Raw genomic sequence first — 144,179 nt, 5'->3', positions numbered from 1 at the left:
CCTTCCTACAGGGCCTCACAGTTGGCAAAGCCCTTTGCGCCTGCCCAGTGCAAATGAAATCAGGATTGAAGGCTCTGAAACCTGTTCCCAGCCAGGCTGTGTTGAGTGAGGCAGTTTTTGGCCACCGTGTGGCCCCATGGACTGCAGTGACTCCTCTCCCAGAGCCCACTCTTCCTCCTCAGGCCAGGCCGGCAGTACTCCTGGTCAGGTTCTGAAGGACTGGATAGATACTAGCAGTGGGGGGAGGGGCAGCAGCTACAGCCAAGGTAGCCAACCAGCATTGTGGAGTCCCCCAAATAGCAACCTACACAGAGGGGAAATGTGTTTTTAATATGATTGTTTCATGTGTTTTAATATACATGTAGATCAAGTTGACATGTAAGCTATGCTGAGGCAGCATGACTGGGATCTGACCCCCTCCAGATGTTCCCCTGGCAGCACCTCATGGCCTGGCCATAGTATATGACCTGCCCTTCTCTGAACATAACTTCTCCCTGGTGTCCTTGGGTCTTTATGCCCAGAATGTCCTTATCTGTCATTTCCCCTAATCCCTCACCTCGGGCATTCCATCCTCTGAAAAGACTTCCTAGAACCCCTGTGTTCTTCAGGCCTCCACAGCCCCCTCCACCATAGTCCTGGCATGTTGTGATGCAACTCCCGGCTTACCTGTGTACCTCCCTGACTAGATGGGAGTTCCCAGAAGGTATAGGCCATATCTGATCTGTCTTGTATTCCAGGGCCCAGCACAGAGCAGGCCTTCTTTGGAATCTTGTTTCCAGGTGAAAGGATCAGGATAATGTACCTCCTTTGCCACCCTCATTAGATCTGTGAGGACAGTTCTGATTCATGTACCCTCTTGTGCCCACTGCAGGGCCCTCCACCTAGGAGCCATCTATTAGGCACTGACCAAATGGACTGTATGTACCTGTGATGCTCAGGCCTAGGGCAGTGGGTATTTCTGGGTCTGATCATTCAGTTTGTGCATTCAGACAGCACCCAGTAAGTGGCTGTTCGATCAATTTGAATCTGATTCTGGACTTAGGACAGTGGGATGTTAGGGGAGGTAGGCTTGTGTCTGTGCATGTGTGAGTCTCTCTGTATCTGTGTGGTTTCAGTCTGTGTGTTATAGCTAGGTTTGTGTGTCTGGGGCTGAGTGTCTGTGTGATCGCATCCTGAAGTGTCCATATGTGACTTTTGGGACTGTGCATGCCTAGATGTGTTTCATGTCTCTGTGACAGCAGGGGTTGGAGACACTCACTGCCCAGTCAGGAGCTCCCAAGCATGTCTCCATGGGATCTCTTGCCTGCCAGGTTCCCAAAACAGCCAGCTCAGCAAGGACAGCAGGACTCTTGGCACCCTCTCTTGCAAGTTCCAAGTTGTGGCCCAGATGCAGTTCCTGGCACTGCCCACCCTCTGGCCCTCCTGCACATGTGGTCAGTGCCAGCATCTCCTGGGTCCCCATGCTGCTCAGTAGGGAATGGATTATAATTCTTGGGCAAGCTGCATCTGCAGCTAACTTGGGCGAAATACTTGCAGAGAAAGTTGAAAGAAAAAAATTGTAGCAAGGAAGTTCAATCCAGCCAGCCATCCATGTCTTTAAATTCCTGTTGCTGTCGAGTTGATTCCAACTCATAGTGACCCTATAGGACAGAGTAGAACTGCCCCATAGGGGAGAGCCTGGTGGATTTGAACTGCTGACCTTTCAGTTAGCAGCTGTAGCAGTTAACCAGTAGCCACCAGAATTTCTGTCATTAAGTTAGGCTAATCTAAACTGACAGAGCATAATTTATCAGACTCCAAGGCAAACTGAAGTCTTACCCTATGTGGCTCTCAGGAGTTGCTACTACAAATTTCCAAGCAATGGTGAGCATCAGGGGACACGATCGGTAGTGGCATCTCAGCCTGAGGAGGGGTCCAGCCAACTCTTAGGAACTGGGCTCTGCAGTAGGAAGCCTGAGCTGAGAGTCAGGCCCCAGATCTTGTGCTGTCCCAAGGGGTCCAGGTCTCATCTGTTCTTGCCTATCCCACAAAGGCTCTGAGAAAAATCAGATGGGTAAAAGGAAAGGAAAGTGTCCCTCAGATATGAGAAGCTGGGTGCAGGTGAGGCCTGAATTCCTCCAATGTTGCCTTTGTGTTGCTCCTTCAAGGAATATCTTGTTGACACCAAACAATGGTTAAATGGAGGAAAGAATGAGAGATGCATCTGTGCTATATATAAAGTCCAAATTTTCTAAGGACTACAGTGAATCATTAACTCATTTTCCCCTTCAACATTTAGTTACTCATTAATTCAGTCATCTTCCTCCTTTATTCCTTCTTTTCTTAGATCCTTCACTCCCTCTTTCTCTCTCTGATTTGTTCATCCATTCCTTGGCCCCTTCTTCCCTCCTTCTTTCATTTTATTCCATGCTTTGGAGAATTGCCTGGTGGATGCTCATTCCAGTGGCTGCCTGGAAATTAAAGATGCTGTGCCAAAGTTAATGGTCAGGCCGTGGCCCCTGGAACTTGCTCCCCACTGTCCCCTTGCAGGAACACTGTTTCCTTTCCTATCCCCTCCCTCAGGGACAGTGTGAGTTGATGGTGGGCTGCTGGGTGAACCTGTGCCACAGGAAGGAAAGATGCCAAACTGACCTGATCGCGGAACAACCAGGACTGTGTGGCCTGGCTCCCCTCCCCCTTTGATCAAAAGCCGCTGAACCCCTGATGACATCCCTTGGCATATTTCTCTATTAATCAGAAAAGCCTTGACAGATGTAAGCAATTTGTCTTTGGTGGGGAGGGGGGAAGTGGAGGGAGTCCAGCTCCAGCCCCTTTAGGGTGGTGGCTATGCTGAGGGTAAGTCTTGAAATGAAGGCTGAATACATGCATACTAAAGAAGGCAGGGAGCACAGGAGCCAGACAGATCAGGAAAGGAAGCGTTTTCATTTCAAAGCATATTTCTTCCTTGATTGAAACCTCCTCTCCTGCCCGCCCTTCCCCATCACCACCAAACCACGAATGCTGGAATGAGGCTGGGATCCAGGGGTTAATCCCACCCAGACCCCTTCATGGCTCAGAAGCTTGAAGCAACAGGGACTCAGTGAGTTGGGTTCAGGTGTGACACTCTCTGGCAAAATGGCAGTCAGTGTTCTCGTGATGCCACGTGGCTGCTTCAGCTTTTGCCTGTAGGTGATAGTGATGCTCAGCTTAAAAATACCACCAAATGCCTAATGAACCTGCCGAACAGCAGGTCGAGAGAGAGCTCGGCAATGAAGATACAGAGGAGAAGAAATAATGCCAACTCTCTAAAACCCCCAACGTAGACCACTAGGCAGATAAATGACCCAGGAAATAGGATTTGACTTGGGGGTGTCTATTAGGAGTGTACAAGGTACAGCATGCACACAGAGAGGAAGTAACCAACTCAACAAGATGGGATACTTCTCAGAGGAGGAAACAAGCTGAATCTATTTTTTATTATTATTATTGTACTTTCGGTGAAGGTTTACAAAGCAAACTAGCTTCTCATTAAACAATTAGTACACATATTGTTTTGTGACATTGGTTACCAACCCTACGACATGTCAACACTCTCCCTTCTCTACCTTGTGTTCCCTATTACTAGCTTCCGTGTTCCCTCCTGCCTTCTAGTCCTTGCCACTGGGCTGGTGTTCGCCTTTAGTCTCATTTTGTTTTATGGGCCTGTCTAATCTTTGGCTGAGAGGCTTGATTACTGAGCTAAAAAGGTGTCCAAAGGCCATCCTCTCAGGGTTTCTCTAGTCTCCATCAGGCCAGTAAGCCTGGTCTTTTTTTGTGAGTTAGAATTTTGTTCTACATTTTTCTCCAGCTCTGTCTGGGACCTTCTATTGTGATTCCTGTCAGAGCACTCAGGTGGTAGCCAGGCACCATCTAGTTGTACTAGACTTAGTCTGGTGGAGGCCGTGGTAGTTGTGGTCCATTAGTCCTTTGGACTAGTCTTTCCCTTGTGTCTTTGGTTTTCTTCATTCTCCCTTGCTCCCAACAGGGTGAGACCAGTGGAGTACCTTAGATGGCCTTTTGCAAGCTTTTAAGATCCCCAGACACTACTCTCCAAAGTAGAATGTAGAACATTTTCTTTATGAACTATGTTATGCCAATTGAACTAGATATTCCCCGAGACCATGGTCCCCACGTATAAGCTGGATCTTGAAGGATGAGTAGAACTTCTCTGAATGGACATGGAAGAGAAGTGCATTCTGTTGACCTCTCTTTTTCACTAATTCCTTGAGGTCAGGCACTGTATCTAATTAATCTGTGTCCCCAATGCCCAGGGCCTGCCACAGAGGAACAACAAATGCTTTCTGAAATGAGTGGAACAGAATTACAGGTAAAGGAAACAGCATGTGCAAAGGCATGGGGCAGGCATGAATCTCCATGGGGGTATTCAGAGAGGCTGTGTGTGTGTGTCAGAAGGCCTATGTCTAAATTATGCTCTCTGTCAATGGGAAAACTGAAAAATGAATTGCATTTCTTAGTTTTCATTCTGGTATCTGGCACCATATAAAGGCAGCCCAAAGATCTGACTCCAACTGAGGAACATTATACAATCTTACTGTGACTGTGGTTTAAAAAGTAGTGCTCTGTGAATCTATTTAGATGCTTCAAACATAGATTTTAAAATTTGCTCTTGCAAGTTCTAGACACTCGAGCGATGGCCAATGTTTTTATCATTTGCCTCCTTCCTCTTCCAATCAACACCTAACACACTTTGCGAAGCTTTCTGTGGTCAAGATTTACAGATCTCTGATTTACCCAAATGAGCCAGGGAACACAAAAAAATGTCACTGGGAGAAATATGCAGGGAAGGATGGGAGAGGTCAGCACCTCTACCAAGCAGGACAGACTCCCACAGCTTTTCCTTTGCAGGGCCTTTGAATTCTTCTGGAGAGGAGAAGGATGTTACTATACACGCTGAAGGGAGGAACATCACAGACAGTGACAACATGGGCCCACATACTCAGAAAGGGAAGTTAAATGCTCAGGCAGGAAACAGAACTGGGAGGCAACCTGGCACGGAGTTGTGGTTGCTGACAACCATTATGAACACCTGCTGTTTGCCAGGCCCTGTACTAGGCCCATTGTATAAAGGAAGCTTAGGGAGGTAAATTGCCTTGTCTGGGGTCATGTGACCAATAAGTGGGGAGCTGGAATTAAAGCTGGGTGAGTCAGCTCCAAAGGCCCTGATTTTCCAGATTCCTGTGATTTGGGACAGTACTGGGCCTTTCATGGGACTCTGACCTGGGCCCGGACCTGGGCCTATGCTGTCTTACCATACAGACTGATGCTCAGTGTAACATGCCCAAGGATGCTATTGATACCAAGGCTTTCTCAAACTACTTCCAAAAGAGTTTAAGGTGTGAGGATTTTTTCATAGGATTCTGTCCAGGCTTAACGTTTCCTCTGAACTCTCTCTGACCCGCAGGATAAGCCCTCTGCCAACTAGACCTAAAAAAATGTGCAAATTCCATTCTCTGTGCCCACATTGTCTCCTGCCCCCTGGCTTCTCCATTGGGCCCAGTTCAATGTCCCTCTACCCCCTCCACGAAACCCTCCTTGTTTCCTCTGCCCTTTATTTACTTCCCTGTCTTGAAGCACCTAATAATGATAATACAAAGCTGTCGTATTTATTGAGTGCTACTACCAGCCAGTCAGTGCTCAGGGTTTAACATACACCAGCTTGATTGACCCTCACAACCCTGCTCAGAGGTAGGTTCTATTGTATTCATTTTTCAGAGGAGGCAGTGAAGACTCAGAAAGGTTAAGTAACTTGCCAAAGGTCACACAGATAGGAAATCATCAAGCAGCAATTTGAACCCCTTAACTGTCTGCCCAGAGAGCACTGTGCTCTTCTATCTGCAGGCCACATCACATAGGTTCACTTTTTTTCTCCTGTTTGCACGGTCTCTGTCCCATCTAGTTAATCCTGAATTCCCAGGTGTGAGGGGACTCGCCTCTTCATTCTCTAGAGCCATTGAAAGCTGTTTTGTCACTGTGTGTTTAAGGCATTTTAGTATAGGCAGAACTCAGTGTGCACTTTCTGGAAGGTCATTCTGTGTATGAATGATCCTGTGGTTATATGCATGTGTGTGCATGTGTGACAGCATGAATGAATGTATTTGTATGTGTGCATGTGTGTGTGCATGTGTGTGTATGCAAGTGTGCTGGTGGGGAGAAGTGAAAGACAAGAGCAGGGAGGTGAGTTGGAAGGAACTTAGGGCAGTAGACAAAACAGGTCTCAGGGAGGTGAGAGTGGATGAGTATTCCCAGGACTCTCTGCTGTGTCCACAAGGGATAAGGGAAGAGCAAGCATGGGGAGTCCTAAAAGGGGTTCAAACTCTGAAATAGAAAATCATACTGCAGGCCTTGGGGTGGGCAAAGCCTCTGCGAGGTAGACACTTTCCTCCTGTGGCACACCTGGTAATGGCTGCCAAGAAGTCTCTGGGTAGTCTTGTGTGGATTCACGGGGGAAAAGACAAGCTTCTTGTCAAGGGAGGACCTGCCTTAACAGATGAGGGTTGAAAAAATATAGTAATAAAAAAAAAAAATTGAGTATTTATGTGCATTACGTGTATGAACATAGATAATTCTCAGACTTTTGCAAGGCATAGATTATAGTCCTCATATTATGAAAGAGGAAACTGGGCCAGAGAGGGTAAGAAACTTGCCAAGTCCACACAGCCAACTGATGAATTTGGAAACATGTATCAGGACAAGGATGGGTGATTGGAGGCTGGTGGGTGGAGGTGCAAGATCAGCTAATTTGGAGCCCAGAGGATAAGTTTTTAGAGGGCCACAGAGGGGTCTTCCTTACTCAGGGCCAAGGGAGCAGGCCAGAATTCTAGGGCATTAGGGCAACTGCAGAGTGGACTTGAGGGGGCTGCCAGGGTCCCAGCTGATAGGGGTAACTAGCAAACTTGACTGGGAAGGGACTATGTCTTTCTCACTATCTGGTATAGAGTATGCGCCAACAATGTTGATGGAACTTCAGAGACCTTTGGAAGCTGAGTCTTGAAGGCCAAGTAGGGGTTGACCAGGAAGACTATGGGGCAAGTGCACATCCTCACTAAACTCACTCCTTCCTTTGAGTCATTGAGCAAGTTGTCCCATCCTATCTCATCCACGAAGCCTTCCTTGTCTAGCCCAGCCCCATTGATCACACCTCAGGGTGGCCTTGCCCTGGCCTGGATATAGGCTGATGTGACCTGAGCTAGGCTGCTCTGCCCTGTGGAAGCACCACAGTCTGGAGGCCCAGTCAGAAAAGAGTGGTTGGCTGAAATGGAGAACGAAGGGTGTGAAAGAGCCATTGACATCTGCTGAACGAGCTAGTAGGAGGGAGCCCTCTCTGGCTTCTCATTTGGAAATAAACCTAGGCAAAGGGCTAGAAGACCATTGCAAATAGCAGAAGTTGCCTCTGCAGCATCTAAGCAGATTCTCAAAGTGTGTGGGGGGGATATGAAAGTAACTGGGATAGTACTTTTGAAATATTGCTATCCAACATGGATAAGCTAGCTTTTCTCTCAGAAATCCCAACTACCCACTGTGGCAAAGCCATGAAATTAGTGCTCCAGGGAAGAAGACAGCGGGTATAGTCTAGAAGACAGATACAGCTAGGGCAGGAAAGGAGGAAATGACTAGAAGAAATTCCCAACACGCTGCAAAGGGAAGGAAACCTGTTCCAGTATTGGGAGGGAGAGGAGCAAGGAGGAGGGCAGGAGATGCAGTGATTGGGGTGGGTCTTCCAGCTTCCCCTACAAACTCTGTCCCCATGAAACCCAAGAGGGATGCAGTGTAAGAAAATACCGATAAATTTGGGACTATTTTGGATTTCAGGGCTTCTTTATCAACTCCATGGATGTAAACTGAGGAAATTTAGAGCCCTCATAAAGAAGTACTGCATCCCAGCCACTGCCCAGAAGATAGAGTCTCAGCATTGGCTGAACAAGGAAACTATACAGATGGTGGACAGTCTCCCGTGGTTCCTAGAGAGGAATCCAGAGGTATCCACAAGCTGCCATTGGGAGATGTGGGATGTAGGAGAGGAAAGTTGAGCTGCCATGGGGCTGGCAAGGTGAGAATTGAGGTGATCCCATAGGAGAGACCAGGATGGGGCAGGCTAAACGAGGGCCAGGTAGTATGTGTGCCTGAGACACAGGGTCTGCAGCATCACCGTGGTGTGCCCAGTGGGGGAGTCCACAGAGCATTGACTATGCTGAAAGAAAAATCACAAGCTCTCAGCCCTGAGCTGCATCAGTGGAGACCAGGAGGGAGTCGACAGAACAACCCCAGGGTTTCTGTCTCACTTTCCTGAGATGACACATAAGCTTCCCCCTTTTCCTAGAAGCCATCTTAGGAAGTAAAGGGGAACAGAGAAAGACTGAGCATTTACCTGAAAGAGTCCGGGATTCCTTTTGTTGTTTAATTTAATGGCTTATCACTTCCTTCCACTCTCTTTGCAGATAAGATAAATTACAAAAAATAAAATAAAGCCTCTCTTTGGGGCATAGTTCAGTGTGTGGTTAGGTGCTGTCGAGTCAATTCTGACTCATAGTGACCCCATGTGACAGAGTAGAACTGCCCCAAATAGGGTTTTCTAGGCTGTAATCTTCATGGGAGCATATCTCCAAGTCTTTCTCCCATGGAGCCATTGGGTGGGTTTGAACTGCCAATCTGCAGTTAGCAGCTGAGCACTTAACCATTGTGCCACCAGAGCTCCTTAGACCAGTGTGTAATGTGTTAAATTACTGGCCCTGAAACAATATTAACCCCAAGTTTGGCCATAAATCTATGCTGAGGGCACAGTATCTCTGACATTCTACTTTTCTCTCTCAGGATCATCATTTTAAAATACCTAGATATAGGATTTTTTTTGGGCGGGGGGTAGATATAGGAAGCCTTTGAAGTTACAGTTATACCCCACTCCTTCCTTCACCCAAGTGGGAAGGTTCTTACTGTACCACACTATTCCTCCAGTCTAACACCTATCCACCCTCCAGGGGCACCTCAATGTGCTTTCCTTCTTCTGTGGGGGAGGGCAAAGAAAGGACAGAGGCAGATTCTCCAGGAGACCCAGTTTAGCTGGTGTCTCATAAAGAGTGTGCATGGCTGGCTAGAGTACAGATTTGTGCAAAGAGGGGCAGATCAGAGCTTTGTAGACAACCTGAAACAATGTTTGCAGTCTGACTCCCTTAGGAAGTCTTTTGGTTGCAAGTAACAACTTAATTGTGACTTAGACAATATAGATACTGAACAGAAAGACTGAAGTAAAGCTGAATCCAAAGTCAGTTCAGTAACTCAAGGATGTCATCAAGGACTAAGACTCTTCTCAGCTGTCTACTTCCCTATCCCCAGCATGTCATATTGCCTCACGGTCACAAGAAGACTGTCCAAACTCCAGACTTCACATTCTTATATAGCTGTATTCAAGTCAGGCTTATGTGCTTTTCATTTATGGGAGGAGATTTTACCCCCGAAGCTTTTTCAGGGCTGGTTCATGTGCCTACCCCCCCCAGATCAGGCTCTGGGTCCACCTTTCCTAAGATCAATGTGTGTTCATCCTTGATAATCAGGTAATTAGGGTTCTATTAGCAGGCAGAAAGATTGTGATGACTCAGGGACAGGAAACCAACAGTGCTGCTGCACGGTTCAAGGGAGACCAGGCAAGGAGAGGGGGTGACGTCAAGAAGCCTCATATAGCAGAGACTAAGAGGAGTCAACAAAGAAGAGGGTTTAACATGGGCCATCCTTGAGCTGCAGTGTAGATAATGATGGCTATGGCGATGGTGATAATGGTGGCGATGGTGGTGATAGTGATGGTGGTAGTAATGATGATGGTAGTGGTGGTAGTAGCGATGAAGCTGCAAGTTATGGAGTATTTACTTATTATGTGTCACACTTGATCTTCACTAAGCATTTCACACCTAATCCTCACAACAATCCTATTATTTTCCTTATGACGGGACTGAGACTCATCCACATATGCTGGCAGATGGTGGAGCTAAGGTCATTATCGTACCACCCTGGCAGATGTGGGCTGCTGGAAGCATTTCAAAGTGGTTTCTGTTAAGAAGAGTGCATTTTTTTCTCTTCCATCACATAGTCAACACACATTTAATGATCTTCTATGTAGACTCATCAGACATTCTAGCACTGAAGAGTCTGTGGTGAACAAGGTAGACAATGTCCCCGCCCTCAGGAAGCTTACATTCTAGGAGGGAGCATGGGAGATAGTCAATAAATGAGAAAAATCTCAGATCACAGTAAGGGTGAAGTAGGAAATTGTGACAAGTTGGTGCCATTAGGAGGATCTAGAGCAGAGCCTTGTTTTTACTGGGAAGATGGAGCAGCTGTGTGAATATCTGGGGGAAAGGAATTTCAGGCAAAGGAACAACAAAGGCTCAGGCTCTGGGGTGGTAGACAGTATCTGAAGAACAAATTGGGCTGGAGCCCGATTGTGCAGAGCCTGGAGTATCTTGGCAAGGAGTCTGGGTTTCTTCCCATGTGAGATGTGATGCAGTGTAGCATGTTCAGCAGGGCAATGTACAATCCAATTTGTGTTTTTAGACACGTACTCCCTGTGCACAGTGCTCTCCCTTTTCCATGGTGTGCACTGATGTTCCTTTTTCACTGTCATCTGTCCTGTCTCCCCAGGAGGGCTGCAGGCTTCTGGAGGTGAAAACTAAGCTTTCCCCCTTTTGCACCCACCTGAAGCTGCCAGCAGGGAGGCAGTGAAGGATCTAGATGACAATCATCATGCTTAAATATAGAAAGCCCCCATAACTCCTTCTTTACCTGAAGGAGCTGAGAAACAACGTTCCTGGTAGGAAGAAGAACATGAAGGCATCTGTCTCTTTGGGTGCCTGGGGTTAACCATGTCACACAAGAAAGCCAACTCTGAAGAGAACATCTTTGTTCCCTTGGAGATGTTTCTCCAGGTGGGTGGGGGGTTCTCTCCACCCAGCCTCCCACACAAGTAGCTCTGGGTCTCATTAGAAGAAGGGTGTCAGATGATTTCATTGTCCAGTGGACCACTCCTCCAATGAGGTCCGGCTGGTAGCAGATGTGTGTGCAGGGGGTGACCCGGTGAGCAGCTAAACCTCTGCACCCACCTGCCAGCCAGTGGCCTCCCCGCCCCTGCAAGGTGCTCTGCAGAACTCAGCTCTGCAGTACATGAAACATGAGGCCACCCCCCCATAATCAGAGCCAACTTATGGGAAAATTAAACACAGAAGGACATACCAGCCCCAGCAAAGGCTCCTTCCCTGCCTCCCTGGAGGCCCAGGTTGGCTCTGAGCACTTTCAGGGAGAGAGGCTGACCCTGGTGTCAGCCAGAGGCCTGTGACCTAGAGGTGGCAGTTACATCTAGATGTTATGTCCATATCAACTGGAGCAGGGAGACTAGTAACAAAAGAAGAGTAAAAGAGTGAAATAATTTTGTTTTGAATATTCTGACTATTCTCTAGGCCTCATGTCTGTTTATCATTTATTTTTCATAAGTATGGAATTGAAATTGCATTAAGTTTGTACAGTTGAGTCCGCTACAAATTACAAATCCTTCTGAAGCTACTAGAAGGGATGCAGGTTCTGTGTAAGGTTATTTAGGATGCACAACCAAGTCGGGTCAGTTCAGAGGGGCCATGGAGTTGGGCACCAAGAACCTCAGAAAAGGTTTCTGGAGGCTGAGCCCTGTGGAGTTAAGAATGAGTTAGGCCGTGACTTAACACCTCTGCCACCCACTTGAATTGAGGACAGACCACAAGTCCTCTCTCTTGGGCTGTATTGAACTTGCACACTGAGCAGCAGTGATGGTGGGGTCAGGGGTCTTCTGCATCCCCTGTAATTTGTCCAGAGAGTCCTTTGAAGGCTGCTGTGGAGCCCCTTTCCACTTACAAAAATCCTGTCTCATGAGGATTTAAAGCATATGCCTGGCAAAGGCTGTCAAAATGCATCACAGATGGTCCCAAACCAACCACTGAGCAGCCTCTGTCCTGATCAAAGTGGAGGACACAGGCGTCCCAGTGCCCAGGGATGCTGGAATGGAACGTAAAAAGAACCAGTGGGGATTCCAAGGCCGTCACCCTACCCGCCACAGGCCAGGGGGCCTGTCCACCTGCTGATGACCAGTCAGGCACCTGTAGGTGGGGTTCACAGCTCCTTCTGGCCAATGCCAGATCACACATGTGTGAGAGAATCAGCCAGGCACCCTGACTGGCAGGGCTCGATGGGGTGGGACCATGGACATGGGGGCACAGTCCCCTGCAGGGCTAGTGTGGGAGGCTGGAGAGCACAGATGGTGCTCACACCCTGGAGACAAGAGGAAGACCAAAGCAGACCCTAGAAGCCCCAAATCTGAAGTCCAGTTTAACAACAACAAAATGATGCTAGAGAGATTGAGTTGTTAGTTGCTGTTGAGTCATTTCTGACTCGTAGTGACCCCATGCGTGTCAGAGCAAAACTGTGCTCCATAGGATTTTCAAGACTGTGACCTTTCAGAAGCAGACTGCCAGATCTGTCTTCCAAGGCACCTCCGGGTGGCTTTGAACTTCCAAGCTGTCAGCTAGTAGTTGAGCACTTAACCATTTGGGCCACCCAGGGACTTAGAAAGATTGAGTACTTTTGCCCAGATTCACACAGGTAGTTTATGGCAGAGTTAGGATTTCAGTCCATAGCTGTTTGAGCCCGAAGTCTGTATCCCTAATCCGTGGCTATACTGCTGCTCAGAGATCAGGCCGGGGTGGCCCTATCACAGAGAGGAGAGGTGGTAGTCAGGGGACCTGAAAGCTTGGGGCCAGGGCTCCTCAGTGGGAGACTGGCTCAGAAGAATTTCATATGTGGATGTGGGCCTAGGGAAAGACTGGCTCAACAGCCATGCACCTGGGAGAAGGTTGAAAGGGAAGAACAGAGCAAACAGGTGGTGGCCTCCTGCCCAGGCTGGGTGCACCTGTAGAGGGCAGGTTTAGCAGGATTCAGGGAAGAACAACTCACACTCCCCATCCTAATAGCTCCTCCCAATACCCTTCAAGTCTGGGGTGTCACCATTCCCTGGGAACAGGTGAGAAAAAGGGACTCACAAAGGTGAAGCAAGTGATGGCCACCTGGTGGTCAGCACAACAAAAACAGCCAACTTAAGAAAAAAAAAAAAGAAGACAACTGCAAATAAATCTGGCAGGTGTTCCCTCTGGGATCATGATGACCTTGCCTTGGGAAGACTTTGGCTGTGTCTGGAAGGGAGGAAAGTGGCATGATTGTCTGCTCTGCTGAATCCTGCTTTGCTGGCCCCTGAGGCAGGGGCTGCTGACTCGGGCAGCCAGGACTCTCAGGCAGGGGCATCACAAGGTCCAGGAGTGCAGACCCTGTGTACTCCACAGGCCTGTAACTGAGTTCCTGGTCAGCTTCACCGGCAGCCCTGGCTCTGTATTTAAGACCCACAGCTGGCTCCTGGGACCCACTGGGAGCTGGGTGCTGCCTGGCCAGCCCTCTGCCCTGCCAACTTGGGAGCCTGGCACAGGAGCCAACACACTGTATGTGAGGCTCTTCCTGGCCCCCAGGGCAGGCACCTGCCAATGTGTCCTCCCAACCCTCAGCTGGCATTGGACACTCCTCGTTCAAAATCCTGTCACTCACTAGCTGTGCAACTTGGGCAAGTGACTTCATCTGTTGTGCTGGAATAACCATCTCTAAACCCACCCTTTTCTGCTCTATGATGCTCGTGGACTCGGCAAACCACGCTTCTTCTTTGAGAGTGGCTCCCTGTTAGTCTCTGCCAGGAAGGGCTGGAGGAGCTGGCAAGTCTGGAGAGGGGAGCCAACCTTGTTCCACCTGTCTGATTCCTGTTCCTATCAGTGTCACTAGAGCAACGTTCCTCTACTTGGGCAGCAGCTGCTAGTTTCCCTTGTCAGTTTTCTTCACACTCCCTGAACCAGCCCCATTGCATCCCCTCAGAGACACCAGCACCCACCTGGGAGAATTGGGTCCCAGCTTTGCAGGGCCTCGCCCCAGTATCTAAATTTTAGTAATCTCACCCTCTTACCTTTGTTCCTCCAGCCCCAGGGGCTATTACTTATGTTGAGAGTCTTTTCATGTGCTTATGTGACACTCATGTATTTTATGCTCAAATTGTTTACCTATTTTTTTTTTTAAATCAGATTGCTTTCTCTAATATTAAGTTGTAAGAGTTCTCTAGAGGCATTGGTCGTTCATTAGTAGAACTCTTGCCTTCCATGTGGGATACCCGGGTTTGTTCCTGCCAATGCACCTCATGCACAGCCACTACCTGTCTGTCTGAGAAGGCTTGCCTGTTGCTATGATGCTGAACAAATTTCGATGGAGCTTCCACATTAAGATGGGCTCAGAAGAAAGGCCTGGAGATCTACTTCCAAAAATCAGCCAATGAAACCCCTATGGATGGCAGTGGAATTTATTTGCAACCAATGAAAGGGATGGCGCAGAACTGGGCAGCATTTTGTTCCACTGTGCATAGCGTTGTCATGAGTTGTGGGCTGACTCAGTGGCAGCTAATAAGAACAACAAAGAAGAATTCTTTATTTATTCCTGTTGTTACTACCTTGGAGCCCTGGTGGCACAGTGGTTAAGAGCTTGGCTGCTAACCAAAAAGTCGGAAGTTCAAATCCAGCCACTCCTTAGAAACCCGATGGGGCAGTTCTACCCTGTCCTATAGAATCATTATGAATCAGAATCAACTCAACAGCAATGGGTTTGGTTACTACCTCTGTGATGTCACACTATTCCCTTTGTGCCTTTTCAGTTCCGCAATTCATCATTATGTTATGAAATTTGTCCCATCGAGAAGACAGTTTCACAGACAAGATACTCCTGTCTGTGCCTCAGACTCCCCATTGGGAACAACGGCTCCAACCTCAAAGGTGGTCATGAGGATTCAAAGAGGAAGTACCTGTGGATAGTGTAATGGCCCAGGCCTGGCACAGAATGAGAGCTTGGTAAGGGTAGGGGAAGACTGGGCAGCTACAACAGGGTTCAAGCCATGAGCTCCTCAGATGTATCTCCTTATGTCTGTTTTAAGCTGACGGAAAAAGCAGAATGCTCTCTTTGGACCCCTCTCATCTGACCTGGAGGCAGTTTTCCCAGCCAGACCTCCTGTGTGAACAGGTAGGATGAAAGAAAGGTCTGTGTCTGCATGTCCCTTTGTCTTGGAGGTGGGCAGAGTTAAGGAAAATCAGCACTTCTTACACAGCTGTTATGGTTTGAATTGTGTCCCCCCAAAGTGTGTGTCAAATTGGCTAGGCCATGATTCCCAGTATTGTGTGGTTGTCCACCATTTTGTGATCTGATGTGATCTGATGTGCTTATCCTACGTGTGGTAAATCCTAACCTCTATGATGTTAATGAGGCAGGACTAGAAGTAGTTATATCAACGAGGCAGTAATCTACAGGCTTAGGTTGTATCTTGAGCCAATCTCTTCTGACATATAAAAGAGAGAATCCAGCAGAGGGGAAAGGGATCTCGTACCACCAAGAAAGAAATGCCAGGTGTCCTTTGGATCTGGTGTCCTGCCCTGAGAAACTCCTAGACCAGGGGAAGATTGATGACAAGGGCATTCTCCCACAGCCTACAAACAGAGAAAGCCTTCTCCTGGAGCTAAACCAAAACCAAAAAACCAAACCATTACTGTCAAGTCAATTCTGACTCATAGAGACACTATAGGACAGAGTAGAACTGCCCCATAGAGTTCCCAAGGAGCACCTGGTGGATTCGAACTGCAAACCTTTCGGTTAGCAGCCATAGCACTCAACCACTACACCACCAGGAACTAGCACCTGAATTTGGACTTCTAGCCTCCTGGACTGTGAGAGAATAAACTTCTGTTTGTTAAAGCCATTCACTTGTATTTCTGTTATAGTAGCACTAGATAGCTAAGACAACAGCCTAATAATCACATTTAAATAGGACCTTAATGAGAAATTGAAAACATCTGCTCTTTGAAATGCACTGTTAAGAAAACAAAAAAGTGAGGCAGAGCCAACAAGGCACTATGGACAGAAGCACCATGCCATTCCTCTGCAGGAAAGAGCTGAAAAACTAAGTGAAACAGACACAAACATCAATCCTGGAACCCTAAGCATCAAATGAAGGAATAAAGAACTCAGTCAAGCACCAAATGGAATAAGAAACTGTCAGAGAAAGAGAACGAAGTATACTACCAGCTAAAGTGGCACAGATTCGCCATCTTGGACTACAGCCACCAAGGAAGGCAGACAGGGAGTACAGGAATGCAACTTCACAGAGCTCCCAACAGGAGACAGAGCACCCAGTAACCAGGGATACCCGCTTTCCCACCCCTACCCTTATTCCCTGTACAAAGCCTCCTCCCTTTTCCAACAGGCCACAGCCACTCAGCCAGAGAGACACTAGCTCACTGCCACCAATATTCACCATCTTGGACCTCAGTCATCAAGGAGTTCAGACAGGGAGTACAGGGAGGCAAATTTATGGAGCTCCCAACAGGAGACAGAGCACCTTGTAACCAGGGAACATGCTTTCCCACCTCCTAGACTTCTTCCCTCTATGTGACCTCTGCCGATTTCCAAAGCGCCACAGTCTCTCAGCTGGTCCCTCCAGCCCCCACCAGCCGACCTCTTCAGCACTATTTTGTTTGTTTGTTTGTTTGGGGGGGAGCATTGTTACTTCTTTCCGTTCCTTTCCTTTCTCCTGCCCAGCTAGGCCTCTGTGCCAACCCCTCCACTTCCTAACCAGCTGTGATTTTTTGGTTATTTGCGTTGTTCTTTTTTTCCCCCCATTTCTTCTCTCTCTCCTTTCCTTTCTCCTGCCCACCCAGCCCTGTGCATCACCCCCACCCCTTCTCGAGGGACTGTTCTGCACTGCTCGGCTGAAGAGTCATTCCATGTGACCACCCCAAGACGGTGCTGCAATCACCAACCAGCTCCCTCCACACCATATTATTTATCTATTTATTTACTTTTTTTTGTTGTTGTTGTTTCTTCTCTCTCTCTCCCTTCCTTCCTTTCCTTTCTCCTACCCACCAAGCCCTGTGTGCCAACCCCCCACCCCTTTTTGGCAGGCTGTGCTGTACTTCTCAGCTGGAAAGCCTCTAGCACATGGCCTCTCCAGCTCTGTGCTGCCCCACAGGCTAGCTCCCTCAGAGTCATATTTCTTATATTTCTTTATATCCCCTTCTCCCTCCTACCTAGGCCCTGCACTGCCTCCACCTCTTCCTGGCAGGCCATGCTGTGCCACCTGGCAAGAGAGACATCAGTTCACTGCCATCCCAATTCTGCCCTGCCCCCCATAGCTGGCTGTCCCTCCTCTATATATATATTTGTTTTGTTTTGTTTTTTACTTTCTTACATATTTATTTGTTGGTTGGCTGGTTGGTTTCTTTTCTCTCTTTCCCCTCTTTCCTTTGTTTTTGCTTACCCAACTAGCCCCATGCAGTACCCAATCCCCTTCTCAACAGGTCACATTGCATGGGCAGAGAGCCACAAGCACACAGCCTCATTGGGTCTGCCCCACCCCACCCACCAAATCCTACTGCACTGCTATTTTATTTACTTTTTTTTTCCTTCATCATTTTATTTTATTTTTGCTTTTGTTTCTCTCTATTCCTTCTCTTCCTTCACCCACATGCCTAGCTGGACACATCACGTCTTCTCCTTTCCCTCCTGCTTATCTGCAATGTGCACCAAGTGCTGTGCCCTGGAGTGGCACCAATGCAGTCTCCCAGGCCCCACTCTGCACTGCCCCCTGGACCCACCCCGTTGGCCCCAGTTTGTGCTGCAATGTACATATATCCACTCCTCCACCCACGCTGGACATGCCCTGCTGTGCCATAACTGAGTGACCAGCTCTGCCCACCTGGACAAAGTGGTGAGAAGCATCATACCCACAGGCAAGCAAGCAACAAAACATGGCCAGCCACCTGCTAAGACATAACAAAATTAAAAAAGGAAGATGAAACAATCAATTCTACAATCAATAAACAAAGAAGATAATTCCTGAATGTCCCAGAGACAGCAAGTACAAAACACATATTAAAAAAAAAAAACCCAGGAAAGAATGGCTCCTGAAAGTGACCAAAATAAAATGCCAGATGACCTTCTGGTAGCAGAAAAGGCACTAGAACTACCTGACAAGGAATTCAAACCTTTAATATTCAGGATTCTCCAACAGAAGAAGGAAAATGCAGACAAAAATAAGGGAAAAATAAACAAAATCATGGAAAATACTCACAAAATCAGGGACACACAGATGAAGCAATGAGAGAATTCCGGAAAATAACACAGGAACAAAATGTCAAAATAAATAAACAACTATAAATCACAAAAAAACAGCAATTACAAATTCAAAGGATACACAACAAGATTTCAGAAACGGACAGTGCCACAGAAGGTGCAAATCTGAAACAATGGAAGACAGGATCAATGAACTTGAAGACAAATCCTTCAATAACAATTTGTTTAAGGAAAAATGAGAGAAAAGAATGAAGCAAAATGAAGAAACTCTGACAACGATGTAGGATACACTCAAAAGCAAAAATTTTCTTGTGATCAGACTTCCAGAACAGGGGGAGAAAACAGAAAACACAGAGAGGATTACTGAAGATTTGTTGACAGAAAAATTCCCTAAAACCATGAAAGACAAAAAGCCAACCATCCAAGAAGTTAAACAAACCCCGTATAGGATAGACGTCAAAAGAAAATCAACAACACATATCATAAGCACACTCGCTAAAACCAAAGGAAAAGAAAGAATCTTGAGAGCAGCTTGAGAAAAACAAAAAGTTACATACAAAGGGGAAACAATAAGACTAAGCTCTGATTACTTGGCAAAAACCATGCAGGCAAGAATGAAATGGAATGACATGTATAAACCTTGAAAGGAAAAAAAAAAGCCAATTGGAATAATATACCCTGCAAAACTCTCATTCAAATACGATGGCAAAATTAGGACATTTCCAGACAAACAGAAATTAAGAGAATATGTAAAAACCAAACCAAACTTACAAGAATTATTAAAGGGAGCCCTTCAGTTAGAGAACCAACAGCATCAGGCAACAAAATGAATCTAGGACATAAGACAGTATCAGCCAGATACAGACCTAGATAATGAACTCTCAAGGATAAAACAAAACTAAAAATTTACAGCAGGGAACCAGAGAGGTCAATGTGTAAATGACAACAACATCAGAACAATAAAAGAGGGTGCAAACAGTGTAGGTATAGAACTTTCAAATGGCTAGGAAGTCAAGGTGATATCAAGTAATAAAAGACTGGTTAAAACATAGGAAGATAGGGGTAAATTTCAAGGTAGCCACAAAGAAAGTTAACAAACCTAGTCATCAAAATAAAGAAGAAAAACAGATAGTCTCAGTAAACACAAAATCTACAAAAATGAAAGAAATAAAAAAACACAAAAAAATGTATTCAGCACAGAAGAATAAGAGGAACAAAGAAAATGACAGCACCACAAAAAGGCACTACAAAATGACAGCAATAAATTCACAACTATCAATAATCACATGGAATGTAAATGTCTTAAATGCATCCATAAAGGGACAGAGAGTGAGAAAGTGGATTAAAAAAACAGGACCCATTAATATACTGTCTACAATAAGCACACCTTAGAAAGAAAGACCTAAATATATTAAAAATCAAAGGATGGAAAAAATTATATCAAGTAATCAGCAACCAAAAAAGAGCAGGAGTGGCAAAACTAATCTCAGGTAAAATAGACTCTAAAACAAAATCCACCATAAAAGAGAAAGAAGAACATTATATAATGATTAATAGGACAATCTACCATGAGGACATAACCATAATAAATATCTATGTACTCAACAATAGGGCTCCAAATACATAAAACAAACTCTAATAGCACTGAAAAGAGAAATTGACAGTTCCACAATAATAGTAGGAGACTTCAACACACCATTCTCAGTAAAGGACAGAACATCTAAAAAGAAACCGAACAGAGATACAGAAGATCTAAAGGCCACAATCAACAAACTTGACCTCATAGACAAATAGAGAACACTCCACCCAACAGCTGCAAAGTATACATTCTTTTCCAACATACGTGGAACTTTCTCAGGAATAGACCATATCTTAGGCCACAAAGCAACCCTCAACAAAATCCGAAACACTGAAACAATACAAAGGATCCTCTCTGATCACAACGCCATAAAAGTAGAAATTAATAACAGGAAAAGCAAGGAAACAAAATCAAATACATGGAAACTGAATAACATCTTGCTTAAAAACCACTGGATAACAGAAGAAATCTAAGATGGAATAAAAAAAATTCCTAGAATCAAGTGAGAATGAAAACATGTCATACAAAAACCCGTGGGACAGAGCAAAGGCAATGCTCAGAGGTCACTTTATAGCAGTAGATTCACACATCAAAAAAGAAGAAAGGGGCAAAATCAAAACATTAGATATGCAACTGAAACATATAGAAAGAGAACAGCAGCCTTCAGCCACCAGATAAAAGGAAATAGTAAAGATCAGAGCAGAAAGAAATGAAATAGAGAACAGAAAAACAATAGAAACAATCAAAAAAACCAAAAGTTGGTTCTTTGAAAGGATCAACAATATTGACAAAACATTGACCAAAATGACAAAAGAAAAACAGGAGAGGATGCAAACAACCCAAATAAGAAAACAAATAGGGGACATTACAACAGACCCAACTGAAATAAAAAGGATCATAACGGGTTGCTATGAAAAACTATACGCTAACAAATTTGAAAACCTAGAGGAAATGCGTAAATTTCTAGAAGCACGATACCTACCTAAACTAACACACAAAAAAACACAAACAGGTTAAAAATCTGAACAGATCCATAACAAGGGAAGATTTTGAAAAGAAAATAAAAGAAACTCCCCCCCCAAAAAAATCCTGGTCCAGATGGCTTCACTGGAGAATTCTGCCAAACATTCAGAGCAGAGCTTGCATCAGTACTACTCAAACTATTACAGAACATACAAAAGGAAAGGATACTTCTAAACTCATTCTATGAAGCCAGCATAACCCCGATACGAAAACCAGGCAAAAACACCACAAAAAAAAAAATTATAGACCAATATCTCTCAAGAATATAGAGGCAAAAATTCTCAACAAAATTCAAGCCAATAAAATAATGTACCACGACCTAGTAGGATTCATACCAGGTATGCAAAGATGATTCAACATTAGAAAATGAATTCATGGAATCCACCACATAAATAAAAAAAAAAAGAATCACATGATCATCTCAATTGATACAGAAAAGGCATTCAATAAAGTCCAACACTCATTCCTGACAAAAACCCTCAATAAAAGATATAGAAGGGAAATTCCTCAACATAATAAAGGGTGTCTATAGAAAACTGACAGCTAACATCACTGAACAGAGAAAGGCTGAAAACATTTCCCCTGAGAACAGGAACAAGACAAAAATGCCCTAACATTGTGCCGGAAGTCCAAGTTAGAGCAATAAGGCAAGAAAAGGAAATAAAGGGCATCTAAATTGGTAAGGAAGAAGTAAAACCATCCCCTATTGGCAGATGATATGATACTATACATAGAGAACCCAGTGGACCCCACAAGAAAACTACTGGAACTAATAGAATGATTCAGCAGAGTAGCAGGATACAAGATAAATACAAAAATCAGTTGGATTCCTGAACACTAATAAAGAGAACTATGAAAATGAAATCAGGAAAGCAATACTAATAGCCACTAAAAAAAATAAAGACCTGTGTAAAGAAACCTACAAAACACTACTGCAAGAAACCAAATGAGACCTACATAAATGGAAAAACATACCATACTCATCGATAGGTAGACTCAACATTGTGAAAATGTCAATGCTACCCAAAGCAATCTACAAATATAATGCAATCCCAACCCAAATACCAACAGCATTCTTTAACAAGATGGAAAAACAAATCATTAACTTTATACGGAACGGAAAGAGGCCCCAGATAAGTAAAGCGCTATTGAAAAAAAAGAATAAAGTAGGAGGACTCACACTACCTAACCTCAGAACCTACTATACAGCTGCACTAGTACAAAGAGCCAGATACTGGTACAACGACAGACACATTGACCAACAGACAAAATTGAGAACTCAGATGTAAATCCATTCACCTATGGTCACCTGATCTTTGACAAAGGCCCAAAGTCCATTTTAAATGGGGAAGAGACAGTCTGTTTAACAAATGGTGCTGGCAAAACTGGACTCCATCTGTAAAAATATGAAACAGGACCCATACCTTACACCATACACAAAAACGAATTCAAAATGGATCAAAGACCTAAATATAAAACCAAAAACTATAAAGATCATAGAATTAAAAATAGGATCAACACTAGAGGCCCTAATAAAAAAAAAAAAAAAACATGGCATAAATAGCATATAAACCATAACTAACAATACACAGACACCAGAAGATAAGCCAGATAACTGGGGTCTTCTAAAAATTAAACACTCATCAAATGACTTAACCAAAAGTGTAAAAAAAGAATCTACAGATTGGGAAAAAATATTTGGCTATGAGAAATCCAACAAAGGTGTAATCTCTAAAATCTATAGGAAAATCCAACACCTCTACAACAAATAGACAAATAATCCAATTTTAAAAATGAGCAAAGGCTATGCACAGACAATTCACCAAAGAAGACATTTAGGCAAGTAAAGTACACATGAGGAAATGCTCAGGATCACTAGCCATTAAAAAAAAAAAAAAAGCCATTAGAGAAATGCAAATCAAAACTGCAATGAGATACCATCTCACCCTGACATTACTGGCACAAATAAAAAAACAAAACAGAAAATGACAAATGTTGGAGAGGCTGTGGAGAGAATAGAGCCCTGATGCACAGCTGAGAATGATATGATGCTTCCTTAAAAAGCTAGAAATAAAAAGTGCCATAGGATTCAGCAATCTCACTCCTAGGAATATATCCTAGAAAAATAAGAGCCATCACATGAATAGGCATTGCACACTCATGTTCATTGCAGCATTATTCACAATAGCAAAAAGATAGAAACAACCTAAGTGCCCATCAACAGATGAATGGATAAACAAACTACGGTACATACACACAATAGCATGGACGAATCTCAAAATTATGTTGAGCAAAAGAAACCAGACATAAAATAGCCTGTTTTGCCCGCACACATTTGGGAGTCTGTCCCGTGTGCTATGCCCAGAGTGCCGAGCTTCCCTTGGTTCTAGCTCTCCTCTGCACTATGGCTGCTTCATCTGTCTCTCCCCCTGCCCTGGGAGCCCCAGAAAAGGAAGGATGTGTCCTTCACCTCGGTGTCCCCCAACCCCAGCAGAGTGTTGGATGAATGAATGAATAATCCTGGCACAGTGGGGGGTGTGGGGGGTGGGAATTGTTCACACATCATTAGTCCTCCTTCTGACCAGAGAAGAAACCACAGCCCAGTAAAGAGATGGGCCCAGGGCTTTATGGGGTGGGGGGTTAAGGAGGGGGAGGAGAGGGGCTCCTGACTTTTAACCCTTGTCCTTCTCGATGGTTCTTCACAGAAGAACCCCAACTGTTCATTGGGCTAAGAGAACAAAAGCAAGACCATAGAGCACTCTTCCTCCTCATGGTTTCCCACCCACCCCATTCCCAAGTACACTTCATCATGAAAGCCACTTGGGCCCTAGTGGGGAAGCAGCAGAGAGCCCACCTTGGACAAGGCCCTGTTTACCCAAGGCTGGTGGCTGGATGTCTGGAACACCTTGATTGTGGGTAGGGGAAAGCAACGCAGGTTTGGAATGGGCTTCTTGGGTGAGTAAGGCTCACCTGCAGTGCATGCAGAACTAGTCTGTTTCTCTGCTGAATTTTGGGAAAAATGATAGTGACAAAACCCCCATCATGAGTGAGCATATCCAGTGAGGTCTGGTGACGGGCAGACAAGTGAGCATCGGAAGCTAGAAGATGGCAAAGTCAGTGGCTTGGAATCCCAGGAGAAATGGAAACAGGTGGGAGAAGGCAACAGTGAAGGACAGCCCTTGCCCTCTTGGGGGGCTTCTGGACCAGCCTGCCATGGCAAAGGGCAGGGTGAGCAGGGTGATGGTGGTCACCAGCAGGCACCCCCATTCAGTGCCCACTGAGTGCCCAGCACCTTATTAGATGCTTTACTGCATCATCTCACTTTCCTCTCAAAAAACCTTTTAAGCGGCCATCCAAGGTACAACAATTGGTCTCCATTTGCCTAGTAACAACAGAGGAAGAAGGAGAATCAGGAATAAGAGGAGGAAATGGAACGCATGCCTAATTGCCTCCATAAACAATTGCCTCCTTTGCCATGAGACCAGAAGAACTGCATGGTACCTGGCTACTATTACTGAACACTTTTTGTTAACTTTCTTTGTGGTAACCTTGAAATTTACCCTTATCTTCCTAGGTTTGAACCAGTCTATTATTACTTGGTATTGCCTTGCCTTCCTCTCCTTCCTCTCCATTAGAAACTTCTATACCTATACCGTTTATTCCCTCTTTCATTGTTCTAATGTTGTTGTCATTTACAGATTAACCTTTCTGGCTCCCTGTTGCAATTGTTTTGGTTTTGGATAGTCCTTGAGGTTGGTATCTGGCTGATACAATCTTGCATCCTAGATTCAGGCTGTGGTCTGATGTTGTTTGTTCTCAGACTGAAAGACTCCCTTTAATAATTCTTGTAAATTTGGTTTGGTTTCTACATATTCCCTTAATTTCTGCTTATCTGGAAATGTCCTAATTTCACCATCATATTTGAACGAAAGTTTTGCAGGATATATGATTTTTGGTTGGCAATTCTTTTCTTTCAGGTTTTATATATGTCATCCCATTGCCTTCTTGTTTGCATGGTTTTTGCTGAATAATTAGAGCTTAGTCTTACTGTTTCTCCTCTGTATGTGACTTTTTGTTTTTCTCGAGCTGCTTGCAGGATTTTTTCTTTGTTTTTGGTTTTAGCAAGTGTGATTATGATATGCTTTGGTGTTTTTTCTTTTGATGCCCATCCTATATGGAGTTTGTTGAGCTTCTTGGATGGCCAGCGTTTTCATCATCCATGATGTTAGGGAAGTTTTCTGTCAGCAATTCTTCAATGCTCCTGTGTTTTCCACTTTCTCTCTCTGTTCTGGAACTCCGATCACTTACAAATTTTTGCTTTTGATTGTATCCCACATTATTCTCAGTGTTTCTTCATTGTTTTTCATTCTTCTTTCTGATTTTTCTTCAAACAGAGTTGTATCCAAGTGTTTGTCTTCAATTTCGCTGATTCCGTCTTCCATCATTTCAAACCTGCTCCTCAGCCGTTCTCTGACACTGTCCATTTCTGATATCTTGCTGCTTATCTTCTGGATTTCTAATTGTTCTTTTTGAATGATTTCTAGTTGTGAATTTATTTTGGCATTTTGTTCCTGTATTATTTTCCCAAATTGTTTCTTTTTTTTGTCTGCATTTTCCATGAATTTGTCTACCTTTTCCATAAATTTGTCTATTTTTTCCTCATTTTTGTCTGCTTTTTGTTTCAACCCTTGTATTTCTCTGAATATCAGAGATTTGAATTCCCTATCAGGTAGTTCTAGTGCTTTTTCTTCTACTGCAAAGTCATCTGGTGTTTTATTTTGGATGCGTACTGGAACCATCCTGCCTTGTTTTTTTTATATGTTTTAATATTGTCTGCTGTCTTTGGGACATTCAGTAGTTATTTTCTTCATTTCTTGATTGTAGATTTGTTTGTTTCATCCTGCTTTTTTGTTTAACTTGGTTATGTCTGAGGAGGCAGGCTGTTTGTTCTTTCTTATTTGCTCATCTGTAGTCATGGTACTTTTCACCTCCTTGTCCAATGGACAGGGCCAGTCATTCAGCTATGGTGTAGCAGAGCAGATCCAGCTGAAGGGGAGGGGTTGGGGTGGGTTGTTTGTGGCAGGTACTAGGGCCAACAGGGCAGGCCAGGAATCAGTGCCAGGCAGGTTCCAGTAGGCTGTGTCTGTGCTGCTCGGGGGTTTGATGCTCAGTGCATGGTGCAGGTAGGCAGGAAAGAGGGGCGAGGTTGTGATGTGTGGAGCTAATAGAGGTACGGGAAAGACAAGAGAGAGGAGAGAGAAACAGGAGCCAAAAACAAACAAGAAAGAAATACAGAAAAAAAAAAAAAGAGTGCTAAGGGAGCTTCCGTTGGAACGGATAGATGAGAAACCGAGAAATGCAGAAATGCAAAAAGGAAAAGAAAAAAAAGAAAGAAAAAGGGAAAAAGAAAGAAAAAATAACTAGATAAAAATTTGGAAAAGGAGAGAAAACCCCCCAGAAGTCCCAGAGTCCCACCAGTGGGGCTGCTAAGACTGGGGAAGTGGCTCCCAGGCTGTGCAGTATAGCCTGGCCAGAGGGGTTATAGATGTCACACAGCACCAGGTATTCAGGAGACTGGAAAAGAAGTGTAGAGAGATGAGAACTGAGAAATGGAGAAAGACAGAAAGAGAAAAAGAGAGAGAAAAGGAAAAAAAAAAGAAAGAAAGAGGAGAAAAAAATGCCCCCAGGGATCCCACCTAAGCTGTGCAGTGCATCCGGGTAGAAGGGGCACCCAAGCTATGAAAAGAAAAGAACAAACAAAGCAAAACAAAACAGAACAAAGCAAAACAAGGAAAAAAGCCCCAGTGTTCCCACCAGCGTGGTGTCCTGGGCTGGGGGAGTGGTTCCCCAGTTGAGCGTGGCTTCGCAGCCTTCCAAGAAGAAGCAAAGATGGCATCCACGTGTTCCAGAGAAAGGAAGGGGAGGTGGTAGGAGTCTCACAAGAAACCGAAAGAGACGGAAAGAACCAACACCAGCTCAGGGCCCAGCCAGTGTGGGCAGGGCTAATCCACGCAGCCTGAGGCTAAAGCAGCTGCCTCCCAGCCAAGAGGCTACAGCTGGCAGGAAGCAGAGGAGGCCAGGGGAAGAAGGCTTAGGAAAGGTATATCGCTTGTTACTGGGTGCTCTGTCTCCTGCTGGGAACTTTGTGAAGCTGCTTTCCCATACTCCCTGTCACCAATCTCTAACGTGGGCGGGGCAAATCCAAGCAGCATGGACACTGCACTTCCTGGCAGGCTGAGCCACTGTGGCCAGCCAGGAGGCTAGGAGGTACAGCAGCGGAGAGAGAATTAGGGAGTGAGAAAGGATGTATCGCTGGTTACTGGGCATCCTATCTCCTGCTAGGAGTTCCACAAAGCTGCTTTCCCGTGCTCCCTGTCTGCCGATCCCCAATAGGAGTCCAAGGTGGTGGATCCGTGCTGCGTTAGCTGATGGGGCCTTCTGCACGTATCTCTCCTTGCTCTCTGTCCTCTGTCAGTTTCTTATTCCATTCGGTGCTTGGCTGGGTTCTTTATCTCTTCATTTGACACTTCAGGTTCCAGGAATGACATTTGTCTCTGTTTTACTTAGTTTTTTGGGTCTTTGTTGTGAAGGGATGATGTGGTGCTTCTGTCTATGGCACCATGTTGGCCAGAAGTCTATTACTCAACATTTTGATCCAAGATTCTTTAGAAGAATTCTGATCAAAAGGGGGGAAATGTGGAACAGAATTTCAAATTTCCATGATATCCAGACTTGGAGGATGGATGAACCCCCAAAACTATTGCCCTGAGATATTGTTTAAACCTTAAACCAAAAATATCCCCTGAAGTCTCCTTAAAACCAAACAATAATTTAGCTTAACTCTTAAAGAATGTCTACCTTGAGCCTTTTGCTCTTTTAAGATCTATCTATATGGGATAAAATTCCTATCAAAGGAAACTTAGGGGATAGTTTATGCTAGTGAGAGAGGAACAATTGGGAAAAGGAGGGTGAGAATGGTTGCACAACACAAAGAATGTAATCAATGTCACTGAATTACACATGTAGAAATTGTTGAATTGATGTATGTTCTGCCGTGTATATTTTCAACCACAACAAAAATTAAATTAAAAAAAAACCTTTTAAAATAGGGCTAATGTCATTTTCATCGTACAGATGAGGCATTTGAGGCTCAGAGACAATAAGCAGCTTGCTCGAGATCCTCTGCTTCTACTGCAGAGCACAAGCTCCAGCCAGTATGGTTGAAGGGCCCTGCACACTTTCCACTGCACCACCAGTACCACAAGTCCAGGCTGTACTGATGGCAGCAGAGGATGCCCAGAGCAGAGAATGAATTCAGCAGCTTCTAAGAACCCTACTGAGCCTCTCCAGACCCTGGGGGTGGGCAGAGGGCAGGAAGGCCTGACAGCCAGAGGGGAATGGAGGTTGGAAAAGCAGGAGGGCCCTTTAGAAATGAAGAGATTCCACTGCGGTAGGAGTAGGAATAGAAGCAAGTGGTGGGGGGGAGGCTTGAAGTGAAAGATCATTTTGGTTGCTTTAGTTGCTGTCCACCATCTTTCCAGAATACCTCCCCACACTTTGAAAGCATTTACATTTTTGAAGCCCTCTCACCCAGGATATCCCTTGCAATGACTCCTGAAGGAGTAGAGGTGCCAGATAAAACACAAGATGCACAGTTAAATTTGAAGTTCAGATAAACATCAGGTAATTTTTTAGTGTAAATATGTCCCGTATATTGCATGGGATATACTTACACTAAAAATTTTTTTGTTGTTTTCTGAAATTTAAATTTAATAGGACAACATGCATTTTTCTTAACTAAATCTGGCAATCCTACAAGGGAGGACTGTGCTGTTATCACCCCTATTTTATTCACAAAGAAATGGAGCCAGGCAGAATCTAAGTGGCTCGTGCAACGGTGCTCAGCTAGTGTGAAGCATGGCTGGCATTGACATCAGGTCCCCCCAATTTCCAGCTTGGGTTCTTTCCACTCCACCCCAGCAGCCACCTTTGAGAGCTAATTGCCGAGCAGAGTTGCAACCTGACATCTGGGGCATATGTCAAACCACAACAGAGCCCATCTTCCCTTTCATCAAGCAGATGGGGGAGCTGCCGGAGCCCTGGGAGGGGGGGCGAGCCCTCACTTCAAAGGCCTCGCTGTGGAGAATTCCAGCTATAGCCCTCCAGGTTTGCTTTTGGCTTCATTTCTCAGACTCAATTGGCTTTAGGGACTGAGGTTTTACTTGTGTATATCAGGATGACATTGCTTCCCCCCTCCCCGCCCCACTGGGTGGAAAATACCACGTTTACTAAATGATGCCTTGCCCTTTTCCAAATCCTTTTACATCTACCGATGCATCCTCATGGCAGCACTGTGAAAATAGCTCTGTGTACTATTATCCCCATATTGATGATGGAAAAATGGAAGCATGAGAGTTTTGGGACTGCCCAGGGGGCACAGAATGGGGTGACACCTCGGCCTCTTTACTGGTCCAGGGTCTTGCCAGGCTACCACAGGGAGGGAAAAATCATGTGACATGTGAAGCTGTTTCCGGGTCTCAGGACATAAGTCTTGCTAAGCCAGGACCCAACAAACCAAGTCACTCATTGTCCCAATTCCTCACTTCCGCTGCCTTGTCTGTGTTGGAGGAAGGGAAATAACGTGGAAATAAACTGAGATTGGAAGTTTTGTCCAAAGAGAAACAAATAAGCAAAACACTAAACCCAAAGTGTTAGAGGATAGAACTGCTCCATAGAATTTTCTTGACTGCAATCTTGTGGAAGCTGATTGCCAGGCCTTTCTTTTGTGATGCCACTGGGTGGGTTCAAACTACCAGTCTTTAGGTTAGTAGTCAAGTGCAAACCATTTGCACCACCCAGGGACTTAGCCCTTGCATATATCTCCAGGCCAGAAAGCACTTCCTGATGTCTTGCCCTTCTCTGCTGCTGGGGTTCAAAGTTAACATTCAAGGGACATTCCATCCAAAGCCACCAACAATGGAAACTGTGAATGCTGGCATTTCAAAAAGATTATCAGCCATAGGCAGAGAAAGGACAGCAATCCCAGGTGCCTCCCTCATTCCCCCATCAGAAGAGCCTCTGGCAAACCAAGGCTTTCTGGCTGAAGTTGCTGATGAGCAAGATACTAAATAAGATGGTCTCATGACCCCACCAGGGAAGGAACTGGGGCATGTCTCCTTCACATGTGTGGGCCGAGGAGATAAAATTGGCCTTCAGCATCCCATGTGGCCCTTATGGCTTTCCTTATGGAGCAGAGAGGGCCCTGTCCACCACACATATCCATCTCTAAGTGTGCAATTTTTCGTATAAGTATGTCCCAAATATTACAACGAATATATCTGGGATATAGCCATTGGTATATACTTGGGATATAAAGTCAGACCATTTTTGAATATTGTGTGTTGGGAGTGGGGGGGAAGAAGCTTAGGTTACATAACCCAGCTTCTCTCTTTAAGACAGCTTCCACAGGCTTCGCTGGGGCCTCCTGCCTCGCTGGGGAGGGTGAGGAGGGAAAGCCTCAGGGATGCTGTTGGTAGGGTCAATGCAGGTGGGATCACACAGCAACAGGGGCAGATTATCCAATAAGATCATCTGTAGTGAACAATTCACATTTTTTCACAACATCAAAGATTCTGCTTCTAGGTATGGCTGGCATCTGTCTCTCTTCCAACCCCACAGCACCTTCCTACAGAATCAAAGCCTCTTTACAAATGTGAAATTGTTCACTACAGATCAGTAAGTAAGCACAACAAAGCCCATGCTTGGTTTGCTTACTGGGTCATCTGCCCCCAGGTGAATAGCAAGGCATCATCCATCTTGTGCTGCCTACGTCAGCCTGGCCAGTCTTCCCATAAGAGGCAAAGAAAGGATGAGAGAACTTCAATCCTGGAGCCCATTTCAATGGTCAGGAAAAGCTGGACAAGGAACAGGGTTTTCAAAATCACAATTAAGAACAGAGTAGAATACACACTATACCCTCCAGGCTGGTTTCCCATCTCTCTCATTCTCATCGCTGCCAGAAAGATCTTTCTAAGAACTGGCTGTCCCTTCCTGGGTTGAGATTGAGAATCCATAAGGGTTCTCCAATGGCTGCGGTATGGGGTTCAGATTCGGCAGCCAGGCACTCTAGGCACCCCCTGATCTGGCTCTGTCCTCTCCTCCCAGCCATGCAGACCATTCCCAGTCACCCCACACTTTCTATTACTGTAAGTCCCACTCCCTCTCCCACCCTAAATGTTGGACTCATGGCCCATCTCCCCTTTCCACCCTGCTCTGATCTCCCTGGCACTTGCTTCCCACGCCAGCCATTCCGTGGGCATCCCGAGGCTGTCCAAGTGTGTTATCTTCTTGTGATAGCCACTCTCACAGGTGTCTAGAGCTTTCCAACTGACAAAGCACTTCCACAGTGCATGCATGCTTACTTACTTCTCACTGCAACCCTGCAAAGTAGAAATTATTCTCCCCACTTTGCAGATGAGGTTCAGAGAAGTTATGAGTCTGATTTTAAATCCCCCAATTAGTGGAGCCTGAGCCCAACATTCCAGGTCTGATGGTCTCCTGACCATGCATGCTCCCTCCTCTATCCCACGTTGCAAGATGTACAGCAAATGATTGTGAGCACAGGGGGCTCCAAAGTGCCAGGTGGGAGGGAGGGGTGGCCCTCTACCACTGGTCAATACAACCAGACCATTTTAGAATAATAAGCTGTCTTTTAGGAAAACACGGTGTTGCAGATTTATCAGCAAAGTCTCCAAATTTAGCAAGAGGGACTTGCATGCCCAGGTGTGGGCTTTGGGCTTTTAGGAGGTAGAAGAGGTCTTTGCACCAAGGTCACCCTCCCTGCTATAACCAGCGCTCTTGTCTGCTCCCTACTGCCCCCACCACCCTCGGTGGCGGAGGAGGAGGCCGGGGTCTTGGAAAAGGAACCAAGAGTCTGCTCAAAAAGAGAGAATGTGCCGGTCTCTGTCAATTCAGAGTTATGAATCATGAGGGAGGTTGCCAGCTCCGCCCTGGAGGATCCAGTATGCCAGGATCTGGGTCCCGACAACGGTCCCACAGCACCATCTAGTGCCTCTCTAGGAGAACACGGGCCCAATTCCCTGCTGAGGATGGCTGGACAGGAACCCATGCACTTACAAAAGTGCAGGAGCCTAGGACAGGTGCTTTCACACATTAAGTGGCTGAATTCCCTTGTTTAGTTCCCCACCACCTCGCCTGGCAGAAGAAAGGAATTGGACTCAGAGAGGGTAAATGACCTTAGAAAAATTCACCTCCTCACAGGGACAGATCAGAGCTTCTTTCAGCAGTAGCTCTACCTTATGTGCCTCTTGGCCCACACTCACTTGTGTCCATGCTGCCCTGGGCCAACCAAGTTATCATGCCAGTGCTGGTGCCATCTGGGTCTTTATTTGCACCTTGGATGACATCCTTGCCTTTCCTCTCACTCCAAGTCGTTTTGGGAGGCAAATGAAAAGACCACAATGTAAAACAGTAAAATGCCTTACAAAAGTAGCAAGTGCCACTCACTGAGTACCTACTCTGTGCCTGATGCTGCTAATCATTTGATGAGTATTATCACTAAGCCCAATAACACTGAGAGGTGGGGTTGCCAAACTCATTTTATGGATGAAAAACTGAGTCTCAGAGAAGTGGAGTTGCTTGTCCAAAGTCACACCACTATAGAAGACAGAACTGGAATTCACACAAATCCCAAAGCCCTGGGTTCCCTGGCTCCCCTGAGAGGAACTATTGCATGATCATCATTGTCATCTTCAGAGCCACCTCTGCTGCAGTGGAAGAACACATCCCTCCCATCAGTCATACAGATGGGGTTCAAAGCTGACACTACTGCTCAGCAGCTCTTTGGGCCTGGGCAGGTCACGTGGAGAGCCCTATCTTGCACTCCCTCTTCAGAAGTGCCCTCCCTGCATCCAGACCGAAAAAGAAGTGAAATTGTCATTATTTGCAGATGACATAATTGTCTATGTAAAGATAAATCACATGGAATCTACAAAAATTTACTAAAACTAATGAGTGAGTTTAGCAAGTTTACAGGATACCATATCAATATACAAAATTGACTATATTGCTATAGGCTAGCAATAAGCAATAATAAATTGAAGTGAAAATAACAATAATATTTATAATAGCATCAAAAATTATGAAATGCTTATAGGTACATCTGAAAAACAGCATGACTTGTACACTGAAAACTACAAAACGTTGCTGAGAGAAATTAAGAAGACCTAAATAAATGGAGAAATAAACTTTGTTCATGGGTTGGAAGACTCAATTCTCTCCAAGCTGATTTATAGATTTTACATAATCCGAATAAAAATCCCAGAAAGTTTTTGAAGATAATGAAAACATGATTCTAAAATCTATGTGGAGATGCAGAGAATGAGAATAGCCAAAACAACTCTGGAAAGAAAAAAAAAAAAAAAGAACAAAGTTGGAGGACTAACAATACCTGATTTCAAGATTTATTATAAAGCCACAGTAATCAAAAGTGTGGTACTGGCACAAAGATAAACAGTAGATCAAAGGAAGAGAACAGAGTCCAGAAATAGATCCACACATATATGGACAACTGATTTTGACAAAGGTGCAAAGGCAATTCAGTGCAGACAAGATAGTCTTTTCAATAAATGATTCTAGAACAATTGGTAAATATGTGCAAAAAAATGAATTTCAATCCAAACCTCACACTACATAAAAAATTAACTTACAAATTAAAACATGGGAAAAGGATTTGAAGAAATAATTCTCCAGAAGATATATACAATGACCAATAATTACATGATATGATGCTCAATATCATCAGTCATCAGGATAATGCAAATCAAAACCACGATGAGACATCACTTTATATCCACTAGAATGGCTATGGTCAAAAAATATGGACGGTAGATAGTGAGGATGTGGAGAAACGGAACCCTCATACACTGTTCGTGGGAATATAAAATGGTGCAGCCACTTTGGAAAACAGTCTGGCAGTTCTTCAAAAAGGAACTGGACTCTATTCCCATCCATTTGTCTATCTTTATGCCAATACCACACTTTTGATTACTGTGGCTTTATAATAAATCTTGAAATCTTAAACATACAATTACCATATGATCCAGGAAATCTACTCCAGCTATATACCCAAGAGAATTGAAAACTTATGCCTACACAAAAACCTGTACATGAATGCTTGTAGCATAGTTCTTAATAACAGCCTAAAGGTGAAAAAAACACAAATGTCTATCAATTGATGAATGAATAAACAAAATGTAGTATCCATAGAAAGGAATGGACTATTGATATATGCTACAACATGGATCAACATTGAAAAACATTACTCTAAGTTAAGAAAGAAAGAAAAAAAAAAACCCACTGCTATCAAGTCGATTCCAACTCTTAGTGACCCCATAGGGTTTCCAAGGCTGTAAATCTCTGGAAGCAGGCTGTCACATCTTTCTCCTGGGGAGTGGCTGGTGGTTTCAAGCCACCTACCTTTCAGTTAGCAGTCAATTGCTTTAACCACTGCTCCCATGTAAATGTAAAGCATAAAACTATGAAACTTCTAGAAGAAGACATAGAAAGTTTTAGTGACCTTAGGTTAGGTAAAGATTTCTTAGATATTATACGAGAAGCACAATTCATAGAAGAACACATTGATAGATTGGACTTCATCAAGAATAAAATTTTCTGTTCTTTAAAAGGTATTGTTAAGGCAAGCCATAAACTAAATATATACTTGCAAACATGTTTCACTTGTTTCCAAAATATGTAAGAACTTTCAAATTCAGTAATAAGACAACATCCCAATTTGAAAAATGGATAAAATATTTGAATAGACACATCACCAAAGAAGATATATGGATGACAGATGTCACATGAAAAGATGCTCAACATCATCAGTCATTAGAGAAATGCAAATTAAACTACAATGAGATATCACTGTACACCTATTAGAATGGATAATTTTGTGTTGGTTAAGGATGTTAAGTAAATGGAACTCTCACACACTGCTGGTGGAAATGTAAAATAATACAACCACTTTGGAAAAATGTTTGAAAGTTTCTTAAAAAGTAAAACAGATACATACCATATGATTTAGCCATTCTGTTCCTAGGTATTTACTTAAGAGAAATGAAAGTATATGTCTAAAAACTTGTGCAAAACTGTTCAAAGCAACTTCCTTTGAAAGAGCCAAAAACTAGGAACCACCTAAAAGTCCCTCAACAGGTAAGTGAATAAACAAATTGTAGTAAATTCATACAATGGAAAAGTATAATAAAAAGGAGTGAACTATTGATAAACATGACAGCATAGATGAATCTTAAAATAATTATGCTAAGTGCAAAAAAGTCATACAAAATAAGAGTACATACTTACAATTTAAAAAAAAATAAAACTCCAGAAAATGCAAACTAATCTACAGTGAAAGAAAACAGTTATTGCCTTGGGGGAAGGGCTTCTGCAGGGAGAAGCAGGTGGATGGGGTACAAAGGGGCATGAGAAAACTTTCGGAGTGATGGATATGTTCATTATCTTGATAACTGTTATGGTTTCACAGGTGTATACAAATGTCAAAACTTATCAAATTGTATACCTTAAATATGTGTAGTTTATTGTGTGCCCTTTATACCTGAATATGCCTGTTAAAATTTACTTACTCATTTATTTACTTATTTAAAAATAAAAAAAAACTCCACCGGGAAATCATTGAAGTCAACCAAAACCCAAACCCATTGCCGTCAAGTCAATTCTGACTCACAGCGAACCTATAAAACAGAGTAGAACTGTCCCATAGGGTTTCCAAAAAGCTGGTGGATTCAAACTGCCAACGTGTTGATTAGCAGCCTGAGCTCTTAACCACTGCACCACCAGGGCTTCCTCATTGAAGTCAAAACCAAAAAAACCCAAACCGAGTGCCGTCGAGTCGATTCAAATTGCCGACCCTTTGGTTTGCATCCATAGCACTTAACCACTACACCACCAGGGTTTCCTCATTGAAGTCAAGGATATGTCTATTCCTTTTTCATATTACTTATGTAGTCTGTCCCAGGTCTGAGTATGCCGAAGGCGTCCAATAAAGGTTGGATTACTTTCATCCCTACAAGATGTACCAGTATAGAAGAAAACTCAGGGAGCAAGATGTTTCTTGGTGCCACTAACTGATGAGGACATTGTGATTTACTGATGTAGTCAAAGTCACAAAAGGCAAGGGATTGTTGATCTGGTCACTCGTCTCTCTGGAATGCCAGTTCAAATTCACTGGTATTCAACCTGCAATGTTTGCAGCCCTTGGAGAGTTTTAAAAGAGACACAACTAATGTCACCTAGCCAAGGAACAAGATGAGAAGAGGCAAAAATGATGATGATGACAGTAATAATCATAATAATACTATCTACCAGTTGAAGCATGCTATGTATAGGCTATCTGTTTTGTGTCTGTTAACCCTCACCCAGCTCTGTATGGAAGGTGTCATCATGCCATCTTAGGGAGGTGGAAATCAAAAGGTGAGTAACAAGGGCACACACAGCTAAGAAGCTGTGGAGCTAGAATTTGAACTCATGTCTGTCTGATTCCAAAGCCTCTGCTCTTGTCATTAAAATGTCTCCATTCCCAGGCTGATATACATGTGTGAACTCAAGCATGCCCACCTGTACACACACATACACAAACACATACCCATATATGCACATACTCACCCATATGTACACATGTGTATGCATGCACACCAACTTGCACATACATGCCCCACAAGACACACACACACACACACACACAATGCACACAGATTTATACAATGTACACAGTCAAATGTACACACACTTGCATGCGTGCATACACACTTAGGGCACCCTCAGAGCCTACATTCTGCTCTTCCACTTCTGGTTTCCCACTGCCAATGTCTCCCAACCCAGGCCCCAGGAATCGCCAGGACACTGCAGTCCTGAGTCTAAAGTGAAATTATGCTCAGGCCCACGATCTGGGAACTACTTGCAAATCGGGGCAATCAGATGCATCACATTTTCTCATGAAAGAAATTTCTGATGGGCTTATTAGCCTTTGAAAATATCAGCTCTCATTCCAAGGCCTTCCTGAGCCCAGATTGAACTGAAAAACAACCTTCTGACAGACCACCCGGTTCTGAGCTGATGGGAATTACTTTCAACCTGGGCCAGCATGTCCCTCAGACAAAATGCTCCACATACCAAACCCGACAGCAGCCAGCTCTCAGGAGCAGGGGAGCCAAGTGTTTGCTATAACAGATCAAACCCGTGATGGCTGTGACATGGCACAGATGCTCTGGGCCCGTGTCACTGGGGGGTGGGGGGGGTGGGAGAGCAGCTGGAGTGGCAGGAAAGGAGCTGGCATGAATGCCTTTGACATTTACATCCCTGTGCTATAGGACAGGGGGTCTGCCTGTCATCACAGACAAATGTAACCTTGGTCTCTGGCAACCACTTTTTATTATGAGTGTTAGGTTTGGGATAGAATTGCATTTCAGTGAATGCTGTCAGAAGAAAAGAGACAGAGTGTCATGACGAAAACTGGAGATAAACCGATAACTCCAGGGTTGGAAGAACTAACTCATCTACTCCCACCATCTTGGGGTGGACACATCCCCCTCCTGCTCTTTTGGGCCATGTTCTGGGCTCAGAAGGCAGTCTATATCATTTTTGGAAGTCTCAGTGTTTTTCCTCACACCCGGAAACATATTTGAAACAGAGCTTTTCCACCATAGTAGCTGCTGGAACAACAGTTTAGCTGTATCTCTGCATTGAATAAGTTGGGTGGCACTAACTTCTGAGCCTCAGTTTACACGTAGAAACTGGATATATTGGTGCCTACCCTATATACATCACCAATTTGCCATGAAGACCAACAGGGCTAATGAGTAGACAGGGTACTTCAAGGGGAAGGGAAGGTGGCTGTGCTTTATCACATCTTTCACCATCCCCACTATTTGCTTGATGTTTTCCTGCTTAGTACGGCCTTGCACAGGTTTCCAGGCATGTCTCCAAATGTTTTCTGCTAGAAGCACCAGAAATAATTTCCTGACTACCAGATCCTGGGCTCCTCGCCTCCCGCACTACTGCAGACAGTCTCCCCTCACCCCCACACACACCTGATGGGCTGGTGTGGTTTAAAGTCTAGTATCTCAGCCACATGCCCGGTACCTAGCAGCCACTTCAAACATCTCTCCCTTCTGCAGCTCCCAGCACTTCTTCTCATCCAATGACTTTGCCTTCTGTTACTCAGAGAAAAAAGAGGCAGGAAGACTCTCAGGTTTCTTCCCCCAAATTCATCCACACTCTACCCATTTTTAACTCCTTCCTGCCTTGAAAAAGGTCCCCACCTATCGATGATCAATTTCTCTGCCTAAGGCCCATCCCTTGCAGCTTCCTTCAGAAACTCCTATCGTTCCTATCTGCCCTCATGGCTGGATCTATACTCTTTCCCTTGCTACTGGCCCCTTTTCAGCACATGAAGGGGCTTTGGCCATGGAATTTGGGTCTCTGTAGGAACATCTGTAGGGAAAAACATTCTGGGTGAGGAGAAAATGGGGCAGATGTGGACCTTGGGGAAGGCTTCAAGGACCTTGGGGAAGCGTTTTGAATACACAGAAGTTACAATGATGTTGCTGGAAATTGCAAGGGTTGTCCAGACTATTATACTTCTCCCACAGACTCTGCCCTTCCTTTCTTCATTCCTCTCTCTGACTTGTACCTTCTCCCCATCTTGAAGAATTCTAAAAGCCCAGGTCAAAATTCCAATCCCTTTAGGGTAATGAAAGACCAGGTCCTGTAAAGTTATTGATAGCTGGGTAATTAAGACCCTGGTGGCGCAGTGGTTAAGTGCTTGGTTGCTAACCTAAAGGTCAGTAGTTGGAACCCACCAGCTGGTCTGTGAGAGAAAGATATAGCAGTCTCCTTCTGTAAAGATTTACACCCTTCGAATCCTATGGGGCAGTTCTACCCTGTCCTATAGGGTCGCTATGAGTCAGGGTTTGGTTTGGTTTGGTATACTTTTTTTTAACAAACAGTAGAAAACCATTGTTGCTCCACAGAGCTGGTGATTTTTCTCCTAGATATGATCTGGTAAGTCCTTTCACTAGCCACAGCCAGGTTGTCCAGGGACTGTCAATCAAAGGCCATCTGCCCCATGCCCCAGGGGTGAAATGGACCCCACAGGGAAGCCAATCAGCCTCTGACCAGTGACTTGAATTTTATGGGAAGCATGTAGTTAGTGGAAACCAAGTAATTCTGACACAGCCTCTTGGAGAGATTTCTCATGAGTTTCTCCCTCTGGGGCCCTGGAGTTACTTCCTTCAAGTCCTTCCTGAAGCTTGGCTATTTAGCTTTTCCTTTAACTTTGTGAGCTACTGAACAGCCTTCCAATAACTTCCACCTCTGTTTTAGTCAGGGATGATTTCTGTCGCTTGCAACCAGAGAACTTTAACTGACACAGCTTATAATTCTGTAAAAGCTCTTCTGAAGATCATCTTCAGAAAGCCACGTGGCCATCTATCACTCTAGTCTAGAAAAGGATAACACACGCACACTTGGGACAGCTAGGAAAGAATGTAACAGATCTAATCATTCAATCAACATTTATTCAGTGAACGTTTTCTGTGCATGTAGATGTACCAGGGTAGGTGATATTCTAATAAAATAGGCAGAAAAACTTACTGCGCTCATGGGGTGAGAAAAATAAGCCGCAAATATATAGTAATCAAAATAATCACAAACTGTGAAAGGGGCTATGAAGGAAAGGAGTAAGGTGCTGAGACAGGGAATAAGATGTGTGGGTTAATACAGGATGAGGATGGTGCTGGTGTTCAGGGCTCAGAATCAGGAGACAGGCTGGGCAGGGAGAGGGCATCTGTGCCTGGAACTGAGAGGAAAGATTTGGGCAGGAGGCCGAAATTTATTCAGAACCGTAGGCACGAATGAAATAGCCCAGGAAAAAAAAAGTATATAAAGAAAAGGGTGCAATCTTAATTCTAGCTCCATGTTTAAGGAAGGGCACAAATACCTCTACACGTGAACAAGCTATTTGGAAGAAACTATAAAAGACCAAAAAAAAAAAAAAAAAATTTTTTTTTTTTTTTTTATATAAAAGACCCAGGAGCCACATCTCTTCCTTCCTTCTCCTCCCTCAGACTACATTTCCCAGAATGCCATAGAACCCGCTACCAACCCGGAAGTTGCTCTCAGGCGTTTCCGGCCCCGGATGATCATGGCAGCGTTCAGAACACGAGCGTCGTGGAGGCACCTGACCTGTTCTCGGGGCGCGGAGCGGTTCTTTTTCTGTGCCCGAACGCGGCCCAGCACCCTACTGCAGCCGCTGCCCGGGCCCTGCGGGGCGGGGTCGCCATGCCGCCGGCTCGCTTCTGAGGCTGGTAAGTGACACCCCCCCCCCCCCCCCCGTATCCACTGGGATGGCCTCTTAGGAGACCTACAATCTTCTACTGACAAGAACCGCGCTGCGGCTCCCGCGGCTCTTTCCGCAGCGCGTCCTCAGACTCAGCCGGTTCTCTTCTGTACTGCGTCCGCGTTCGTTGTTCGTTCATTCATTCACTCACTCAGCCAACAGTTCCTGAGCTCCGCTCTTTGCAAACCACCATGCTAGAATTAGAAGATAACCAAACTAAGACTGGCATGGCTTTTCCTAGAGGAAGTTCTTGGCCCAGTGCGGAGGTGGCAGTACAGCGTGACCTGAGCTTTATGGGACGCACATAGGAGGGGCACCCAGCCTAGCTTGGAAGGCTTAGGGAGACTTCCTAGAAAACATGACCAAAATCGTGACCTGGTTAACCATAGGAGGAAGCAAGAAACATTGCAAGCAGAGGGAACAGCATGGGCAAAGGCCCAGAAGTGAAACTGAACACAGGTAGTTTGGAAACTCATTTTGGAGGCAGAATTAATGTACTAGTTGTCCTTGGACAGGCCTCAGAACCCTCATTTATAAAATTGGCATAGTCATACCTAATTTGTGGGTTGTTAGCGTTCCTGAAGATGTATAGTGATACCTGGCACATAGGAGACACTGTAAATAGTAGCTTCTTCTTATAGCAATTTTTCTGTTACTTCCCTTACTGGACTTGAAGTGCCTTTTTGGCAGAAACTATGTTTCTCCTGGAAACCGTGGTGGCGTAGTGGTTAAGTGCTATGGCTGTTAACCAAGAGGTCGGCAGTTTGAATCCGCCAGGCGCTCCTTGGAAACTCTACAGGGCAGTTCTACTCTGTCCTTTAGAGTCGCTATGAGTCGGAATTGACTAGACAGCAGTGGGTTTTGGTGGTTTATGTTTCTTCTCATCACAGTGGATGCTCAGTAAATTTTAAATGAATGAGTGAATCGTAGATTTAATGCTGAGGTAGACATTTGGACAGTAGCCTTTATTATTAATTTACTTTTCTATTTAGAGGTCTTGTTGGCTTGTCGTTTGTGACAGCTTCTTATTTACTAAAATCCATTTTAGCAGCATGTGGTAACTCAGAGATCCAGAAACGTACATTTATGGATGAGGAAGTCCAAAGCATACTCATCAAGATGACCGGTTTGAATTTGCAGAAGATTTTTAAGCCAGCTCTGCAAAAACTGAAGCCCCCAACCTATAAGCTGATGACCCAGGCACAGTTGGAAGAGGTATGTGAATGTAGGAATGTTGGTAGAATACCTTTCTTGACGTTTTAAACAAGATTTCCAGAGGCTCTTCAGATGGCCATAACTACTCTTCCATAGGCACTAGTGAGGGGAAGTACCAGGCACAGAACTGAGAAGAAATTTGAGAGTAGGCAGGCAGAGAAGAGCAGGGAACGTGCCAGAATTAGGCAGACTGGGGCACAAAGGTCAGGTCAGGGTATCCAAGCAGAGCCTCCTCTTTGCTCCAAAACTAGCTTGAGCATTCTTGCCCTTGCCTTCTCCAGCTTCGTTCCCAGAGAAACATTGCTGTGAGCTTCTTTGGGGCTGAAGAGTTTGGTGCAATCATGAGATCCTGCTAAGCAGACACCAGAGACCTCCTGTAGCCATAATTACTGAGTGTGTTGTGGGAAATGCTTTGCTGTAAGAATATATGAAGCATTATTGCCCTTATTTTCTAATTCAAAAGTAATTTAGAGTCATAGCAGAAAATCGAAATGTTCAATAGTATATCACAGGAAAAAGGAGCCCTAGTGGCACAGGTCTTAAGTGCTTGGCTGCTAACTGAAAGGTCAGCAGTTAAGATGTGACATTCTGCCTTGGAAATCCTATGGGGCAGTTCTGCTCTGTCCTGTAGGGTCACTATGAGTTGGAATCAACTGTACAACACACAACAGCAACATCACATGAAGAGTGAAAGTCCCCTTTTCACCCCCCAAGAGGTAACCACTGTTAAGAGGATGGGAAGCGCTGTAGTCAGTGGTTAAGAGCATGAGCTCCGAGGTTGAGCTGCCTAGTCAAGTCCTAGTACTGCAACTTCATAGTAATTTACTTAACATCTGTGTGCTTCTATTTTTAGCACTTATTTTATAGGGTAGTATGGGCATTAAATGAGCAAATACATTCAGAATATTTGGAACATCTGGCACAGTAAGCACCTGGTAAATGCAATCCTTTTTTTATTTCAAGCAACTTTTGGAGCCTGGCTCTGTCTCAGGTGCATGCTTTTGCTGGTTTGTTCACAGTTGCTCCTGCACAGGTGCTCTCAGCTACACCACAGAGGCAAAGGCCAGGGACCAGGAGTCCAAGTCTGGCTTTTCACCCAGTGATTTGTGACTGCAGTGTTTTCTCTTTGCAGAGTTTAGCATGTTTGATTAATATCTGCTTTTGTCGTATGATCCTTTTGGTTCTGTAACCTTGTGGCTTTCTTTAAGAAATATTTTATTTCATTAGGCTACAAGACAGGCAGTTGAGGCAGCTAAAGTACAATTAAAAATGCCACCAGTTCTGGAAGAGCGAGCACCAATAAATGATGTGTTAGCTGAAGATAAGATTTTGGAAGGAACAGTAACAGCCAAATACGTGTTTACTGATATATCGTATAACATACCACACCGGGTGAGTATGTCTAGTAGCAAATTGATCTTTGTTTGAAATACTTTGTGGAGATGGGTCTGAGGATTGAGGGTTAACATCCTGTTACTTGGCTTTCTCCGATGCTTCCAAACCAGAATTCCCGTGACTGAATGAGATCTTTCTGGAAGTTTTAATATAAGTAGGCAGAGGAATGCAGGCCAGCCCTACCCATATTGTCCTGTTACCATTCCCTACAGACTGTGGACACAGTATATTACAAATTGACTACAAAGGAAGAGATAGGTGTGCTGAGACAGAACAAGGGCTATACAGACAAACAGGCGCACACACCCTAAAACCATAAGTAGAAAGAATCTTCAGGGCATTGCGATAAGGGAGATTCCTACCTAAGCGTTTAGCGACTCTCTTAGTTGTATCTTTTTGAGAGCTGGAGTGTTTCTTTCATGTGAATTAATTCTTGATGCCAAAAAATCCCAGACTTCGCAAAGGACTTTTACTTTCCAGAATTTGCAGTAAGAATGGCATATGTTCTCCCAAATAATTTTCAGACAGCACTGCTGCTGCTTTTGTAGTTTTTATTTTCTAGCTCCACTTACCTTGATTGCCAACTCAAAAATAACACTCCAGCGTTTTAGAAATATGATACTGGTTTTCTACTTCAGCCTTTAAAAAGTAAAAAGAGTAGAAGTAGTTTATAATTCAGCCCCATAACATGTGATGGAATACTACATATTGTTGGGCTTGGGAGAAGGACCACCCCCATATTAATGTCTTTTGACATGTGGTTGGAAGACATGATTCAAACTGTGTTCATGTCTGTACACCAGCCATTTGCATACATGACAGTGAGCAGAGTTCATAAGAGTTGTAATCTAAATTAGAATTTATGTGCTTTAATAAATGTTTGCAGTGCTATGAAGGCTGGTTATGGTAGCATTTCATAACCTTAAAGGGAGAAAAGAACTTGGAATTCAGATTTCTCAAATTACCAAAATTCTTTTCAGAAATAATTGTGTTATTTTGGCATCTACTTTTTTTTTTCCTTGTATTCAATTTACAGTACTTAATAAAAGTTTTGATTTTAACATCCTCAGAATATATTTAGAGGCACTTACATCTCTGAAAAGTTGAGAGTCCTGCCATCTGGTTAATTTAAACATTAATCAGATGTGTATCAGTTATGTGTTACGTGCAAGGCTCTATGTAAGTCACTCTGGGCATTGGAAGAAGAATTGTAATCCACAGTTTCTGCCATTTTCCAGTTACATAACAACAGCTGAGAGGTGTCAGGAATGTCGCACGTGGTTAATTGCCAGTTGACTGGTACAGACGTGGCCTGGGAGTTGACAGTTAGAAGAGTGAAGAGGTCAGAAGCATGTGGACCAGTAGTCTCTCTGACACATCTATGTCTAATGCCAGTATGAAAAATCATAGAGATGTATAGAATTAAGACTACACATTTAATTTTGTCTGTTTTATCCCAAAGACTAAAAGCAGATCATAAAGTAATAAAAATCTATTTAGATGAGACTTTGGGATGAGGAAGTGGAACAATTTGAAAAGCTCTTACTGTACTTCTTTCCTCTAAAATGGATTTAGATGAGCCTCAGATAAGGTTTTTTTAGTTGAATAATTTTATGTATTGAGCCCACATTAGCATCATAGTCAGTACTTAATACTTTCATTCTAGATTTCTGATTGTTAGACACACACAGTGATTAGTGAAGGAACTATCAAACCTTGCCCAGTCTTTGAGGTTTTTAAAAGTGCCATTGACATCATCTGTGCATGATTGCATTTTACATTTCCCAGTTGTTGACATTATTCTTATAATGGTGCTTAGTGGGGCACCAGAACTAAAAATAAGTCCTCACAAATTCATCCTTGATTATGTTTCATATTTCAGGAGCGTTTTATTGTCGTCAGAGAACCAAGTGGCACACTACGCAAAGCCTCTTGGGAAGAACGGGATCGGATGATTCAAATTTATTTCCCAAAAGAAGGTCGTAGAATTTTGACACCAATAATTTTCAAGGAAGAAAATGTTAAGGTAAGGTGACTTCGGTTTCCTATATCAGAGTCAGTGGCGATGGTTTCTTTGTTGAACCTGTTGACTCTGGCGCTGTTGGGCATTTTCTGTTGATAAATACAGATGGACGTTTCTAATGAGTAACCTGACTAGAGCTATATCTCTTGTAATTGGCTTAGCTGGGATTTGAATCCACGTGTGACAATTACAAAGTCCATCCATGGTTTTTCCGTACACTTGTAGATGGGTGTAGATGTGGTGTGTATGTGGGTGGGTGAGCCTGTTGTGGCATCAGGGCAGGTACTGCACGTCCGTGTTCTTCTCATCTAATTGCAACACTGCTATCTGATTTTAGACCATGTACAGTCAGGACCGGCATGCTGACGTCCTCAATCTCTGCATTGCCCAGTTTGAGCCAGATTCTGCTGAGTATATTAAGGTGAGTATATTTTACAGTTTTTTCTAAAGCATTAGCTTAAGTATGGATATGAGTAAGATTTTTTAATCTAGCACAGTGAACTTGGTTATAACCATTGATACATGGGGAAGTGAAGGGAAATACTTGAACACCTATCTAGTACCTGATACGTATCTGATACGTATCTGATGGAAACCCTGGTGGCATACTGGTTAAGTGCTACAGCTGCTAACCAAGAGGCGGCGGTTCGAATCCGTCAGGTGCTCCTTGGAAACTCTATGGGGCAGTTCTGCTCTGCCCTATAGGGTTGCTGTGAGTCAGAATCGACTCGACGGCAGTGGGTTTTTTGGTTTATGTATCTGATACGTATTTGACCCTCACAACAACCTTTGAGTTGTTGTTCATCTTTAGATGAAGGAAGTTAAACTTAGAGAGTTAAGTAGCTTGCTGACATTTGCACAGCTAGTAAGTGGTAGAGTTAAGTCCCAGACTTAATGGCAAAGTCCATTCTCTTTTTACTTACCATGTAGTAACGAACATGTTTACTAAAATTTGTCAAAATGCAGTGTGTGTATTTTGTAAATCAGTTCAATAAGTACTCATTTAGTAGTTTGTATGTATAACCTGGTGGCGTAGTCCTTAAGTGCTACGGCTGCTAACCAAAGGGTTGGCAGTTCGAATCTGCCAGGCGCCCCTTGGAAACTCTATGGGGCAGTTCCGCTTTGTCCTGTAGGGTCGCTATGAGTCGGAATTGACTCGACGGCGCTGGGTTTGGTTTTTTGTTTATGTATAAGGTATTATCCTGGGTAGTATAGGTGATGCTATGAAGAGGAGTAGGATAGGCTGTTCTGTATGTAAAAGCTTGCAGTCCAGAAAAGATTGTGGGGAAGGGTGGGAGAAAAGTTTACCTGTTGCCGTCAAGCTCATTATAACCTTAGGCCTAAAATGTTAGGTGCTGAGAAAAGGTTATAAAGTGCTCTTAGGAAAGTCTTCATAGGGGCCTTGAGAGGGTTCTAGAAGGGCAGGGAACATCATGGCAGATGGAGTTCAGTGAGGAGAGGATTTCAAGTAGAGGGAACAGTGTGAGCAGCAGGCAGGAAATAACATAGTATGTTTGAGAAATGGCCAATTATTCTATATGCTTGTACATGCAGTGTACATGTAGAGGAGTTGTTTAAGGTTAAACTGGAAGGGTGTGTGGGACCACGTCACAGGTAACCTCAGATGTTAGGCTAAGAAATCTGGACTTTATACATCAGACCTTTGAGAGCTTTTTAACAGAGGAATGCCCTGATCAGAGCCCTCCTTTAGGAAGATCAATCTGGAGGGAGAATTGAAGGAACATACCAGTTAATAAGATGGAATGGGGATAGTCGATGGAATGGAGGAGGGGAGGAGGAGTGGCCTAATAATGGTAGTCCATTATTTCCAGTGGTCTATATGTATGTGAAAGGAGCTCTGGTGGCACAGTGGTTAAGCACTCAGTCACTAACCAAAAGGACAGCAGTTCAAACTCACCAGCCACTCTTCAAGAGAAAGATGGGGCAGTGTGCTTCCATAAAGAGTACAGCCTTGGAAACCTTGTGGGGTACTTCTACTTTGTCCTATAGGGTCACTGTTACGGATTGAATTATGTCCCCCCAAAAAATATGTGTCAACTTGGCTAGTCCATGATTCCCAGTATTGTGTGATTGTTCATCATTTTGTTATCTGATGTGATTTTCCTATGTGTTATAAATCATACCTCTATGATGTTAATGAGTTAGGATTAGCGGCAGTTATGTTAATGAGGCAGGACTTAATCTACAAAATTAAGTTGTGTCCTAAGTCAATCTCTTTAAAGATATAAAAGAAAAAAAGGAGCAGAGAAACAGAGGGCCCTCCTACCACCAGGAAAGTAGTGCCAGGAGCAGAGCGTGCCCTTTGGATCCAAGGTCCCCATGCCTGAGAAGCTCCTAGACTGGGGAAGATTGATGACAAGGACCTTCCTTCAGAGCTGACAGAGAGAGAAAGTCTTCCCCTGGAGCTGACACCCTGATTTTGGATTTCTAGCCTCCTGAGCTATGAGAGAATAAATTTCTCTTTGTCAAAGCCATCTACTTGTGGTACTTCTGTTACAGCAGCACTAGATAGCTAAGACAGAATTTGGTACCATAATAGTGGGGTGCTGCTCTAACAGATACCTAAAATGTGGAAGCAGTTTTGAAACTGTGAATGGATAGAGGCTGGAAGAGCTTTAAAGTGCCTAATGGTAAAAGCCTAGATTGCCTTGGGAAACCCTGGTGGCATAGCGGTTAAGAGCTATGGCAGCTAACCAAAAGGTTGGCAATTCAAATCTACCAGGCACTCCTTGGAAACCCTGTGGGGCAGTTCTACACTGTCCATTAGGGTCGCTATCAGTTGCATTTAACCCGACGGCGATGGGTTTTTTTAGATTGCCTTGAAGAGAGTGGAATTATTGACATCAAAGACAATTCTGGTGAGGACTCAGAAGGAAGTGAGGAGGGCTGTTAACACTGGAGATAGCGCAGACAGCAAGAAGCAGCAGCAGAGAAAGGGCAGCAGCAGAACCAGGAGACCAGCACAAGACAGTACTGGAGCGGACTCACGGAGCAAGAGAGCCTAGTGCCTTGGGCAGGAGACTTCCTGGCAGAGTGGGATACCTCTGAGCACTTATTTGTGGAGGTAGGCTTGCCAGCCTACGGAGCAAGAGAGTTGAGAGCCTTCCAACCCAAGTTTACTGGTGGCGTGTGGTGCCTCTAGGCACTTATTGGTGGAGCTAAAGAGCTTTGGAATACTTGCCCCACCAGGGCAGGCACAGGTGGTGAAGCCCAAGGGCCGAGAGGCCAAGGGACCAGGAAGCAGAAGCTGAAGAGACAAGGAACACAGGAAGCAGAGCTACCTTCCTCAGAGGGTAGGTCCACGACCTCTAGGGTCTCAAAGGACGGAGTCATCACTCAGATTGTCTAGGAGAACGGGGCCACTCAAATGTGAGAGAGCAGAGATGCCATTCTGTTGGGCCTAGAAGACAGCACAGAAGCCCTGGGCCAAGGAACCTCCACCCAGAATCCTGAGAGTGTGGCCAACACCCAGAATCTGGAGGGCAAGGCATTGCCATTTGGTCTCAGATAAGAGAGGGTTATTTTCAAGCTTCGAGAGCTAATGTAATGTGTTCGGCTGACTTAGTGCCAGTTATCCCTTCTTTCCCTCCAGTTTCTTCCATTTGTAATGGAAATGTCTACTTCGTGTCTGTTCCACCATTGCACTTTGGAAGTAGATAACTTGTATTCTAGATTTCATAGATGAAGAGGAATTTTGCAGATGAGATTTTAGATTTGGAGTTGACTTAAGACTTTGGGATGATATGATGGGGTGAATGTGTTTTACATGTGGCAAAGACATGAATTTTGGGGGGCCGAAGGGTAGAATGTTATGGATTGAATTGTGTCTCCCCAAAAATGTGCGTCAACTTCGCTAGTCCATGATTCCCAGTATTGTGTGATTGTCCACCATTTTGTCATCTAATGTGATTTACCTATGTGTTGTAAATTCTAGCTTTAGGATGTTAATGAGGTGGTGTCAAGGATTGAATTGTGTCCCCGCAAAGTGTCAGCATGGCTAGGCCATGATTCCCAGTATTGTGTGATTGTCCACCATTTTGTTATCTGCTGTGATTTTCTTATGTGTTGTAAATCCTACCTCTATGATGTTAATGAGGTGAGATTCAAGGCAGTTATATTAATGAGGCAGGACTCAATCTACAAGATTAGATTGTGTTTTAAGCCAATTACTTTTGAGATATAAAAGAAGTAAACAGAGAGACATGGGGACCTCATACCACCAGGAAAGTAGTGCCAGGAGCAGAGTGTCTCCTTTGGATCTGAAGTCCCTGTACCTGAGAAGCTCCTAGACCAGGGAAGGATTGACAAGGACCTTCCCTCAGAGCTGACAGAGGAAGTCTTTCATGAAGCTGGCACCCTGATTTGGAACTTCTGCCCTCCTAGACTGAGAGAGAATAAATTTCTCTTTGTTAAAGACATCTGCTTTTGGTATTTCTGTTATAGCAACGCTAGGTGACTAAGACAGTGGGATTATCAGCAGTTATGTTAATGAGGCAGGACTGAATCTACAAGATTAGGTTGTGTTTTAAGTCAGTCTCTTTAGAGATATAAAAGAGAGAAGGGAGCAGAGAGAGAGGGGGACTTCCTACCACCAGGAAAGTAGTGCCAGGAACAGAGTGCCTCCTTTGGATCTGAGGTCCCTGTGCCTGAGAAGCTTCTAGACCAGGGGAAGACTGATGATAAGGACCTTCCTTCAGAGCCAACAGAAAGCCTTCACCTGGAGCTGGCACCCTGAATTTGGACTTCCAGCCTCCTAGACTGTGAGAGAATAAATTTCTCTTTGTTGAAGTCATCCGCTTGTGGTATTTCGGTTATGTTGTTGTTAGGTGCCATCAAGTCGGTTCTGACTCCTAGCGACTCTGTGCACAACAGAACGAAACAATGCCTGGTCCTGAGCCATCTTTACAATCGTTGTTACGCTTGAGCTCATTGTTGCAGCCACTGTGTCAGTCCACCTTGTTGAGGGTCTTCCTCTTTTCCACTGACCCTGTACTTTACCAAGCATGATGTCCTTCTCCAGGGACTGATCCCTCCTGACAACATGTCCAAAGTATGTAAGATGCAGTCTCACCATCCTTGCTTCTAAGCAGCATTCTGGTTGTACTTCTTCCAAGACAGGTTTGTTCGTTCTTTTGGCAGTCCATGGTATATTCAATATTCTTCGCCAACACCACAATTCAAAGGCGTCAGTTCTTCTTCAGTCTTCCTTATTCGTTGTCCAGCTTTCACGTGCATATGATGCGATTGAAAAATATCATGGCTTGGGTCAGGCGCACCTTAGTCTTCAAGGTGATATCTTTGCTCGTCAACACTTTGAAGAGGTTCTTTGCAGCAGATTTACCCAATGCAAATGTGTCTTTTGATTTCTTGACTGCTGCTTCCATGGCTGTTGATGGTGGATCCAGGTAAAAAGAAATCCTCGACAACTTCAGTCTTTTCTGTTTATCATGATGTGGCTCGTTGGTCCAGTTGTGAGGATTTTTTTGTTTTCTTTATGTTGAGGTGCAATCCATACTGAAGGCTGCGGTCTTTGAGCTTCATTAGTAAGTGCTTCAAGTCCTCTTCACTTACAGCAAGCAGGGCTGTATCATCTATATAACGCAGGTTGCTAATGAGTTCCTCCAATCCTGATGCCCCGTTCTTCTTCATATAGTCCAGTTTCTTGGATTATTTGCTCAGCATACAGATTGAATAGGTATGGTGAAAGAATACAACCCTGACGCACACCTTTCCTGACTTTAAACCAATCAGTATCCCCTTGTTCTGTCCGAATAACTGCCTCTTGATCTATGTAAAGGTTCCTCAGGAGCATGATTAAGTGTTCTGGAATTCCCATTCTTTGCAATGTTATCCATAGTTTGTTATGATCCACACAGTTGCATGCCTTTGCATAGTCAATAAAACACAGGTAAACATTCTTCCGGTATTCTCTGCTTTCAGCCAGGATCCATCTGACGTCAGCAATGATACCCCTTGGCTCCACATCCTCTTCTAAAACTGGCCTGAATTCCTGGCAGTTCCCTGTTGATACGCTGCTGCAGCTGTTTTTGAATGATCTTCAGCAAAATTTTGCTTACGTGTGATATTGATATCGTTCTATAATTTCCACATTTGGTTGGATCATCTTTCTTGGGAATAGGCATAAATATGGATCTCTTCCAGTCAGTTGGCCAAGAATCTGTCTCCCATATTTCTTGGCATAGATGAGTGAGCACCACCAGCACTGCACCTGTTTGTCGAAACATCTCAATTGATATTTCATCAATTCCTGGAGCCTTGTTTTTTGCCAGTGCCTTCAGAGCAGCTTGGACTTCTTCCTTCAGTACCATGGGTTCCTGATCATGTGTCACCTCTTGAAATGGTTGAACATTGACTAATTCTTTTTGTTACAATGACTCTGTGTATTTCTCCATCTTCTTTTGATGCTTCCTGCATCATTTAATATTTTCCCCATAGAATCCTTCACTATTGCAACTCGAGGCTTGAATTTTTTCTTCAGTTCTTTCAGCTTGAGAAACGCCAAGCATGTTCTCCCCTTTTGGTTTTCCATCTCTTTGCACGTGTCTTTATAATACTTTGTCTTCTCAAGCTGCCCTTTGAAATCTTCCATTCAGTTCTTCTACTTCATCAATTCTTCCTTTTTGTTTAGCTACTCGATGTTCAAGATCAAGTTTCAGAGTCTCCTCTGACATTCATGTTGGTCTTTTCTTTCTTTCCTGTCTTTTCAGTGACCTCTTACTTTCTTCATGGATGATGACCTTGATGTCATTCCACAACTCGTCTGGTCTTTGGTCATTAGTGCTCAATGCGTCAAATCCATTCTTGAGATGATCTCTAAATTCAGGTGGGATATACTCAAGGTCATATTTTGGCTCTCGTGGACTTGCGCTGATTTTCTTCAGTTTGAGCTTTTACTTGCATGTGAGCAATTGATGGTCTGTTCCACAGTTGGCCCCTGGCCTTGTTCTGACTGATGATATCGAGCTTTTCCATCGTCTCTTTCCACAGATGTAGTCAGTTTGATTTCTGTGTGTTCCATCTGGCGAAGTCCATGTATATAGTCGCTGTTTATGTTGGTGAAAGAAGGTATTTGCAATGAAGAAGTCGTTGATCTTGCAAAATTCTATCATTTGATCTCCGGCATTGTTTCTATCACCAAGGCCATATTTTCCAACTACTAATCCTTCATTTCCAATTTTCGCATTCCAGTTGCCAGTAATTATCAATACATCTTGATTGCATGTTCAATCAATTTCAGACTGCAGCAGCTGATAAAAATCTTCTATTTCTTCATCTTGGCCCTAGTGGTTGGTGCGTAGATTTGAATAATAGTTGTATCAACTAGTCTTCCTTGTAGGCGTATGGATATTATCCTATCATGGACAGCATTGTACCTCAGGATAGATCTTCAAACATTCTTTTTGACAATGAATGCAACACCATTCCTCTTCAAGTTGTCATTCCCATCATAGTATAGACTATATGATTGTCTGATTCAAAATGCCAATACCAGTCCATTTCAGCTCACTAATGTCTAGGATATTGATGTTTATGCATTCCATTTCAATTTTGACGATTTCCAATTTTCCTAGATTCATACTTTGTACATTCCAGGTTCCGATTATTAATGGATGTTTGCAGCTGTTTTGTCTCATTTTGAATTGTACCACGTCAGCAAACGAAGGTCCCAAAAGCTTTACTCCATCCACGTCATTAAGGTTGACTCTACTTTGAGGAGGCAGCTCTTCTCCAGTCATCTTTTGCGTGCCTTCCAACCTGGGGGGTTCATCTTCCAGCACTGTGTCGGACAGCGTTCCGCTGCTATTCATAAGGTTTTCACTGGCTAATGCTTTTCAGAAGTAGACTGCTGGGTCCTTCTTCCTAGTCTTAGTCTGGAAGCTCAGCTGAAACCTGTCCTCCATGGGTGACCCTGCTGGTATCTGAATACCAGTGGCATAGCTTCCAGCATCACAGCAACACGCAAACCCCCACGATACAACAAACTGACAGACACGTGGGGGATTTCTGTTATAGCAGCACTAGATAACAGAGAGTTCCTATGAGCCAGAATCACCTCCATGGCAATGGGTTATAGGTATGTGATATGTGCTTAATAAATAGTGCTTGGTGGCAGAAAAATAATTGATATGTCAATAAATGTTTGTCATAACTTGCTCTAGGCCACTATACACTTCTACAGTGGAAAAGCACAGATGTGCTATCATTTAGACAAACTCTTCATTCGTAGTAGAATCCTCCTTCCCACATACGGTGAGTTGTACAAGGATTGGTCTAAATCATAGCTATTGATTAACGGTAGTGGAGGAGGCTTTAAGTAGACCAGGTTTTACTGGTACTTTCTTGGGCAGCACTTATGCTAGCAAGTGTATATTGAGTGTCTTAAGTTGCGTTCTCTAGAGAAGCAAAACCAGTAAAGCATATAAATATATATAGAGAGAGATTTATATCAAATAAACAGCTCATGCAATTGAAGAGGCTGAAATATCCCAAGTCCGGGTATCAGGATAGAGGCTTCTCTCAATTCACGTAGCCGCAGGGGCTGGCAAAACCCAAGATTGGCAGGCAGGAGAGCAGGGCTCCCGCTCTCCGCCTGTGAAGATCGATGAATTCCTAAATTTGCAGAGGTCAGACGAACAGCAGACAGCACAGGATCCAGAGTGTGCAAAAAAGTCACATCTGTTTATATTTGGATCCAGCCCACACCCCCAAGGAAACTCCCTTTCAACTGATTGCTACTCACAGCAGATTCAGTCATGGGCGTGATCACATAAAAACACTGAGAATTGTGGCTCAGCCAAGTTGACACACAGTCTTAACCATCACATCGAGTAATGAATGATGCTCATTGTTTTTAATTTTCATGTTTCTGAAGAATTGCATTTTATGTGCTTAGATTCATCATCAGACCTATGAAGATATAGATAAACACGGAAAATACGACCTTTTACGTTCAACAAGACACTTCGGTGGAATGGCTTGGTATTTCATAAATGAGAAAAAGATCGATGGCTTGCTGATTGACCAGATTCAGAGAGATTTGTAAGTATGATCCTAGTAAGTAAAGGAATAATTCTTGTTGCCATAACAGTAAACCCATATGTAAGCTACGTTATTTTTCCTGTGAAAACAGTGGATTATCTAGTGATAGCTTAAAAGTTTTCACTTACTTCAGTTTGTACGTAGGTGTTTTCTTCAAGCATAATCTAGTTTCTCAGTCTTTAATTTTGTGTTACCGTAACAGGGCTAGATTCCTTGAAGGAGTGACTTTAGTTCTGTACTATACACCCTGGATATTTATCCCTGGGCTCAACAATGCATGCAGAATTTACCAAGTACTCAGAGTGGGATTAAATAGGAAATGTAAGGAAGTAGACAGACAACTTTGTTTTTTGGTAGAATTGTTTCTAGAACTTTTCAGCAAAAGTCATCATTTAATTTATGAATACCCTTTTGCTTTTGATATCTCTTGCTTTTGCAAAATTTTTAAGGCATTGAGTTTTTTTTTCCCAACATAGTATGAAACAGAGATGTCTGTTGTACTTTTAGTATGCAAGTTGGTGTGCTCTCAGGTGTCTAGCTGAAATAATACTGCACTTTTACATCTTGTAATAAAACTGAAGAGAAAATTGTTTTGAGCATCTTCCTATCAGTGGGGCTAGGAAGGCCAGTGACAGGGAAAAAACCAGCATGGCCGTAGTAAGAAAGTCAGCTTTATAAGGACTCTTGACTCCAAAGTGAAATACAGAAACAGGGTTAAGTGATTATTGCTGCCTTCACAGTTAGGAGAATAACGGACTCACGGAGTACCCTACGGTAATCTGAGCCATATCCATAAAGGTAAGGCGTTTTAGAACTAGAAGGTCCTACAGACATTGTTCAAGAAATGCAGCCCACATTTGGAGATGGGGCATTACTTTTCATAGAAATGATTTCCAGACCAGCCCACTTCACCGGCACATGCAGTGTAATCCAGTCCAGGGGGTAAAACCTTCAGCCCACAGTAAGCAGGGAGCTGGTGGGCCTGAGGATGCTCACTGTGACTTGCTTTTGTGTGCATTAGCAATGACATCTTCTGTGAACAAACTTTCTACTTAGAAAGTTTCCCAAATGTAATCATTCTGAAATTATTTTATTGTAAAAAGATTTTTGTAACAAATTAGAAGAGCACAGAAATGTGTTATTTTTGAAAATTAAAGGTCTTTATCGAGATGTATTATTAATTTTTTTTTATTAATATGTGATACTAGGATTACTCATCACATATAAGGGTTACATTTGAAGTGGTTCATTTGCATACTGAGGGGGAGGTTTGAATAAACACACAGCCTTTCCTGTGGTAGTATGAACTAGACGCTGAGCTTGCTGCAAATCATAGGCTTGAGTAGGGGGTGCATTTCCGTACTGCATGGAGCCCAGGCTAGACTCATGTCCCACTGTTGGTTTTGAATTGAGATCCTTTAAAAATCTTTTTGAAAATGTAATTTGCTCTCAATTTCAAATATGGGTTTTGGTGTGAGGCTAAATTGTTCACTGCAGTGTAGCCATATACTTTAAAATGAACCTAATGAAGCCCTGAACAAGATTCTAACATGTAGAAACCCCGTTAAATTATTTACAGGGCCATGTGCCTTAACTCTGAAGAGGATTATTTTTAGCTTTTATTTGGGGGATATTTTGTTTCCATGTTTATTGGGCTTTGTTAGATTATAACAACAGATTTGTCATGAATATTTTAGGATGTCTCCCCCCCTCCCCCCACAAGGGTTTACATGCAAGCAGCTCTGGTGTCTCACCTCTCCCAGGACATGGCATTTCAGGTAGACAGACCTTGCGCTGAGCCCAGAGCATTTCTCTAAGGTCAATATGGCTTAAGCAATTCTTCATCTACTGCCTTTGCCGTCCCACTCTTTATCCCCCAGCTCAGGAAATAGGAAAGCGGGGAAGGCCAAAGAGTGACAGCTGGGGGAGCACTGAACTAGCCTCTCTTCAACTGTCACTCCTATGGTAGCTTACTAAATAAGGATATATAGCAGAGCCTCAAAAGCAGAAGCATTTTGGAAGGATTACTTTTGTATATTCCCAGGCTTTGAAGTAGCAAATGGTAGGAAGGTACATACCTTAAAAATTGAATTTTTGTTCATTATAGGTAGTTGTGTGACACTAAATTTAGACGAACTGCTGAAGTGGAACTGGAGTTTCCTTCTGTCTAAAAAACTAAAACCAGACCTGTTGTCAAGCTGATTCCGACTTACAGCGACCCTATGAGACAGAGTAGAACTGCCCCTTAGGGTTTCCAAGGAGCAGCTGGTAGATTTGAACTGCTGACCTTTTGGTTAGCAGCTGAGTTCTTAACCACTGCGCCACAAGGGTTCCTTCCTTGAATGAGTATAATTTCAAATTTGCTTCACTGAGATGCTGATATTTAACTAATGGGTTCCTGTGAATATTTCAGTGGCCTGGGAGTCTTTCCTTGGAGTCCTAGGCGGCTTCTTGTAGAGGCATCTGAGGTATTTATCCACCAAGTCAGAATATTGATTTTTTTTTTTTTTTGCTGGAGATGTCACTGCTAATGCACCCAAAGGCAAGTCACTTTGAGCATCCCCCAACCTCTTGCTTATGTGGGGTAAAGGTATATTTCTACTCTCTGAGTAGGATTATTCTACACATGCTGGAGAAGTAGGCTGATCTAGAAATCATCTACCATTCAGAATACTGTTTCTATGAGAAAATGATGCCCCATCTCCAAAAAAAAAGTCACATTTGTAATGTATTCCCTTTCATAAGTTGGGCACTGTCTACAGTGAGGCCTGCCGTACCTGCATCATTGAGTTGGTGTGAGTCCTAGACTAACCAGTTTCTCTGAAAATGCTTTTGAAAATATAAAGCAGAAAGTTTTTTTTTTTTTTTAACCTGGCCTTTCTCAGAGTTGATGACGCCACCAGCCTGGTCCAGCTGTATCACATGGTTCATCCAGAAGGCCAGTCAGCTCAAGAGGCCAAAGAGCAGGCTGCTGAGGGATTAAACTTAATTAAGGTAAAGGGTCTTTTTTTCATATTGGCTGTTGGGTGGTAATTAAGTTAGGCAGAATTCAGAAGCCAGTCCTATTTAGCATAGTGGCTAAGAGCCTGGCAGCTAACCAAAGGTCAGCAATTAAAATCTACCAGCTGCTCCTTAGAAACCTATGGGGCAGTTGTATTCTGTCCTATAGGATCACTATCAGCTGGAATCAACTCAATGGCAATGGGTTTGGTTTATACAGAATTTGTGAATACAGAACATTTATGGTCTTAAAAACATGCACCTCCATCTTTCTTCAGCCTGGACAACAGAAATAGACGGGGTGGGGTGGGGAAAGTGTACAGTGAAGCAGGTAGTGCTTCTGCAGCTGGAGTCCAGAGAAGTTCTGATAGGGTGGTGGGGGCAGCAGCACCCTCATTCCTGGAGCGCTGGCAGGTCCGAGCAGCATCAGAGGTGGTCAAGTTTCCTGTTCTTCCTGTGTAAAGCCTGGCTCACTAGTGGTCACATTCTTATGGGGGAAACGAGCAGGTGTCAGAAACGGTGGTGCTTGTGTATTCCAAGCCTTAGTTGTGCTGTCATTTTGAAATTGCATACTTCCCAAAACCATGGGCTCACACAGATCTCTCTGTAAACGTTGAGAATTGAGATTTTTTTTTTTTAGGGAGAGGATTTCACTGTAAAACTTCATCTCTCTTAATGCTCAGAATAGGCATGGTTTTGTGGAACTGGCTTCTATCCCAGTAATATTTTTTTTGTGTATTGCAACAGCAGTTCTAAGGCTTTCTAATGAATAAGTGACACTGATGATACCCGAGGAGTAGTAGACAGAAACTATAGTACTAATTCTGATTTTCTGTAATAAGCCAGATGAAGCAAAGTGCTTTTGGAGAAAACTCATTAAAGTAAAAAATTGGTTTTCTAGTTCTAATGCTGATTTTTCTCAAACCTAATGTTTTCTTGATTTTTTTCTGAAAACAGGCTAAAAGAGCCATATTAGGGCAGTTCTGGGATTTCAAATGAGTATTGAACTGTATTGGTTGGATGCTGTTTTTCTATGGTAGTATGTTTATTATTTGATAATTACTGTGAAACCTAGAAGACTTTTTAAAACTGGGACTTTTGTTATTATAGAAATGTTTCAGAACTGAAAACTTTATAAATAGTGTATGTTCTATTGCCTGAGAATTTTTTTTTTTTTTTTTTAATTTAAACAGGTCTTTGCAAAAACTGAAGCACAGATGGGAGCATATATAGAATTAATACTGCAGACATATCAAGATGCATTCATTAACCATTCTGCAGCTTCCTGAAAGTATCTTTAAGTAAATTTCATTTTACTAATTAGTAACAAGATTTCTTTGTTAATATTGACCAAATGTTTCAAAATGTCTGGATTAAAAGGTACTGATTTGTATTTTTCCAGAGTTGTTTTAAGTTCTGGATGGCGCCTTTAACAGAACTACAGAGAAAAATGTGTAACCCTACTCACCTTCCTAGGCTACAAGGGAATAATTGAGAAATACATTTGAGTGCCTAGGTAGGAATTTCTCTCTAATCATGTTAGATGAGCATACAGTAAAAAAACCAAGTACTGTGCCTTTCTGTGTTAGCAAATAGGCCAATAGGTAGTTTAGACAGTGCCTCAGGAGATGGAGTTTCAGACCCTGATTATAGAGACAGCAGCTAATAGACAAAATCAGGGCAAGGCATAAGAACCCATGCCAGCCAAGCTGTGTAGGCTGAGGGGATGATGTGAGGAGATCAAGAAAAGGGGTTTAGAGAATTACAACATGGATATTCAGTCCTAAGAAAGATGTGATTGATAATATTTGAAAATGCAAAACAACATGGATATTCAGTCCTAAGAAAGATGTGATTGATAATATTTGAAAATGCAAATTTAGCTGTTCAAAGAAAAGAGAATGTGGGGTGATCCCTATGTGAGGTATAATTTTGGCTTAGCAGCCTCAACCAGTGTTACAGGCCAAAACCAGAAGCCTATTTTCATCATTTAGAAACAAAACTCTGAAGCATCTTCATTGATTGAAAAGATTTTATGAGATACAGTCTGACAGTGAAAAAAATCAAAGCCCATGTCCGTTTTGGTTAACAAGGAAAACATGGTGATTTAAATGCTACACATAAAACTGCTTTCGACAAGGAAGGTATTCTGTTCCCGGTCAGTGGTCCACAGCTTCTAAATATAAAAATCTAAGGAGTTTTTCATAGTCCAAAGCACTGTGGTCAGGGTGAAGATCAACATCAATCTGTTTAGTCAGGTAAATGGAAAACATTAAGTTCAGTCATCTAAAATATCTTCATCCAGATTAATATCTGTTGTGTCAATATCTTCTAATTCCAAATTATCCAAATCTACTTCCAGTTCAAGTAAACTCTGCAAAGAAAAGAGGGCAATTACATAGTACTATATTAAAGAAAATTTATCTGTGGTTCATGAATCCAAAATGAGAACTGAAAATTTAATATTCAGTCAAAAGGGCATCTTCCCATTTCAAAGCCTCTGCTCTGGAACTGATCTCATCATTTGACTAGCCGGAGACCTGCACACCCTTCAGACATCCATGTGAATGTGTGAAGAGAATGGGTGGGATGTGGTTCAACAGGAGGTTTGGGTATGGTATCTGACCTACCTTTTCTTCTTTGTTGGCTGTGTGGGAGGCCAGTATCACTGGAGGAGAGGCAGGCTTCCCATCAAGTTCCTGAAGTCCCAAGTGGACATACATATGAAGACAAACAAATTTTTTCAGGAATTTGAAATTTCTCCCCAAGGGAAGAATAGTCAGGATTAGAAAGTGGGAGATGGTAATTAAAACCAACACATTTGAAGTTATATTAAGTTCACATGCAGTATTCTACTGACCTGTTGGGCTACAGCTCTTGAGGGCTGAAAGCCTTTTGCCTCTTCCATAACATTTCTTTCTTCATTTGGCTATCAGAGAGTAAGGCAATGATGAAATGAAATATTCTGAAATCACAGTTAATCTGTGAATTTTCCCTGAATCCCAGATATTGGCTCTTAACCCAACAAGAATGCATTTAACCTTGTTCAAAACCTGATGATGTGAATGCACTTGGAGTCACACTAAATGAAGCCTGGCACTCCAACCACTCACCGTGACTAGTGGGTACTGTTTGGCTGGCCACAGATCAGCATGGGTTTCCTTCACCCATTCTTCAACCACAAAGGCTTCTTTTAATCCAGGGAAAAGGTTTTCATACTCTGTTGGATCAGCAAGGGATTCTGCAGCTTTCTGATTGACTTTTGAGAGATTCTCCCTCCAGAGTTTCACTACCCTATAGGTATCATGGAACCAAAGAGAGACTAAATAAGTCTGTGCTGTTTTTAATTGAAACATCTCTCCTTAAAATTAAAAGCTGTACCTTGAAACCTGACTTGGTAGGTAGGTTCGGGCCAGGAAGGCGGCTTCTGGCAGTCGTCCAGTTCTAATCAGGAGTTCTAGGCAAGCATCAAGCCTACAGATTAAAAATGAGAGCTACTATTACCAAGAAGAAACACTAATGATGGCACTTAACACATTTAAGAAATGTGGGTTTAGTACTGCAAAGTCAATACCCCCTCCCCCCCACACCCCCACCCCATTTCTGTCACTGAGCATCAACTTATCACGATGTGTTACATTATCAATGAGGTTTTAAGGGATAAGGTATCTTTTGTGACCATTTTCAGTCTACCTTGTTTTCACAACTCCTAAAAATAATCTAAAGGGGCTTTTCAAGACAAGTTAAGGCAGGTTAAATTAGCAAATTTTAAGCTTCAGGATATAACGCACCCTGAAACAGTTTCACAAGTAGAAATATCTAGGACAGTGTCTCCAGCATGGAGTAAGCCAGACAATCCAGAAGGAAAATATCACAAGTATCATTTTTTCCTATAGCTTTTTAATTTGCTTTTTCTTTGTTTTATAATGTGGATAATAATAAAAATACAGCCATGTGTTTCTGAATTCAGAATGCTTTATATTTTAGAAAGGTAAAACAATGCCTAACAGCCCCAGCATCATACAGAAATCACATTACTATTTCTGCAATAACACATGGATACTAAATAGGATAAGACATCAAATGGGATAAAAACATCTAATAACGGTACCTCAGAGTTCAGGTCAGTTTTTACCATCAGAGTTACAAAAAATTTATCAGATTATTTCTGGATTTTTAAATTATGAATAAGGAATAATAGACCCATTTGTACACACATATAAATTTATAAATACATTCACATACATACACTGAACTATGTATCAAATTATCTTGCGTAAGATCACCTGTCATTCAGGTGCCAACTGGGGCAGCACAGTAGCTTCTTGCCTTCATAAAATAATAGCTGTCTCAGCTTTTAAGTGACAGGGCTGTTGAGAAAGAGGTTTACCATTTCTTCCACTTGAGCCTCCCTGAAGAGCCAGTTTGCGTCAAAGTTTAGATCAAACATGCTAAAAGCATCCCTTGCTGAAGGTGAGCACCAACAAAGTAGCACTGCCCTCTGCTCCCACTACTCAGCACCACTTAACCATCTATCCATTCTCTCTCAGGGTTCATTCCGCACATTCCAAAATCCATCCTCAAAGTAGAAATTGCTTTTAATTACTATATGCATACCGCTTTTAGACTTTGGGTTAATACTTACTTGCCCTGTAAGAAGTAGCTCATGAATGCCACATTATTCTTGCCATCTCGCTCTGCACCCTCTGCTAGCTTGTTCACCATACTAGCATTTCCAGAGGCGGTGGCCAAAAGCAAAAGACCCCCGTAATCCTGTGCATGGTGCAGGCACTCCTGGGCTAGGCCAAACTGACATTTACTAATGGCAAGCTCAGCAAGTTGTTTCCACTTCTGTTCTGACTGTAAGAAAGAGTTACCAAGTACCGTTGGGTATATTTAAATTGCCAATATTAATGTAATTCTGTTAATCTGAACATTAATTCAAACACAAAAATCCATTTTAATGATGCATGAATAATCATTATCAACCCATTGTATTTTTATTTGAAATTATACAGTAAAACAGTAGAACTATCTAGCTGGAGTTTTAAGGTAATTTTTTAAAAAAACCCATTGCCGTCGAGTCGATTCCAACTCATAGTGACACTGCAGGACAGTAGAATGGCCCTCTAGTGTTTCCAAGGAGAGGCTGGTGGATTCGAACAGCCAACCTTTCGAACAGCCTGAGCTCTTCACCACTGCACCACCAGGGCTCGTTACGGTAATTAAAAAAAAATTTTTTTTTCTTTTAAATATTTTAATGGGTAATTTGTACTATTTTTTTTTAAAAAGTAGGGAATTGTTTATGTCCTTAAATATTTAACAGTAAAAAATACTGTCACTTGTAGCCTCTCAGAAATCAACTAAAATGCTGTACATTGGATTTTAACATAGCTTAAATTAATTATGCACATCTGAAACGAATTTACCAGTAAACACTAGACTTAAACCACAATTGGGAACTCTCAATATACAAAGATCAGAAAAATGACATTAAAGTTTTAAAATGTCAGAACCCTTTTTTAAAACCGACATCTTTCTGTTTAGTTTGAGATACTAACATATTACTGCTATGTCTGCACTCTAGAGTTTCCAGACTAGTTTCTTCACTAGTCTTACATCTTTCCATCTATTCCAAAGTAGATCTCATGTAAGATATTGAAAACACTTAAACAAATTAGAGTGCTAAGATCATCTACAGTATAATCCATTTAATTTATCCAAAGATTAGCATGCATATTTAAAGAAGACCAGAGACAATAACCTCACCAAAATGGGTCACTAATTTGCACGTCAGAAAACTTTAATAACAAAACAAAAAACCACATGCAGAGAAATACCTGCTGACCTTTTCCATCACTTATGAAAAATCATGAATTAATACGTACCTCTGCTTCCACTGCCAATTGGTATGCAATTTTTAACTCTCCCAGCTGAAGAGCAAGCTCAAAGCGATGCTCAGGATCTGTGGATACTGTAAGAGCTTGCTGCTTGAAGCCCTAAATACATTTAAAAAATGTGTATGTATTTATACAAAAATGTGTGTGGTGCAAATACATAGCATACATACACAAGCATGCACGCACAGAGCTCATCACTCATTTCCCTCACAAACAAAAAATACCCTGCTGACATAGAAACTCCACTCCTTAACTTCTCTTTAATGAGAAGTCAAAAAATTTTTTAAAACTGTTGCCATCAAGTCGATTTCTGACTCATTGCAACCCTACAGGACAGAGTGGAACTGCCCATTGAGTTTCCAAGGGGTAGCTAGTGGATTTGAACTGCCGACCTTTTGGTTAGCAGCCAAGTTCTTAACCACTGTGCCACAGGGGCTCCAGAGAAAAATTAAGGAGTCATTAAACCGATATGAGATATAACTGATACGAGAACAAACCCCGCAGACTAACAGTCTGTCATACAATGCCTGTTTTCTAAGATAATTGAAGCTGGCCAATGCTAGATGGATAAAACAACAACCAAAATTAGAAATGTAACATAAAAGGAAATGTCATCTGGCCTTTCTTCCAAGGCATCTCTGGGTGGACCTGAACCTCCAACCTTTTGGTTAGCAGCCCAGTGTGTTAACTGTTTGTACCACCCAGGGGCCTCTACTTCTAAAAAATCAGCCACTCAAAACCCTATGGAGCACAGTTCTACTCTAACACACGTGGGCTTGCCATGAGTCAGAATGGACTCCACAACAACTGGTTTTCTGGTTCATTATCATCACTAAATTAGCTTCTCCCCCAAGACAAAGAGTACTGATGGGGTCTACCCTATGGGCTAGTACTTCAGCTCTAGGGATGTGTCATGTTAGACAAAGAGCTCAGGGCTAGTTTAATGTTTCATCAGACTGACGGGTAGTCAAGACGAAAAACATGAACAGCTTTCTGAGTTCTGTCTGACTTCAGACATGGCTTTATCATTGGATCTGAAATGTTTTAACTTCCCAGCTAAAACAAGCTCCCTGCCTCCCATTCATTCATGAGTACAATATAAATAAGGCATTCTGAATAATTTGAATTACTTTTTTTTCTTTACCAGCATTGAGGTAAACATAAAATACAAGAGTGGAAGACAGAAGATTTATGGAACTGGTCAGATAAGGCAAGGGCAAAACAGATGGGATGAGGTGGACTAAATAAATACACGCACTTTTATTTCCCCCCCAATCTCCACTAAAATGACACTAAAGTGATTTTTTTTTTTTTTTTTTAAAGGCATAAACTCCGAAGAACACACAGGAAGGGAAAGGAAATATTTGCAACAAAATTTTGGAAGTTGGAAAGATGGTGGACAAGTACACACACACTTAGAACACTAGAGAAAACAAATCCTAAACCAGGAATATAGAAACTATCCAAAGAAGAAGCTGTATAAGGCAGGTTTATTCTTTGGAGAGGGTAAGTGGGTACACTAGAAGGTCTAGGGGATACTCAACACACTTGGAGAAAGAAATATCAAGTGGAAAACAGGAGATTATGGGAATGGATACAGAGTCTAAGTGAAATACTAAATGTTGAGACTCTAAGCCTTCCTTTCTCCTACTTGGCTCCTAGAGTGATTAAGGAGCTTCTCTGTACAACTAGCCCAAGGACAAAGACTTGAAAATACTAAAATGTCAACTCCATGCCCTGCTAGAACAGTGGTTCAATGTTAAGTGCTCATGCAATTAAGTGAATGTATGTGTTAAATGAACTCATTAAATGACTAGATAAAGATTCTTAACCCTTGCAGAACTTATTTTATGCTTTTTCAAAAGTACAGATATAACTCATTTAAAAATACTTCATTAGGAAGAAGGCAAATGGGATAGGGAAAATTAGAAATGAAAATATTAATAGCATGGAAAAGAAGTCTATAGAAAAAGACTACTACTAATCACCTTCAACATTTAAAAGGGGTACTAAGGACACTGAGAAAGGAGAGGGAAGAATATAGGGAGAGTGAACAATATGCTCTAACATGGTTTAAACTTACAGGAGAAATTCAATTTACATAAGGAAATCAGTGTCAATTGAAAAATAAAATTTTTCCAAATCCATACTAATATTTTTTCAAATCAACTGGTTTTAAAAAACAAAGAAAAATTTTTCTTACTTGCTTTTCCAAAAAGTGTGCAACTCTTGTCCTCTGTTCTTTTGGAATGGTAGGGAGGACCTTATCAGCCATGCTAAAGTCCCTTCTCATGACAGCAGTCTGGTATTCCAGCACTGAAACGAGCAGGGAGTAGCTAACGATGTTCAGTTCTTTATCCCCCAGATAAAGCCTGTTGTCTTTAGGAATATAGCCCAGGAGATACATTGTCCTACAGTAAAAACAAAAACTAATTCAGAAATAAGCCCAGATTAAGCGCACGCACTCACACACAAAAAACACCTGCTGTATTATATTTATACGTAAATGTGTGCCTCTTGCCCAGAATCCTTCCATTTGATTAATGCAATATTATTAACAATAGCCAACCTACTAAAACTACCAACACTGAAAAATTAGGCCTATCATTGCTATAAGCCGGCAACAGGTTTTGTTTAAAGAGCATGCTTTTAAATTCATGATGCTTAACACAAAGGCAAAAAGATACTCAGCTACCTGTCCAAGTGAGCAATGGTGACTATTTCTCCTCCGACATAATAATTTAATCTGTTGACAGAACTTGTATAAATGAAACAATCGCCTACCCACAGCCCTGTTTTCACAATTTCCTGAATCTCACCAAGAACCTGCAGAAAGGGTAAAAAAAAAAAAATAAGATCCACATTATAAAACCTGTCAAACAAAAGATGAATATAATTGGGGGTGATAAGGGAGAATAAGAATGCAGAGTAAAATCCTACTTCAAGAAAAAAATCTTTCCTTGGAATTTCTAGCTCATTTCTTCACTTAAGAACAGATTCCTGGATAAGTTATGTATAATGGGAAATCTCATTATTGAAGTATGGATCTAAACCCCTGACATACATGAAACTGGAGCAATAAAGTTTCATAAAATCTTCCAAGGCATTTCCACAATGGAGGATTTCTCTTTATCATCTGGGAGCTCATTTAAATCACTCTGGCTAAACAGTCTTAAGGCCAAAACAACTTCTGATTTCCTTAATGAAAGATATCAGTGCCCATACAGATTTCCTAAAGCCAAAGCATAAATTTCTTTTAAACATATATGTTTTTAGACTCTGATCTCTGAGTCAAGATTCTAATTTTTACATTTTACCAACACTCCTTAAATGCTTAGTTTCCTCAGACTTAATTTATAATTAAATGTTATAATCAGTGAAGTTCTGTTATAAGAATATAATCATTTAAAAATAGCTAAAACTGTCCTGATGCAATTACCTCAAAGGCATCCTCGATGCCATCTTCAGTAACTCCTTCATGGGTTTCCTGTGCAGCCAGGACTTTGTCTGATAGATACTTAAGGATAAAAAATGATTCCTCAGTGGCAATACAAACTAGCTCTCCAGAGTCAGACCAGAAAATCTGCAACACAACAAACAAAACCACAGGCAACTGATTTGGGATTTCTGAATGGAGATAGAAAAATTTCTTCTTAGAAGATCTACCTTCTTAGAGTAAGACAGTAAGTATGCACTTGATAATTTTATGTACTGGATATACACACACATATGGGGGGGAGGGGGAGAGCTGTTGTATTTAGCCTAACGATGGAAAAACCAAAGGAAAACAGGACAGCTGTGGTTTAAACACTGGATGTGCTGTAATTCGGTGGAGCAGCAGCGTATCTCCCGCTCTAGAATACTGTTTCTCAATTTTTTTTTTATTATTACTTCCCTAAGGAGCCTTTTTAGACATTTTTTCCCCAACTGCCTCCCCTTGTGAAATTTAAATACCACAGATATACACATATAATGTGTGTGTATATATATATAAAAAAGTATATACACACAACCATATAACATGTATATACATATGTATAGTAGTAACATCAGAGAGAAGCTTGACCCTACTAAGATGAAGAGCAAATAACAGGAAATGTCTGCATGTGAGCATTTTCCACTTCCACATACTTCTTTGTGACCTGGGGACACAATGCTTAAGAGAAAGACAAGAAGAAGGATGTAGAGATTCCCTGAGGGAGTGAGGGTAACACTAATTATTTGAGGGAGCAGCACAAGCTGGGGCCTAGATTTTAGTGCTTCTCTCTAGGCATACAAGACTACCCAGGATAGCTCATAATCATAACCATAACCAGATAAAATACCTGAGACGTTTAACTTATCTGCACCAAATGGGAGAACTCAAAGTAATCATATTAAATATGCTAAACTAGATATAAAAAAAGCAAAACCACTGTTGTCGAGCCAATTCTGAGTCACAGCAACCCTAGAGGACAGAGTAGAACTGCCCCATAGGGTTTCCAAGGAGTGGCTGATAGATTGGAACTGCTGACCCTTTGATTAGCAGCCAAGCTCTTGACCACTGCAAACTCTCCCAGAAAACATAAAAATTAATAAGAGTCTCAGAGAGAGATCAAAATATAAAGGAAGGATAGGAAATATCTGAAGAAGTTATTACTTAGAATTTCTCAGGGATAAAATCAAAGCAAAGAAAGAAGGCCACAAAGAGAAAGGACTCTTAGAATCTCAAACAGGATACATGAGAGGAAAAAAAAAAAACCTAAACATGACATTAAAGACAAATTTTCCTAAAAACTTGTATCTGTACTTTATACATAAAAAGTAAAAATTTTTCACCCTTTTCCCTAAGAACCAATTTTTGCCTCCTTGGGGACGATAGAACCCTGTCGAGAATACATGCTCTAGAAGACAGAACCAGGACCAAGAGGTATGCGCTTTAAGGAGGCTGGTTTGTCTCCAAAGAATTTCCTGAGGATAAAGCTGTCAAACAAAAAAGTGGACAACTCTGAAAGGTAGGAAACTTTCTGACACTGGAAACGTTCACCTAAATGTTTAAACAGCCATCATTAAAATGAAAAGGCTTTCTGAACTGTTTGTGAGCTACCTGGACCTTTCCAAGTTAAGAATCCCTCATTTCTTGTCTTCAAAGCATGTTTTACTCTGTCAAAGACCATTGAAGATATGAATAGCACCTAGCATTTGTATAACTTTTTATACTTTTCAAAAATACTGCAACGTCTATGCTTGTTCAAATAACACAATCCTGTTTTTCTAAGCATCCCGAGGTAAAGATCAGCGTGTCCAACACAAAGGAACAGGGACAGCAGAGTATAAGGACATTCCTTGGCATGAGGGACTCAGAGCTAGGCACAAAGAAGCATGCTACAAAAAGAACAAAGGAGGGAAAACAAACGTGTTTGGGCTGAATTTCAATTCTGCGTATGAGTTCTGTATTGTCCCAGTCATAGAAGGCTAAACCGTTTACGGATCTGACTCCCAGTAAGAAGCCTCCATAGATACCTTTAAAAAAAAAAAAAGAAAAAAAAAGTTTAGGTGTGTTTTTGAGCTATTACAAAGTTCCAAAAAACGTTATCATATGTAAATAGTACTCACTTTCAGCTCCAAAATCTGGTTTAAATGATTTCTTTTCTTTAAAGTTCTTAAATATCTTTACAACACTGTTGCTTTCTCTTATTGCATATCTAGGGGTGGAGAGTGGGGGCAAACACAGCATATTACATAGTAAATCATACTTCTACCAAATGTTAGAAATATTTTAAAATATTTTTGAATAATGAATTATACAAAAATATAAAAATAAAGATTAGAAGATTCACTGATTTATTTTTTCCCTGGGAGATCCGTGAACTCCTTATAGGTAGACAAAAAATAAACATTTCACAGTGTCTATTATACAAATTGCTAGGGCTTACGAACCGTTTTAGATACTGGGAACATCCCAAATGGCCATCAATAAGTGAGTGAGTAAACAAACTGGGCTATATATACAATGGAACAGACAAACAAACAAACCCAGTGCCATCAAGTTGATTGTGACTCATGGAAACTTCTACTCAGTTTAAAAAAAAAAGGAACTGATTACTGATCCACACAGCAACATGGACAGATCTCAAAAACATTATGTTGAGCAAAGGAAGCCAGATACAAAAGAGTGTATAGTGTACGACTCAATTTATATAAAACTCTAAACAAGACTAATCTATCTAGTGACAAAAAACAGTGGTTGCCTGACCCCAGGGATTAGGGGCAGGGGAAGTGACTATTAAGGGAAACAAAAGGATTTTTGGAGATGATAGAACTGTTCTGTATCTTGATTGTGTTGGTGGTTACATATTGTATACATCTGTCCAAATTTATTTAAATGTATACTTAAATGGTGCATCTTGTGTATAAATTATACCTCAATCGAGGTGATTTTAAAAAGGGAAAGAAAAACTTTCACAAGTGGCTCACTAGTCAGCTGTGTTTGGCAGCAGCTCAGGAAACTGCTTCTTTCAGGCTTCTGCCTGGGAGAGGGGGGCTGCAGCTATGCTGGATAATGAGTGTGTGAAGAAGTGATCTGACGAGTGCTTTGTGTGGGGCAGCGACAATGTTGTACAGGGTCCTGGTGGATAAAACTGAAAATAGGGATTATCAAAACAGAAGGAAAGAGGCAAACCAATTTATGAACTCAAATTCTGCCTAAATACTGTGTATGTATGAAAATTATGAAAATATTAAAACAATTCCTTACTACTCAGCCAATCTTACTGTTGAAAAATTTAAAAACATGCGTTTTATTGTGCAGTGCTGAGGCTCAAGTTACCCCACTGTTGGAGGCTAGGGAAGCACAAAACATGGGGAAAACAAAACTAAGAAAAGAACTACGAAGGTATAATTTAGTTGTGTGGTCTGAAAACACCAAAGTTCTCGTGTTTATTAGATGCACCAAACAGGAATCAAAAAGCAACCAGAGGCAGTGACTTTCTAATACAATAATTCATAGTTAAATGATTTTGTTTTTTGTGAGAACATTTTAGGGACATTGTAATTTAGACAAGCTCGTTTTGTTGCGAAAATAAAGTGGGGGTGAGGGATGGGGAGGCAAAACCAACAGAAAACTAGTTCTAACAAAGATTCAATAAGTTCTCATTAAGATGACATCAGACCACAGCATCTCTCCCAGCTAGTTCATACAGGGGCAGCAGCACCTTCAGGTTCTGTGTCCAGGGGCAAAAAGTTATAGGGAGGGCCTGCCAAAGACTTCATTTGAGGGCCTACTTTACCTTAAGCCCATAAGCACCAGGCCATGGGCACCATCAAGGAAATGGGTACTGGGCCCCCAGTTTAATGGAATTATCAGATCAGCTCAAGTAAGCCAGCTCAATACTGAATACAGAAAGGGCAAAGACAGCTCACATTGCACAGCTGCCTCTGACTGTAATCTTCCAATGGGCAGCTCAAGCGAGAACAGTTCTTTAACCTGGAGAAGCACAGCCCACACTGGGCAACAAGACCCTCTTTAATAGACTTGCATACATAACACCCATCTGCAAGAGGGTAAGCTGGATATCACATGGGCAAACTTACTCTGAAGAATCGTGGGCCCAAGCAAACTCCTGGGCAGACCCAAAGCTCTTATTTCTCAATGCCATCGCTGTGTAGATGATATACTCACCATCGCCACAAACCACAACAAACCTAGAAATTAAGCCAGAGAGGGGAATACAAAGAACTAACGATATAGAAGTTAAGAAACAACGATTCTCTATTTATGGTAAAATAATTCTAATAACAAATGTTATTTCAGTTGATTGATATAATTTAATCTAATATCTTTAAAATTATGCATTTCCTTGAATACCAAAACCAAACCTGTTGCTGTTGAGTCGATTCAGATTCATAGTGACCATATAGGGCAGAGGAGAACTGCCCCATAGTGTTTCCAAGGAGTGGCTGGTGTATTCAAACTGCTGGCCTTTTTTTGGTTAGCAGCTGATAAGCCACTAGGGCTCCTCTTTGAATACAGAGCTAAATAAACATTCTAGCCAATAAATCCAAAAGCAAATTATGAAGGTGGGGTTATTGCTATTGTAATGGCCTTCTCTTACAAACGAAGAAGCCTGGGGAGAAGATAAGAATGGCTGCAGATGTACAGGGAAAGGATTCTGATTACTTAGCTAGTATTTGTTGAGCATCAGTATTGCCTACCAGTTTGCTCGTTACCTTCACAGTATGAGAAGGCACTATCTTTTTACAGACTATCTTCATTTTAAAGCTGATCACTCAAATAAATAAAAATATCCCAATTTTTAAGTTTATCAAAATAAGATATCTTAATATTTAAATAATGAGCAAAAACAGAATGTTGTATATTCAAATAAAATTTCCTCAAAAAACACAAAACAGCTCTCTTTAGTTACTGTTTAGAATAATGTAATGGCTGTTACCAAAGGATTGCCAAAAGTAAAATGCAAAATTTATGGCAAAGAATGTTTCCTGATATTGAGAGAAAAATATATACCATATTTTTAATGCAAATAATGCAAGCCTATACATTTGTTTGCCAGCTGCATCCTCCCCAGCCCTCCTCTGCCGTGAGGCACTTTCTTAAGCCTGCTATGCTAATTTTTTAGAGCAACATGTAAAAATAAATTGGCACAGCAGCACTTACGAAAATATCTCACAGGGAAAGGGCACAGTTGACAAACAAATAGTAGGAGGCGCATGTTATTTGCATAAAAATATGGTAATGCTTTCCTAAGCTTCATAAGATACTCATATTACAAATAATTATGGATACCATTTACTGCACTAGGTATCATACTTGGTTTATATACTTGGGCAGCATTATAAGATGCCCAGACCTACTGTAAAATAATTTATAGCTTCACAGTTTAAACCCAGTGTGTTAGAAACTCCTTTCTTATAAGATGTTCAGTGCTTCATAAACCTTAGTGATAAAACAGAACTTAGAATTTAAATTCCAAATAAGAAGCAGAGTTAATACCAATCCCAGAACTTTCTGAAGAGCCATCTCCCTTAAGAGCAATGAGTCAGCCAGCATATAGAGAACACCTACTAAGTCTTAGGATAAGACATGGTCATCATCCTCAAAGAAGCTCAAGGACACAAACTCAACACATTTGAAATAAGAGTAATCACCAAATTATTTAACTGCTCAGAACTGTGTGGTATAGGAAAGGCCAGAGGGCAGATGCATGTCACTTCACATGCCAACTCCATCAACTGGCATGGCTGCCTACAGCTGTGTTAAGGATTCTAAGGCCAGGACAAAACTCAATGAGAAAAATTAGAGATGGCTGCCATAGGGTAGGGTGACATATGTACTGGAGAGGGAATCTCTGCTCTAACATACACAGGCACTCAGAGATTTCTATGATAGCTTACCGTCCATTAGGATTGTGCTGAATAGTCTGAGGGTATATTTCACAACTGCCCATATCCTTTACTGCCAGCGGCAGTCTTTCTCCATCTTTAATTTCAGCATCTCCCATTGCTTTCAGGTTGGCCTGCTGGACTTCTGAATGCTTGGCCCAAATTATCTTTCCATTGGCATCCATGGACATGGCAGGTTCCTCCCGACCAAGCTAGAAGAATGACAAATGGCTCTTAGCAATGAAAACCAAAAACCAAACCCACTGCTGTCAAATCAATTCCGACTCATAGCAACCCTAAAGGACAGGGTAGAACTGCCCCATAGTGTTTCCAAGGAGCGCCTGGCAGATTTGAACTGTTGACCTTTTGGTCAGCAGCCATAGCTCTTAACCACTATGCCACCAGGGTTTCCTAGCAATGAAAAGGAAAAACAAAATAGACATTCTTATTTCATTTAACAGACAGCTTTACTTCCTTTCTCCCATTTTAGATCTTCAGTGCTTAAAGAAAGAAGTACCAATTTAACAAAACTGGTGACTCGGAAAAGGTGGTACTAAAACACTAGAAAAACTGCTTCTCCTATGTCCATCTATTTAGATAGGCATTACCTTCACAATGATGCTCCCTTCATCATACCCCAAAGCAACATTGTTGGACCCTCTTAGACTGGCCACACACCACACCCTTTCCATTCCATAATTCAACGTGCTCTCAAGACGGTAGGTGCTTGAATGCCAAATACGCACTGTTCCTAAAAAGAACAATGTGAATATTCCCTTTTTATTTGAATATTCAAAAATGAACTGTCAGGTCAAACAGTCACAAGGAAGTCTTTCCAGTCAAACAGGAAATAATGCCTGCAGTTTAATGACCAATTTTTTGATATGTACTCTATAAGTGATTTTATAAAGCAACATAAATAACCCTAAAAAAAAAATTACAAGAAACAAAAATTAAGAGATGTGATTTTAAATGTGAATAACAGGATTTCCTGGGCAAAGGGCCTACTATGCACTAGGTGCTTTATACATGTGATCTCTTTTCACTGTCACTATAATCCTATGAGGAGGAGGTTTGTTCCATTTCATAATTTGCCCAAACCACATATCCAATAAACAGCACAGGCTAAATTTGACTCCAAAGCACATTCTTTTTTTAGTTTTTCTCTAGAACATCTGGGTATCCTCTTATTTAGGTGATAGAGTCAAAACACATTAGAATGATGATGATGACAATGATGCTCCTTTACTTTTTATAGCTCAAGTCCACTACTCTAGTAAAAATAACGAAATTCGTGGAAGCCTCCAATTAATTACAAGGCAGGGACACTACCTGGCTTAAAAATCTACTTAATATTTACAAGCACAAGAAAAAAAATACACTCTAACTTACCATCTTCTGAACCTGTGATGATGATTGGCAACTCTGGATGAAAACTGGCACAAGACACATTTTGGGCATGCCCCTCGAGTGTCTGCACACATGTTTTATTCTGTAATCAAGATACCGAAAAACTTTTTTATCAGTAAAAAACAAGTAACCCATCCTTAATCATCCTAATGTACAGTTATATCATAAATGACAATGGTAATGACAATCTAAATAGTATTCAGTATGGAAGTATCTGAAACAGAATTTTCTTGTTATGCACATGAATATTTTCTCCAGTTATTCCAGACAACACAGAAGCAAACGTAAAATAACCATCATGTTAAAAAAAAAAAAAAAATACTGGAAGATTTTGGTTTTTGTCTAAATATTATTCCCCAAATTCCTAGGATAACAAATTTTCCCCTTAACTCCAACAACTACTATCTGTGGACTAAGTAGAACGATGTTGCTTTAGACTTTAATATTTGTATTCTGGATTTAAATACAAATTTTAGTAAGTTTCAAATTAAAACTAGTTTTCTAGACCTCATTTAATTGACTGCTTACAGAAACTTTCCCAAATGACAACCAAAAAATAAAAATTTAAGAAAATCCTGAGATAAAAAGCACAGTAACAAGAGTTCACAGCAAGGTTACAAGAGTTGTACATGGCAAAATGATTTGTACCACGGATATGTCATGACGTCAATCATTCATTTGCTATACTTTTCAAATATAAATGATATTTTGCAAATGAGAATACTGGAGGAAGTCAGAATTTAAATTACAATGTTAAAACTTCTAATTTCTGCTTATAAATGAAAACTAAACACATTGGCATTTTATTTTAAAATCATGATATGCATTTGTTTTCATTTTTGTGAACAGTTTTGGAACTGCAATTTAGGTGCAAATACTGAGGCTTTAAGTTACTATGCTATCATTAGAAATCAACATCCTAAGTTTTAACTCTCTTGTAAACAATGGTAAGAACCGTATCTAACATACGGCAAGTGAGGTTATAAAAAAAACTGTACCTGATAGTCCCATATTTTAACAAGACGGTCATCTGCACCTGAAATGAGGTACGGTTTGTCGCCACCACTGTAGTAATCAATGCAATTCACACCTTTCTCGTGTCCCTCCAGAGTGAAGTTTGGTGATGAAGAGCCCAGCTGCCAAACCTTCAGAGTGCAAGAGCATCAGCTAGTCAATACGGGGACTCACCTTTCAAAAGGTGGCACCACCATTCTTCTGACTATTACGTAAAACACCAAAGCCCAAGAAAGAGAGAGAGAAGCTGAGGCGCGTTCATTTTTTCCACTTGTCTGTTTTCCTCACTTTACTTGAATTTTCAGGGAACAGAATTTGCAGAGTTGCTATAGTGTTCACTGAAAATGCCAATTTCCAGGCTTCACCCTTAGCGATTATGATTCAGTTGATCTACAGCAAAGCCCAGGAATCTAGATTTTAAACAGACACCCTAGGTAATCTGCAGGCTACACTTTGAGAAACACTACCTTAAGGGTAGGAGATTGTTTTTAAGAGAGTGAACATAAAGCTAATAAAAGTGGCTCTAGTAAAACGTGTTAGGTGAAAATTACAGCTTAATTAAAAAATTAAAAGTAAAAAAAAATAAAAATTTTTTATTAGTAAAACGTGTTAGGTGAAAATTACAGCTTAATTAAAAAATTAAAAGTATGGAAATGTAGTAAAAAAATTACTAAAGTTTTATTTATTATTGAGCTTTATCTTTACAAATATTAATTGAGTGCCTACTATGTGGGAGGCCCTGTGTGGAGTACAAACCAAAAAAAATTGATTTCATTCAATTCCAACTCATAGCAACCCTATAGCAACCTTATAGGACACAGTAGAACTGCCCCACAGGGTTTCCAAGGAGCGCCTTATGGATTCGAACTGCCCATCTTTTGGTTAGCAGCAGTAGCTCTTAACCACTACGCAACCAGGGTTTCTGTGTGAAGTACAGAGATGTGAAATGAAACATTTATCACTTACTATATATAACAAACTTTACTGGAGCCAAAGATAAGACACTTGTTCTCAAGATAAGCCTCATGTAGTGAGGGAAGTCTAACTTCAAAGTTTCCAATCTATGTCAAAAGCAAGGACAATGAAAAATGTGAGGTCACAACCCTGAGATAACAATACCAAAAACCAAACCCACTGCCGTAGAGTCAATCCCGACTCATAGTGACCCCACAGGGTTTCCAAGGCTGTAAATCTCTATGGAAGCAGACTGCCACATCTTTGCTCCCGCGGAGCTGCTAGTGGTTTCAAACCACCAAACTTCTGGGTAGCAGCCGATCGCTTTAACCACATGAGCATACATGTGTAAGCAAAAGTTAATACAATACACAGATGTATTTTAAATATTATAACAGAAAAAGGAATATGGCTGCACTCACTGCAACATGTACTAAGCACGTATTTCAGGCAAAGCAGTATTCTGCCTGCCAGTGAGTGTCTGTTTGCAGGGGCAGGGGGTGACACGCAGTTCCTACACCAGACATCTGACATGTCAGAGGAGAAAAAGACACATTTCCAGAGATACATTAATTATGAAGGAGTGTGAAAATGGCTGTAATAGAGGCAAAAAACAGTAGAAGGAATGGGATGGGCATGGCTGACTCTGGCTAGAGGTGAAGAGAATGTCCGAAGAGAGTTTCTTAGAGTAAAGCCTTGTGCTAATAAGCCTTGATAAGTGAGTAGCTGCCCAGAGGAAAATGAATCAAAAAGGGAAAAATAAGAGGATGCAGGCAGAAGGAACAGTGGAATAATGTATGGTTCTGTGAACATCCATGCCACCTCTAGATGGTAAGTAGACCAGTCACAGGAGATATCTCATAACATTAAAAAAAAAAAAAAATAGCTGAGGCTAAAAGCGGAAAAAAAATTTTTTTACTAGCTGAGGCTAGTCTTGGAAAATCCTTACATTCCACACTAAGTCATTTGGACTTTATCCTCAGAAAGATTACTGAAAGCAGTATGAGGGAATGGAGTAAGAGAGAGAAAATGGTGGCAGATAGAATTTAAATATAAAATAGATTAGTAATCAGCAGAGGTCAACGATGAATATACTAAAAGGAAATGAAAGTAGTAATCTAAAAAAGATATCAGTATTTTTCTTATTCTGGGTTTCCAGAGGCTTAAAAAAGTCTGACAACATACTGCCTTCACATGGAAAAACACTCCTTTATTAAGGGCCACAAGTTGCCCACATTGTTTTTCTAAACAGAACATGCCCTTTTGGATCAAAATGAGAAGCTCTATTTTTATTTCAAAGTGAGTTTCTGGGACATTCTTCTAAGATAGGAATAACTTTCTGCGCAGCCAGCAGTAAAACACTAAAACAACTACATTTCGCCTACAATCATAACTGACCCAAACAGTTGACATCTTACCTTGATGGTCCTGTCCAAAGAAGCACTGGCAAACTGGTTGTTATCTTTGGGGTTGATCACAATCTGCATAACATAATGGGTGTGTCCTTCAAACACTTGGGAGCAACACCATTTTTTATCCCAGTCCCATAGCTTAATAAGCATGTCATCTGGGCCAAAAAAAAAGTCTCAAGTTAGTTGGAATTTCTATTTCTTTCATTTCAGCACTAAGACACAGAGTTTTTGTGCCTTTTAGGGTAGGAAACCTAACAACACAAATCATACATTCCAAGACTTAAGAAATAGAATGAGAACTGAATAGATTTTTCAAAATATTTATCTTAAAATAAATTTAACTCTCTACAGATGAGTGAAAATAAATAAAAGAGAAATTACAAACTAACAGCAAATATAGAAATCTTGTGACAAAATTTAAGAAAAACAGTGGTAAGATTTAAAGAGTGACAAAAGATCAACACAGGTTTGATTAGAGTCAAGGTATGTCTGAATAATGATGATAATGACTAGAGAAAAATCATTTGCTCTTCTGATACAAGATTAGTTAAAGCAGAAGTTGAGAATTACTTCTCAATTCTTAATTTAAAAATGCTTCACAGAGCTATTACCAATTCAGTACTACTTGTCTTAATTGTCCTTCAAAAGATTCACTGTTTTATACATAATAGGAAGGAGCAAACTAGTCTGAATGTAAAGATAAAGCTGACTAGGGTATGGCAATCTGCCAAAAACTCACTCATCAGCATGTAAATGACCTTCCTGTTCATCAGATGTTTAGGCACCTAGATCTTCAGGTCTTCCCTGACAGGGATCTGAGCAATTGCTATACAAATCCTTGGTACTGTTGATATTTCATTAAAATACAAAAGCAAGTAGTACTAACACAGCATGTTAATAGATTTAAATAGCTTAAAGACTGCTGGAATTAGAACTCTACTTGTAACAGCTGTAAAAGAAGAGCATGTCTCACCAAATGAAAATGAATTACCAGAAGAGATGTACATGACAAAAAGGGGTCATCTCTTACCGCTGCTAGTTAGAATGAAAGGTTGGGTTGGGTGAACAGCAATACATCGAATGTAGTCTGAGTGTGCTTCAAACATATGAACTCTCTCCAGAGTATTGTAATTGAACACTCTAATCTGCATGTCATCCTGAAAATGAAAGTTTTAAAGCCATCATCGCTATTATGAAGTAAATGGCAAGAAAAACTATTACAGACTCAAGGAATGAAGTCCATGTTTTAAAATATTGTGGCAAAAATAAAAAATTAGGAATTAAAATTCTGCAACTCATTTATACAATCATTGACCAATTCAGAAAATGGATTACAGAGACATGGAATTACTTACCGCTCCTGTCACAACCCAATTCTTCCTTGCAACAAACTTTGCAGCTCGAACGGGAAGGTCACACACTTCAAACGTCTTCACCAGTGTCTTAAAATTTAACAATATACACTTTGAGTTATGAGAAAATAACTGAAAAATCTATTCTACTGTATTTAAACACTCAATTATTTAGATCACTTTAAAAATATTCTCTGGCTAAAATATGAAAGCTCAATATTCAAACAAAAAATAAGGAAATAATCTTTAACAGGTTCAAAATTGAGATACTTTTAAAAGAAGCAGAGTATTTGGTGAATTAATTTAGTTTCTTCTACTTTAAATTAAACCCATAAAAGTGACTCAAAACAAGATATAATTCCTTTGTACACTTCAGCAATATGCCTCCATGTTTATTCCTTTTTAGTGAGGTATGACAAAGTGATTCTGCTCACAGTGAAACTATATACATATATACATCTATGTTTTTTTTTTTATAATACATAAAGATAGAAACATAGGAGAACCTCCTGGAAATAGTAGAAATGAATGCACCTTTTTGACTTCCCTCTTTGATGACTTCTTTAAAATTCTGAAATCAGAGGACTTCCGGCCAACACGGTGCAATAGACAGACGCACCACACTATCCCTCCATAGCAAAGACACGAAAAGCTAAGTAAAACAGAGACAAATGCCATTCCTGGAACCTGAAGTCCCAAATGAAGAGATGGAGATCTCAGCCAACCACTGAATAGAATAAGAAATTGATACAGGACAAAGAGCAAGCAGAGATGTGTGTGGAGGGTCCCATTGGCTAATGCAGCACAGATCCACCATCTTGGACTCCAGTCGGGGATCAGCAGACAGGAAACATGGGAAAGCAGCTTCGGGAAACTCTTAACAGGAGACAGAGCACCGGTAACCAGCGATACATGCTTTCCCACCCCTGATTCTCTCCCCACTGCTCTACCTCCGAGCTTCCTGCTGGCTGCGGTGGCCCAGCCGCCTGGGAAGTGCAGTGTTTGTGCTGCTTGGATTCACCCCACCCACGCTGGAGATCAGCGGACAGGGAGTACAGGAAATCAGCTTCACGAAGTTCCCAGCAAACAACAGACCACCCGGTAACAAGCGATACGCTTTCCTAGCCGCGCCCCCCGCCCCACCTTTTCCCCCACTTTCGACCTTCTCTGCTTCCCGCCAGCTCCAGTATCTTGGCCAGGAGGCAACTGCTTTGGCCTCAGGCTGCTTGAATTCACCCTGCCTACACTGGCCAGGTCCCTGAGGTGGTGTTGGTTCTTTCCGTTTCTTTTGGTTTCTTCTGTGCCTCCTACCACCTCCCCCTCCTTTCTCTAGAACACCTGGCTCCGTGTAGCCATCTTTCCTTTTTCCTGAAAGGCTGTGAAGCCACGCTCAACTGGGGAACCACTCCCCCAGCCTGCAACACCATTCCGGTGGGATCCCTTGGGCTTTTTTCCCCTTGTTTTGCTTTGTTCTGTTTGTTTGTTTTTCTTTTTGTAGCTTGGGAGCCCCTTCTAGCTGGGCTGCACTGCACAGCTTTGGAGCCACTCCGCCAATCTCTGCAGCTGTGCAGGTGGGACCCCTGGGGGTATTTCATTTTTTCTTCTTTTTTTTTTCTTTTCTCTTTTTCCCTTTCTGTCTGTCTTCATTTCTCAGTTCTCTACAATTATCTTCTTTTCCTGTCTCCTGAATACCTGGTGCTGTGTGACATTTATTCCCCCTCTAGCCAAGCTATACTGCACGGCCTGGGAGCCACTTTCCCAGTCTTAGCAGCCCCATTGGTGGAACTCCGGGACTCCTGGGGACTTTTCTTTTCTTTTTCTCTTTTCCAAATTTTTATCTAGTTATTTTTTTCTTTCTTCTTCCTTTTCTCTATTTCTCAGTTTCGCATCTCTCCACTCCAATGGCAAGCTTCCTTATTAGCGCTCTTTTTTTCTCTTTCTTTGCTTGCTTCTTTCTTTTTGGCTCCTGTTTTTCTCTCCTCTCTTCTTTCCCATACCCCCATTAGCTCCACATATCACAACCACCCCCCTCTTTCCTGCCTACCTGCACCATGCACTGAACATCATACCCCCGAACAGCACAGGCACAGCCTACTGGAACCTGCCCAGCACTGATTCCTGGCTGACCCTGTTGGCCCTAGTATGTGCCACAAACAACCCATCCCAGACCCTCCCCTTCAGCTAGACCTGCCCTGCTGTACCACAGCTGAATGCCTGGCCCTGCCCTTGGACAAGGAGGTGAAAAGTATCGTGACTACAGACGAGCACACAACAAAGAACACATAGCCCACCTGCTCAGACATAACCAAATAAAACAAAAAAACAGGACAACTCAAACAAATCTAGAATCAAGAAACAAAGAAAATAACTACCAAATGTCCTGAAAACAGCAGATAATATCAAAGCATATAAAAAAAAGGACAGGATGGGTCCAGTGGGAGTCCAAAATAAAACACCAGATGACTTTCCACTAGAAGAAAAGGTGCTAGAACTACCTGACAGGGAATTCAAATCTCTATTATTCAGAGCAATCCAAGAGTTGAAGCAAAAAGCAGACAAAAATGAGGAAAAAATAGAGAAATTTATGGAAAAGGCAGATAAATTCATGGAAGATACAAAGAAATGGAACAATTCAGGAAAATAACACAGGAAAAAAATGCCAAAATAAATTCACAACCAGAAGTCATACAAAAACAAAAATTAGAAACCCAAAGGTTAAAGATTTCAGAAATAGACAGCATCATAGAAGAGCTGAGGAGCAGGTTTGAAATGATGAAAGACAGAATCAGCAAAATTGAAGACAAACACTTGGCTACAACTCTGTTTGAAGAAAAACTGGAAAAAAGAATGAAGAAAAATGAAGAAACCCTGAGAATAATGTGGGATACAATCAGAACCAAAAATTTTTGAGTGATCAGAGTTCCAGTACAGGGAGAGAAAACAGAAAACACAGAGAGGATCATTGAAAAATTGCTGACAGAAAACTTCCCTAATATCATGAATGATAAAAAGCTGACCATCCAAGAAGCTCAACAAACCCCATGCAGGATAGACCCCACAAGAAAAACACCAAGGCACAGCATAATCACACTTGCTAAAATCAAAGACAATTCTGTGAGCAGCTCAAAAAAAAACAAAAGTCACATACAGGGGAGAAACAATAAGACTAAACTCTGATTATTTGGCAGAAACCATGCAGGCAAGAAGACAATGGAATGACATATATAAAACCTTGAAAGAAAACAATTGCCAACCAGGAATAATATATCCTGCAAAACTTTTCATTTAAATATGATGGTGAAATTAGGACACTTTCAGATAAACAGAAATTAAGGGAATATGTAAAAACCAAACCAAACTTACAAGAATTATTAAAGGGAGTCCTTCAGTCTGAAGGCAACCAACATCAGACTACAGCCTGAATCTAGGACGCAAGATTGTACCAGCCAGATATCAACCTAGGAAATGAACTCTCAAGGGCTACCCAAAACCAAAACAATTGCAACAGGGAATCAGAGAAGTTAATCAGTAAATGACAACAATGTCAGAACAATGAAAGAGGGACTAAACAGTATAGGTATAGAACTCTGTAATGGAGTATGTCTTAGTTATCTAGTGCTGCCATAACAGAAATACCACAAGTGGATGGCTTTAACAAAGAGAAATTTATTTCCTCACAGTAAAGTAGGCTAAAAGTCCAAATTCAGGGTGTCAGCTCCAAGGGACAGCATTCTCTGTCGGCTCTGAAGGAAGATTCCTTGTCCTCAAACTTCCCCCGTTTTAGGAGCTTCTCAGGCACAGGGACCCCGGGCCCAAAGGACGTGCTCTGTTCCTGGTGCTGCTTTCTTGGTGGTATGAGGTCGCCAGCTCTCTGCTTGCTTCCCCTTCATCTCTTGAGATAAAAGGTGGTGCAGGCTATACCACAGGGAAACCCCCTTTACCTTGGATTGGGAGGTGACCTGAGTAACGCTGGTGTAAAAATCCAACCCTAATCCTCTCAACATAAAATTACAATCACAAAATGGAGGACAACCACAAAATACTGGAAATCATGGCCTAAGAAACTTTACACATATTTTTTGGGGGGACACAATTCAATCTATGACAGAGAGGAAGGCAAGGTGATACCAAGTAATAATAAATGGTTTAAACCTAGGAAGATAAGGGTAAATTTGAAGGTAACCACAAAGAAAGTTAACAAACCTACTCATCAAAATAAAGAAGAAAAACGTAAAGTCTGAATAAAACCAAAATCTACAAAAACAAAAGAAATGAAAAAGAAATCCACAAACAAAAGGAACTCAGCACAGGACATTATGCTGAGTGAAATAAGTCAAACACAAAAGAACAAACACTGTATGAGACCACTACTGTAAAAACTCATGAAAAGGTTTACATACAAAAACAAAACAATCTTTGATGGTTAGGAGGGAGGGGAGGGGTGGAGATGGAAAAACACTTAACAGATAAAAGATAAGTGGTAACTTTGGTAAAGGGTAAAATAATACACAATACTGGGGAAGTCAGCCCAACCTGTACCAGCCAAGTCCATGGTAGCTCCATAGACACATCAAAACTTGCTGAGGGACTGAATTGTTGAGCTGGGGGTGGTGGGGATCATGGTCTCAGGGAACATGTAGCTCAACTGACATAAAAGAGTTTATAAAGAAAATGTTCTACATTCTACTTTGGTGAGTAGCTTCTAGGGTCTTAAAAGCCTGTAAGCAGCCATCTAAGATACCCCACTGGTCTCACCCCTTCGGGAGCAAGGAATAATAAAGAAAACTAAAGACACAAGGGGAAGATTAGACCAAAGAAATAATGGACCACATCTACCATGGCCTCCACAAGACTGAGTCCAGTACAGTGAGATGGTGCCTGGCTACCACCACTGAGTGCTTTGACAGGGATCAAAATAGAGGGTCCTAGGCAGAGCTGGAGAAAAGTATAGAACAAAATTCTAACTCAAAAAGAAAGACCAGACTTGCTGGCCTGACAGAGGCTAGAGAAACCCTGAGAGTACGGTCCCCGGACATCCTTTCAGCTCAGTAATGAGGCCACTCCTGAGGTTCACCCTTCAGCCAAAGACTGAACAGGGCCATGGAACAAAACGAGACTAAAGGGGCGCACCAGTCCTGGGGTAGGGACTGGACGGCAGGAGGGAAAAGGAAAGCTGGTAATAGGGAACCCAGGGTTGAGAAGGGAGCCTTGACATGTGGTGGGGTTGTTAACCAATGTCATACAACAATGTGTATACTAATTGTTTGATGAGAAACCAGTTTGTTCTGTAAACCTTTGTCTAAAGTTCAATAAAAAGAAAATAAGTGAATAAATGAAATAAAATTCTGAAATCAAACTATCATTTTACAATCCTTCTTTTTGTACCAGACAGCAATGATGAAATAGCAAGGGAACACAGCACAATCTTACTGTTTAAATGACCATGTGCATTTTTGCCTTAAAAAAAAAAAAAAAAAAAGAACAGGGACTGGTTCACAAGAATTGTTGAGCTTATTCTTGCTTCCCAAGTCTGACTTCAGTTTCTTCAGATAAGGACTGAATGAATGCGGATGTTAGTCCATGCTATATTACTGTAACCAGATGAATACGACATAGACACTGAAGGCAGAAAGTACCAGAAAGAACATGCAATCTACATGGCAGAAAAATGCACAAAAGCTCATGCAGAACCAACAAACCCTGGGATCTGCTGAGCAGTGAAAATAAGGCAGGTGTAGAACAAGCAGTCATGGTTCAACACCTGGTTAGGTGCTGTCCAGTCAGCTGGAACTCATGGCGACCCTATGTACAACAGAACGACCCTATGCCAGGTCCTGTGCTATCCTCACAACTGTTGCTATGTTTGAGTCTGTTGTCGCAGACTGTGTCAACCCATCTCAGTGAAGGTCTTCCTCTTTCTCAATGACCCTGATGAAGTCTCATCATCTTTGCTTCTAAGGAGCATTCTGGCTGTATTTCTTCCAAGACAGATCTGTACATTCTTCTGGCAGTCCCTGGTACATACAATATTCTTCTCCAGCACCAATTCTTCTTCGGTCTTCCTTATTCATTGTCCAGCTTTCACATGCATATGAGGCTACTGAAAATAGAATGGCTTGGGTAGGGTGTACCTTAGTACTTAAAGTGACACCTTTGCTTTTTAATACTTTAAAGAGATCTTTTGCAGATTTGCCCAATGCAATATGTCATTTGATTTGACTGCTGCTTTTATGGTTGTTGATTGTGGAACCAAGTAAAATGAAATCCTTGACAACTTCAATATTTTCTCTGTTTATCATGATGTTGCCTATTGGTCCAGTAGTGAGGATTTCTGTTTTCTTTATGTTGAAGTATAATCCATACTGAAGGCTATGGTCTTTGATCTTCATCAGTAAGTGCTTCAAGTCCTCTTTGCTTTCAGCAAGCAAGGTTCTGTCATCTGCATACCACAGGTTGTTAATGAGTCCTCCTCCAGTCCTGATGCCACATTCTCCTTCATATAGTCCAGCTTCTCAAATTATTTGCTCAGCACATAGACTGAGTAAGTATGGTGAAAGGATACAACACATACCTCTCCTGACTTTAACGCATGTGGTATCCCCTTGTTCTGTTCAAACAACTGCCTCTTGGTCTATGTACATGAGCACAATTAAGCGTTCTGGTACTCACATTCTTCACAATGTTACTCACGGTTTGTTATGAATCTGTAAAAATGGCTTGGGGCAGTGTCTGACCTCCTACAACCTCACAAGGTGGAAGGAGAACCAAGATAAACAACCCAAGGCGGATTCCTATGAGGCGGAGGTCGGATATGCCTCCTCTCTGCACCATCTTTACCAACTCTGACCCTAACCGTTCCTACCACAGCACTCTCTACTGGGTTCGATAACTCATTGCAATGGCCACGGAGAACTCACAGACCATACTCATGATTATGGGGTTTATTAGGGAAGTAACAGGTTACAATTTAGGCTCAGGAACACTCAAGGATACAGTTTTTCTATCAGGACAGCCTCTTCCCAGCCGTCCTCACAGGCACACCTCTCCTTGGTGCTAGGTCTCTCTCTGTGGGCCAGGAAGCCCACCATACCATCTCCAGCTGCCAGGTCTCTCCTGCCACTCACTTTTTACCATCTTTGGGGTTTCAGCTCTCTCTCTCTGTCTCCTGCTCCCAGGAGCTTCTCAGCACAGGTATCCCAGGCCCAAAGGACATGCTGGATCCTGGCCGTTCTTCCTTGGCGGTGGTAGGATCCTCCTCTCTGCTATGGAATTGGCTGTCTTTTAAGGCAAAACTAACCAATCCCCTTGGTAGGCACAATTACCCTATCATACAGTCCCACCCAATCACCTGGGTGGAAGTTATAAGGCCATTTCTAGAAAGGCCCCACATAAAAGTAATTAATTGCAGCACAGACCCACACAGTTGAATGCCTTGGCATAGTCAATAAAACACAGGTAAACATCTTTCTGGTATTCTCTGCTTTTAGCCAAGGTCCATTTGGCATCAGCAATGATATCACTTGTTCTGCGTCCCAATCGGGCTTGAATTTCTGTCAGTTCCCTGTCGATTTACTACTTCAACCATTTTTGAATTATCTTCAGCAAAATTTTACTTGTGTGTGATATTAATGATATTGTTCAATAATTTCCACATTCTTTTGGACCACCTTTCTTTGGAAAAGGCATAAACATGGATCTCTTCCAGTCAGTTGGCCAGGTAGCTGTCTTCTAAGTTCCTGGCATAGACAAGTGAGTACCTTCAGCTCTGCATTCATTTGTTGAAACATCTCAATTGGTGTTCTCTCAGTTCCTGAAGACTTGTTTTTCACCAACGCCTTCAGTGCACCTTGGACTTGTTCCTTCGGTGCTATCAGTTCTTGATCATACGCTACCTCCTGAAATGGCTAAACACTGACCAATTCTTTTTGGTACAGTGATTCTGTATATTCCTTCCATCTTCTTTTGATGCTTTCAGCATCATTCAATATTTCCCCATAGAATCTTTCAGTATTGCTACTTGAAGCTTTAACTTTTTCTTCAGTTCTTTTGGCTTGAGAAATGCCAACTTTCCTGACTTTAAATCATGCAGTAACCCCTGTTCTGTTCAAACAACTGCTTCTTGGTCTATGCACAGGTTCCTTATGAGCACAATTAAGTGTTGTGGAATTCACATTTTTCACAATGCTCACAGTTTGTTATGATCCACACAGTCGAATATCTCTCTATTTGAAATTCAAGTATTTTGAATTTACTTCCAAACCACTCCCCCCGCCCCGCCCCCCACCACCATCCTTTTTTGGACTCACTTAAGAATTTTGCTCTCAATATATGTGAATGCAAGTAACTCCTACTGGGGGTAATTAAAGAAAAAAAAAAAAAAAAAAAAACAGAAGGAACCAAAGACAAATCGATCATTCAAAAAAGACATTGAGAATCTACTGTAAGTCAGACACTGTGCCAGGTAGTGTGCCACGCTCTGGAGGAACAACAGAGAATAAGACTAGTGTAATTTCGGCCCTCAAAGAACCTTCAGTTTTGAAAGAAAGAAGAAAATTAAAAAACCAAATAAGATGATTTATGAAAGGGGAAGCAGATGGCAAGTGGGTGGGCAAAGACCGTGCAAAAGAAAAAAGGGAGGCAAGCAAAGAGGGTGACCCAGATAAAGTAGAGGTATAGTATTATCTTAATTATCTAGTGCTGCTACAACAGAAATGTCACAAGTGGATGGCTTTAACAAGAATCTCAGTCTAAACCAAAAACAAAACCTGTTGCTGTCCAGTCGATTCCGACTCATAGCGACCTGACAGGACAGAAGAGAACTGCCGCAGAGGGTTTCCCTCAGTCTAGGAGGCTAGAAGTCCGAATTCAGGGTGCTAGCTCCAGGGGAAGGCTTTCTGTTTCTGTCAGCTCTGGTGGAAGGTCCCTGTCATCAATTTTCCCCTGATCTAGAAGATTCTCAGCATGGGGACCCCAGGACCAAAGGACATGCTCCCCTCCTGGTTCTTCATTCTTTTATCTCTTATAAGATAAAAGGTGATGCAGGCCACACCCCAGGGAAATTCCCCTGTGACCTGATTAAGGGTGTTGCATCCTACCCTAATTCTCTTTCACAAAACCTAATCTTGCCTCATTAACCACAGGCAAAGATTAGAATTTAAAACACATAGGAAAATCACAAAATGGTGGACAACCGCACAATACTGGGGATCATGGCCTATCCAAGTTGAAAAACATTTTTGGGGGACACAATTTAATCCATAAAAAGTATGATGAAGCCTAGGGAAATCTCGTGGGAAGTACACCTAGGCTTTAGAACATACTATAGTAAAATGAGGAAACCGTGGTGGCATAGTGGTTAAGTGCTATTGTTGCTAACCAAAAGGTCAGCAGCTCGAATCCACCAGGCCCTCCTTGGAAACTCTATGGGGCAGTTCTACTCTGTCCTATAAGGTTGTATGAGTTAGAGTCGACTACATGGCAACGGTTTTTTGGTTTTTTTTTTTTTAATACTGAAATGATAAGAGCTGAGAGATGAGTAAATGGAGTGGACGGAGACCCTGGAAGAATGGGCAGAAGGGGGAAGGGCACTCAACATATCTGAAAGTATAAAATCGGAAAGGATCTAACACTTGGATGGAGAACTAAGATCAAAAAAATGTCCATTAGTATGCATATTATCTGCATCAAGGCAAAAAGAATTCACAAGTTATAAATCTGAAATTGAGGAAGACAAATCTTGAAAGCTTTCTAGTGATGATAAATAGAATGCTTATTATTCATCAGTTCAATGAATAATTATTGAGCACGTACTTATAGACACTGGTGATCTACTGGTGAACAAAATGCTAATGTGTGTAAAATGTCACTGCTGAGGTCTTGATTTAGTGTGTAGTCCTTACTGTTCCATTATAGTGAGTATACAAATCTAAGGGTGCTTTTAGGTTTACTCCTGACCTTAGTTTCTAATCCTATTTGCCCATCTTAAATTTCTCAAATGTGAATTTTAGCTAGACTTAAAGCATGTAACCCTGGATGTTCAGGATTAAAAAACCTATTGCCGCCAAGTCGACTCTGACCCATAGTGAGGCTACAGGGGTCAGAGTCAACTTGAGGATAATTATTGTGTAAGTGTTGCCTAACTGTATGGTAGAGTGCTTATTTCTATGTTCTGTACTTTGAAAGAAAAAGATTAAAGATGGCCAATAAAGACTATGAAAAACAGGAATTAAACTAATTTGAGGATACACTATTTACTCAGGTGAAAGAGAATGAGGTAAGATATAAGGCAGATAATTTATAAGACAGATACTCCAATATACATAATCAAAAGCTGACCACAAATATTTGATATAATTCGATTGATATGGCTGAATAAAACTTATCTACATAACAATATGCAGAGCATTTGGGAAAAATATATAAAGATCTCCTTTTGAAATTATCAGAATATTCACTAAACAGAAAATTAATTATTAAATATTTTATCTAGAGCAAATGATCCTCTATTAGCCTCAGTTTCAATTTCAAAAAGAGCTAATACTACCTACCTACATTAGAGTTGCTATGATTTAATTACATATAAAGTGCTCAGAACAGTTTCTGTTAGAATTCATCTTTATTTAAAATATCTTACACCAATTTGAGAAAGCAGCTTGTGTACAGCTACTGGACTCTGATTATTTTTCTTTTACTGTAAACAATCTAACACAATATTTTATTTCTAACAGTTCTTAGAAGTTCCCACCTGTGTTTCATGATTCCAAACACACACACTGCCATTGTAAAGACTTGCCAACATCCATGGCTCTGTAGGATGCAAATCCACGCTCTTGACTCGATCAGATCGAGCAGTTAGCTTTCTCTTGATGTCAAGTCGTAGAGGCTAAGGAGAAACAAACAGAACATTAAATTGCTAAGCCAAATAAGTAAGTTTGAGATGCTCAGTAAAAAGTGCATTAACAGGTCTACAAAAATAATTCAATTTTGCTAAGTTGTAGACACAGTTTCAAGTCTAAATCAATTACTTCTTCACGCATATATTTTAAAAAATGAGAATAATTAAAACGTCAAAGGCTTATAGCAGCAGCTCTCAAACTTCTTGGTCTCAGGGTCCCCTTACATTCTTAAAAATTTTAAGGATCCCAAAGAGCTTTTGTTTACAGGGGTTATATTTTTTGATGCTGACCATATTAAAAAATAAACTGAGAAAAGTTCAAAATATTAATAAATTCATTTGAAAATAACAAAAAATAAAGCCATGACAGGTTACCTTAAGTAACATATTTATGAAAAATAACTATTTCCAAAAGAAATTTAGTTAAAAATAGTGATTTTTTTTGCTAACCAGCAACATTACAATGTTCCCAATGAAGTTGATGTTTAATTTATTGCAAAGTTTTATTGGAGAGGAAGACACTTTTCCAGTCAAGCATCAGTGCAGATCCGTGTCTTCTGAAGTATTAATTTCCTTAAAACATATTTCCAGTAGAACTTAGTGAACAGTATTTCAAAAATCAAAACCCACTGCCATCGAGTCCATCCTACTTCATAACAACCCTACGGGACAGAATGGAACTGACCCATAGAATTCCCAAGGCTGTAAATCTTTAGGAAAACAGACTGCCACATCCTTTTCCCGCAGAGTGGCTGGTAGGTTCGAACTGCCAATCCCTCAGTTGGCAGCTGAGTGCTTTTACCACTGCTTCCTATGTTCTTATATTCAAGCCATTTACTTACTTTTATCGTTCTTTAGGTGAACGTTTAAAAAGCAAATTAGTTTCTCATTAAACAATTAATACACATATTGTTTTGTGACACTGGCTGCCAACCCTGCGACACGTCAACATTCTCCCCTTCTTTACTTGGGTTCCCCATTTTCACTCCTGCAGTTTTCCTGTCCTCTCCTGCCTTCTCATCCTTGCCCCATACTGGTGTGCCCCATTAGTCTAGTATATAACACATGGTTGAAATATGTGTGTTATTGTTTGTTTTATACCAAAAATAAATAAATAAATCCATTGCCATCGAGTCAATTTCAGCTCATAGCAACCCTATAGGACAGGGCAGAACTGCCCCATAGGGTTTCCAAGGAGCGGCTGGTGGATTCGAACTGTTGACACTTTGGTTAGCAGCTGAACTCTTAACCACTGTGCCACCACAGCGACTGAAGAGTGAACCACAAGAGTTACTTCAGTACTGACTTAAAAAGACATCCAGGGGCCATACACTCTGGGTTTCTCCAGTCTCTGCCAGACCAGTAAATCTGGTCCTTTTCTGTGAGTTAGAATCTTGTTTTACATTTTTCTCCAGCTCTGTCTGGGACCCCTATTGTGATGCCTGTCATGGCAGTCAGTGGTGGTAGCGGGACACCATCTAATTGTGGACTCAATCTGGTGGAGGCTGTGGTACTTGTGGTCCCTTAGTCCTTTGAACTAATCTTTCCCTTGTGTCTTTGATTTTCTTCATTCTCTCTTGCTCCAGATAGGGTGGGACCAGAGACATGTCTTAGATGGCCACTCACAGGCTTTTAAGAACCCAAACAGTACTTACCAAAGTAGGATGTATAATATTTTCTTTATAAACTACGTCATGCCAACCGAGCCAGATATCCCGAGACCATAATCCCCAGCCCGCAGCCCAGTAATTCAGTCCCTTGGGGAGTTTGGATGTGTCTATTACCCTTCTGTGATTTTCCCTTGGTTAAGTTGTACTGACTGCCACAGTATTGTATACTGTCTTACCCTTCACCAAAGTTACCACTTATCTATTGTCTAGTTAGTATTTTTTTGTTTTTAAATAGAGGACAGTTGGTTTCTCATATCTGTTTCTGCCTTCAAACTGTTGTAATGTATTGTTTTGGTTTGGTAAGAAAACCTGGCCTCACACAGAATTTGTTGGAAAAGAGAGGAATATTTTAATAATCTTTTTGAGTAACTGTGATAATTCTTTGATACGACACCAAAACTCAAAAAGTGGTAGTCTAAGTTATGGCATAACGTGCAATATGAAACCGTATCAATGAACTTTTCATACTTTGTTGCATTAAAATCCATTGGTCTATCCTGTACTTTATATGGACCTTTCACCCATTCATGATTTTTATAACATGATGCATTTTGAAACATGATGCATTACCTGTGCATATTTCTATTACATGGAAAATGTTAGTTCACTAAGTTATACAGATCTTCCAAATACTGACACATTTCATTGTACTGCATTAGAAAGTCACATTCATTAACATCACCAGAGATCTCAACTGATAAGTCTTTAAGTTTTAGCAATGTGTCAGGTTCACAGCCACAGAAATTTCACTTGAAAGCTCCAATTTTATCACTGGCAACAAATCTGTCAATGGCCCGCTAAATTTTTTCACTTTGAGGAAATATTTGCCAAATAACCACGTCTGAATTACCACAGTTTATCTGTCAGTTGTCCATTTAAATAAAGCTCTCAACTTACAAAATTGTACAAATGTTTCTCCCTGAGACAACCATCATAATTTGGTATTCAGAAGTGCTTTATGCATACTTCCCATTTAAGTAGACAGAATATTAAATGGACATGAACTTAAGTGTTGAAATTAAATTATATTAATAATTTTATCTCGTAAAAAGACCAGACTTAATGGTCTGACTGAGACTAGAAGGACCCCAGAGGTCATGGTCCCCAGACCTTCTGTTACCCCAAGACAGGAAACATTCCTAAAGCCAACTCTTCACACAGGGATTGGACTGGGCTATGGGATAAAAAATGATACTCGTGAAGAGTGAGCTTCTTGGATCAAGTAGATGTGTGAGACTATGTGGGCAGCTCCAGTCTGGAGAACAGATGAGAGAGCAGAGAGGGTCAGAAGCTGGCCAAATGGACATGAAAATACAGAGTAGCGGGAAGAAGTGTGCTGTCTCTTTAGAGCAAGAGCAACTAGGAGTACAAAGCAAGGTATATGTAAGTTTTTGTATGAGAGACTGACTTGGTTTGTAAACTTTCAAAATAAAAATTAAAAAAAAAAAAAAAAGAAGAGAAAACACAGAGGTGAAGGCCATGTAAAGGCAGAGCAAAGATTGGAATGGGGTACTGAGAAGGAATGGCACCAAAAGCTAGGAGGAAGCAAGGAAGGATTCTCCACAAGATCCTCCAGAGGGAGTACGGCCATGCCAACACCTTTATTTAAGTCTTCTGGCCTCCAAAGCTGCGAGAGAATAAATTTCTGTTGTTTGAAGCTAAAAAAAAAAAAAACAGAAACCAAAGAATATTAGTGGTTATCGGAGGTGAGAGGGAGGGGGGAGAAGGGTAGCAATAATGGTTATACAACATGAAGAACATAATCAATGTCACTGAATTACACATGTAAAAATGGTCGAACTGGTAAATGTTTTGTTATGTATATTTTACCACAATAAAAATCAAAGATTAAAAAAAAATATTTTACCATGCAATAATAAAGAACAATGATCAATCTTCAAAACATCTAACAACATGGATGAATTTGGAGGGTATTATGCTGAGTGAAATAAGTCAATCACAAAAGGACAAATACTGTATGAGACCACTATTATAAAAACTCATGAAAAGGTTTATACACAAAAAGAAACAATCTTTTGATGGCTATGAGAGAGGGAAGAGAATGGGGAGGTAAAAACACTAAATAGATGATAGATAAGTAGTAACTTTTGTGAAGGGTCAGACAGTACACAATACTGGGGAAACCAGCACAACTTGACCAAGGCAAGGTCATGGAAGCTTCATAGACAGAACCAAACTCCCTGTGGGACTGAATTACTGGGTTGAGGGCTGGCAACCATGGTTTTGGGGAACATCTAGCTCTACCAAACCCAAACCCACTGCCATCGAGTTGATTCCGACTCGTAGCGACCCTAAACGACAGAGCAGAACCACCCCATAGGGTTTCCAAGGAGCTCCTGGTAGATTCGAACTGCCGACCTTTTGGTTAGCAGCCGTAGCTCTTAACCACTATGTCACCAGGGTTTCCCAACTGGCATAATACACTTTATAAAAAAAATGTTCTACATCCTACTTTGATGAGTAGGGGTCTTAAAAGCTTGTGAGTGGCCACCTAAGGTACTCCACTGGTTCCACCGCCATCTGGAATAAGGGAGAATGATGAAAACCAAAGACACAATGGAAAGATTATCCAAAGGACTGAGTCCAGCACAACTAGCTGGTGCTTGGCTACCACCACTGACTGCTCTGACAGGGATCACAATAGAGGGGCCTGGACAGAGCTGGAGAAAAATGTAGAATGAAATTCTAACTCACAAAAAAGGACCAGACTTACTGGTCTCACAGAGACTAGAGAAACCTGGAGAGTACAGCCTTTTAACTCAGTGCTGAAGTCACTCCTGAGGTTCACCCTTCAGCCAAAGATTAGACAGGCCCATAAAACAAAATGAGACTAAATGGGCACACCAGTACAGGGGACAGGACAAGAAGGCAGGAGGGGACAGGAAAGATGATAATGGGGAACCCAGCCTCATGAAGGGGAGAGTGTTGACACGCTGTGGGGTTGGCAACCAATGTCACAAAACAATATGTGTATTTATTGTTCAATAAGAAACTAATTTGCTCTGTAAAATTTCATCTAAACCACAATAAAAAAATTAATTTTTTACTTCAAGAACATTCTTAAGTAAAACAGGCTTTTTTTTTTTTTTTACCTTTTAACTGACTATGTGCGAGTGAAGAATATAATAACTTTCAGCACAATTTGGTGCCACAGCCTTAACTTGTGGCTAAGGCACCAGCAGTGTTACCGTCCATTACTTTTATACCACCGGTGCAAATATCAAGACAGTGAAAAGGGCCAAAAGCATACCACTATTAATAGTCTTAGAACATGCACAACGATGGTGCTATACACAGAAGCACCATCCTGCCCCACCACAGCAAAGATCTGAAAACCTAAGTAAAACAGAGACAAACGTCAATCCTGGAACCCTAAGCATCAAATGAAGAGAAAAAGAACTCAACCAAGCACCGAATGGAGTAAGAAACTGACAGAGACTAGAGAGTGAAGAGAGATGCAAGAGGAGTTCCCCTATCAGGTACCATAGCACGGATTTGTCATCTTTGATTACCCTCTGGAGACCGGTGGGCTGGGAGTACTGAAAAAGCAGCTTCATGGAGCTCCCAGCAGGAGACAGAGCACCCAGTAACCAGTGATATATGCTTTTCCACCACCCGCCCTTCCTCCCCCTGCTCAGCCTCTGTCACTTCCCAGCAGGCTGAGTGACCAAGGCCTGGGAGGCACCGGCTCTATGCCACTCGGATTTGCCCTGACCACACCAGCCGGCTCCTTCAGTGCTATTGCTTTGTCGGTGGTGTTGCTTTTTTCAGCTTCTTTTGGTTTCTTCCCTACCTCTCACCTCCTCCCCTTCCTTTCTCTTGAACATCTGGCTCCATGTGCCATCTTTGCTTCTTCTTAACAGGCTGTGAAGCACCACTCAGCTAGGGAACTGCTTCCCCAGTCTGCGCCGCCATGCTGGTGGGATCCCCAGGGTCTTTTTTATTTTGTTTTCTTTTTCTTTTCGCAGCTTGGGAGCCCCTTCTAGCCAGGCTGTACTACAAGGCTTGTAGCCACTTCCCCAGGCTATACAGCCATGCACGTGGGATCCCTGGGGGCATTACTTTTTGTCTTTCTTCATTTCTCAGTTTTTCATCGCTCTCTACTTACTTCTTTTCCTGACTACTAAATACCTGGTGCTGTGTGCTATCTCTTGCCAGGCTATACTCTGCAGCTTGGGAGCCATTTCCCCAGCCTGAGCAGCCACACCGGTGGGTTCCCGGGGGCTTTTTTTTTTTTTTTCTCCTTTTTGTCATTCTTCATTTCCTCATCTCTACTTACCTTCTCTTCCTGTTTCCTGATTATCTGGTGCTATGTGCCATCTCTGCCCCTTAAACCTGGGCTGTAATGCACAGCTTGGGAGGCATTTCGCCAGACTGCACAGCCATGCCAGTGGGATCCTTAGAGGCCTTTCCTTTTTTTATTTCTTCTTTATTTTTTCTTTTCTTTCCTTTTTTCTTTTTGTTTTTCATCATTTCCCAGTTCCTTATCTCTCTCAGCCTTCCTTTTTTCCTGTCTCCTGAATATCTGTCCTGTCTGCCATCTCTGCCCCTTCTAGGTAGGCTGTGCCCTGAGGCCTGGGAGCCACTTCCTTGTCACTGGTGGACTCCCTGGAGGCATTTTTTTTTTTTAATTTTTATTTATCTATTTTGTTCTCTTTTTCTTTTTTGCTTTTTGTTTTTCTTTATTTCTTGGTTCCTTGGTTCTCCACTCAAACAGCAAGCTCCCTTGCCATGCAGGCAAGAAGGCAATGGGATCATGTATATAAAACCTTGAAAGAAAAGAATTGTCAACCAAGAATAATATATCCAGCAAAACTCTTGTTCAAAAATAATGGTGAAATTAGGATACTTCCAGATAAACAGAAGTTAAGGAAGTACGTAAAAACCAAACCAAACTTACAAAAATTATTAAAGGGAGTCTTTGGATTGAGGACAAACAACATCAGACCACAGCCGGAATCTAGGACTCAAGATGGCACCAGCCAGATACCAACCTAGGAAATGAACTCTCAAGTACCATTTAAAACCAAAAAATTTACAACAGGGAACCAGAGAGATTAATCTGTAAAAGACAACAACGTCAGAACAATAAAAGAGAATAAACAGTGTAGGTACAGAACTTTCTAATGCAAAGGAAGACAAGGCAACACCAAATAGTAATAGACCAGTTCAAACACAGGAAGATACGGGTAAACTTTTAGATAACCACAAAGAAAGTTAACAAACCTACTCTTCAAATGAAGAAGAAAAACACAAAGTCTCAGTTAAAGGAAAAAAAATCCACAAACAAAAGGAATTCAGCACAGGAGAGTAAGACGAACAAAGAAAACGTCACCACCACAAAAAAAAAAGCACTACAAAATGACAGCAATTAAACTCACACCTATCCATAATTAAACTGAACGTAAACAGCCTAAATGCACCCATAAAGAGAGAGGGAGTGACAGAATGGATAAAAAACCAGGATCGGTCGATATACTCTCTACAAGAGACTCACCTTAGAAATAAAGAAGTACATTTATTAAAAATCAAATGATGGAAAAAATACACCAAGCAGCTACCAAAAAAGAGCAGGAGGGGCAATACTAATCTCAGATAAAATAGACTTTAAAACAAAATCCACCATAAAAGACAAAGAAGGACATTATGTAATGATTAAAGGGAAAATCCACCATGAAGACATAACCATAATAAACATCTATGCACCCAATGACAGGGCTGCAAAATACATAAAACAAACTCTAGCAGCACTGAAAAAAGAAATGGACAGTTCCATGATGACAGTAGGAGACTTCAACACACCACTCTCAGTAAAGGACAGAGCATCTAGAAAGAAATTCAACAAAGATACAGAAAATCTAAGGGACACAATCAGCCAACTTGACCTCACAGATACATACAGAATACTCCACCCAACAGATGCAAAGTACACATTCTTTTCCAACACACATGGAACATTCTCCAGAAGAGACCGCATCTTAGGCCACAGAACAAAATCAAAAACACTCAAATAATTACAAAGTATCTTCTCTCTCTCTCTCTTTTTTTTTTTTTACCACAACACCATGAAAGTAGAAATTAACAACAGGAAGAGAAGGGAAAAAAAATCAATTACATGGAAACTGAAGGACACTCTGCTTAAAAACTACTGGGTAATAGAAGAAATCAAAGATGGAATCAAAAAATTCCTAGAATCAAATGAGAATGAAAACACATCATACCAAAACCTTAGAGACACAGCAAAGGCGGTTTTCAGAGGTCAATTTATAGCAATAGATGGGACAAAATCAAAACATTAGTTACACAACTCAAATTAACAGAAAGCAAAAGAAGCCCACAGCCACTCGAAGAAAGGCAATAATAAAAATCAGAGCAGAAATAAATGAAATAGAGAATAGAAAAACAATAGAAAGAATCAAAAAACCAAAAGTTGTTCTTTGATAGGATCAACAAACTCAGCAAACCTCTGGCTAAACTGACAAAAGAAAAACAGAAGAGGACACAAATAATCCAAATAAGAAATGAAATGGGGGACATTACAACAGACCCAACTGAAATAAAAAGGATTATAACAGAGTATTATGAAAAACTTTACTCCAATAAATTTGAAAACCTAGAGGAAATGGACAAATTTCTAGAAACATGCTACAAAATCTGAACAGACCCATAAGAAGAGAAGAGATTTAAAGGGTAATTTAAAAAATTTCCAACAAAAAAAGCCCTGGCGCAGATGGCTTCAATGGAGAATTCTACCAAACATTCACAGAAGAGCTTACACCAGTACTACTCAGACTATTTCGGAACGTAGAAAAGGAAGTGATACTTCCAAATTAATTCTACAAAGCCAGCATAACCCTGGTACCAAAACCAGGCAAAGACACCACTAAAAAAAAGAAAGTTAAAGAACAATATCTTTCATGAACACAGATGCAAAAATTCTCAACAAAATTCTAGCCAATAGAATTCAGCATGGTATTAAAAAATAATAATAATACACCATGAGCAAGTAGGATTCATACCAGGTATGCAAAGATGGTTCAACATTAGAAAATCAATCAATGTAACCCACCACATAAATATAAGAATCACATGATCATCTCAATGAACACAGGAAAGGCATCTGACAAAGTCCAACACCCATTCCTGATAAAAATTCTCAATAAAATCGGTATAGAAGGGAAATTCCTCAACATAATAAAGGGTATCTATACAAAATCAAGGAAGCCCTGGCAGCCTAGTGGTTAAGAGTTACGGCTGCTAACCAAAAGGTAAGCAGTTTGAATCCACCAGGTGCTCCTTGGAAAGTCTATGGGGCCGTTTTATTCTGTCCTATAGGGATGCTATGAATCGGAATCAACTTGACAGCAATGGATTTATACAAAACCAACAGCCAACATACGCAGAGAAGTTGAAAATATTTCCCTGGAGAAAAAGAACAAGACAAAGATGCCCCTTATCACCACTCCTATTTAACATTGTGCTGGAAGTTCTAGCTAGAACAATAAGGCAAGAAAAAGAAATAAAGGGCATCCAAATTGGTAATGAAGATGTTAAACTCTCCCTATTTGTGGATGAGATGATATTATACCCAGAAAACCTAAAAGACTCCACAAGTAAACTACTGGAATTAATAGATTCAGCAGAGTAGCAGGATACAAGACAAACGTACACAACTCAGTTGGATTCCTATACATCAATAAAGAGAACAATGAAAAGGAAATCAGGGGAAAAAAATACCATTTATAAGAGCCCCTAAAAAAATATAATACTTAGGAATAAATCTAACCAGGGATGTAAAAGACCTATACAAAGAAAACTACAAAACACTGCTTCAAGAAACCAAAAGAGACACACATAAATGGAAAAACATACCATGCTTGTGGGCAGGTAGACACAACACTGTGAAAATGACAAATCTACCCAAAGCAATTAACAAATACAATGCAATCCTGATCTAAACATCAACAACGTTCTTTAGAGAGATGGAAAAACTAATCACTAACTTTATATGGAAAAGGAAGAAGCCCCAGAAAATAAAGCACTACTGAAGAAAAATAAAGCAGGAGGACTCGCACTGTCTGACCTCAGAACCTGCCATAGGTCAATGGTAGTCAAAACAGCCTGGTACTGGTACAACAACAGATTCATTGACAGAACGGAGAACCCAGATGTAAATCCATCCACCCTTCAGCAAGGGCCCAAAGTCCAACAAATGGGGAAAAGACAGTCTTTTTAAAAAATGGTGCTGGCAAAACTCAATGTCCATCTGCAAAAAATGAAACAGGACCCATACCTCACACCATACACAAAAACTAATTCAAAATGGATCAAAGACCTAAATATAAAGCCCAAAACTGTAAAGATCATAGAAGAACAAATGGAATCAACACTAGAGGCCCTAATACACAGCATTAACAGACACAAACCATAACTAACAACATACAAACACGAGAAGATGAGCTAGGTAACTGGGATCTTCTAAAAATCAAACTCTTAAGCTCATCAAAAGATTTCACCGAAAGATTAAAAGGAGTACCTGCAGACTGTGAAAAAATTTTTGGCTATTACAAATTCGACAAAGGTCTAATCTCTAAAATGTACCAGAAAATCCAACACCTCTACAACAAGAAGACAAATAATGCAATTGATAAATGGGCAACGGAAGTGAACAGACAATTCACCAAAGACATTCAAGCAGCCAACAGACACATGAGGAAATGCTTGCAATCACTAGATATTAGAGAAATGCAAATCAAAACCACAATGAGATACCACCTTATCCCAGCATTACTGGCACAAATCAAAAAATCAGAAAATAATGAATGCTGGAGAGGCTGAGGGGAGATTGGAACTCTTATGCACTGCTGGTGGAAATGCACAATGATACAACCATTTTGTAAAACGATATGACGTTTCCTTAGAAAGCTGGAAATAGAAATACACTACGATCCAGCAATCCTGCTCCTAGGAATATATTGTAGAGAAATAAGAGTCGTCACACAAATAGGCATATGCACACCCATGTTTACTGCAGCATTGTTCACAATAGCAAAAAGATGGAAACAACCTAGATGCCCATCAACAAATGAATGGATAAACAAACTATGGTACATACACACAATGGAGTACTATGCAACGACAGAGAACAATGACGAATCCGCAAAGCATCTCACAACATGGATGAATATGGAGGGCATTATGCTGAGTGAAATGTCAATCACAAACGGACAGGTCTTAAAAGCTTGCAAGCGGCCATCTCAGATGCATCAATTGGTCTCAATCCTCCTGGAGCAAAGGAGAACGAAGAACACCAAAGACACAAGGAAAATATGAACCCAAGAGAAAGAAAGGGCCACATAAACCAGAGACTCCATTAGTCTGAGATGGGAAGAACTAGACGGTGCCTGGCTACCTCCGATGACTGCCCTGACAGGGAACACAACAGAGAATCCCCGATGGACCAGGAGAACAGTGGGATGCAGACCTCAAACTCTAGTAAACAGACCAGACTTAATGGTCCGATCGAGACTGGATGGACCCCAGTGGTCATGGTCCCTGGACTCTCTGTTAGCCCAAAACTGAAGCCATTCTCAAAGCCAACTCTTCAGACAAAGATTAGACTGGACTATAAGACATAAAATGATACTAGTAAGAAGCGTGTTTCTTAGCTCTAGTAGACACGAGACTATGTGGGCAGCTCCTGTCTGGAGGCGAGATGAGAAAGCAGAGGGGGACAGGAGCTGATTGAATGGACACAGGAAATACAGGGTGGAAAGGAGTGGGCTGTCATATTGTAGGGAGAGCAACTAGGGTCACACAACAATGTATGTATAAGTTTTTGTATGAGAAATTGAATTGTAAGCTTTTGCTAAAAGCACAATTAAAAAAAATCACAACAGGACAAATACTGTATGAGATGAGACCACCATTATAAAAACTCATGAAAAGGTTTACACACAAAAAGAAACAATTTTTGATGGTTATGAGGGAAAAGGGATGGGGATGGAAAAATAGTGACTAGACAATAGATAAGTGGTAACTTTGGTGAAGAATAAGACAGTATAAAATACTGGGGAAGCCAGCACAACTTGTACAAGGCAAGGTCATGAAAGCTCCATAGACACATCCAAACTCCCTGAGGGACTAATTGCTGGGCTGAGGGCTGTGGGAACCACAGCCTTGGGGAACATTTAGCTCAACAGGCATAACAGTTTTATAAAGAAAATGTTCTACATTCTACTCTGGTGAGTAGTTTCTAGGGTCTTAAAAAACTGTAAGCAGCCATCTAAGATACTCCAGTGGTCTCACCCCTTCAGGTGCAAGGGAGAATGAAGAAAACTAAAGATACCAAGGAAAGATTAGTCTAAAGGACTAATAGATCACGACTATCACAACCTTCACCAGATCACAACCTTCACCAGACTGAGTCCAGTATAACTAGATGGTGCCTGGCTACCACCACTGACTGCTGACAGGCATCACAATAGAGGGTCCTGGACAGAGCTGGAGGAAAATGTGGAACAAAATTCTAACTCACAAAAAAGACCAGACTTACTGGCCTGACAGAGACTGGAGACACCCAGAGAGTATGGCCCCTGGACACCCTTTTAGCTCAGTACTGAAGTCACTCCTAAGGTTCGCCCTTCTGCCAAAGATTAGACAGGCCCATAAAACAAAATGAGACTAAAGGGGCACACCAGCCCAGGGGCAAGGACTAGAAGGCAGAAGGGGACAGGAAAGCTGGTAATAGGGAACCCAAGGTTGAGAAAGAACAGCGTTGACGTGTCATGGGGTTGTTAACCAATGTCATAAAACAATACGTGGACTGTTTAATAAGAAGCTAGTTTGTTCTATAAACCTTTATCTAAAGTACAAAAAAAAAAAAAAAGGTACCAAAACAAAAAAAAAATAGTCATAAATTTCTGGATCAGCTGAAAGGACCCTGGGGACCACACTTTAGGAAACCTCTGGTTTATAATATACCTAACAAATAAATGTAAAATATTTAATACATCACAATTTTGTACCTATGCCAATCATGTTATATCAGAAAAAAATCTTAAGAAGTGTTATTCATGAAGTACTAGTATCCCTAAACCATAATATTAAGTTCTTCAGAGAAAAGTGGGTTGATTTTGACAAAATATTAGTAAATGCAAGGCAATTAAGCACATGATTAATAGGATTACAATCATAAAGGCCTTTGAAGTCATGTAGGAACTTTTGCAATATTTTAATAGATTAAGCTACAGAAACAAACTTGATGAAAATTAGGAACAATTTTAATCAAAACTAAAATATTCTCCTGAGTCAGAAAACAGTAATAGTTTAAAACAGCCTGTATCACCCAGATTCCTCATTCAAACCAGAGAATACAGAATATAACTTTAGTGACTATTTTCTCAATTCTCCCATGGGGGCCATTCTAGCAGAAAAATTAATTCATTATATACAATGACGCTTTGGGGCAGCAGAACTTAATTCTCTCTTGAAAGTATGTTGTGAAAGGCTGACTTAAAATATATTTCTATTTCAAGAGGTCTTAAACCCAATCTACAAGTTTATTTGGCAAGTTGAATTTCTATCAACTCTTTAGTTTTGTGAGCTTCCATGATGACCATGAATGGTCACATAAATTTAAGGTTTCTTTTCAACATAAAACAAAAAGCTAGCAGAGAAAATTTCTGGAGACAAAACAAACACCTCACAAGTCCTTTGTTCGTATCTTTTTGGATCTCTATTAAGTGTGGGTCTCTGACTATTTCAAACCTTGTCGTTACTTCTATACACATCTAACTCACTTTCAGTAACTATTTTTAGCCCTTTAAAAAAAAAAAATCCAATGCCGTCGAGTCGATTCCGACTCATAGCTTTTAGCCCTTACCTTACTTTAAAAGGAACCCCTGGTGGCGTAGTGGTTAATAGCTACGGCTGCTAACCAAAAGGACAGCAGCACGAATCCACCAGGTGCTCCTTGAAACCCTATGGGGCAGTTCTACTCTGTGCTGTAGGGGTCACTATGAGTCAGAATTGGCCCGACGGCAACGGGGTTTTGCTTACTTTGAAAGATCAGAGTTCTGTCTCTTCTTTTCAATCACCTCAAAAATGTTTCCACTACTGTACCTTCCTCTCCCTCTCAAACTTTCTACCTTAAACCATCTTCTCAAGGAAGTGGGACCTTTTATTTCATCCATTTCTAAATTTTGCCCCATTAGTTATAATCCAACTCCTTTTTTCTGGTTCCTTCATAGTCAACAAGTGTCTACTATGTATCAAGAACCATGGTGGGGTCTATCACATAGGCCGGCACATCTTAACACTTTTCCTGCAATAACTAACTGAGGAAACCCAATACTTACATACTGTGTATGTTTTGCCATAAAAACGTTTTAAATGACTTATTATTGAGTAAAAGTGATGCTCCAGGAAAGTGGGCCGGAGATATGTAAACTTTACATACTCCCATTGCACAAATCCCAGTTTTAAAGGCACAGGTATGGGCTCTTGCTATCGTATTTCTCCCAACATTTAAGTGATTACTTTGTATAAGACATTGTCAGGCACTCTGAGGAATACAGAGATGAGTAAAATGCAGATCTGTCCAAAAGGAGGTATAAATTAGGCATGTAATACAAAATAAATGTGTCAGTACCACAAGTTAAGCGAAACAAAAGTGACAAAGGCGTTCGAAGTGGGTAAGGATCATTTCTGGCCAAGAGAAAACAGGGATGTATTCACGGAGGAGGCATTTCAATCAGGTCTTGAAGGATAGGCATAAATTAAATGTTGAAAATAGGCAAAGCAAATATTTGGTGCTCTAGGGAATAAAAGGTGAGCGAATATTGTATGTCCTTAAGGAGCTTACAATCTGGTGAGAAAAGTATGTAAGTTACTTCAACACAATGCAGAATGCGAAAAGAGCCAAAAGAGATAAAAAGTGTCATAATGGTTCAAAAGGGAGCAAAAGGAAACTTAGTTGGTAACATTAGTAAATCAGTCAGGCTGGAAGTAGTATTCCAGTAAGATTTGAGTCAAGTGGGGGGGTCATTAACACCCTAACGATTGTCTGTTTCCCAGCCTAGCATCTAAGCTCTATGAGGGCAAGAATCAGTTTTGTTTTTGGTGGGGTGGGGGTGTCTTCCAGTCAGAGGTGAGAGCTTACTATAGGCCAGGCACTGTTCTAAGGGCTTAACATTGAACTTAATTCTCAAAAAACTAACAACATTGAATTTAGGATGACTTCCAGTTTTCCACTCTGGGGTGGAAAAGGTCAGGGCATGCTACAGGCATGAATAGTCCATTTCAACTGGGCCTTAGAGATAAAAATTACATTTGATGCCTGCTTCTTCCTTGCACCCATCAATCAGTTTTCAGGTCCTTTTTCACAATTACTACTATCTTTCATTTTTCAATTATTCTGCCACTACACTAATAGGACTCTCAGTAATTAACATCTCTATCCTGTGATGACAAACTATTTGTAATAGCTTCTAAATATCCCCCCACCATTTCCTATCTCCCACCAATTTAACCAACCTTTCTCATAAACCAGACGGCCCTTCCAAAAACACTTTAACGCCCCTTTGATCAAAAGCCCCCAAAGGTTTTTTGCTATTAATCAAATAATAATCAAACCCTTTTTCCTAATATGCAAGGCTCTGGAACCTTTCAAGATCTATCCTGAGGTAAAACATTGTCAGTGACAGGATAATATCCATATGCCTACAAGGAAGAACAGTTAATACAATATTATTCAAATCTACGCACCAACCGCTAAGGTCAAAGATGAAGAAATTGAAGATTTTCACCAACTTCCACAGTCTGAAATTGATCAAACATGCACTCATGATGCATTCATAATTACTGGCAATTGGAATGAAAAAGTTGGAAACAGAGAAGAAGAATCGGTAGCTGGAAAAGATGACCTTGGTGATAGAAACACTGCTGGGGAGTGCATGATACAATTTTGCAAAACCAAGGGCTTCTTCATTGCAAATACCTTTTGTCAATGACATAAATGGTGACTATATATGAGGACCTCGCCAGACAGAAGACACAGGAATCAAACAGACTACAAATGTGGAAAGAGAAGATGGAAAAGCTGCATATCAATATCACCAGTCAGAACAAGGCCAAGGGCCGACTGTGGAACAGACCATCAATTCCTCATATGCAAGCTCAGGCTGAAGTTGAAGAAAATTAGAACAAGTCCACGAGAGGCAAAGTACAACCTTGAGTATATCCCACCTGAATTCAGAGACCATCTCAAGACTAGATTTGACGCGGGAGCCAAGAAGGTGGAATAGGCAGATACTTCTAGAGAGCCCTCTTTACAACAAAGACCTGAAAAAACAATTAAAACGAGTATATTTATGACAAGCTGGGAGCCTGGAGCATCAAAGGCAAGCTTAGACAACAAACTGAGGGGCAGGGGAGGAAGAGACCATTCAGAAGTGGAGCGGAGTTACCTGACCTGAAATGCGCGGAGCCCTCAGGCACCATTCCTGGAGCAGCGGCAGTGGGCTAGTACTAGCGTTTGGTCGCAGTTTCCTCAGGGAGAAGCAGCCAGCCACACAGCCCACTCTCACCTCCGGAACCTGAGGGGAACAGCGCTCTCGACAAACGCTAAGAACTTGCATATATTTTACCACACCTCCCACCCCCACAAACCCCAAGCTGGCTTCAGCGGCTAAATCCCTGGGCCTGAGATAGACCCTGATGAGCACCTAGAGCCATCCTCCTGGACTTGGGGAAGGAAAAAATTTGCAATTGGCGGGAAAAGATAATTTGCTATCTCCATTAACCAGGGGAGCTCATGACAGAAGCAGCTCCTGTCCAGGCATAAACCATCTGTGGACCTTGAGCACCTTTTCCTTCTGCATGGACCTGTGTGGGCCTATTTTGGGAGAATAGGCCCTTGTTGGCAAACTCCAATTATTTCAGCTGTGCGGTGGAGAGGTGGGTGTTTCATGTTTGACATTGCTTTCCCTATTAAACAAGGTCATCACCTACCCACACCACGGACTTAAGGACGTAGCTCCACTCAGGTCACCCAGCCACCCGTGACAGGAGTCCAAAGATAACTGGTATCTCCCTGTCCTTACAACCAAAAACTTTGGGTGCCCATGGTCCCTCTGCAGAACCCACCCACTAGCACGCTCTAGGGAACAGACATGCATTTTCCTCAAAGACACTTGGGGGTCAGTTCTCAGCCCCCTGCCTTGTTCAGAGCATGACCCCCTGCTGCAATCAGATACCAGTATATAAGCCAACCACCCCTGCCCCTCTAAGACTGTAGGACAGAGCCTGGAACACACACTTGATGATCAGCTACCTGGAAACCTAAGCTGAATTCATACAAGAAAACTGAATGGACTCCTAGACTGATATACCTGATAGCAGCTCTAGCCAGCTGGGGACAGGACACCGAGCCGCAAAGGCGAAAATAATCAAGCTACCGCACTCAAGCAACCCATAGGGGTATACCAAAACAAAACAAAGCAAGAAGCTACGACACAGTAAGCGAGCATAAACTAATACAATAACTTATGGATGGCTCGGAGACAACAGTCAATATCAAGTCACATAAAGAAACAGACCATGATCCCCTCAACAGGCTCTCAAAACAAAGAATCCAGGGATCTTCTAGATGAAAGCACATTCCTGGAATTACCAGATGTAGAACACAAAAGTTTAATATACAGAGCCCTTCAAGACATCAAGAAGGAAATGAGGGAATACGCAGAATAAGCCAAGGAACACACAAGTAAAGCAACTGAAGAAATTAGAAAGATTATTCAGGAACATAATGAAAAGCTGAATAAGCTGGAAAAATCCATAGATGGCAATCAGAAATTCAAAAGATTAACAACAAAATTAAAGGATGAGACAACTCAATAGAAAGTCAGAGGAGCAGAATTGAGCAAGTAGAAGCTAAAATTTCTGAATTCAAAGATAAATCACTTGGCATTAATATATTTGAAGAAAAATCAGATAAGAGAATTTTAAAAAATGAAGAAACCTTAAGAATCCTGTGGGACTCTACCAAGAGAAAAAACCTATGAGTGACTGGAGTACCAAAACAGGGAGGGACAACAGAAAATACAGAGAGAATTGTTGAAGATTTGTTGGCAGAAAACTTCCCTGATATTGTGAAAGATGAGAAGATATCTATCCAAGAAGCTCATGGAACTCCACATAAGGTAGATGTTGAAAGAAAATCACCAAGACATATTATAATCAAACTTGCCAAAACCAAAGATAAAGAGACAATTATAAGAGCAGCGAGGAATAAATGAAAAGTCACCTACAAAGGAGAGCCAATAAGAATAAGCTCAGACTACTTGGCAGAAAGCATGCAGGCAAGAAGGCAATGGGATGACATATTTAAAAAGTCGAAGAAAAAAATTGCCTGCCAAAAATCATATGCAGCAAAACCGTCTCTTAAATATGAAGGTGAAATTAAGACATTTCCAGATAAACACAAATTTAGGGAATTTGTAAAAACCAAACAAAACTATAAGAAATACTAAAACGAATTCTATGGTTAGAAAATCAATAATATCAGGTATCAATCCAAGACTAGAACACTGGGCAGAGCAACCAGAAGTCAACCCAGACAGGGAAATCCAAAAAAAACAAAGCAAGATTATAAAAAAAAAAAGCCCAAAACAGGGTAACAACAATGTTATTACATGAAAGAAGACCATGTTAAAATAATAAAGAGGGACTAAAAAATGTAATCATACACCTTCCATATGGAGAGGAAGATACAGTGATAAAAAGAAATAAAAGTTAGTTTTAAATTTAGAAAAATAGGGGTAAATAATAAGGTAACCACAAAGCAGACACACTATCCTACACATCAAAATAAAATACAAAGGAAAAGTACAGACTCAGCAGAAACAAAATCAACAACAACAAATATGAGGAAAGGTCAATATATAAAGAAATCTACTCAGCACATAAAATCAAGTGGGAAAAAGAAACCGTCAACACACACAAAAAGACATCAAATTCATAGTACTAAACTCATACCTATCCATAATTACCTGAATGTAAATGGACTAAATGCACCAATAAAGAGTCAGAAACTGGCAGAATGGATTAAAAAACATGGTCCGTCTATATGCTGCCTACAAGAGACACACCTTAGACTTAGAGACACAAACAAACTAAAACTCAAAGGATGGAAAAAAATACATCAAGCAAACAACAATCAAAAAAGAGCAGGAGTGGCAATATTAATTTCTGACAAAATAAACTTTAAAGTTATATCCATCAGAAAGGATAAGGAAGGACACTACATAATGATTAAAGGGACAATACACCAAGAAGATATAACCATATTAAATATTTATGCACCCAATGACAGGGCTGCAAGGTACCTAAAACAAACTCTAACAGCATTGAAAAGTGAGATAGACCGCTCCACAATAATAGTAGGAGACTTCCACACACCACTTTTGGTGAATGACAAGACATCCAGAAAGAACCTCAATAAAGACACGAAGGTCTAAATGCCACAATCAACCAACTTGATCTTGTAGACATATACAGAAAACTCCACCCAACAGCAACCAACCATACTTTCTTTTCTAGTGCACATGGAACATTCCCTAGAATAGACCACATATTAGGTCATAAAGCAAGTCTTAGCAGAATCCAAAACACTGAAATATTACAAAGAATCTTCTCTGACCATAAGGCCATAAAAGTGGAAATCAGTAACGGAAAAGAAACCAAACACTTGGAAACTGAACAATACCCTGCTCAAAAAAGACTGGATTACAGAAGACGGTAAGGATGGAATACCAAAATTCAGAGAATCCATTGAGAATGAAAACACTTCCTATCAGAACCTTTGGGACACAGCAAAAGCGGTGCTCAGAAGCCAATTTATATCAATAAATGCACACATCCAAAAAGACGAAAGGGCCAAAATCAAAGAATTATCCCTACAACTTGAACAAATAGAGAGCAACAAAAGAAACCCACAAGGCACCAGAAGAAAACAAATAATAAAAATTACAGCTGAACTAAATGAAATAGAAAACAGAAAAACAACTGAAAGAATTAACAAGACCAAAAGCTGTTTTTTTTTAAAAAAATCAACAAAATTGATAAACCACTGGCCAAACTGACAAAAGAAAAACAGGAGAGGAAGCAAATAACCCGAATAAGAAATGAAGAAATGAGAGGGGCGAAATTACAACAGACCCAACTGAAATTAAAAGAATCATATCAGATTCCTATAAAAAGCTATACTCAAGCAAATTTGAAAACCTAGAAGAAATGGATGAATTCCTAGAAATACACTACCCTAAGCTAACACAAACAGAAGTAGAACAACTAAATAGACATATAACAAAAGAAGAGATTAAAAAGGTAATCAAAAAACTGCCAACAAAAAAGCCCTGGTCCGGATGGCTTCACTGCAGAGTTCTACCAAACTTACAGAGCAGAGTTAACACCACTACTACTAAAGGTATTTTAGTGCATAGAAAAGGGCAGACTACTATCAAACTCATTCTATGAAGCCACCATATCTCTGATACCAAAACCAGGTACAGACACCACAAGAAAAGAAAATTATACACCTATGTCCCTCATGAATGTAGATGCAAAAACCTCAACAAAATTCTAGCCAATAGAATTCAACAACATATCAAAAAAATAATTCACCATGACCAAGTGGGATGCAGGGATGTTCAACATTAGAAAAACAATTAATGTAATCTACCACATAAATAAAACAAAAGACAAGAATCACATGATTTTATGAATTGATGCAGAAAAGGCATTTGACTAAGTTCAACACTCATTCATGATAAAAACTCTCAGCAAAATAGGAATAGAAGGAAAATTCCTCAACATAATAAAGGGCATTTATACAAAGCCAACAGCCAACACCACCCTAAATGGAGAGAGCCTGAAAATATTCCCACTGAGACTGGGAAGTAGACAAGGATGCCCTTGATCACCACTCTTATTCAACATTGTGCTGGAAGTCCTAGCCAGAGCAATTAGGCTAGATAAAGAAATACAGGACATCCAGAATGGCAAGGAAGAAGTAAAAGTACCTCTATTTCCAGATGACATGATGGTATACACAGAAAACCCTAAGGAATACTCCAGAAAACTACTGAAACTGATAGAAGAGTTCAGCAGAGTATCAGGATACAAGATGAATATACAAAAATCAGTTGGATTCCTCTACACCAACAAAAAGAACATCGAAGAGGAAATCACCAAATCAATGCCATTTACAGTAGCCCCCGAACTGAATAAACTACTTAGGAATAAATCTTACCAGAGATGTAAAAGACTTATACAAGGAAAACTACACTACACTTCTGCCAAGAAACCAAAAGAGACTTACCTAAGTGGAAGAACACACCTTGCTCGTGGATAGGGAGACTTAACATTATAAAATTGTCTATTCTACCAAAAGCAATTCATACATTTAATGAAATTCTGATCCAAATCCCAACGACATTTTTTAATGAGATGGAGAAACAAATCACCAACTTCATATGGAAGGGAAAGAGGCCCTGGATAAATAAGGCATTACTGAAAAGGAACAAAGCAGGAGGCCTTACTTTACCTGATTTTAGAACCTATTATACCGCCACAGTAGTCAAAACAGCCTGGTACTGGTACAACAACAGATACATGGACCAATGGAAAAGAATTGAGAATCCAGACATAAATCCATCCACATATGAGCAGTTGATATTTGACAAAGGCTCCAAAACAGTTAAATGGGGAAAAGACAGTCTTTTTAACAAATTATGCTGGCATAACTGGATATCCATCTGCAAAAACATGAAACAAGACCCATACCTCACTCCATGCCCAAAGACAAGCTCAAAATGGATCAAAGACCTAAATATAAAATCTAAAACGATAAAGATCATGGAGGAAAAAATAGGGACAATGATAGGAGTCCTAATACATGGCATAAACAGTATACAAATCATTATAAAGAATGTAGAAGAAAAACTAGATAAATGGGAGCTCCTAAAATTCAAACACCTATGCTCATCCAAAGACGTCACCAAAAGAGTAAAAAGACTACCTACAGACTGGAAAAAAGTTTTTAGCTATGATATTTCTGATCAGCGCCTAATCTCTAAAATCTACATGATACTGTAAAAACTCAACTGCAAAAAGACAAATAACCCAATTAAAAAATGGGCAAAAGATATGAATAGACACTTCACTAAAGAAGACATTCAGGTAGCTAACAGATATGAGTCGGAATCGACTCGAGGGCATTGGGTTTTAACACATATGTGAGGAAATGTTCACCATCAGTAGCCATTAGAGAAATGCAGATCAAAACTACAATGAGATTTCATCTCACTCCGACAAGGCTGCCATTAATCCAAAAAACACAAAGTAATAAATATTGGAGAGGCTGTGGAGAGATTGGAACACTTCTACTCTGCTGGTGGGAATGACAAATGGTACAACCACTTTGCAAATCAATTTGGCACTTCCTTCAAACCTAGAAATAGAACTACCATACAATCCAGCAATCCCACTCCTTGGAACATATCCTGGAGAAATAAGAGCCTTTACACAAACAGATTTATGCACACCCATGTTTATTGCAGCCCTGTTTACAATAGCAAAAACTTGGAAGCAACCAAGGTGCCCGTCAACGGATGAATGGATAGATAAATTATGGTATATTCACACAGTGGAATACTATGCATCGATAAAGAACAGTGAGCAATCTGTGAAACATTTCACAACATGGAAGAACCTGGAAGGCATTATCCTGAGTGAAATTAGTCAGTTGCAAAAGGACAAATATTGTATAAGACCACTATTATAAGAACTTGAGAAACAGTTTAAACTGAAAAGAAAACATTCTTTTGTGGTTATGAGAGGGGGGAGGGAGGGAGGGTGGGGGAGGGGCATCCACTAATTAGATAGTAGATAAGAACTACTTTAGGTGAAGGGGAAGACAGCACACAATACAGGGGAGGTCAGCACAACTGGACTAAACCAAAAGCAAAAAAGTTTCCTGAATAAACTGAATGCTTTGAAGGCCTGCGTAGCAGGGGCAGTGGTTTGGGAACCATGGTTTCAGGGGACATCTAAGTCAATTGGCATAATAAAATCTATTAAGAAAACATTCTGCATCCCACTTTGAAGAATGGCATCTGGGGTCTTAAACGCTAGCAAGCAGCCATCTAAGATGCATCAATTGGTCTCAACCCACCTGGATCAAAGGAGAATGAACAACACCAAGGCAAAAGCCCATTACGAGCCCAAGAGACAGAAAGGACCACATGAACCAGAGACTACACCATCCTGAGACCAGAAGAACTAGATGGTGCCTGGCTACAACCGATGACTGTCCTGACAGGGAACATAATGGAGAAGCCCTGAGGGAGAAGGAGAGCAGTGGGATGTAGACCCCAAATTCTCATAAGACCAGACTGAACGGTCTGACGGAGACTAGAAGGACCCTGGTGGTCATGGCCCCCAGACCTTCTGTTGGCCCAGGACAAAAACCATTCCTGAAGCCAACTCTTTGGACATGGATTGGACTGGACAATGGGTTGGGGAGGGATGCTGGTGAGGAGTGAGCTTCTTGGATCAGGTGGACACTTGAGATTATGTTGGCATCTCCTGCCTGGTGGGGAGATGGGAAGGTGGAGGAGGTTAGAAGGCGGCAAAATGGACACAAACAGAGAGAGTGGAGGGAGAGCGCAGGCTGTCTCATTAGGCGGAGAGTAACTGGGAGCGTGTAGCAAGGTGTACATGGGTTTTTGTGTGAGAGACTGACTTGATTTGTAAACTTTCACTTAAAGCACAATAAAAATTATAAAAAAAAAATAGATTTGACGCATTGAACGCTAATGACCAAAGATCAGACAAGTTGCAGAATGACATCAAGGACGTCATACATGAAGAAAGCAAAAGGTCATTAAAGAGACAGGAATGAAAGAAAAGATCAAAATGAATGTCAGAAGAAACTCTGAAAGTTGCTCCTGAATATCGAGTAGCTAAAGCAAAAGGAAGAAATGATGAAGTAAAAGATCTGAACAGAAGATTTCAAAGGGTGGCTCGATGAGAGAAAGTAAAATATTATAATGGTACTTGCAAAGACCTGGAGATAGAAAACCAAAAGGGAAGAAAGCTCAGCATTTCTCAAGCTGAAAGAACTGAGGAAAAGATTCAAGCCTCGAGCTGCAATACTGAAGGATTCTATGGGGAAAATACTCAACGATGCAGGAAGCATCAAAAGAATAATCAGAGTCACTGTACCATTTCAGGAGAGGAGAGCAGAGCAGAGGAGAGCATATGATCAAAAACCACTGGTACTGAAAGAAGAGGTCCAGGCTGCACTGAAACCACTGGCAAAAAACAAGGCTCCAAGAATTGACGAATATCAATTAAGATGTTTCAACAAATGGATGCAGCACTGGAAGTTCTCACTTGTCTATGCCAGGAAATTTGGAAGACAGGCCAAACAACTGAAAGAGACCTATATTTGTGCCCACTCCAAAGAAAGGTGATTCAACAGAATGTGGAAACTGTCAAGCAATATCATTAGTATCACACACAAGTAAAATTTTGCTGAAGATCATTCAAAAGCAGTTGCAGCAGTACACTGGCAGGGAACTGACAGAAATCCAAGTCGGGTTCAGACGAAGGCATGGAACAAGTGATATCACCGCTGATGTCAGCTGGATCATGGCTGAAAGCAGAGAATACCAGAAAGATGTTTATGCCTGTTTTATTGACTATGCTAAGGCATTCAACAAATTATGGATAACACTGCAAGGAATGGGAATTCCAGAACACTTAACTGTGCTCATGAGGAACCTGTACGTAGATCAAGAGGCAGTCGTTCCAATAGAACTGGGGGATATCGCATGGTTTAAAGTCAGGAAAGGTACAAATCAAGTTTGTATCCTTTCACCATACTTATTCAATCTGTATGCTGAGCAAATAATCTGAGAAGCTGGACTATATGAAGAACATGGCATCAGGACTGGACGAAGACTCATTAACAACCTGCTATATGCAGATGACACAACCTTGACTGGTGAAAGCAAAGAGGACTTGAAGTACTTACTGATGAAGATCAAAGACCACAGGCTTTAGTATGGATTATACCTCAACATAAAGAAAACAAAAATCCTCACAACTGGACCAATAAACAACGCTATGATAAATGGAGAAAAAATTGAAGTCAAGGATTTCATTTTACTTGGATCCACAATCAATGCCCATGGAAGCAACAGTCAAGAAATCAAATGACATATTGCACTCGGCAAATCTCCTGCAAAAGATCTCTTTAAAGTGTTAAAAAGCAAAGATGTCACTTTAAGGACTAAGATGCACCCTGCCCCCAAACCAGGGTGTTTTCAATAGTCTCATACACACGTGAAAACTGGACAATGAATAAGGAAGACCAAAGAACTGACACCTTTGAAATATGGTGCTGGTGAAGAATACTGAATATACTGTGGACTGCCAAAAGAACTAACAAATCTGTCTTGGAAGAAGTACAGCCAGAATGCTCTTTAGAAACAAAGATGGCAAGATTTCGTCTTATATACTTTGGACATGTGGGACCTGTCCCTGGAGAAGGACATCATGCTTAGTAGGGGGGCAGTAAAAAGAGAAAGATCCTCATTGAGATGGATTGACACAGCGGCTCCATCAATGGACTCAAGCATAACAAAGATGGGAGGATGGCACAGGATAGGGCCATGTTTCATTCTGTTGTACACAGGGTGGCTATGAGTTGGAACCAACTAGACAGCACCTAAAAACAAGGCTCTTGAAAATCTATTTCCCAACTACCTTTTTTTTCTTAATTACCTTTTAAGACTTATCTCCCACAATGCCCTTGAATGAACTTTACACTAATCAAATTAACTACTCAATATTCCTGTTCCCTGAATATGCTGGGCCATTCATTTCTTCTACAACTTTATTAACTGTATTACTTCTACAAACAAAATCTGTCACAAAGTACCTGAGGTGCAAGGACAGACATCTCTACAGGGTATGGAGGGAAGCAGCCTATTGTACTTGGGGAGAGTGCTGAGCAGTTCGTTAGATAAGGATCCTGGTCTTGCTTACACTGTACCCTCGACTCTAAATGTCTCCCTCCATTTCCATCTTCCCAAAGCTGCACGCATTTAGGACTCAGCTTAATAAGACCTTTCTGATGACCTGAGCCAGAAGTATCCTTTCTTTTCCTATAGGATTTCAAGCATTCACAGTACATTTGTGTACATGTCTCTTGCTTACTACAGGAGGTACTCCTTGAGGACAGGGTCACTTCTTATATGTGTCTTTATCTCCATAGCACCACATATATTTGGATATGAGGGGTTGACGATAGGTAGTATAACTCAAGTCTAGAAAGTCATGCTGCCTGTATTCAAATTCTAGTTCCACAACTCATTTTAGATGTGCAATAGTGGGCAAGTTTACTTAACCTCTCTCAGGTTCAACATATATATAACAAAAAGAGTTCTATTGTCTCCTGCTTAGTGTTATGTGAGTTAAATTCAAAGTCAAGCCCTTAGAACAGTGGCTAGTTTATAGTAAGCACTCAATATAACATTATTTATAGCTCTATCTCACAACTGGCAAGTTTTACTGAAATACACAGCACATAATAAATGCTCTCTGGTAAATGAATGAATTTATACTTTTCAACTTATACAAAAAATTATAAATTCGTTAAATGAAAGGAGGTGATAATTCATTACGGAAATACATTCTTAATTAAAAGACTGCAAAAAAAAAAAAGGAATTAGGCAGATCCAAGGTCCTTTTCTGAAAATGTTACAGCAAGCATAGCAGAGCTCAAACCAGAGGCTGTAGTGATTTGAGTTCGTATATTTAAGAGATCTGAGGTCTCATTCAGGGCCTCTTAACCTGGAGATACAAGAAAGGCCACAGATGAGGCTGGGGATGGGAAGTAGGTCTGTGTGTTGTTGTCGTTATGTGCCATCAAGTGAATTCCGCCCCTATATGACAGGGTTGGACTCGACGGCAATGGGTTTTTTTGTTTTTTTTTTTAATGACAGGGTAGAACTGCCCCATAGGGTTTCCTAGAGCGTGTACTCAATGCAATTCTATGTAAAGCTGTGTATGTTCTTCCATGCACCTTTCTGGGAGTACCCATCACTTTTATCAGTTTCTCCAAGAGATTAATGATCCATAAAAGATGACGAGAACTCCCGTTTTAGTACCAATTCCGCTGCAATTAGCTGTGCAAACTTACGGGATTTTTGTTTAATGCAAGATGAGGGACTTGGATTAATTAATCCTTAAGGTCTTTAGGCTTAAAATCATTGATCTTATGCTTTCTAACAAGTACAAAGACAGGAAAATGTTTAAATATAAAACATTGACTCTTACATTTTTCTGAAAAGACATTTGTCTTCCGGTATTTTAGGGCATTTTCTACGGTGAGGGTGATAAAAAGAAAGTGTAGTTGTGACTGCCATTCTTACCAGCCACTATATTTGCAAATGCAGAAAAGCACACTAGCCAGTTTTATGAACTCCCCTCCCCAACTCTTTTCCCACCAGAAATTTAAGAGCTGGGATCCTAAAGCGCTTAAAATTCCCCTTTTGACTCCACATAACATTTTACTTTTTTTAGCTTCTCCGCTAAGTTAGCAGTCATCGTTTTAAGGGCAAAATGAAATAACTTTACCACACCTTCTTACGGAGTTCAACATTTTCTGCCTCTTAGAGTCCCTGGACTACGGACCTCACTGCAGAGCGAAGGGGCTCTGACAAGCACCAGGGAAGTCAAAGATCCCTCACCTACAGGCAGTGCCTCGAGAAACCACCTTGGATTCCTGGGCCCCAAAGCCTTCTCAAACTTCTCAGGGCTCACGCCTGATTGAGACCTGGCAAGGCCGCACCAGGAGCCCAGGCCGCTGCTTACTGCGGGCCCCAGCCACGGAGTCCCAGGAGCCAGCTATACCCGGCGGGGCCCCGCTTCCACTTGCGGGGCCTGGACCTACCATGGCTCGGTCCGTCCAGGTCCGAAGGCCCTCGCTTGCTACCGCCGACTCAGGCTCAGAAAGATCCACCGACCTGAGGACCCGCAGACTGACTGACGTGGAACTTCCGGGAGGCGATTCTCGCGATAGTAGAAGGTGACGGCCCAAGCGCCTGCGCAAACCCGGCGCAGGTCTGTCGCTTTCCCAAGCCCCTCCCCTGTTTCTTAGGCAACGAGCCATAGTCAAAACTGTAGCGGTCCGACCTGGCGTCATTTCAGAGACGTGGCGTTGGCTCCACCGGGAGGGCAGTGTCCTGGGGCGGCTGAACAAGGCCTAGAACCGGAAAACTGAGAGATTAGAATCGGAAAACTGAGAGAGAAAAAGGATGAGAAAAGCGAAGTGCTGAATCTCCGCTGGTCGCTAACAGCAGGAGAAGCTCCCCCGATAGTAGAGTGGTGTCATTAAGAAGAGGAAGGGGAGAGAGAGGAGGCGAAGCATAGCTCCAAAACCAGTGTACTCCTGGCGGACAAGAGGAAGAGACCGAGAGCGTTCTCTCCAGGCCATGGACCTGGCACTGGTTGAGGCTGAGAAAATATGAGCCGTACTCCAGACTGAGCATCAGGCCTCCGAGGGCGGAGGGAGGCGAAAGAGTCTTCAGTTCAGTAGCTCACTAGGAGTTTGGAACGCTGAGTCATGTATGATCACCGTTTATTGAGTATCGGTTGTGTTTTTCATTTATTCATCAAATATTTGAGTATTAGGCTGTGTGCCAAACATACTTTCCTCTCAAATCCTCACATCAAACCCTAATTGTATCCGTCTTGCTCTACTTCCCTGTACAAGGAAATATAAAGGTGCCTTTCTTGTTCTCCCACCTTGGTCTCTCATTTATTGGTAAATATGAATCATGCCAAGTAAGAACCTGGGGTTTCTACCCAGTAGCATTTCTAGCGAGCCAGCCAGGAGCCATCTGCTTGGTTCCCAGGGTGGACTGGAAAACAGAACAGCCCAAATGTCTGGTGCCACTAGGTGATTTCTAGAGACCTTGGAGCAGCTCTGAAAGCTGATCCCCCCACCTGGGACCGTAAGCATGGCTTTGAGAGAGACATGAAACACACCTGGGTTGTTTGGTAAGTGCCTAGGTAAGGCCTTAGAAGAGTCTCAAGAGGCGGGAGAAATTGACTGCTGGGGGCATAAAAGGCTCACATACCTGTTAAATTGCTGTACCGGATTAGGTTGTATAAGTGTGTGTATCTAGAAAATGGAGAACGTTCAAGGGATCCCAAAACTCGGCCCACCAAGGTGCATCCCTAAGAACTGGGAACAGAGACTCGGACAGACATGACTCTGGCAGCATGCTTGTCCTTTTCCTACTCTTGCCTTTTTAAATATATGCTCAATAAAACCTTTCTTTTTGCTTTACTAAACCTTGTGTTTTCACCCTGCAAGAGTTAGTTGCTGCAGGGATTCTAAATCCAGGAATCCAGTCGACCTCAAGGAGACCTGGACTGCAGAGCAGAAGCTGGCAAAGAGAGAGGTCCTGCCTTCTGGACCCAAGCATTCACACTTCACATCACTTTGACATCAACAGGGTGAGTGCTCTTGGAAAATGAGCCTTTGCTTATTCTTTTTGTTCTTTTTCTCATATTTTCTTAAGTTTTGTTCAGTATATTTGTTTGAAAAACTGGTTATTTAAGGAGAGTCTTCCTTAGATTTTTGCTTGATTGTTTAAGAGTGATATCTAGTAACTCTTGGTGAACTACAGTTTAGGTCCAGATTCAGGTGTTTGAAACATCAAAGAGGTAATTCTATTTTCAAAAGAGCTCTGAACCACTATAAGCCAAAAAATTTGGGCACAGGTAAAAGCCGTTGAGGTGATTGTTGGTACTCATCACGAGTGTTAAAGACTCCCCTGACAGGATAAGGTGGTTGAGAGACAGGCTAGAGCACTAGGCTACCTGCCACCCACAAGCAAACACACAACAAAGGTACACATTGGTCTAAGTGAAACATTGTCCAAACCCTGTGGTGTTCCTCATTAGGTTTCTTTTTATGGCTCAGAGAAAACCTGGAAAATAGTGCTTTTGTTTTGCCAGATTTGCAGGGAGAAGTGGTAGCTCCATACCTGTTTTATGATAGAGTTTCTCAGTAAAGAATCACAATAATATTCCTGATCTGATGCTCTGGCATGTTAATGTTTTATCTAAAACCTGTTATTTCTGTTGAATTGAGTCGATCTTACCAAAAACTGCTATATACACTTTAAGAAATCTTGTTTTATGTGGTATTGTTTGGAGAGTTTATGTGGTCTTTTTGTCTCCTTTTTTTCTGAGAGCTTGCTTCTGATCTAGAGCATTGTGTCTAAGTTTTTGTCTTGTATCAGGTTGGAGGCTATGGCTGAGAATTGCTGTTTTTTTGTAAGGCTGTCTTAGAACCTCAGTTCTTTCCTCATCGAGAAAAACTGTGTCTTGTGTTTGTCTTATAATTTATATTTTTAGTACCTATATTGAAAAACTTTAGGTTTAAGTCAATCATAAAAACAAATCCTTTCCAAATAACTTAAGCTAGGCATCATATGAAATGTGTTTTATTTAAAGAAAAAGGATAATTTTGTCTTAAAGTAAAACTAACAGTTCCAGAGTATGAAAAAGGAGGGAAGTCTAGAAAAAAAATTCCTAAAGGGCTTTGGTATTTACTGGGTACGTAGAAGGCTGTGATAAAACAAAACTACTTTCCAAGAGAATAATAAAAGGGAAAGAAATTAGTTATCCTTTGCCTTTCAAAATGCCTAGATCAATTTAAACATATGTAAATGAATTAGGATGACCTCCTCTCAGCCTCCAGTCTCACTAGCCAAGAATTGACGGATTCATTTACAAAATTGCTAAAAAGTTTTGGTATTTACTGGGTACATAGCCTTTCAAAATGCCTCAATCAATTTAAACATATATAAATGAACCAAATGGCCTAATTTTGTCTTCTACCATGAGTCAAAAAATAGAGAGGGTAGGACAACATCAGGGTTCCCCAGCCTCCAGTCTCCAAAGTCATGTAGAAGTCAGAATGAGACACACTTGAAATGGCCTGGGATATAACCTAGCCAGACACTTTAAGGTTATATCCGCATCAGTAAATTGGTCAGTTGATCAGAGACTTTTGAAGCCAGTTGATAAAATCTTTAAGGGCAAACATTAGATTGGGAAAATATGGGAAATAGTAAAAGTTGAATGAAAACTTAGAATGTTTAAACAGACTTTCTTTCAAGAACAGAAGTGTTTTATGGTATAAAAAAATACAGGCTTAAAATAATTTCTAAGGCCTTTTAGGTAATTTATTGATGTTAAATTGAGTTAATAGATATTTGTTGTAATTTAAGCTTTTTATGCCACAAGAGGAAGGATATATGTGAATATTTGGATCGGCTGATGAGTGAGTTCATTGTTGCCATTTAAAGGGATGCACTATAAAAGGTATGCAACAAAGACAACATTTAAGAGGTTTATTAAAAAGAAATTGGTATGGTCAAAAGATTTATCTGTCTGACTAAAGTCTCATGGTTTGATTTATGATATTTTTAGGCGCTTTAACATTAAATAAAATATAAAACAAAGTATTGGGTTTCTAGCTATTAAATAACAAAATTTTCTTTGATTTCTGAGTTAAAGGGTTAGTTTATTCTTTCTCTGATCTGCTTCAAAAGCAGAAGGTTGGCCTATCATTAGATTAAGATTCCTGAGCTGAAAACTAAGCCACGTGGCTTTTGAGGGGGAGGGGGGAAAGCAGCCTACTTTAAGATCTTTAGTTAAATAACTTGAGTATTATTTCACGGTGACCTATAATAAACTCCTGACAACCCTGAAACTTCATGGAAAGTCGCAAAAATTTTTTATGACAATGTCATTTCTGGAACCTGAAGTGTCAAATGAAGAGATAAAGAACTCAGCCAAGCACCGAATGGAATAAGAAACTGACAGAGGACAGAGAGCGAGCAGAGATACCTGCAGATGGCCCCATTAGCTAACGCAGCACTGACCTGCCAGCTTGGACATCTGTCAGGGATTGGGAGAAATGGAGCATGCGAAAGCAGCTTTGAGGATCTCCCAGCCGGAGACAGGACACTCAGCAACCAGCGATACCTGCTTTTCCAACCCCCATTGTCTCCCCACTCTCTACCACCGAGCTTCTTGGCTGGCTGCGGTGGCTTGGCCAGCCAGGAAGGGCAGCGCCTGTGCCACTTGGATTCACCCCACCCACATCGGAGACCAGCGGACAGGGAGTACAGGAAAGAAGCTTCATGAAGTTCCCAGCAGGAGACAGAGCACGCAGTAATGAGCGATATAATAATGAGCGATATATGCTTTCCTAACCCCTCCCTTCTTCGTCCCCTCTTTGGCCTCCTCTGCTTCCTGCCAGCCACAGTCTCTTAGCCAGGAGGCAAATGCTTTGGCCTCAGGCTGCTTGGATTTGCCCTGCCCACACTGACCAGGCCCCTGAGCTGGCGTTGATTCTTTCTGTCTCTTTTGGTTTCTTCTTTGCCTCCTACCATCTCCCCCTCCTCTCTCTGGATCACCTGGTTCTGTGTACCATCTTTGCTTCTTCTTGAAAGGCTGTGAAGCCATACTCGACTGGGGAACCACTCCTCCGACTCGTGACACCACACTGGTGGGATCCCTCGGGCTTTTTTTTTTTTATTTGCCTTGTTTTGCCTTGTTCTGTTTTGTTTATTTTCTTTTTCTTTTCGCAGCTTGGGAGCCTCTTCTAGCCAGACTGCACTGCATGGCTTAGGAGTCACTCCCCAAATCTGTGCAGCTGTGTAGTTGGCATCCCTGGGGGCATTTCTTTTTTTCTTTCTTTTCTCTCACTTTTTCCATTTCTGTCTTTCTTCATTTCTCTGTTCTCATCTCTGTACGCTTATTTTCTTTTCCTATCTCCTGAATACCTGGTGCTGTGTGACATCTGTACCCTTTCTAGCCAAGTTATACTGTGCAGCCCGGGAGCCACTTCCCTGTTCTTAGCAGCCACATTGGTGGGATTCCAGGACCCCTGGGGGCTTTTCTTTTCTTCTTTTCTAAATTTTAACTAGTTATTTTCTTCTTTTTTCATTTTAGCTTTTTTTCCATTTCTTGGTTTCTCATCTCACCACTCCAATGGCAAACTCCCTTAGCACTCTTTTTTCTTTCTTTTTTTGCTTGTTTGTTTTTAGCTCCTGTTTCTCTCTCCTCTTTCTCCTCTTTCCCATACCCCATCAGCTCCACACATCACAACCTCCCGTCTCATTCCTTCTTACCCGCACTGTGCACTGAACATCACACCCCCGAGCAGCACAGACCCAGCCTACTGGAACCTGCCCAGCACTGATTCCTGCCCTGCCCTGTCGCCCCAGTACATCCCACAAACAACTCATTCCAGCCCCTCCCCTTCAGGTGACCTGCCCTGCTGTACCATAGCTGATTGACTGGCCCTGCCCATTGGACAAGGGGGTGAAAAGTATCCTGACTACAGATGAGCAAACAACAAAGAACGCACAGCCTCCTGGCTCACACATAACCAAAAAAACAAGGATGAAACAAATCTGCAATGAAGAAATGAAAAAAATAACTACTGAATGTCCCAAAGACAGCAGACAATATCAAAACATATTTTAAAAAACAGGACAGGATGGTTTCGGTTGGCGTACAAAATATAACACCAGATGACTTTCCAGTAGAAGAAAAGGCACTACAGCTACTGGACAGGGGATTCAAATCTCTAATGTTCAGACCAATCCAAGAGTTGAAGCAAAAAGCAGACAAAAATGAGGAAAAAATAGTTTATGGGAAAGGCAGGCAAATTCATGGAAAAGGCAGACAAAAAAAAATGGAACAATTCAGGAAAGTAATACAGGAAAAAAATGCCAAAATAAATTCACAACTAGAAATCATACAAAAACAACAATTAGAAATCCAAAAGATGAACAAGATTTCAGAAATGGGCAGTGACAGAGAGGGCTGAGGAGCAGGTTTGAAATGATGGAAGACAGAATCAGCGAACTCAAAGACAAACACCTGGCTATAAATCAGTTTGAGGAAAAAATGAGGAAGAAAAGTGAAGAAACCATGAGAATTATGTGGGATACAATCAAAACCAAAAATCTGTGAGTGATCAGAGTTCCAGAACAAGGAGAGAAAATGGAAAACACAGAAAGGATCATTGAAGAGTTGCTGACAGAAAACTTCCCTAATATCATGAATGACGTAAAGCTGACCATCCAAGAAACTCAGCGAACCCCATATAGGATAGACCCCAAAAGAAAAACACCAAGACATATCATAACCACACTTGCTAAAACTAAAGACAAAGAAAAAATCCTGCAAGCAGCTCGAGAAAAACAAAAAGTCACATACAGAGGAGAAACAATAAAACTAAGCTCTGATTATTCAGCAGAAACCATGCAGATGAGAAGGCAATGGGATGACATATATAAAACACTGAAAGAAAAGAATTGCCAACCAAGAATAATACATCCTGCAAAACTTTCATTCAGATATGATGGAGAAATTAGAACATTTCCAGATAAACAGAAATTAAGGGAATACGTAAAAACCAAACCAAACTTACAGCAATTATTAAAGGAACTCCTTCGGTCTGAGAACAAACAACCTCAGACCACAGCCTGAATCTAGGATGCAAGATTATAGCAGTCAGATACCAACGTAGGAAATGAACTTTCAAGGACTGTCTGCCATGGATTGAATTATGTCCCCCCAAAAATATGTATCAACTTAGGCCATGATTCCCAGTATTGTGTGGTTGTCCTCCATTTTGCGATTGTAATTTTATGCTAAAGAGGATTAGGGTGGGATTGTAACACCACCCTTACTCAGGTCACGTCCCTGATCCAATGTAAAGGGAGTTTCCCTGGGATGTGACCTACACCACCAAGAGATAAAAGGAGAGGGAAGCAAATAGGGAGCGGGCGACCTCATACCAACAAGAAAGCAGCACCAGGAGCAGAGCGCATACTTTGAACCCAGGGTCCCTGCACCTGAGAACCTCCTTGACCATGGGAAGATTGAGGACAAGGACCTTCCTTCAGAGCTGACAGAGGGAGAAAGCTGTCCCCTGGAGCTAATGCCTTGAATTTGAACTTTCAGTCTACTTTACTGTGAGGAAATAAATTTCTCTTTGTTAAAGCCATCCACTTGTGATATTTCTGTTATAGCAGCAGTAGATGACCAAGACACTGTCCAAAACCAAAACAAGTGCAACAGGGCACCAGAGAGGTTAATCTATAGATGACAAGAATGTTAGAACGATAAAAGAGGAAATAAACGATATAGGTATAGAACTTTCTAATGGAGAGGAAGGCAAGGCAAGTAATAATAGACTAGTTCAAACCTAGAAATATGAGAGTAAATTTCAATGTAACCACAGAGAAAGTTAACAAACCTACTCATCAAAGTAAAGAAGAAAAACATAAAGTCTCAATAAAAACAAAATCTACAAAAACAAAAGAAATCCACAAACAAAAGGAACTCAGCACAGGAGAGTAAGAGGAACAAAGAAAATGTTAGCACCACAAAAAAAGCACTACAAAATGGCAGCAATAAACTCACACCTATCAATAATTACACTGAATGTAAATGGCCTAAATGCACCCATAGAAACACAGAGTGACAGAATGGATTAAAAAAAAAAAAAAAACAAAACAGGATCTGTCAATGTGGTGTCTACAAGAGACACACCTTAGAAACAAAGATGTAAATTTATTAAAAATCAAAGGATGGAAAAAAATATATCAAGCAAATAACTACCAAAAAAGAGCAGGAATGGCAGTACTAATCTCAGATAAAATAGACTTTAAAACAAAATCCACAATAAGAGACGAAGAAGGGCACTGTATAATGATTAAAGGGGTGATCCATCTTGAAGACTTAACCATAACAAACATCTACACACCCAATGACAGGGCTGCAAAATACATAAAACAAACTCTAGCAGCACTGAAAACAGAAATTGACAGATTCACAATAATAGTAGGAGACTTCAACACACTACTCTCAGTAAAGGACAGAACATCTAGAAAGAAGCTCAAGAAAGATACAGAAGAGCTAAAGGGCACAATCGGCCAACTTGACCTCATAGACATGTATAGAACACTCCACCCAACAGCTGCAAAGTACACATTCTTTTCCAACCCATATGGAACATTCTCCAGAACAGACCACATCTTAGGCCACAGAGCAACCCTCAACAAAATCCAAAACGTTGAGATAATACAGAGTGTCTTCTCTGACCACAGTGCTATCAAAGTAGAAATTAACAACAGGAAGAGTAAGGGAAAAAAAATCAATTACATGTGTCTTAGTCATCTAGTACTGCTGTAACAGAAATACCACAAGTGGATGGCTTTAACAAAGAGAAATTTATTCTCTCACAGTCTAATAGGTTATAAGCTCCAATTCAGGGTGTCACCTCCAGGGGAAGGCTTTCTCTCTTTGTCAGCTCTGGAGGAAGGTCCTTGTCCTCAATCTTCCCCTGGTTGAGGAGCTTCTCAGGCACAGGGACCCTGGGTCTGAATGACATGATCTGCTGCTGGTGCCGCTTTCTTGGTAGTATGAGGTCCCCCCACTCTCTGCTTGCTTCCCTTTCCTTTTATCTCTTGAGAGATACAGGTGGTACAGGCCACACCCCAGGGAAACTCCCTTTACATTGGATCAGAGAGGTGACCTGAGTAAGGGTGGTGTTACAATCACACCCTAGTCCTCTTAACACAAAATTATAATCAGAAAATGGAGGACAACACGGAATACCGGGAATCATGGCTTAGCCATGTTAATACACACATTTTTGGGGGGACATAATTCAATCCATGACAAGTAAACTGAATAATACCTTGCTTAAAAATCACTGGGTAATAGATGGAATCAAAAATTTCCTAGAAGCAAATGAGAATGAAAACACATCATACCAAAACCTTTGAGACACAGCAGAGGCAGTCCTCAGAGGTCAATTTATAGCATTAGATGCACACATCAAAAAAGAAGAAAGGGGCAAAATCAAAACATCAGTTACACAACTTGAACAAACAGAAAGAGAACAGCAAAAGAAGCCCACAGCCACCAGAAGAAAAGAAATAATAAAGATCAGAGCAGAAATAAATGAAATAGAGAATAGAAAAACAAGAGAAAGAATCAACAAAACCAAAAGTTGTTTCTTTGAAAGGATCAACAAAATTAACAAACAGCTGGCCAAATTGACAAAAGAAAAACAGGAGAGAACCCAAATAACCCAAATAAGAAATGAAAGGAGGAATTACATATACTCAACTGAAATATAAAGGATCATAACAGAGTATTATGAAAAACTATACTCCAACAAATTTGAAAACGTAGAGGAAATGGACAAATTTCTAGAGACACACTACCTACCCGAACTAATAGAAAATGGTGTTTAAAATCTAAACAGACCCATAACAAGAGAGGAGATTAAAAACGTAACTAAAAAAGCTCCCAACGAAAAAAGCCCTGGCCCAGATGACTTCACTGGAGAATTCTACCAAACATTCAGAGAAGAGCTTACAGCAGTACTACTCAAACTATTTCAGAACACTGAAAAGGAAGCGATACTTCCGAATTCATTGTATGAAGTCAGCATAACCCTGATACGAAAACCAGGCAAAGATACCACAAAAAAAATTACAGACCAATTTCACTCACGAATATTGGTGCAAAAATTCTCAACAAAATTCTGGCCAATAGAATTTAACATCATATCAAAAAAATAATACACCACGACCACTTAGGATTCATTCCAGATATGCAGGGATGGTTCCACATTAGAAAATCAATGGACATAATCTGCCACATAAATAAAAGGAAAGAAAAGGATGATCATCTCAATTGACACAGAAAAGGCATTCAATAAAGTCCAACACCCATTCCTGATTAAAAACTCTCAATAAAATAGGTATACAAGGGAAATCTCTCAACATAATAAAGGACATCTATGCAAAACCAAAGGCCGAGATTGTTCTCAATGGAGAGAAGCTGAGAACGTTCTCCTTGAGAACAGGAACAAGACAAGAATGCCCCTCATCACCACTCATATCTAACATTGTGTTGGAAGTCTTAGCTAGAGCAGTAAGGCAAGAAACAGAAATAAAGGGCATACAACTTGGTAATGAAGAAGTTAAACTGTCCATATTTGCGGATGATATGATACTAAGGAAATCCAAAAGGCTGCACAAGAAAATTACTGCAACTAATAGACGGATTCAGCAGAGTACCAGGATACATGATAACCATATAAAAATCAGTTGGATTCCTATATATCAATAAAGAGAACAGTGAAAAGGAAATCAGGAAAACAATACCATTTATAATAGCCCTTAAAAAATAAAATACTTGGGAATAAATCTAACCAGGGATGTGAAAGACCTATACAAAGAAAACTATAAAACACTACTGCAAGAATCCAAAGGAGATCTACATGAACAGAGAAACATACCATGCTCATGGATGGGTAAACTCAACATTGTAAAAATGAAAATTCTACTCAAAGCAGTTTACAAATACAATGCAATACCGATCCAAGTACCAACAACATTCTTTAAAGAGATGTAAAGACTTATCGTTAATTTTATATGGAAAGGGAAGAGGGCCCAGATAAATAAAACACCACTGAAAAAGAAGAATAAAGTAGGAGGACTGGCACTACCTCACCTCAGAACCTACTATACAGCTACGGTACTCAAAACAGCCTGGTTCTGGTTGCAACAACAGACACATTAACCAATACAACAGAATTGAGAACGCAGAAGTAAATCCATACAGCTCTGGTCACCTGATCTTTGACAAGGGCCCAATGTCCATCAGATGGGGAGAAGACAGTCTTTTTAACAAATGGTGCTGGCAAAACTGGATGTCCATCTGCAAAAAAAGAAATAGGACCCATACCTCACACCATATATAAAAACTAACTCAAAATAGATCAAAGACCTAAATATAAAGCCAAAAACTATGAAGTTCATAGAAGAAAAAACAGGATCAATCCTAGAGGCCATAATACATGGCATTAACAGGATTCAAATCACAACCAACAACACAAGTTCCAGAGCATAAGCCAGATAACTGGGATCTTCTAAAAATTAAACGCTTATGCTCATGAAAAGACTTCACCGAAAGAGTAAAAAGAGAACCTACAGACTGGGGAAAAAAAAATTGGCTATTACAAGTAAAACAAAGGTCTAGTCTCTAAAATCTACCAGAAAATCCAATACCTCTACAACAAAAAGACAATCCAGTTAAAAACTAGGTGAAGGAAACAAACAGACACTTCACCAAAGAAGACATTCAAGTGGCCAACAGACATATGAGGAAATGTTCACAACCTCTAGCTATCAGAGCAATGCAAATCAAAACCACAATGAGATACAATCTCACCCCAGCTTTACTGGCACAAATCAATAAAACAGGAAACAAATGTTGGAGAGGCTGCAGGGAGATTGGAACTCTTATGCACTCACTGCTGGTGGAAATGCAAAATGATAACCATTTTGGAAAATGATATGGCGCTTCCTTAGAAAACTAGAAGTAGAAATACTGTATGATCCAGCAATCCCAGTCCTAGGAATATATCCCACAGAAATAAGAGTCGTCACACGAATAGATATATGTACACCCATGTTCACTTCAGCATTGTTCACAATAGCAAAAAGATGGAAACAACCTAGATGCCCATCGATAGATGAATGGATAAAAAAAAACTGTGGTACATACACACAATGGAGTATTATGCAATGCTCAAGAACAATGATGAATCTGTGAAGCATCAGATAACTTGGATGCATCTGGAGGATGCTCAGTGAAATAAGTCAATCACAAAAGGACAAATATTGTAGGAGACCGCTAGTGTAAAAACTCACGAAAAGGTTTAAACAATCTTTGACGGTTATGAGGGAGGGGAGGTGTTGGGAAGAAAAAACACTTAACAGTAAGCAGTAACTTTGGTGAAGGGTAAGACAGTGCACAACACTGGGGAAGCCAGCAGAGCCTGTACACGGCAGGGCCGTGGTAGCTGCATAGACACTTCCAAACTTCCCTGAGGAACCGAACTGCTGGGCTGAGGGCTGTGGGGACCATCGTCTCAGGGAACATCCAGCTCAATTGGCATAACAGAGTTTATAAAGGAAACATTCTACGTTCTACTTTGGTTAGTAGCTTCTGGGGTCTTAAAAGCCTGTGAGCGGCCATCTAGGATATTCCACTGGTCTCACCCATTCGGGATAAAGGAAGAATGAAGAAAAGTAAAGACATAAGGGAAAGATTAGTCCACAGGGCTAATGGACCACATCTACCATGGCCTCCACCAGACTGAGTCCAGTACAACAAGATGGTGCCTGGCTACCACCACTGACTGCCCTGACAGGGATCACAATAAAGATCACAGAGCTGGAGAAAAATGTAGAACAAAATTCTAACTCAAAAAGAAAGACCAGACTTGCTGGCCTGACAGAGACTAGAGAAACCCTGAGAGTATGGCCTCTGGACACCATTTCAGCTCAGTAATGAGGCCACTCCTGAGGTTCACCCTTCAGCCGAAGATTGAATGTGGAACAAAATGAAACTAAAGGGGCGCACCAGCCCTGGGGCATGGACTGGAAGGTAGGAGGGAACAGGGAAGCTGGTAATAGAGACCCAGGGTTGAGAAGGGAGGGTGTTGACATGCCGTGGGGTTGTTAACCAGTGTCATAGAACTGTGTGTACTGTTTGATGAGAAACTAGTTTGTTCTGTAAACCTTTATCGAAAGTTCAATTAAAAAAAAAGAAGAAAAACATTACTAAGTCTTCCAACCCAAGAATACGGAACATCTCTCCATTTTTTTAAGTCTTCTTTGATCTCTTTCAGCAGTATTTTATGGTTTTAATTGTATAAGTTCTTCACATCCCTGGTTAAATTTATTCATAGATATTTTATTCTCTTACATGGCATTGTAAATGGAATTATTTCCCTAATTTCCCCCTCAGGTTTCTTGTGGCTGGTGTATAGAAACCCAAATGATTTTTGTTTGTTGACCTTGTACCCTGCAACTTTGCTAAATTTCTCTATTAGCTCTAGAAGTTTTCTTGAAGACTCTTGGGAGTTTTCTATGTATAGGATCATATCATCCACAAATAGAGATAATTTTATTTATTTTTTCCCAATCTAGATACCTTTTATTTCTTTTTCTTGATTTATTGCTCCAGCTAGGACTTCTGTTACAATATTTGAATAGAAATGGTGAGAGTGGATACCCTTGTCTTGTTCCGTTTCAAGGGAGAAAGCTCTCAGTTCTTTGTCCGTTAAGTATTACGTTGGCTGCTGGCTTTTCATATGTGCAGTGAATCTTATTGAGGAATTTCCTTTCTATTCCAGTCTTCTTTAGAATTCTTATCAAGAAAGGGTTTTGAATATCATCAAATAATTTTTCTGCATGCATAGGGAGGATAATATTGTTACTTTCCTTTGTTCTATTTATGTGGTGTATTACATCGATTGATTTTCTAATGTTGAACAATCCCTGCATTCCTGAAATAAATCTCAGTTGGTCATGGTGTATGACTCTTTTAATATGCTGTTCGATTTTGTTTGCTAGTATTTTGTTGAGGATTTAATAAGAGATATTGGCCTGTAGTTCTCTTTTTTTATTGTGTCTTTGTCTGGTTTTGATATCAGGGTAATGTTTGCTTCATAGAATGAATTAGGCATTAGTCCTTTCTTCTTTATCTTTTGGAAGAGTTTAAATAGTATTGCTATCAATTATTCTTTAAATGTTTGGTAGAATTCCCCAATAAAGCCATCCGGTCCAGGACTTTTTCTTTTTATTTGGGGGAGGTGGGGTTGATGAGGCTTTTGATCATTGATTCTATCTCTTCACCTGTATGGGTTTCCTTAGTCAGTTTGAGTAGGTTATGTGCTTAAGATTTTGTCCATTTCATAGAGTTTATCCAGTTTGTTGCCATATAGCTGTTCGTAATATTTTGCCATAATTCCCTTTACTTCTGTTGGATCAGTTGTAATGCCCTGTTTCTAATTTTTTTTTATTAGTTATTTACATCCTTTTCTTTGTCAGTCTAGATAAATGTTTGCCAATCTTATTGATTTTTTTCAAAGAACCAGCTTCTGGTTTTATTGATTCTCTTGTTTTTCTGATTTTGATTTTATTTATTTATGTTCTGATCTTTGTTCTATCCTTTCTTCTGGTAGGTTTAGGCTTAATTTGTTCTTTTTCTAGTTCCTGGAGTTGTCAAGGTATGCTGTTGATTTGAGATCTTCTTTCTTCATATAGGCATTTATTGCTGTAAGTTTCCCTCTGAGTAGTGCTATTGCTGCATCCCATATGTTTTGGTATGTTGCGTCTTCATTTTCATTTGACTCTAGAAAATTTGTGATTTCTCATTTGATTTCTTCCTTGACCCAATAGTAGTTTAATAGTGTGTTGTTTAATTTCTATATGTATATGTATTTTCCAGGTTCTGGTTATTTCTTCTGTTATTGATTTCTAGCATAAATCTATTGTGGTTAGAGAAAATACTTTGTATGATTTCAGTCTTTTTGAAATTTATCAAGACTTTCATTGTAACCTAATATGTTGTCTATCCTAAGGAATGATCCATGTACAGTGAAGTAGAATATATATTGTGATGTTGTTGGGTGAAGTATTCTATGTATGTCTGTTAAGTCTGGTTGGTTCATAGTGTCACTAAGGTCATCTATTTACTTGTTGATCTTCTTTCAGGGTGTTCTGTTCAATATTGAGAGTGGTATGTTGAAGTCTCCAACTATTATTGTAGTCATATCTATTTCTCCCTTCAATTCTGTGTTTGCTTTATATATTTAGGTGCTGTGATATTAAATCTTCTTGATTAATTGATCCTTTTATAGCTATATAATGTCCATCTTTCTCTCTTCTGACAGATTTTGTCTTAAAGTCTACTTTGCTACTAAGATTGCCATCTCTGCCCTCTTTGGGTTATTATTTGCATGAAATATTTTTTTCCATTCTTTCACTTTCAACCTATTTGTGTCCTTCGGTCTAAAGTGTGTCTTTTGTAAACAGCATATACTTGGAGAATTTTTTTTTTAGATCAGTTTTGCCACTCTCTGTCTTTTGATTGGAGCATTTAGTCCGTTTACTGATAAGAACTGATTTGCTTCTGCCATTTTGTTATTTGTATTTGGTGTGCCTTAAATCTAGCCCTAAATCTCATTTGTACCCTAAACATAACCCTAACCATAATGCTACTCTAGCCATAGTCCTAATTTTAACCCTAAGCCTAGACATAAACCTAGTATAGCAAAGACTTAGGTGTAGACCTGCTCCTAACACTGACATATCCTGACTCTAACTTTAGCCCTTGCCCTAATAATTACTCTAACTCTAATCCAAACAAAATAATAATCCTAACTCTAATTTTAACCCAATCTTAGATCTAACCCTAACCCCAAAATTACTCTAACCATATCCTGAAACTGTAACAATAATCCAGTCCCTAACTCTAAGCCAGAATCTAGTCCAAAATATAACCAAATATGAACTCTAACCCTAAACTTATATCTAAACCTAACGATAACACTAACACTAACCTTCTACCTAACTCTAGCAATAGATTTAACACTAACCCTAGCCCTAATATTCACTCTATACCTAACCCTAATGCTAGATCTAACCCTAATAGATACCCTAATTCTAACCCTAACCTGAACACTATTATAACACATAACTCCAATCCAAACTGTACCCCTAACACAGCCTAAATCTAACCCTAACTTTAATTCTAGCCCTAACCCTAGGTATCAGCCTAACACTAACTGTAACCCTGATGCTAACACTAGATCTAACTGTAACCGTCCCATAATCCTAATAGATCTAACCCTGACCGTAAACTTAACCCTAGACAGAGCTTAAGTCTAACTCTCACCCTAAGTTTTGATCTAATCCTAAAACCCACCTAACCCTAATCCTAGATCTAACAATAACCCTGACTTAAAACCTAGCACTAATCCTAGCCTTAACTCTAGGTGTAACACTAAGCCTAACACTAACAAAACCATTACCCTAACCACTAAACTTAACTCTACCACTTCCCTTAAATCTCTTCTTAAACCTTAATCCTAAATCTAACACTAACCCTCACACTGACCATAATTCTAACCCTAACCCAAACTCTACCCCAACCCAAACCTTGGATCTAATACTAACCTTATCACTAATCCTAACCCTAATGTGAACCATAGATCTAACCCTAACCCAGAACTTAAGCCTAGATCTAATTCAAACCTTAACCTTAACTCTAAACCTAAACTTAGCCCAAGATCTATTGCTAACCCTAAACATAACCCTAAGCCTTAACAATAAGTCTAAGCCTACCTGTAACACTAACATTAGGTCTAAACATAACCCTAACAGTCACCCTGTATCTTACTCTAAATGTAACCCAAGATCTAAACCTCACCATAACCCTAACCTAATCCTAGCATTATATCTAGGGTTAGGGTTGCATGTAAGGTAATAATTTCCATTAGGGTGTGGGTTAGTGTTAGAGTTAGGCTAAACCCTTACTTCAACCCAGGTGCTAAACTTAACCCTATCCCTAAACCTAATCCTAGATCAAACCATAGCCCTAGCTCTAACACTAGATATAAGCCTAACCCTAACTCTAGATCTAAACCCAGTCCTAACCTAGATCTAAAGCTAACACTAACCCTAAACCTAACCTAAACCCTAACCAAATCTCTAAACATAACAAAAACCCTAGATCTAACCCTAACCCTTAATGTAACCCTAGATCTAAAATAGTTACCTTAACTCTAAACTAACCCTAGCCTAAGATCTATTGCTAATCCTAAACCTAACCCTAAACCTTATCTTAACACTAAATCTAACCCTATGCATAATCCTAACCTTAAATCTAACCCTAATCCTGTTGTTGTTAGGTGCCTATCGAGTTGGTTCCAACTCATAGCGACCCTATGCACAACAGAACAAAACACCTAACCCTAACCCTAGCCCTCAAATTAACCCCAACACTAACTATAGATTTTACCTTACACATAACCCTAGATCTAAACCTAACTGTAACTCTAACCTAACCCTAATCCTAAGGATAAGGTAAGGGGTTAGGGATAGGGTTAGAGTTTGTCTTAGGCTGAGTTCTCTAGAGAAGCAAAACCAGTGAAGTATATGTATATAGAAAGAGAGAGGGAGGGAGGGAGAGAGGAAGAGAAAGAGACGAGAAAAATTTAGCTCAAGGAAATGCCTTACACAGTTGGAGAGGCTGGCAAGTCCAAAGTCAATGGGTCAGTCCTCAGGCTGGAGGCTTCCGACTCATGTAGCTGCAGGGGCTGACAAACCCATTGTCAGGTCAAATAACAGGCCACTGGCTCACAGGCTGTGGAGGCCAGTGAATTGCAGGATTGGCAGGTAAGACAGCAATGAGCTGGCACACAGGCTGTGGAGGCTGATGAATTCCAAGATCAGCAGGTAAGCTGCTAGCTCAAGTCTCAAGACATATGACAATGAGCTGGGTGCAGGATTAAGAGCAAGAGCCTTGTTAGAACATGCATTTATATACTGGAGGCAGTCCACACCCCCAAGGAAACTCCCTTTCAACTGATTGGTTGCTCATAGCAGATCTCATCATGGAGTTGATTACATCATTACATAACTGACAAATTACATCATCACTGAAAAAACACTGAGAATCATGGCCCAGGCAAGTTGACATATTTTTACAGGACACAATGCAATGCATGCCAGTGTTAGGGTTAAGATTAGGGTCAGTGTTACATCTAGGGTTAGGGTTAGGTTTAGGGTTAAATCTAGAGTTAGTGTTAGACTTAAGGTTAGACTTAAGGTTAGAATTAGGATTCGGTTTTATCTAGAGTAAGAGGGTTAGATCTAAGGTTAGGGTTAGATCAAGAATTAGAGGTAGGGAGGGGGAACCAAGATGGCGGAATAGACAGATGCTTCCATTGAGCCCTCTTTACAACAAAGACCCAAAAAAACAAGTGAAATGAGTATATTTGAGACAAGCTGGGAGCCCTGAGCATCAAAGGCAAGCTTAGACAACGAACTGAGGGGCAGGGGAAGGAAGAGGCCGTTCAGAAGTGGAGAGGAGTTACCGGACGTGAATCACTGGGAGCCCTCAGGCACCATTTCTGGAGCAGCGGCAGCGGCTGTGGCGGGCTGGTACTAGCGTTCGGCCGCAGTTTCCTCAGGAAGAAGCAGCCAGCCACATAGCCCACTCACACCTCCGGAATCTGAGGGGAATAGCCCTCCTGGAAAAAGCTAAGTACTTGCGTATATTTTACCACACCCCCACCTCCAAGCTGGCTTCAGCAGCTGAACCCCTGGGCCTGAGATAGACCCTGGTGAGCACCTAGAGACATCCTCGCAGCCTTGGGGAAGGAAAAAATTTGCAGTTGGGGGAAAAGATATTTTGCTAGGTCCATTAACCAGGGGAGCTCAGGACAGAAGTGGCTCCTGTCCAGGCATAAACCATCCGTGGACCTTGAGCGCCTTTCCCTTCTGCATGGACCTGTATGGGCCTATATTGGGAGAATAGGCCCTTGTTTGCAGACTCCAACCATTTCAGCTGTGTGGTGGAGAGGTGGGTGTTTCATGTTTGACATCACTTTGCCTATTAAACAAGGTCCTCACCTACCCACATCAGGGACCTTAGGACTGGTAGCTCCACTCAGGTGACCCAGCCACCCACGACAGGGGTCCAAAGATAACTGGTACCTCCCAGTCTTTACAACCTAAACGTTGGGTGCCCGTGGTCCCTCTGCAGAACCCACCCACCAGCACGCTAGGGAACAGAGATGTTTTTTCCTCCGAGACACTTGGGGGTCGGTTCTCAGCCCCCTGCCTTGTTCAGAGCATGACCCCTGGTGCAATCAGATACCGGTATATACGCCAATCACCTCTGCCCCTCTAAGACTGTAGGACAGAGCCTGGAACACACACTTGATACCAGCTACCTGAACACCTGAGCTGAATTCATACTAGAAAACTGAATGGACTCCTAGACTGATGTACCTGATAACAGCTCTAGCCAGCTGGGGACAGGACACCAGAGCTCCAAATGTGAAAATAATCAAGCTACCTCACTCAAGCAACCCATAGGGGTATATCAAAACAAAACAAAGCAAGAAGCTATGACACAGTAAGCAAGTATAAACTAATGCAATAACTCACAGATGGCTCGGAGACAACAGTCAATATCAACTCACATAAAGAAACAGAACATGGTCACCTCAACAGGCGCTCAAAACAAAGAATCCAGGGATCTTACAGATGAAAGTGCATTCCTGGAATTACCAGATGCAGAATACAAAGTTTAATATACAGAGCCCTTCAAGACATCAGGAAGGAAATGAGGCAATATGCAGAACAAGCCAAGGAACACACAGATAAAGCAAATGAAGAAATATAAAGATTATTCCAGAACATAATTAAAAGTTTAATAAGCTGGAAAAATCCATAGACAGACAGCAATCAGAAATTCAGAAGATTAACAATAAAATTATAGAATTAGATAACTCAATAGCAAGTTAGAGGAGCAGAATTGAGCAAGTAGAAGCTAAAATTTCTGAACTCGAAGATAAATCACTTGGCACTAATATATTTGAAGAAAGATCAGATAAAAGAATTTAAAAAAATGAAGAAACCTTAAGAATCTTGTGGGACTCTATCAAGAGAAATAACCTACGAGTGATTGGAGTACCAAAACAGGGAGGGATAACAGAAAATACAGAGAAAATTGTTCAACATTTGTTGGCAACATCATGAAAGATGAGAAGATATCTATACAAGATGCTCATCGAACTCCACATAAGGTAGATCTAAAAAGAAAGTCACCAAGACATATTATAATCAAGCTTGTCAAAACCAAAGATAAAGAGAGAATTATGAGAACAGAGAGGGGTAAACAAAAAGTCACCTGCAAAGGAGAGCCAATAAGAATAAGCTTGGACTACTCAGCAGAAACCATGTAGGCAAGAAGGCAATGGGATGACATATTTAAAAAATTGAAAGAAAAAAATTTTCTGCCAAGAATCATATATCCATCAAAACTGTCTCTTAAATATGAAGGTGAAATTAAGACATTTCCAGATAAACACAAGTTGAGGAAATTCGTAAAAGCCAAACCAAAACTACAAGAAATACTAACGGGGTTCTTTGGTTAGAAAATCAATAATATCAGGTATCAACCCAAGACTAGAACACTGGGCAGAGCAACCAGAAGTCAACCCAGACAGGGAAATCCAAAAAAAACAAAGCAAGATTATAAAAAAAAAAAAAAGCCCAAAACAGGGTAACAGCGATGTTATTATATGAAATAAGACAATGTTAAAATAATAAAGAGGGACGAAGAAATGTAATTGTACACCTTCTATATGGCGAGGAAGATACTGTGATAAAAAGAAATAAAAGGTTTAAATTTAGAAAAATAGGGGTAAATAATGAGGTAGCCACAAAGCAGACAGACTATCCTACACATCAAAATAAAATACAAAGGAAAAGTACAGACTCAGCAGAAACAAAATCAACAACAACAAATATGAGGAAAGGACAATATATTAAGAAATCTACTCAGCACATAAAATCAAGTGGGAAAAAGAAACTGTCAACACACACAAAAAGACATCAAATTCATGGTACTAAATTCATAATTACCCTGAATGTAAATGGACTAAATGCACCAATAAAGTCAGAAACTGGCAGAATGGATTAAAACACATGATCCGTCTATATGCTGCCTACAAGAGACACACCTTAGACTTAGAGACACAAACAAACTAAAACTCAAAGGATGGAAAAAAATACATCAAGCAAACAACAATCAAAAAAGAGCAGGAGTGGCAATATTAATTTCTGACAAAATAGACTTTAAAGTTAAATCCATCAGAAAGGATAAGGAAGGGCACTATATAATGATTAAAGGGACAATACACCAAGAAGATATAACCATATTAAATATTTATGCACCCAATGACAGGGCTGCAAGATACACAAAACAAACTCTATCAGCGTTGAAAAGTGAGATAGACAGCTCCACAATAATAGTAGGAGACTTCATCACACCACTTTTGGTGAAGGACAGGACATCCAGAAAGAAGCTCAATAAAGACACGGAAGATCTAAATGCCACAATCAACCAACTTGACCTCGTAGACGTATACAGAACACTCCACCCAATAGCAACCAAATATACTTTCTTTTCTAGTGCACATGGAACATTCCCTAGAATAGACCACATATTAGGTCATAAAGCAAGCCTTAGCAGAATCCAAAACATTGAAGTGTTACAGAGCATCTTCTCTGACCATAAGGCCATAAAAGTGGAAATCAATAACAGGAAAAGCAGGGAAAAGAAATCAAACACTTGGAAACCGAACAATACCCTGCTCAAAAAAGACTGGATTATAGAAGACATTAAAGATGGAATAAAGAAATTCAGAGAATCGAATGAGAATGAAAACACTTCCTATCAAAACCTTTGGGACACAGCAAAAGCGGTGCTTAGAGGCCAATTTATATCAATAAATGTACACATCCAAAAGGAATAAAGGGGCAAAATCAAAGAATTATCCCTGCAACTTGAACAAATAGAAAGAGAGCAACGAAAGAAACCCACAGGCACCAGAAGAAAACAATAAAAATTACAGCTGAACTAAATGAAATAGAAAACAGAAAAACAATTGAAAGAATTAACAAGACCAAAAGCTGTTTTTTAAAAAAAATCAACAAAATTGATAAACCAGTGGCCAAACTGACAAAAGAAAAACAGGAGAGGAAGCAAACAACCCAAATAAGAAGTGAGGGGGGCAATATTACAATAGACCCAACTGAAATTAAAAAATCATATCGGATTATTATGAAAAATTAAACAAATTTGAAAACCTAGAAGAAATGGATGAATTCCTAGAAACACACTACCTACCTAAACTAACACAAACAGAGGTAGAACAACTAAATAGACCCATCACAAAAGAAGAGATAGAAAATGTAATCAAAAAAACTCCCAACAACAAAAAAAACGCCTTGGTCCGGATGGCTTCACTGTAGAGTTCTACCAAACTTTCAGAGAGGAGTTAACACCGCTACTGCTAAAGGTATTTCAGAGCACAGAAAAGGACGGACTACTACCAAACTCATTCTGTGAAGCCACCATATCCCTGATACCAAAACCAGGTAAAGACACCACAAGAAAATTACAGACCTATATTCCTCATGAATGCAGATGCAAAAATCCTCGACAAAATTCTAGCCAATAGAATTCAACAACATATCAAAAAAAGAATTCACCTTGACCAAGTGGGATTCATACCAGGCATGCAGGGATGGTTCAACATTAGAAAAACAATTAATGTAATCTACCACATAAACAAAACAAAAGAATCACATGATTTTATGAATTGATGCAGAAAAGGCATTTGACAAAGTTCAACACTCATTCATGATAAAAACTCTCAGCAAAATAGGAATAAAAGGAAAATTCCTCAACATAATAAAGGGCATTTATACAAAGCCAACAGCCAACATCACCCTAAATGGAGAGAGCCTGAAAACATTCCCATTGAGATCAGGTAGCAGACAAGGATGCCCTTTATCACCACTCTTATTCAACATGGAAACCCTGGTGGCATAGTGGTTAAGTGCTACAGCTGCTAACCAAAGGGTTGGCAATTCGAATGTGACAGGTGCTCCTTGGGGCAGTTCTACTCCGTTGTATAAGGTCGCTATAAGTCGGAACTGACTCGAGGGCACTGGGTTTTTTGTTTTTTTATTCAATATTGTGCTGGAAGTCCTAGCCAGAGCAATTAGGCTAGATAAAGAAATAAAGGGTACCAGATTGGCAAGGAAGAAGTAAAAGCATTTCTATTTGCAGATGGCATGATCTTATACACAGAAAACCCTAAGGAATACTCCAGAAAACTAATGAAACTAATTGCAGAGTTCAGCAGAGTATCGGGATACAAGATAAACATACAAAAATTGAGTTGGATTCCTCTACACCAACAAAAAGAACATCGAAGAGGAAATCACCAAATCAATGCCATTTACAGTAGCCCCCAAACTGAATAAAATAAACAACAACAAATACTTAGGAATAAATCTTACCAGAGATGTAAAAGGCATACAAAGAAAACTACACTACACTTCTGCAAGAAACCAAAAGAGACTTTCATAAGTGGAGAACATACCTTGCTCGTGGATAGGAAGACTTAACATTATGAAAATGTCTATTTTACCAGAAGTGATCTATACATTTAATGAAATTCAGATCCAAATCCCAAGAATATTCTTTAATTAAATGGAGAAACAAATCACCAACTTCATATGGAAGGGAAAGAGGCCCCGGATAAATAAGGCATTACTGAAAAAAAGAACAAAGTGGGAGGCCTTACTTTACCTGATTTTAGAACCTATTATACCACCACAGTAGTCAAAACAGCCTGGTACTGGTACAACAACAGATACATGGACCAATGGAACAGAATTGAGAATCCAGATATAAATCTATCCACATATGAGCAGTTGATATATGATAAAGACCCAAAACAGTTAAATGGGGAAAAGACAGTCTTTTTAACAAATGGTGCTGGCATAACTGGATATCCATCTGCAAAAAAATGAAACAAGACCTATACCTCAGTCCATGCACAAAAACTAACTCAAAATGGATCAAAGACCTAGATATAAAATCTAAAATGATAAAGATCATGGAAGAAAAAATAGGGACAATGTTAGGAGCCCTAATGCAAGGCATAAACAGTATACAAAACATTATAAAGAATGTAGAAGAAAAACTAGATAACTGGGAGCTCCTAAAAATCAAACACCTATGCTCATCCAAAGGCTTCACCAAAAGAGTAAAAAGATTACCTACAGACCGAGAAAAAGTTTTTAGCTATGACATTTCTGATCAGTGCCTAATCTCTGAAATCTACATGATACTGCAAAAACTCAACTGCAAAAAGACAAATAACCCGATTAAAAAATGGGCAAAAGATATGAATAGACACTTCACTAAAGAAGACATTCAGGTAGCTAACAGATATATGAGGAAATGTTCACGATTATTAGCCATTATAGAAATGTAGATCAAAACTACAAAGAGATTTCATCTCACTCCAACTTTTTAAGGCTGCCATTAATCCAAAAAACACAAAATAATAAATGTTGGAGAGGCTATGGAGAGATTGGAACACTTCTACACTGCTGGTGGGAATGTCAAATGGTAGAACCACTTTAGAAATTGATTTGGCCTTTCCTTCAAAAGCTAGAAATAGAACTACCATACAATCCAGCAATCCCACTCCTTGGAATATATCCTAGAGAAATAAGAGCCTTTACACGAACAGATATATGCACACCCATGTTTATTGCAGCACTGTTTACAATAGCAAAAAGATGGAAGCAACCAAGGTGCCCATCAACAGATGAATGGATAAATAAGTTATGGTATATTCACACAATGTAATGGAATACTACGCATCGATAAAGAACAGTGATGAATCTGAAACATTTCATAACATGGAGGAACCTGGAAGGCATTATGCTGAGTGAAATTAGTCAGATGCAAAAGGACAAATACTGTATAAGACCACTATTATAAGTTCTTGAGAAATAGTATAAACTGAGAAGAACACATTCTTTTGTGGTTATGAGAGGGGGGACGGAGGGAGGGTGCGGGAGGGAGGGAGGATGGGAGAGGGCCATTCACTAATTAGATAGTTAAGAACTACTTTAGGTGAAGGGGAAGACAGCACACAATACAGGGGAGGTCAGCACAATTGGACTAAACCAAAAGCAAAGAAGTTTCCTGAATAAACTGAATGCTTCAAAGGCCAGCATAGCAGGGGCAGGGGCCTGGGGACCATGGTTTCAGGGGACATCTAATTCAACTGGCATAATAAAATCTATTACGAAAACATTCAGCGTCCCATTTTGAAGACTGGCGCCTGGGGTCTTAAATGCTAGCAAGCAGCCATCTAAGATGCATCAATTGGGCTCAACCCACCTGGATCAGAGGAGAATGAAGAACACCAAGGACACAAGGTGATTACGAGCCCAAGAGACAGAAAGGGCCACATGAACCAGAGACTACATCATCCTGAAACGAGAAGACTAGGTGGTGCCAGGCTACAACCGATGACTGCCTTGACGGGGAACACAACAGAGAACCCCCGAGGAAGCAGGAGAGCAGTGGAATGCAGACCCCAAATTCTCAGAAGACCAGACTTAATGGTCTGACTGAGACTAGAAGGAACCCAGTGGTCATGGCCCCCAGACCTTCTGTTGGCCCAGGACAGGAACCATTCCCGAAGCCAACTCTTCAGACATGGATTGGACTGGACAATGGGTTGGAGAGGGATGCTGGTGAGGAGTGAGCTTCTTGGATCAGGTGGGCACTTGAGTCTGTTTTTGGCTTCCCCTGTCTGGCGGGGAGATGAGAGGGTGGAGGGGGTTAGAAGCTGGTGGAATGGACACGAAAAGAGAGAGTGGAGGGAGAGAGCGGGCAGTCTCGTTAGGGGGATAGTAATTGGGGGTGTGTAGCAAGGTGTATATGCGTTTTTGTGTGAGAGACTGACTTGATTTGTATATTTTCACTGAAAATTATACAAAAAAAAAGAATTAGGGGTACGGTGTAGGGTTTGTGTTAGGATTAGGTTTTAACTAAAGTTGTGGTTAGGGTAGATTTAGATTCAGGATTAGGGTTAGGTATAGCATTAGGCTTATGTTTAGAGTTCAGGTTAGATCTAGGGTTATTATTAGGGCTAGGGTTGGAGTTTGATCTAGGGTTTGGATTAGTGTTAGATCTAGTGTTAGGGATTGTTTTAGTCATTTAGTGCTGCTGTAACAGAAATACCACAAGTGAATGGCTTTAACAAAGAGAAATTTATTCCTTCACGGTCTAGTAGGCTAAAAGTCCAAATTCAGGGTGACAGCTCTAGGGGAAGGCTTTTTCTCTCTATTGGCACTGGGGGAAGGTCCTTCTTATCACTCTTTCCCTGGACTAGGGGCTTGTCCATGCAGGAACCCTGAATCCAAGGACATGCTTTGCTTCTGGCATTGCTTTCTTGGTGGTATGAGTTCCCCTGTCTCTCTGTTTGTTTCTCTCTTGTATATCTCAGAAGATGGTGGCTCAAGACACTATCCAATCTTGTAGATTGAGTCCTGCCTCATTAACAAAACTGCCACCTATCCCACCTTATTAACATCATAGAAGTAGAATTTGCAACACATAGGAAAATCACATCAGATGACAAAATGGTGGACAATCACACAATACTGGAGATCATGGCCTCGCCAAGTTGATACACATATTTTTGGGGGACACAATTCAATCCATGACAGGTGGAGTATTCTATGTATGTCTCTTAAGTCTAATTGGTTTATAGTGTCATGGAGATTCTCCGTTTCCTCATTGATCTTCTTTCTAGACGTTCTGTCCAATATTGAATGTGGTATGTTGAAGTCTCCAACTATTATCATAGTAATATCTATTTCTCCCTTCAATTCTATCAGTGTTTGCTTTATATTTGTAGGTGCTGTGATGTTGGGTGCATATATATTTATGATGGTTAAATCTTTTTGATTAATCGATCCTTTTATGGCTATGTAATGTCCATCTTTATCTCCCCTGACAGGTTTTGTCTTAAAGTCTACTTTGTCTGATATTAAGATTGCCACCCCTACTCCCTTTGGTTATTATTTGCATGGACTATTTGTTTCCATCTTCTCACTTTCAACATATTTGTGTCCTTGGGTCTAAGGTGTGTGTTTTGTAAACAGCATATACTTGGACCATGTTACTTTTTTATTGTACTTTAGATGAAGGTTTACAGAACAAACTAGTTTCTCATTAAATAGCTAGTACACATATTGTTTGATGACATTGGTTAATAACTCTACATATCAACAATCTCCCTTTATGATCTTGGGTTCCCTATTACCAGCTTTCCTGTACTTGGACCATGTTTTTCATCGATTTTACCACTCTCTGTCTTTTGATTAGAGCGTTTAGTCTATTCACTTTCAGTGTAACTACTGATAAGAGGAAATTTGCTTCTGCCATTTTGTTATTTGTTTTTGATGTGTCTTAAATATAGCCTCAAATCTAATTTGTACCCTAAA

General features: G+C 41.0%; 2 protein-coding genes across 6 annotated transcripts; one reads left to right on the top strand and one right to left on the bottom strand.

Annotated features, from left to right (window-relative positions):
• The first annotated feature begins 40,058 nt into the window (after positions 1 to 40,058).
• MRPS22 (mitochondrial ribosomal protein S22) lies at positions 40,059 to 65,751 on the top strand. 5 transcript variants are annotated; one of them, XM_064277245.1, is made up of 9 exons: positions 40,060 to 40,248; positions 41,329 to 41,495; positions 42,723 to 42,887; positions 44,773 to 44,916; positions 45,251 to 45,334; positions 53,849 to 53,994; positions 56,880 to 56,988; positions 58,188 to 58,295; positions 64,218 to 65,751. In XM_064277245.1, exons 1-8 carry the CDS (start codon positions 40,080 to 40,082, stop codon positions 58,281 to 58,283), a joined length of 1,080 nt encoding a protein of 359 aa, XP_064133315.1. In that variant the 5' UTR covers positions 40,060 to 40,079; the 3' UTR covers positions 58,284 to 58,295; positions 64,218 to 65,751. The 5 variants fall into 5 exon arrangements, 4 of the variants coding, with proteins under 4 accessions (XP_064133317.1, XP_064133315.1, XP_064133316.1 ...); XR_010319489.1 differs by lacking the exon at positions 56,880 to 56,988 and having other exon boundaries at positions 40,059 to 40,248; XM_064277246.1 differs by lacking the exon at positions 64,218 to 65,751 and having other exon boundaries at positions 41,332 to 41,495; positions 58,188 to 58,387.
• On the bottom strand, positions 59,009 to 117,163 carry COPB2 (COPI coat complex subunit beta 2). The gene is made up of 22 exons (XM_010599483.3): positions 117,029 to 117,163; positions 89,162 to 89,299; positions 78,421 to 78,507; positions 78,096 to 78,222; positions 77,072 to 77,220; positions 74,684 to 74,830; positions 73,668 to 73,767; positions 72,884 to 73,026; positions 72,288 to 72,487; positions 70,467 to 70,577; positions 68,490 to 68,578; positions 68,290 to 68,396; positions 66,334 to 66,477; positions 65,590 to 65,720; positions 65,098 to 65,305; positions 62,883 to 62,993; positions 61,640 to 61,854; positions 60,376 to 60,468; positions 60,108 to 60,288; positions 59,855 to 59,923; positions 59,625 to 59,693; positions 59,009 to 59,368 (listed from the first exon to the last, which is right to left on the bottom strand). The coding sequence occupies exons 1-22, from the start codon at positions 117,029 to 117,031 to the stop codon at positions 59,273 to 59,275; spliced, it is 2,718 nt and encodes a 905-aa protein (XP_010597785.1). The 5' UTR covers positions 117,032 to 117,163; the 3' UTR covers positions 59,009 to 59,272.
• Positions 117,164 to 144,179: the final 27,016 nt, after the last annotated feature.

This window comes from Loxodonta africana, chromosome 26, assembly GCF_030014295.1.
Source record: "Loxodonta africana isolate mLoxAfr1 chromosome 26, mLoxAfr1.hap2, whole genome shotgun sequence".
Classification (NCBI taxonomy): Eukaryota; Metazoa; Chordata; class Mammalia; order Proboscidea; family Elephantidae; genus Loxodonta; species Loxodonta africana.
Note: the sequence above shows the minus strand (reverse complement) of the source record. Positions and strands in the feature narration are given on the sequence as shown.

Excerpts from the sequence above, each read along its gene's own strand:
- MRPS22 (XM_064277245.1), top strand. The coding sequence starts at position 40,080 with ATGATCATGGCAGCGTTCAGAACACGAGCGTCGTGGAGGCACCTGACC. Across the intron at positions 45,335-53,848 it reads ATTCTGCTGAGTATATTAAG|ATTCATCATCAGACCTATGA; the intron begins GTGAGTATATTT and ends TTATGTGCTTAG. Across the intron at positions 56,989-58,187 it reads AGGGATTAAACTTAATTAAG|GTCTTTGCAAAAACTGAAGC; the intron begins GTAAAGGGTCTT and ends TAATTTAAACAG.
- COPB2 (XM_010599483.3), bottom strand. Across the intron at positions 65,306-65,589 it reads ACCATTGCTCACTTGGACAG|GACAATGTATCTCCTGGGCT; the intron begins GTAGCTGAGTAT and ends TTTTTACTGTAG. Across the intron at positions 62,994-65,097 it reads CACACTTTTTGGAAAAGCAA|GGCTTCAAGCAGCAAGCTCT; the intron begins GTAAGAAAAATT and ends AAATGTATTTAG.